Raw genomic sequence first — 144,179 nt, 5'->3', positions numbered from 1 at the left:
TGGGCAAGTCACTTAGCTTTTTCTTACCTGTTTCCTCTCCTGTAAAATGAAGGGGCTGTTTTCATTTAATTTATTTTCAGTTCTGAATACTTTCCTTCCCATTTCTCCCTCCCCCACCCACTGAGAAAGCAAGAACAAAACTCATTACAAATATGTGTGGCCAAGCAAAGCAAATTCCCACATTATCTCTCTGTCTATCTGTTTATCTATGGCCATAGATACATACATGTCTGTATATGTGTGTATACATATACACACATCTATCTATCTATCAATCTTCAGTGTGTGCTCTGAATCCATCACCTCTCTTCATGCAGGTAGATAGCACGTTTCATCATAAGGGTACTCTGAATTTTGATCACTCATTATGCTGATAAGAATTGCTAAGTATTTCAGAGTTGTTTGTCTTTATAATATTGTTTTTATTGTGTAGATTGTCCTCCTGGTTTTGCTCATTTCATTCTGCATTATTTCACACAAGTTTTCCCAGGTATCTCTGAAACCATCCCCTATATGACTTCTTATAGTAGAAGAGTATTTCATCATCTTAATAGGTTAACATGTTTAGTCATTCACCAACTGATGGGTACCTTCTTAGTTTCCAATTCTTTACCCCCATGAAAAGAGCTATTATAAACACGTGTGTGTGTGTGTGTGTGTGTGTGTGCGCGTGCGCGCGCGTGTATTACATAGAGGTCTTTTTTCTCTTTCTTTTATCACTTTGGGGTATAAACCTAATAGTGGAATCAATAGGTCAAAGGTTATGCACAGTTTAGTAGTTTTTAGGACATAATTCCTAATTGCTTTAGAGAATGGCTGGAGCAATTCACAGTTCTGCCAACATTGCATTAAAGTACTTGTTTTTCCATAGAACCTTCAGCATTTATCATTTCCCTTTTTTTGTAAACTCTGCCAATCTGATGTATATGAAGTAGAAACTCAGTTGTTTTCATTTATATTTTTCTATCTGTTAGTGATTTAAAGCATTTTTTTTTAATATGGCTATTGATAGCATTGATTTCTTCCTCTGAAAACTGCCTTTTCATATCCCTTGACCATTTACCAATTGGAAAATGGCTTATTCTTATGAATTGGATTCCCTACATATCATATCATAGAAATGAGACCTATCAGAGAAACTTGTTACAAGGATTTCCCTCCAATTGTCCTGCTTCTGTTCCAATTTTGGCTACATCGGTTTTGTTTGTGCAAAAATATATATATATATATATGTGTTGTGTGTGTGTGTGTGTGTGTGTGTGTGTGTGTGTGTGTGTATAATCAGAATTGTCCACTTTACCTCCTGTGAACTTCTGTATCTTTGATTTGGTCATGAACTTTTCCCTTATTCATAGATCTTACAGGTAATTTTTCCACACTCCTCTAATTTGTTTAGAATGTCATCTTTATGTCCAAATCATGTACCCATTTGGAACTTGTCTTGGTATATGTTGTGTCGGTCTACGTTCAGTTTCTTTCAGACTGCTTTTCAGTTTTCCCAACCGTTTTTGTTGATTTGTGTTCTTGTCCTGACAAGGGAGATCTTTGAGTTTCTCGGACACTAGGCTACTGTGCTCTCTTGCTTCTAAATATGTGTACTTTATCTGTTTCACTGATCAACGCCTCTATTTCTTACCCAGTACCAAACTGTGTTGACTATTACTGCTTTGTAGTATCGTTTGAGATCTGGTACTGCTAGTCCCCCCTTCCTTCTAAATTTTTTCAATTATTCCTTTGGTAGTCTTGAGAAGGGGCTAAACTTAATGATCACTGATATTTCTTCTAACCCTAAATCTATGATTCCCCAATAACTAACATTTATGTAGTACCCACTATGTGCTAGGCATTGTGCTAAGCACTTTATAATTACTACCTCATTTGACCCTCACCACAACTCTTAGAGGTAGGTGCTCTTATACCCATTTTACAAATGAGGAAACTGAGGCAAACAGAGTCTGGCCCAGAGTCACATAGTTAGTATGTCGGAGGCAGGATTTTAACTCAGGTCTTCCTCACTCCAGGCACAGCATTCCAGCCACCTAGCTGGTGCTTCACCTCACCAGAAAGCAGAAATTTGTGAATAGAAAAGGTTGTGGCGTTTGGGTTTTGTTTTTTTTTAAGAAGCAAATCCACCTCAGAAAAGATTAAGCAAATTAACTCAGAGACACCTCTCCTACCCATTCAGCAGTGTGGAGTTACCCAGAGGGCTGTTTGGGTCTAGACAGAATGCTGAAGCATCTGTAGATATTTATATCTGTACTTCTTGTCTTCCCTGCTAGAATAGAAACTCATTGAAAGTGTGGATTGCATCATTCTTTGTTTTTGCATTCCCAGCACCTAGCACAGGCATGGCACATAATAGGGACTTAGTAAATGCTTTCAGATTGATAGACTGACTCCTAGGACTTCATCCAAAATGGAGCTGCCATCAATTAATGGCAATACTTTCTTCCAGCCAAGCAAACTTAAAACTTCCACTGTGTTTGATTCCTCCTTAGCCCTCATACACAGGGCAGTGGAGCATAGTGTAAAGGGTGTGGATTTGGGGGTCAGAGATTTTGACGATGACTTTGGACAAGGCACTTACCCCCTTTGGGTTCAGTTTCCTTATCTGCAGAATGAGGGTATTGGACTAGATGATTTCTAAGGTCTTTTTTAATTTTAAATCCTATGAGTCCCCCACATCCAATCAGTAAACAATGTTAATTCTTTCCCCATAATTTTTCTCTCATCCATTCTTTCCTTTCTTATTGCTGTCTCATAGTAAAGAGCCTTATTCCTGAGATTATTGCAATCATCTCCTAATCAGTCCCTTGCCTTCAAAATGCCTGATTTAATTTTCCTAAAGTTCCACTTTGGTTGTGCTACTCTCCTAGTGAAAAGCCTTTGATAGCTCTCCATGGCCTCCCAAATAAAGCTCTAACTCCCTGGGCTAGCATTCGAGGTTCTCTACACTCTGGCCCAAACTTCCCTTCCTGGTTATACTTCTCACTCTGACCCAGCACTAACCCCATGCTCCAGCCAATCCCAAAATAATCCTGCACCTTCCTGAGGTCCACATCTTTGCTCATGCTCTCTACCTGGAATGCTCTACCAGTTCAAACGCCACCTCCTCCTTGAGGTGCTCCATGATCATCCTTCTCTCTGACTTCTAGCCATTGGTCTCTAACACTCGTTCACTCAGCAAATACCGAGTAAGGTGCCTTTGTAGGAAGCTAGGCAGCACAATGGGCGGAGTATTGGACCTGGAGTCAAAAAGACCTGAAATCAAAATAGGCATCAAACACTTACTAGCTGTGTGACCTTGGGCAAGTCACTTCATATCTACCTGATTCAGTTTCCTCAACTGTAGAATAGAGATTGTTGGGGTTGTGAGGATCACAGGAGATAACATTTGTAAAGAGCTTAGCACAGTGCCTGGCTCATAGAAGGTGCTTGATGATTGCAGGTTCCTTCCCCATCTTTTCCCCTTTGCCTGAAAAGCATTGTATTACAACTATATCTTTTAATCTCTTTATATCCCCCCCCCTGCATATAGTAAATACTCAATAAGTATCTGTTGAATTAAATTCAACAATTAAAAGAACTGTTAAACAAGGCCCTTGTGATAAGCTCTAGAGAACAAAGACAGAAAGAGTTTACAGTTTAGAAGCTTACATTCAATGGGGGAATACAACTTGAATATAGATAAGTAGGTACAAGGAAATATGAGAAAGGAGAGTTCCCTAACAATTTTAGTGGAACAGAGGTCATGGAAGGCTCCCAAGAGGAGCATCTGAGTTGAGCCTCAAAGGAAGATAAGGAGTCTGGGCTGTGAAGATGAGGAAGGAGTGTGTTACAGGCACAAATGACTTTTGCAAATGTTTGGAGACAGGATGAGAGAGATGGTATTGGACGAGTTTGGCTAGAATATAGAATAAGGAGTAGTATAAAATAAAGTTAGAATGATAGATTGGAGCCAAATTAGGGAGATCCTTAAATACTAGGCTGGAAAATTTGAGTCCTATCTCAAAGGCAATAGAGAGCCACTGAGTATTAGGGGGTGTGGAAGTGACTCAGTTACTCAGTCACTGTGCATCAGGAATACAAATTTGGAAACTGAGGAATATTTGTTCCACTATGCCCAGCTAATCTACTCTACGCCAGGTGACCTGAGCTCAAATACAGCCTCAGACACTTATTAGCTCTGTGGCCCAGAGCAAGTCACTTAATCTCTACTCTCCTTATGGGAAAGGAAATAGCAAACCACTCCAGTGTCTTTGCCAAGAAAACCCCATGCACAGTACGGTCCACAGGGACATGAAGAATTGGACACAACTGAACGACCGACTCCAGACTTAGAACCCAGCAAGATTGCCCCCCCACACCATTCTTAGAATTCTAGACTGCCAGACCTAGAAGGGACTTTAGTGCTCATCTACTTCAACCCTCTCATTTTACAGATCGGAAAACAGAGAGGTTTACCTTAACAAAGGTTAAGTGACTTGCTTAAGGCCACACAGCTAGTGAGTGACCACCATCCAGAGCAGAGTGGGTAAGAGAGAGAATAAGGCCTGGTCCTGGTCCTAGTGAAATTTACACCCAAAGATTTGGGGGAGGCGAAGGGGAGCCTCTTCTCTTGGCTTACAAATGAAGCACTTGCTTTTTTTTGGTCATTTAATCAATCAACACTGCCATGGCCCAACTATTTTGGTGGCATCACATTCAGGTCAGTCATTAGTATGCAACAAAACTCCTTTCCAAAGACTTCTCTCGATGCAAAATGCAAATGGCAAAAGGGAGGTTTAGAGTATCTTGCCATTGTCTGGCTTTATCCAGCTTAGCAGATCAAGTGCTCTTTAGAATTTCCTCATCCCTGAATCACACTTTCTGCTCTAGGTTCTGGTACTCAGAGAAGTCTGTTTTCTTTTCTTTTTTTTTTCTTTTTTCCCCCATTTCCACTCTTCTTCAACCTAAAACCAAAGCTAGAACTCTCTAATGTCTAAGCAAAGTCCTTCCTGCTTTAGACTCCTAGTCTCACCCTTGAGTTTGGGCCCAAGAGTACCATAGTTTTCCCATCCCCCAGTTTCTATAAGCCTCCTCTCCTGGAAGACCCCATTAGAATTCTCCTCTTGCCAGTCTTTAGTTCACTGACAATTGTTTCTCACTCTTCCTGTCTCCATGCCCAATTTCTCTTCTTCCTCCCCTTCCTTCCAGAAACCTACAATGCAAGCTTATTGTTTAACTTCAGCCAGGCAGTCTCCAGACCTACAGTTCAGTAGCTAAAGTTAACCTTCAAAAGCACATTAATTCACATAAAATGCCCTGAAGACACCTCCTGCCTCCAGCAAAGTGGAGAGATAAAATGAAGCTAAAATAAGGACATGTTTTTCAAACACACCCAAATACTACATTCAGGCAGCCTTGCCACCAATCTGCTAAACTGGCCTTTCACCTAATTCTTTAGTTTCATATCTCCATTAGAAAATCCTATTCTTCCTATCTTCTAGCTTCCCCTCTCCCACAAAATGGGGGAGCCAATTCTCAGGATACAGAGATCCCAAGCAAAGTGCTTTGACAAATACCTTCTCTGCCCCCCTAAAACAGCCCCAACCTGGTTTATCTGAGGAAGGAATATCACCTGGTGTAGTGGAAAATCAAGTCAATAAACATGTATTAAGTGCTTACTATATCCCAATCACTGTGCTAAGTGCTATGGACACATAGAAAGGCAAAAAGATGGACTCTGCTCTCAAGGAACTTGAAATCTAATGGGAGAAACTACATGTGAACAAGTAGGTACAAAAAAGCTGTATAGAGGAAAAAATAGGAAATAAACATCGGAGGGAAGATCTAGAAAGAGGGATCTAGAAAGGCTTCTTATAGAAGGTGGGATTTAAGTTGGCACTTAAAGGAAGCCGGGAAATCCAAGAAGTAGAGATGAGGAGGGAGAGAATTCCAGGCCTGGAAGACAGCCAGGGAAAATGCCCAGACTTGGGAGATGGAGTATCTTATTTGAGGAAGGTCAAGGAGGTCAGTGTCACTAGATTACACAGGATGGTGGGACAGGTAAGACATAAGAGGACTGGAAAGGTATGGAGTAGTGAGGGGCACAGATTAGGAAGAGGTTTAAAAGCCAAACAGAGGATTTTATACTTGACCCTGGAAGTTACAGGCAGCCACTGAAGTTTGTTGAATTGGGGGTGAGGGGGCAGTGGGGGTGATGAGGATGGGATCTAGATCCCAAAAAGGAAAAACCCTGGACTTTCCCACATGGCCAAATCTCTGGCATTCCCCAGGGGAAGATGACATGGGCAGACCTGCCCTTTAGGAAGATTAATCTGGAAGCTTAGAAGAAGATGGACTAAAGTGGGGAAAGACTTGAGCTGTTTAGTAGACTGCGCATAAGGTGATGAGACCCTGCTCTGGGGTGGCAGCAGGGTGAGAGGAGACAAGAGGGCACACGCAAGAGATGCTTCAAAGGGAGAGCTGACAAGACTTGGCATGAGATTGGATATGGAGGGTGACAAGAGGGTGGAGTTAAGGATGGCACCTCGGTTGTGAGCTTGGGTGCCTAGAAGGATGACGGTGCCCTCAACAGTGAAAGGGAAGCTAGGAAAAGGGAAGGGTTTGGGAGAGAAGATGGTGAGTTCAATTTTGAACTTGTTTAGTTTAAGAAGACAGCTAGGTGGCACAGTAGTTAAAGCACCTATACTGGAGTCCGGAAGACCTGAGTTCAAATCCAGTCTCAGACCCCCTAGCTGTATGATCCTGGGCAAGTCATATAACCTCTGTTTGTCTCAATTTCTCCATATGCAAAATGGAGATAATAATAGCTCCTATATCCCAATGTTGTTGTGAGGATCAAGTGAAATAATAATTGTAAAGTGCTTAGCCCAATGCCTGGCACAGAGTAAGCAGTATATAAATGTCCAACTATTATTATTATTATTGTTGTTGTTGTTGTTGTTGTTGTTGTGAGACATCCTAGTTCAGGATATTCAATAGGCAGCTGAATATGTTAGTCTGAAGCTTAGTAGAATAATTAGGGCTGGCTAAGTAGGTCTAGAATCATCTCAGATAATCATCTGATTAATTGAATACATGGGAGCTAATGAGACCACCAGGAAAAATAATATAGAGGAAGAAGAGTCCTAGAGGCTTCTTACCATTATTGGGTATGAAATAGATGAAGGTCCAGCAAAAGAGTTTTAGAAGGAGCAGTCAGACAAGGCAGGAAGAAAACCAAAATGGAGTACATGTCACAGACATCTAACAAAAAGAGAGTGTCAAAGGCTGTAGAGGGATTGAGAAGAATGAGGATTGAGAAAAGGCTATTGGTTTTGGCAATTAAGAGGTCATTGGTACCTTTTGGAGAGGGCAGTTTTAGTTGAATGATGAAGTTGGAAGCCCGATTGCAGAGGGCTAAGAAGAGAGTCATACAAAAGGAAATTGAGGCATTCATTATAGAAGGCATTCCTTCTCAAGGAGTTTAATCATAAAAGAAGAAAGAGACATGAGATAATAGCTAGCTGTGATGTATGGATCAAGTCAGGGAGACACAGGCATGTTTGTAAGCAGTAGGGAAGGAGCCAGGACACAGAGAGAGATGGAAGGTAAATTAAAGAGTGGGGATGATCAAGTGAACAATATGCTGAAGAAGTTGGGATGGAACAGAATCCCTTGTTCAGGTAAAAGGGTTTGCCTTGGCAAAGACAAGGGCCACTTCTTCATGTGACACAGGGATGAAGGCAGAGGTAATGGCAGAAGGGGTCTGAGTGATGAGGAAGAAGGCAGAAGAAGGAGCTCTGGGTGATATTGGGGGTTTTTTTTCGTTGAAATATGAGGAGAGATTTGTAACTGAAAGGACAGGAAAGAGGGGGAGTCATGGGAGGTTTGAGGAGGGACGACGAGATTTGGAAAAGCTCCCATAGCGAGTGGGATACTGAGTCAATCAGGGAAGTATAGATTGCCTTGTTGTAGGCCTCGTTGAGATTGTGTAACATAAATTGATAATGGAGCCAGTTAGCACAGTTTCAGGATTTTCTCCAGCTTCATTAAGCAGCACGTGAGTGGGACGGAAGGCAATGGGTAATGGGAGTCATCCAAGGCTGAGGCTTGGCAGGATAATAGGATAGTGGGGCAAGTAACTCAAGAGAAAGACGACAGTATAGTATAGAACTGGTTAACCAAGAGATCAAGAAGTGAGAAAGAAGAGGAGTGTAGCTAGTGCAAGGGTGATGGCTTGGGAAAGTTGACATGACCTCTCAGATTTACTATCTGTGTGACCTTGGACAAGTCCCTTTACCTCTCCAGTCCTTGGATTCTTCGTTGTAAAATGAAAGGGTTGGACTAGATCAAAACTTTTGGTCTCAGGATCAAAATTACTGAGGACCCAAAGAGGTTTTGTTTATGTTTTGTTTATTTTTATTTACTATAGCATAGATTTTTATTGTATTATATTTATGGTACTATGAATGAAAATGGATACATTTTAAAATTTTATTAATTTATTTAAAATGTCAATAATCAACTCATTACATGTCAACATAAATAATATTTTATGAAAAATAATTATTTCTAAAAATGAAAAAATAGTGAGAAGAATGGCATTATTTTACATATTTTCACAAATCTCTAATATTTGGCTTATTGAAGACAGCTGGATTCTCATATCTGTTTCTGTGTTCAAACTGTTGTAGCATGTTGTTTTGATTGACATATATAAAGAAAATCCAGCCTTATGCAAATATGTAGTTGGAAAAGGTAGGAATATTTTAGTAAGTAAATAAAGTCTTAATAATTTCATGAAGATAGTTTTAATCTTGAAGACCCCCCTGAAAGGGTCTTGAGGATCCTTAGGGTTGAGGACTATACTTTGAGAAATGCTGGACTACATGGTCTCTAAGATAACTTCCATGTCTAGGTCTGTAATGTATATGTAGTTTTCCCAGGTGATGGAGGAGAGGAAGAGTAGTTATCAATGATAGCCAGAGTTCAAAATGACAAGATAATTAGTCATAGAATTTATGATTGGAAAGGACTTTAAGAGATGACCTCATCTGACCTTCTTATTTTATTGATAAGAAAATGATTGATACTGATAAGAAAAAGACAGAAGTGCTTTGCCCAAGGTCATGATCTATATGGTATGTGTGCACATATATATGCACATATACATGCATGCATGTGTATACATATATATGTCATTTGTTAATTATGTATATTATATAATATAAAGTATACATGGATGTAGGATATTGTGTTTTTAATGTAGTATTTACAGTTGTATGTTAAATTTGTGATATAAATTATACACATATGTATAATATACACAGCATATTCTATACAATATATTTATATACATTTATAGGCATTTTATATATTTATTTTGTAGTATACCTATTTATACACACATACACATTTTATATGTAAATCCATAAGATATATGTATTACATATTATCTATTTTAATGTGTTTATATATTACATTTAGTTGACCAGATATATATGATACATAATGTGCATATATTTTATGTATTTGTGCGTATAAAATGTTAATATATCCTATATGTATATAAAAATATTCAGATTGTGATCTTGGGCAAGCCACCGATCCTCTCTTAGCTGTAGTTTCCCTTATCAGCCAAATAAGAGTGTCAGATGAGGTAATCTGGTGTGTGTGGGTGTGGGTATGTGCTCACACGCTGTGCTGGGTTTATCATTGTTAGTTTTAAATGATGATAAATAGATGGATGGATGAATGGTTAGATGGATGGATGACCTGAGCTGGAGAGGTTGAGTTAAGGCCAAGTTATGCAAGTTCACAGCTGGACTCTCTTCTCCCTTCTGCTACAATTTAATGGTCTACTGGGGTAAGGAACACAAGGCTGGGAGGCCACATGTGGCCCCTAGGCTGCAGGTCCCCCACCCCTAGTCTAAGCAAAACAAAGTAATATAAGATGTGGTTAGATGATAGACAGACAGGTGGATAGAGGGAAAGAGAGAAAGAAAAAAGAGAGGGAAAGAGAGAGACAGAGAGAAGAGAGAGACACAGAGAGAGACAGAGGCAGAGACAGAGACAGAGACAGAGAGATTATAGATCTAGAGATTTAAAAGGCATTGGAGGATCTCTAATCCAACTACTTCATTTTACAAGGAGGTAACTGAAGCCCAGTCAGTTAAGGGAGTTGCTTGAGCCCACACAGGTAAGCATCAAAGGTGAGCCAATGCCAGCCCAGTGCTCTTCCTGCTTCCCTAGCTGGGGGTAGATCCAGGACTAAGACCCCGGTTTCTTGATTTCTTGACCATTGGTCCATCCATTTTGTCAATAGACTTTTACCAAGTGAATAAGTAAATCAAGTATGCATTGGCATGAAGCCAAGAAGAGATAGATAATGATTAGGAGCTGGTACAGACAGGCAGGGCTGAAGCATCCTGGAAGCTACGACAGGAATAGATGAGAGGGGCACAAAAGAAACTTGATACTTGTTAAAGAGGCAGCTGCCTCTTCTATCCGACCAATAAGCAAATAAACATTTATTAAGAGCTTACCATGTGCCAGGCACTGTGCTAAGTGCTGGGGATACAAAGAAGGGCAAAAAACAGTTCCTGCCCTCAAGGAGTTAACATTCTAACATTCTGATGCTAATAACAATTCTAATAGAACACACAAAAGGAAACAAAGTAGCGGGGTGGTACCCAGAGAAGGCATGATGGAGAAGCCCAGAGCGGTGAAACTGAGTGGCAAATGAAGAGGTGATTGGGTGCCCTCCTTAAATGGAAGTCCTGTGTGAGCTCTCCACCCTCCAGGCAGGGGGAAGGGCCTCAGGGGCAGAGGGTACTGACTGAGGAGGTGTGAGTTCCCAGGCTAAAGTGATCTTCCAGGATGAGGATTTTCCTGGGGTACGATGGTCAGAGGAGTAAATAAAGAGGAAGACTCTTCACTGTGGGGAGGTAGCCAACAGTGGGAGGCTGCTCTCTTACACGGTGACTTTAAGACAATGCTTTAGCTCTCCAGCAAATTGATAATCAAGCTATGTCACTGCCTCGGCAGGACATTGAACAAGTCTGCCCCCAGCTGAAATGGCTGCTACAAAGGAGAGAGTAAGGATGCAAGAGAGAAGGGCCACTAAGTTATACACTGCAGTGAAACATCAGAGTAAGACTTTATTGCAACAGCCTAGTGACCTGCTTATCTGTTGTCTGAGGAACAGCCTGGATAAATTCAGAGAGACTCATCAAATTGGCCACCAAGTTGTGGATTCCACTTCTACAGTATTTCTCAAAGACCCGTGAGAGAGTGAGTGAGAGAGTAAGAATTGACTATGGGAGGAGACTCAGGTACTCAGGTCAGGTAGAACAATGGTATTTCTGAAGACAGCCCTGGGAGAGAGGCCTGAAGACTACAACAGGTTGGGAGGTGAGGGTGTGGGTCAGTCTGGGCTGAGCCCATTGGAGGGCAAATGTCAGGGGTAGCAGATGGCACCCGGCTCCATGTCACCTCCTGGGGCATAATCACAGGCACCCCTAGTTTCACACCAGTTTTAGCTTTGCCTCTATCTATAATCTTAAGACTTAGGCTTTTCCTTATTGTCTATTCTATTTTGTTGTTCACTCATTTCAGTGTCTAACTGTTCATGACCCTATTTGAGGTTTTCTTGGCAAAGATACTGGAGTGCTTTGTCATTTCCTTCTCACTTTACAGGTGAGGAAACTGAGGCCAACAGGATTAAGTGACTTGCCCAGGGTCACACAGCTAACAAGTGTCTCAGGCCAAATTTGAACTCGGGTCTTCTGACTCCAGGCCTGGAGCTCTATCCACTGTACCACCTAGCTACCCGTTTTTGCATTCTCATTTTTTAATAGAACAAGTATCTGTAAGTTCCTATTACATGGCCAGGACTACTTGCTCAGATTCATTAACACACCCAGGGTGTTGAAATGGCAGGGGAAATATCTGGTTTGGGATCGAGGTTCTGCCACTTTTTACTAATTAGGTAGCCTTGGGCAGATCCTTAACCTCTGTTTCATCATCTGTGACATTAGGGGACTAAGCCAAGTCCCTTCTAGCTTTAAATCCAATGATCTTAGTATGTCTGGAGGCATTTTCTAGTCTGGACCATTATTGAATTACACCATCAGCTTCCTATCATAGGGCAGCATTCTTAAATTAATGATGTCTTTCTCCAGTGAAATGCAGCCTTCCTTTCTTCCTATGTTCCAGAGCCAGCTCCTAAAAGATGGAACACTGGGAAACAACAGTATGGGAGTGCATCCTGGGATAAATTTAGCATGTGGCTTGTGTGTATACATATGCGCCTCTCTCCCTTTTGGTATTTTTAATTTGAACATCAAGTAAAAATAGAATTTCCTGTTGAGCTGATAAGAAATTCCTGTTTTTCCCCCAAAGCCCAGTGTCTATTGGGGTATACGAGCAGTGGGGTGGGGGAAAGTTACTGATGTGTTCCAGGAAGGGTGGCAATAGAAAGGAGGAGCTGGGGTGGAACTTAGCCCATATTTACTTATTTTTTAAAAAATGAGATAGTTCATGCTCAGAAGAATCCCCATAATGTGATTAATAATTTCCTGCATACATTTATGTCCTTGACAAGTTCTGGAAAATCTCTTTGCTACTTGTTTCACTGGGGCTGGGCTATATTTAGCTGCCTGATACATTTTTTTTCAGTCTTTTGAATTTAACTTGATGGGACTTGAACAGTCTGTAGTTATGTAAAGTATAGGCTCCACATTGGATAAACCCATAGACAAGTTAGCTTTGTTTGGTTCTGGTTCTGGCTCTGCCTGAATCTATGTTTCTGTTAGCACAGTGCCTGGCACATAGTAGGTGCTTAATAAGAGTTTGTTAACTGACCAAGTGACTTACTAGGAGGTTCTTAGAGAGCTATTCTTTCCCAGTGATTCCCTTTTATATTCTTCTCTGGTGCACATACCTGTCCCAAACCCAGCCACTCCATGTTATTGATCAAAAGAAAGTGAGAATACAGAATATGTACTGTTCAGAGTAATCTATCTCCACTAAAGGAAAAACAATTCTAAATTCACCTTCTACTGACTGTAGGACAGTGGTGTTATTATTCTTCATAGGTCTTGGAGGCAGTAATACAATTAAGTTGGTATTAATCTGAGGTTACTTTTTGAAGATCAAAGCTACTTCTCCCAAATTTGGGATAATTTTTATTATTCATCAACATCAGAAAGAGAGACCCTGAGCCTCCTACTATCTCTCAGAAAACTTCTTTGTACTGAATTAATGAATGATGATGTCAAAGTAGATGCCAAGAGGAACAGAAGCCTGTGTCAAAAGGTTGCTTTTTTTTTTTCCTACTTCTCCTTTCCTTTTAACTCCCATTGCCATCACTGCATCTAGGGGGTATGGTGGATAGAGTGGTAAATTTAGAGTCAAGAAGACCAGAGTTGAAATTCTGTCTTAGGTACTTACTAGCTGTGTGACCCTGGGCAAAACATTTAACCTCTGTTTGCCTAATGGGGAAGAAAATGGCAAATACCTCCAGCATCTTTGCCAAGAAAACCCCATATGGGGTCACAAAGAATCAGACATGATCGAGCAACTGAACAATAACATCGCTCCTCACTTTCATTTCATCTAAAAGCTTGATAATAATACAATCTGTACCTTCATCCAAGTCACTGATGAAAATGTGGAATAGAACATGGCCAAGGACAGCACCCTACAGGAGACTCATAGAGACCGCTCTCTGGCTTGACATTAATCCATTAATTAAGAGCCACTCTCTGTAGTTCTGTGTGTGTGGTCATTTATCCAGTTCCAAATCTACCTAACAGTCTTATCATCCATACCACATCTCTTCACCTTCTCCACAAGGATACCATGAAAGACCTTGTCAACTATCTCACTGAAGTCCAGGGGATACTATGTCCACAGCATTCTCTGACCTACCAGTCTAGTTACTCTTTGAAAACAGGAAATGAGTTTACACTGAAGCGACTTGTGCTTGATGAAGCCATGCTGACTGGTACTTCTCATCACTTCTCTTTCTATGTGCTTGCAAATCACGCCCTCAAAATGCATTTTGGAATTTTGCCAATTATCAAAGCCAATTAAGACCAGCTCTCTATTCATCATGCCATACTGCTTCTTGTCCCTCTTATTAAAGCCAATAACCAATCCAATTATTGAATTCTGTTAATATTAGGACAGGCAGCATAGTTCAGTGCATAGAATAATGAATGTGGAGTCAGAAGGCCTCAGGTTCAAATACTGCTTCAGATATTTATTAGTAGTGAGACCCTGAGAAAGTCACTTCACCTCTGTCAGCTTTTGTTTACTCATTTGTAAAATGGCTGGAGTCAGGATGTAGAGGAAAACTTTAATGCCAGACTGAAAAGTCTGTATTGAACTTATCCTATCCCTAGGCTCTTTAAAACTCAGACCCTAGAATCCAGCAGGGGTGGGGAATCTGTGGCCTTGAAGCCACATATGGCCCTCTAGGTCCTCAAGTGTGACTTTTTGACTGAATCCAAACTTCACAGAACAAATCCTTTTACTAAGGATATTTGTTCTGTGAAGTTTGGCTTCAGTCGAAGGGCCGTACTTGAGGACCTAGAGGGTCACATGTGGCCTTGAGGCCACAGATTTCCCACCCCTGATAGGAGGTACATCAGTCTATGCTTCACTTTCTTCTTTTTTCTTCCTTATTAGTCAGAACAAGGTATAGTAAAGGTCTTCTCATGGGAACCTTTTAAAGAATGAAATATATATCTAAGCATTTAAAGGAACAATTGTTCCACTTTTAGCTAAGAGAGAGTTTCAACAAATATTTGTACATGCGAAGAATGTCATCACTACCACATGGTATCTCTGGGCCAAGTTTTTTGTCTGTTCCTAGAATAAATTTAAAAAAAAATTATTAAGCATTTAGTCAAGTCAGAAAGCTTTTTTATTAAGCACTTACTATATGCCAAGCACTGTGCTAAGCACTGGGAATATAAATACAAGCAAAAAGAAATTCCTGTCCTCAAGGAACTTACATTCTAATGGGGGGAAATGACATATAAAAGAAGAGAGACAAGGTAAAGGTACTGAATTCAGGAGCATGGTAGAATAAGACTGGAAAAATAAGAGTGCCACCTAGAGAAGGATAAAGACGTGGTTGGCCTGGGCATCTTTCTTAAAATGGAAGTTCTGGGAGGAGCCTGACAATCAGAGGGAGAGGCTACAGGAATAATGGATACTTCCAATATGAAAAATTCAGGGATGAAGAACTTCCAGGGTGAAGAGGTTTCTATGGCATGGGAGAGAAAGCAGAACAATCAAATGTAAGGCATTAAGCCTGAGTACACAAATACAAAAACAAAAATAGTCCCTGCCTTTAAGAAACTTACTTTCTAATAGGGAAAGAAAACTCATGGTGGCCAGAGAGGGACATTTTGTCTGGAAGGTCACTAGGACCATGTGGGAGTTGATTGATACACTCCATCCAGGAATATTAGCAGAGTTGATTTGATCCTGGCTCCAGAATTGCTGTTGGGAAAGGAAAAAAGGAGGAAAAGGCATGTATGTGATGTCAAGGATGTTGGCAAGGCTGTGGAGGAAATGACAAGAGAGGGCAGGGAGTGAAGTAAATCATAACTGGGACTTTCCTGAAATAATGGGCCAGGAAAGGCTGTCACTAATCAGGACATCAGAGTTCTAGGGTAGAAATTCTGGAAATGAAAGGGTTAAAACTTCCCTCCAGAGCCGGGTCTCTAGGTGTGGTCAGAGGTGGCTGATGAATGTGTAGAGGAGAAGCCTGGAAATTAAAGAGTTTCCATTTCCCCCTCCTGTCCTTGTCTATAGTCTACTACCATCACCATCACTTCTACTGATCTAAATCTAAATGCTCATCACTATTCTTCAGCCCCTATTTTGTGAATTTCCTTATATGAATATATATTCTTGATATAAAATATTACTACTCTTTCCCTTTGATATCTGGCAGGATACCTAGCATAGTGTAGAGTACTTAGCATGTCAACAAGTCATAGAAACTTACAATAAGAAGAGGTATTAGTGGTTATCTATGTCCCATTCCATATGAGAATCCCTCAGGATACTAGTATTAATAAAATGAATGAATGAATGAATATATAGTCAGGAGAAGAGTCATTTTGTTATTGTCAGGAGTGCAGAAAAAAACAGCACCACCACGACCCACAAGTCTTACTAAGTGAATCTCCCAAAATCATTCACATGGGAAGAAGTAGTGGCCAGTGGTATGAGAGAAACTGAAATTAATTTTTCTCAGCTTAACTCAAAGAGTAGAATAAATTCAAAGAGTGATGGCTGAGTCAGAAAAGAGAAAGTCAAAAGACTTAATTCTTCAGTTCTCTGGTTGGCTGACTTTAGCCCAAGGTCAACATCACCAAATTTTTAAAAAAAAGCCCCTGAGGCTCCAACTTAGAATTACCAAGACCCTTCCCCTGTGGACAAAGGCCATATGGCAGCCAGAATTCATCAAAGAAACAGTAGATGGAAGCAGCAGAGATCCAGCAGAGAGAACAAACCAGCAGAGAACCCCAGTGGGGCGACAGCACAATGAAGAAAGCAGCTCCTAGCCTAATGACATCACCAGACCAAGAGGTGACTTCAGTGGCTCATGGGGAATTAAGCAGGAGCATCGGAAGTAGAAAAGTGTTTCATTGGAGATGCCTCCTTAAGAACATAAGTTATCTTGGTTACATGTGTTCCCTAGTCATCTATGTTCCCCACATATGTGCTCTCCCACGCATATCTCCCTGATCATATGGCTATATATATATATATAATATATATATATATATGTATGTATGTATGTATGTATATGTATGTAAAACACATGTGTGCCTTCTCACACATGTTCCCTACTCATTCCATTTCTTTACAAATGTCCTTCACACATGACTCCATCATACATGTTCTCTGGTTATTTGTGTTTCTTATGCATGTTCTCTCACTGATGGTATAGCGACGTGTGGGAGAAGGTGCCTCTGTGGGTATGGATTGTGTGTATTTACCTTGTCATTTATTTAGCTATGCTCTTTAGTAACATTTTATTATATATTTAACAATAGTTAAAGCAACAAAGATAAGCTTGTTCATTGATGCTCTAACCAATAATACTAGACAAGGTATAAAACAAGGAGACTTGCTCATCAAATATGCTTGCCACTGCAACACAGGAGATTCAGTACTTAGTCCAAGTTGAAGAAGTGGTAAAATGGATAAAGGATACCTATTTGTCCAGATTATGACACGTAGTTGGATGGGCAAATGAGAGAGCTCATCTATCTGTATCTATATATTTATATCTTTACTCAAATTTATACTCCTATCTCTACCAATCTTCTGTATCTATAATTGTACCTGTGCTCACCCCATGCCTGCACTTACCTCTCTATCTATAGCTATAACTATATTCAGACCTTCACAGATATCATATATGGACAATAAATTGGACCCAGAATTGAACAGGGCTGGGTCACCTTTAGGAAACTTCCTAGTTGTTTTCCTAATCCCAATCTTCCAAAAGAAACAAAAACCCATGCTTTAAATATCAGTATTCTACCAGTGTCCTATGGCTATGAGATAAGAAATACTATGGTTTTCAAAGAACTAAAAATGAGTATCATCCAGAGGGCAAAAGAGATTTGCATGATGGGTATCAATAAGAAGTGATGTCATCAAAGAACTATTTGAGACAAAAAGGGATGGACTCATGGTGAAAGCAAAGAATAACTGATTGACAGCCTATGTGTTCCATTAGTATACTTATGATGTCAAAAGAAAGTGAGGGAGATGCCTAGAATGTTGGAGCCCCTCTGAAGAAACCTCAGAGGACATGGGCAAGAAACTCATAGGATGGGCAGGCTTAGATGAATTAATGGTCTAAATTGATGGAGAGAATACCTCAATTAATCAAAACACTGCAACATTTTAATGTTCTGAGAGTTTAGAATTTTGAGAGACATATGATTAATTATGACTTTTCTTTAAATAATTTGTCCTTTGGTTAGCTGGGTTTAAAAAAAAATTTCAGTGGGGGCTCATAAGCTATGTTTTGTTTTGTTTTGAGTAAATGTTGATCCATACTGTCTTGAAGCTGGAGAAATAGACACTTCCAACATTTTTTTTTAGATTAACTTGACTAACTTCTTATTTCTGGCATAAGTAGCATTTAGCAGAGTTTTCTTGGGAGAAAGAGAACTAGGTATACTTCTTTCTGTTTCTCTGAGTTGAAGCCAATCTAAACAAAGACCAAGATAGGCAGCAGGTATAAGCAATGGTCAATATCAGGTTAGAGGAATGACTAAGTAGAGAGGCTATGTAATCAGGCAGCACATATGTCAGAAGAGCAGCTGCTACTAAGTAGTTAGAAGGACTAAGTCCATAGCAAGAAGGGGACTGGAATAGATATGGGGCTGTGGTTTACTATCTCAAAGAGAGTTTCAGGAAGAGGAGATCCTGCACCCTGGACAGCTAGCTCCCTGGCTAAGAAATTTGTTCCAAAGTCAAATTTGCTCCAAAGCTCTACAGAATGTAGAGCTGAAAGGACCTTAGAAATCAAATTATCTCATTCTTTCTTTGTACATAAGTGGGAAACCTAAGGCTAAGAGGTAAAAGATTTTCTCAAGGATATATAGGTAGTAAGGAACAAATGCAGGTTTTCTGCACTTTTTACTATCCTACATCTAAATTCCTCATTGAGGTCTTTTATTCTCAGACCTCCAGGCCAACTGGTTGTCTCTAGTTTCTTGGTAGAACTCTGGTTGATGAGTGGATGGAGCAGAGAATAGGGAGCATGGGAACAAGGATCTTTGATTTCATTGGTAGAGGGAACTCATAATTTTGGAGATAATATGTCAAACTCACAACCTGGGAGATCAAAATGAATTTGGAAAATATTTAACAAAATAAATAAAAATGAAATACAATGTGGACAATGTTAATTTGTGACTTTCTAAGTCAATGTTCAACCCACAGGGATCTATTTGTATTTGAGTTTTACACTACTGGCCTAAAGCACTAAGGGGTTGGCTGACAAGTGGAGTCACACAGACTAATGTCTAATGTGTCAGGGGCAGGACAAGAATTCAGGTCTTCCTGGCCTTCTCTCCACTATGACACCATGTTGTCTCTCACAAGCGATGGTAACAAATGCTATTTATGTAACACTTTAAGGTTTGAAAGTATTTACTTACTTTATGTAATTTGATCCTTACAAAATAACCTTATGAGGTAGGTTTAACAATCATTATTTAGCCTCATTTTATAGAGAAGTAAACTGAGGAAGAGAGATGACATAATTTGCCCATGTTCACTCAAATAGCAAGTTCCAGAGATAGGATTTGAACTCAGTGCTTTCCTTACCCCAAGTCCCAACGTTCTTTCTTATAAACCATCTAGCCTCTCATTTATCCATTCAGTTTGGGCTGAGTCACAAGGGCCTGAAGAATCAATCTCACTCCCATAAGCTTCTACTCATACCCTAGATGGGTATGGGGGAGAGGCTTGGGCTAGTACCCCAAGAGGGTGGGTTAGGGGTGGGGGTGGGGGGACAGGTTGGGTAGTACCCATTATTGAATCTAGCAGTGATGTGAAATTTTACTTTCTATTTTTCTTACCTCCTCTTTCTATTCTATGCAATCATAGTTCTAGAGCTGGAAGGGACCTTAAAGGCCATTGAGTCTGACCCCCTTATTTTGCAGTTGAGGAGAAAGGTCTAGAGAGATTAGGCAACTTTCCCAAGGTCACCCAGCTAGAAAGTGTCGGGGATGGGGATGATGTCCTATGGACTGATGTGGACATCTACAGAGCTATCTACATCCCCACAGAATCCAATGGTTAAAACTCAGTGGAAATCCAATCAACATCTTAATGGGGAGATGGGGTGAAAGGCAAGGATTTTATCAAAGAAAACAACATGGACAGAGATAAATAAATGCTAAATTTATCCAAAATGAGTACATGGTAAATTGATGAGGGGAGGTATAGGAAGCTGGGGGTGATCAGGCAAGACCTCTATAGAGTGGGCACTTGATCTGAGCTTTGAAAGGAACCTAGGGATTATAAGAAGTGAGGGTGAGGAGAGAGGCTATTCAGAAATGGCAGAAAGCCTATGAGGAGTACCAAGGTAGGAGCAGGAATGCTGTGTATGGTGGAAAACAAATCGGCCAGGTGAAGACCATATATTAAGCCTAGAAAGGTACTCAGAGGCCAGATTTTGAAGGGCTTTAAATGCCAAATAGAGGGATTAGTATTTTTTCCTAGAGGAAATAGGGAGCCACTGAAGCTTCTTGAAAAAGGGATTAACATGGTAAGATATATTCCCAGTTCTTCCAACCCATCTACATGTGGCATGAACTTAAGGGTCTTCACCATCTTGGTTGTTATATTCTACAATCAATATCCCAAAACAATAGGGACATTCTCCTTAAAATGCAATGTCCAGAACTGAACATAATACTCCAGATATTGTTAGACCAAGGCAAAAATCAACAGGATGGTCAATTTCCTTGTCCTGGGCACCATGCCTCTCAGTATCAAGTAATAATAATAATAATAATAATAGTAATATTAATAGTAACTAAGCAGTGCTGTATTAATTCATTAGTTTAATACATATTGATCAAATGCTTAGCACATGCCAAGAACTATGCTAGGCACTGGAGAATCAAACACAAGGAACTTAAATTTTATTGGAAAGGAAGCAATATGAATGCAGGTTAGAATGCTAAGGGAGATATAAAGTTGAATAAGACACATCCCTGCCTTCAAGAGGCTTACATTCTGTGGGGATTGGTGGGCAGAACATTAGAGAAGGAGATCAGATGTGCATAGGTATTTGATTACAAGGCAGAAGACTATGAATATGTAATTAAAGAGGCAATGATGGTGTAGAGACTCACAGAATCATAGCTGGGAGGGGCCTGAGAGACCATCTAGTCCAACACCCTTGCTTTATAGGTGAGGAAACTGAGGTCCATAATCATGCAGCTAAGTGTCAGAGTTAGAATTTGAACCTGGGCCCTCTGCCTCCAAATTCAGCATGCTTTCCAGTTGTCACCATTCTGCCTCTGTGGGCCTAGCACTTGTCAGATACCTCTCTCTCAGCCTCACTTTCCTCATCTGTAGAAGGGGATGACAATAAAATATATCTCGTAAGGCTGTTGTGAGGATCAAATAAGACAATGTATATAAAGTATTTTGGAAAACTTCACTACCACAAGCATTACCATTACTGTGACTGTAAGGGACATAACATGAGTATAAAACAGTCTTTTTCCTTAAGGACCTCATTGTCATGTTGAAGAGACCCAACGTGTACACTGGAATGAATCAGAGAAAAATTCAAGACGGAAGGCAGTCTCATGCCAAAATGTATGGGAAGAACATTCAGTGGGAGGTCACACTATTGGCTGCGTTTAAGGAAGATCAAGGAAGACTTCATGAAGAAGGTAAGATTTGGGATAGGCCTTGAAGAAGCAGGACTAGAAGCAATAAGAACATTGCTATTCTTAGTCATTCTCTTCCCTAATATTGATCCCAGAAAATAGAAAATCACAGCTCAGAAAACTCTAGGCTTCCCCATGCTGGTCAGTGTATGGATAAAGGATGATGCGCCTCCCTTATGAGAGGGTATGTCATAAGCCTGAGGAGTATTTTTCCCATTTCTGTTCACTTTCTCTCTTTAGAAAAGAATTTCTAATGTTAGCATTGTCTGAGATCATAGCAGTTATTTGTCCAACTTGCCCATTTTACAAATGAGGACATTAGGGCCCAGAAAGATGACATAATTTGTCCAAGGTCATAGAGCTGGTTAGTGGTATAGCCAGATGGCTCAGTGGGTAGAGTGCTGAACCTCAAGTCAGAAAGGCCAGAGTTCAAATCTGGGATCAGATGTTTACTAGCCATGTTGACCCTGGGCAAGTCCCTTATCTTCTATAAGCCCATTTCTATAAAATGAGGATAATAAAGCACTTATCTCCCAGGTTGTTGTGAGGAAAAATGAGGTAATATTTATAAAGCAGTTTGCTACCTTTAAAGCTTTATATAAATGCTAGCTTTGAAAAAAAGTGAGGACTAAAATGGGAAACTTCAATTAGCCAGACATTTGCTGCGGCTCTTACCCTACCAAAAGAAGGATAACTTCTTGCCTTGCCTTTAGGTCATTTCATCCTTCATAAGGCAGAAGTAGCAGTCAAATTCTACTCTGAGTCTGATATTCAACAACAAGTAAGGACTTATTGTTGAGAGGGAATGGAAGTATATGGGTGTATGTGTGTGGTGGGGGGAACATGAGGGAATCACCAGGAAGAAGCATTCTTTTCTCATAGAGTTTGTGATAGAAGGAAGTTATAGTTTGATATATACCCTCTGTGTGGGGAGAGTAGATTCCAGAATGTTGTTGTTGCTCTTTGTCCTTCTTTCTGTAAGAGGACCATGACATCAGGAAGGTGATGCCATGACTTGAAAGTGAATTGGATTTAAGTGAGGGAGGGCTGGGCAAAGTAACCAGCCTCACTTTCTCCTCTAGAGCCATCTGAGTCCAGTGACAAGATATAGATCAGGAGGACTGGAGATAGCCCTAGTTGCTGTGGGAGACCTTGGCCTTTTTAAGATAAGGTCTTTACCAGGTATCCGTTTGACTGAGGTAATGAGAATGATCTCATTTACCTAGTAAGAAAAAAAAAGATATCAATTTGGGAAGGGAAGACCCTCAGGGTTTCTGGCCAAAACAGAAGACGTTGCTATTTACATTCACTCTGAGCCATCTGGGCCCAAACAAAGACCAAGTGAGGGTTGGGCTGGAGCCAATTACTGGCTAATCAATGATAGCCAGAGTGATTTGGGTTTAAAGCATGGTCCTTAAGAAAGAAATCTAGCAAAAAATAAGTAAATAAATAAAAATAAAAATAAATAAATCTAGACTGTAAATTCTATGATATCTTGCCAGGTTTCAGTGATCAAAATTTACATTCCTTTGGAAAAAAACATCCACAGTTAAGGGTATGATACTCTCTGTGGACAGAGGGAAAGGAAGGAGGGAGAAAGGAAAGAAAGAGAAGGAAAGGGAAGTAATAAAAGAGAAGGGAAGAAGGAAGGGAGGTAGGGAGGGAGGAAAGAAGGAAGGAAGAAAGGAAGGAAGGAAGGAAGGAAGGAAGGAAGGAAGGAAGGAAGGGAGGAAGGAAGGAAGGAAGGAAGGAAGGGAGGGAGGGAGGGGAGGAAGGAAGGAAGGAGAAAGAAAGAAAGAAAAAAGAAAGAAAGAAAGAAAGAAAAGAGAGAGAGAAAGAAAGAAAGAAAGAAAGAAAGAAAGAAAGAAAGAAAGAAAAGAAAGAGAGAAGAAAAAAGAAAGAAAGAGAGAGAGAAAGAAGAAAGAAAGAAAGAAAGAAAGAAAGAAAGGAGAGAGAGAAAGAAAGAAAGAAAGAAAGAAAGAAAGAAAGAAAGAAAAAGAGAAAGAAAGAAAGAAAGAGAAAGAAAGAAAGAAAGAGAAAGAAAGAAAGAAGTGAGTTGTTACATTGTCCAACTGGAACTGACCAGTTGGGTTCCCAATGGGGCACATGTAGTACTCACAATGTTGTTTGTCCATTGTTCTCAAAGAGGACTATGCTATCAGGAAGGTGATGCCATGGCTTGCAAGTGAATTGGATTTAAGTGAAGTAGGCCTGTGCAAAGTCACCAGCCTCACTTTCTCTTCCAGAGCTATCTGGATCCAGTGGCAAGATATAGGTCAGGATGAGTGGAGATTCCAGAATATTCAGAGGAATACTAGATAGGATCTTGTGATCAAATAATTAGACAATATTTGTAAAAATGCTTAGCATAGTGTCTGGCACAAATTAGGTGCTGTATAAACGCTTATTCCCTTCCCTTCCCATTCCTGTGGACTAAAATTCTAGAGAGGAAATCATCCCAGAAGGGATGGAAAATGGACAAGAACAAAAACATTTTTGAATTAAATTTATTTACTTATTTTCAACATAAAAAAATTGAGTTCCAAATTCTCTTTTCCTCCCACCCCTCCCCCATTCATTGAGAAGGCAAGAAATGTGATAGTAATTATACATGTGAAATCTCGCAAAACATATTTCCATATTATCCACATTGCAAAAAAAAAAAGGCAAGAAAAAAAATTAAAAAGATATGCTTCAATCTGCATTCAGACTCCAGTTCTTTCTTCAATCTGCATTCAGACTCCAGTTCTTTCTCTGGAGATGGATAGCATTTTTATCATAAATCCTTTGGAATTGCCTTGGGTCATTGTATTGATCAGAAGAATTAAATCATTCAGAGTTGATATTCATACAATGTTGCTGATGCTGTGTACAATGTTCTCCTGATTCTGCTCGTATCACTTTCCATCAGTTTATACAAGTCTTTTCAGGATTTTCTGAAATCATCCTGCTCGTCGTTTCTTACAGCACAATAACATTTCCATCACAATTCTATGCCACAATATGTGCAGTCATTCTCCAGTTGGTGGCATTCCCTCAATTTCTAATTCTTTGCTACCACCACAAAAAAAGAGCTGCTATAAATATTTTTGTACAAATAGGTTTGTCTCCCTTTTCTTTGATCTCTTTGGGATACAGACCTAGTAGTGGTATTTCTGGATCAAAGGGGTATGTACAACTTTATTGCCCTTTAGGAATAGTTCCAAATTGTTCTCCAAATTGGTTGGACCAGTTCACAACTCCACCAACAGTGCATTAGTGTCCCAATTTTTCCACATCCCCTCCAACTTTTGTCATTTTCCTTTTCTGTCATGTTAGCCAATCTGATAGGTGTGAGGTAGTGCCTCAGAATTGTTTTAGTTTGTGTTTCTCTAATCAGAATTGATTTAGAGCATGTTTTTATATAACTATAGATAGCTTTGATTTCTTCTGAAAACTGCCTTCTTATATCCTTTGACCACTTATCAACTGGTGAATGACTCAATTTTTATAAATTTGGTTCAGTTTTTTATATATTTGGGAAATAAGAAGAACTTACTTTATCAGAGAAACTTACTATACATTTCCCTCCCTAGTTTCCTATGTTCCTTCTAATCTTGGGTACATTACTTTTGTTTGTGCAAAACTTTTTTAATTTAATGAAATAAAAATTATTCATTTTAATTCTCATGATTCACTCTAACTCTTGTTTAGTCACAAATTCTTCCTTATCCATAAATCTGAAATGTAAAATTTTCTATGCTCCCCTAATTTATTTATAATACCATGCTTTATGTCTAAATCATTACTCATTTTGACCTTATGTTCATATACAGTATAAGATGTTGGTCTATACCTAGTTCCTACCAAACTGCCTTCCAGTTTTTCTTTCAATTTTTGTCAAATAGTGAGTTCTTATCCCAAAAGCTTGGATCTTTGGGTTTATTAAACACTAGAGTACTATGGTAATTTACTACTGTGTATTGTGTTCCAATCTATTCCACTGATCCACCATTCTATTTCTTAGCCAATACTGGATTGTTTTCTTGATCCCCACTTTGTAACATAGTTTGAAATCTGGTACTGCTAGACTGCCCTCCTTCACATTTTTTTTCCATTGGTTTCCTTGATTTTCTTGACCTTTTGTTCTTTGAAGTGAATTTTGTTATTATTTTTTCAAGTTCTATAAAATAATTTTTGGGTAGCTTGATTGGTATGACACTGAACAAGTAAATTTATTTTCCTTTTAAAAAAATTAATATGGCATTTTATTTTTCCCCAGTTACGTGCAAAAACAATTTTTTAAATTTGTTTTTAAAACTTTGAGTTCCAAATTCTCTCCCTTCCTCCCTCTCCACCCCTCTCGTTGAGAAGTCAAGCAATTCAGTGTAGGTTGTACATGTGTAGTGATACAAAATATTTCCATATTAGTCACATTGTGAAAAAAAATAGACCAAAAAAAACCTCAAGAAAAATAAAGAAAGTTTAAAAAAAGGATACTTCAATCTGTGTTCTAACACCATCAGTTCTTTCTCTGGGAATAGATAGCATTTTTCATCATAAGTCCTCAGAATTATCTTGGATCATTGTATTGCTGAGAATAGCTAAGTCATTCACAGCTAATCATCTTACAATATTGCTATTATTTTGTACACAGTACATTTCACTTTGCATCAGCTCGTGTAAGTCTTTCCAGGTTTTTCTGAGACCATCCTGCTCATCATTTCTTATAGCACAACAGTATTCCATCATAATTACATACCACATACCGCTCCTCAATTAATGGGTATTCCCTCAATTTCCAATTCTTTGAGACGAAAAAAAAAGGTACTATAAATATTGGTGTACACATAAGTGCTTTTCCTTTTCTATCTCTTTTGAGATACAGACCTAGTAGTGGTATTGCTAGGTCACAGGGTATGTATGGCTTTACAGCTCTTGGGGCATAATTCCAAATTGCTCTACAGAATGGTTGAATCAGTTCACAACTCCACCAACAGTGCATTAATGCCTCATTTCCCCCCACATCCCCTCTAGCATTTGTCATTTTCTTTTTCTATCCTATTAGCCAATCTAATAAGTATGACATAGTACCTCAGAATTGTTTTAATTTGCATTTTTCTAATCAATAGTGAGAGCATTTTTTTTCATATGGCTATAGACAGGTTTGATTACTTTTTCTCAAAACTGTTCATATCTTTTGATCATTTATCAATTGGGGAATGGCTCTTATTTTTTTATAAATTTGACAGTTCTCTATGTGTTTGAGAAATAAGACTGTTATCAGAGAAACTTGCTTCAAAGTTTTTTCACAGTTACTATTGCTAACTGTATTTCCCTCCATCCTATTTGCCCCCTCATTTATTTTCTTCTCTCTCTCCTTTCACCCTGTCCCTCCTCAAAAGTGTTTACTTTTTTTTTTGTCTAGGCAATGGGGTTAGGTGACTTGCCCAGGGTCACACAGCTAGTAAGTGTTAAGTGTCTGAGGCCGGATTTGAACTCAGGTCCTCCTGACCCCAGGGCCAGTGCTCTATCTACTGTATCACTTAGCTGCCCTTAAAAGTGTTTACTTCTGACTATCCCCTCCCCGAATCTGCCCTCCCTTCTATCAATCACCCCTCCCCACTTCTCTTATCCTCTTTCTTCAGTGAATTTTTCTACTTCTTTTTCTATTTGGCCAATTCTGCTTTTTTATGGTTCTCCTCATTGGCTTTTGGGACCTCCTTTACTATTTAGCCTAGTCTGTTTTTAAGTGTTATTTTCTTCAGTATTTTTTTGTGTCTCCTTGTTTTTCACGATTTTCTTGCATCACTTTCATTTCTCTTCCCAATCTTTCCTCTACTTTTCTTACTTGATTTTCAAAATCCTTTTTGATCTCTTCCATGGCCTGAGACCAATTCATATTTGTCTTGGAGGCTTTGATGTAGGAGCTTTGACTTTGTTATCTTCTTCTGACTGTATGTTTTGATCTTTCTTGTCACCCCAGTAACTTTCTATGGTCAGAATTTTTTATTCTGTTGTTTGCCAATTTTCCCAGCCTATTTCTTGACTTTTACTTCTTTGTTTAAGTAGGGGTCTGCTTCCAGGGTGGAGGGTGCACTGTCCCAAGCTTCAGGGGTTTTGTGCAGCTGTTTTCAGAGATATTCCTAGGGACCTGTAAGTTTTCAGTTCTTCCAAGGTTATATGATTGAAGGAGAGGTGTGTTTACCTATCCTTTTTTTTTTTAACCACTCTTCTGTACTGTGCACTGGTTTGTGAGCGACTACAAGCACTCTTTTTTTGCCCTGGAACTATGCCCCACTCCACTGCGGCTGCAAGCTCTGGTGTGGCAGTGCTCCTTATCACCCTGGGACTGCCACCGAGGACTGTGACCCAGACCAGTTGTTTGGCCCCTTTTCCCTCTGTGGGCTGAGATCTCTGGAAGCAACTGCTGCCACTGCTGATTCAGTGGCTCCCAAGGCCTGCTCCTGGTTTTCCGGAGCTGAGCTGGTACAGCTTGCACTGGACTGTGCTCCACTCTCACTCAAATGTGACAGACCTTTCCTGCTGACCTTATAAGTTGTCTTTGGCTAGAAAATTATCTCACCCCATCCTTTTGTGGGTTCTGCTGCTTCAGGAATTGTTTTATGGCATTATTTAAAGGTGTTCAAAGGGGTTTTGGGGAGAGTCCAGGTGTTGTCTTTTGTCTGCCATCTTGGCTCCACCTGATGCCAACGTTTTTAGGAAAAGAAGGTCTGTGGCACTCTCAAATGCCAAAGACCTGAACGAGTATGTTGATGTAGGTAGAATTGTCATTTTTATTTCTGGCGGCTATGTGGGGCAGTGGATAGAACACCAGGCCTAGAGTCAGGAAGACCTAAGTTCAAATTCAGGCTCAGATACTGATTAGCTGTGAGGCCCTGGGCAAGTCACTGTTTGCCTCAGTTCCTCATCTGTAAAATGCACTGGAGAAGGAAATGGCAAACTATTCCAGTATCTTTGCCAAGAAAACCTCAAATGGGGTCAGAAAACGTTGGACATAACTGAACAATAATTTGAGTTTTTTGAGTAATTTTTATTATATTGGCTTGGCCTACCCATGGGCAATTAACATTTCTTCAATTGTTTAGATCTGTCTTTATTTGTGTGAAAAGTGTTTTGTAATTGTGTTCACATAGTTTCTGGGTTTGTCTTAGCAGATAGACTCCCAAATATTTTATATCATTTGCAGTTATTTTAAACAAAATTTCTCTATCTCTTCTTGCTGGACTTTGTTGGTAACATAGGAAAAGGATGATGATTTAAGTAAGTTTATTTTATATCTTGCAACTTTGCTAAAATTGTTAATTGTTTCAACTAGTTTTTATAGTTGATTCTCTAGTATTTTCTAAGTATAACATCATATCATCTGCAAGGAGTGACAGTTTTGTTTCCTCATTGCCTATTCTAATTCCTTTAACTTCTTTTTTTTTTTGTCTTATTACTATAGCTAGAATTTCTAGTGCAATATTGAATAATAGTGGTGACAATGGCCATCCTTGCTTCACTCCTGATCTCATTGGGAAGGCTTCTAGCCTATCCCCATTATAGATAATGCTTGCTGCTGGCTTTTAGATAGAAAAACACTTAACTTTTAAGGAAAGTGTCATTTATTCCTATGCTTTCTAGTGTTTTTAATAGGAATGAGTATTGTATATTGTCAAGAGCTTTTTCTGCCTCTATTGAGATAATCATATGATTTCTGTTGGTTTTATTGATGATATAGTTAATTATGCTGATAGTTCTCCTGATATTAAACCAGCCTTGCATTCCTGATATAAATTCCACATGGTCATAGTGTATAATCTTTGTGGTATATTGCTGTAATGTCCTTGTTAACATTTTATTTAAATTTTTTTGCATCCATATTCATTAGGGAAATTGGTCTGTAGTTTTCTTTATTTTTGTTCTTCCTGGTTTAGTATCAGCACCATATTTGTGTCATAAAAGAAATTTAATAGAACTTCTTTTTTGCCAGCTTTACCAAATAGTTGATGTAGTATTAGAATGAATTGTTCTTTAAATGTTTGGTAGAATTCATTTGTGAATCCATCTGGTCCTGGCGATTTTTTCCTTAAGGAACTCACTTATGTCTTGTTCAATTTCTTCTTATAAGATAGGATTAAGTATTTTATTTCCTCTTCTGTTAATATGGGCAATTTATGTTTTTGCAAGTATTTTTTTTTGTTTGCTTTTTTAGGCAATTGGGGTTAAGTGACTTGCCCAGGGTCACACAGCTAGTAAGTGTGTCACGTGTTTGGTCTGAGGCCAGATTTGAACTCAGGTACTCCTGACTTCAGGGCCGGTGCGCTATCCACTGTGCCACCTATCTGTCCCATGTTTTTGCAAGTATTCATCCTTATGTTGTCAGATATGCTGGCATATAATTGGGTAAAATAGCTCCTAATAATTGCTTTAATTTTATCTTAATTGGTGGTATATTCATCTTTTTCATTTTTGATACTGGTAATTTGGTTTAATTCTTTATTTTTTTAAATTAAATGAACCAGTAATTTATCTATTTTATTGTTTTTTTTCATCAAACTACTTCCTACTTTTATTTTTTGAATGGTTTTTGAATGGTTCGATGTTTTGTTTTGTTTTACTTTCAGTTTATTAATTTCTCCTTTGATTTTCAGGATTTCCATTTTGGTGTTTAATTGATGATTTTTAATTTGTTCATTTTTAGGTTTTTTTTTTTTAATTTGCATGCCCAATTCACTGAACTGCTCTTTCTCTATTTTTTTTTATGATGTAAGCATTTAGAGAAATGAATTTTCTTCTAGGCACTACTTTGGCTGTGTCCTACAAATTTTGCTATGTTGTCACTTTGTTGCCATTCTCTTTAATGAAATTATTGATTTTCCCTTTGATTTGTTTTTTTGACATACTCAAAGCATGAAAATCTGAAGATACACAGAGAAACAGTCCATGAGAAGGAAAATGGGAGTTGTCTAAAAAGACTGGCATAGATACACAAGGAATTCACCAACCAATTTAGATTTTTAAAAATATGTGTACAAGATGGAAACAAGGACAGGTAACAGAGGATGAATACAAAGGTATTGTACAGCAATATAAAAGCAGTGTCCAGAAGGTTGAGGCTCATAATAAGCTTAGGCTAGCCAAAGGAGTGAAGAAAACAAAAAGGGGGTTTTGTTTGTTTGTGTCTGTTTTTGTTTTTTAGGTTTATTAGGGGAAAGAGGAAGATCAAAGAAGGGCCTAGGACTGCTTCTCTGGAGGGTTAGGATGATAATAATTAACAATAAAGGAAAAGCAGAGTATTTTGATTCAATTCTGTTATCTCTGGCAAAGAAAATAACTTTGTCTTGGAAAGAACAGGACAAATATGGTTAATAGAGACCTGATACCCAAAATAAGTAAGGAGCTAGTAAAAAGTATACCTACTGGCATTATTTTTCTTTGATTCAAATCACTCGGCCCAGGTGACCCACATTCTCAGGCACTGAAAGAACTGGAAGATATGACTGATGAGACCATGTCAGCAACTTCTGAAGATACTGGAGAGCTAGAAAGAGCCATGGGATTGGAAGAGGACAAACATTCTGATTTTCTAGGGGTGGGGAAGAGACTACAGCCTTCAAACTATAGGCTATGAACTTGACTTTGATTCCCAGGAAAATAATATCATAGATTATTAAAGAGATGATTAATACACATGTAAGAAACGAAGCAGGAACTCCAAGAGTCAATATGGCTTCATTAAAAACAAGTTATATCATGCTAGATACACATACACATCTACCTATACCTAAAGATACCTATACCTATGTTATATACACATACATATATATATGCATATATGTGTAGATAGCTATACATATATATATATATCACACATATATATCTATACATATATACCCACATGTATGCATATACTTGTATACCTACACATATATCTAGACCTATCCATATACATGATTATACCTATACATATACCTAAACACCCACAAATATATTTACAAATATGCATACCTACACATATATACACCTATACATATACTGTTGTTGCTCAGCCTTTTAGTTGTGTCCAGCTCTTCATGACCCCATGGATTCATGCACACCAGTACTGTCTATATGGTTTTCTTGGCAAAGATAACTGGAGTGGTTTGCTATTTTCTCCTCCAGTGAATTGAAGCAAATAGAGGTTAAATGCCTTATCCAGGGTCACACAGCTAGTAAATGCCTGAGGCCAGATTTGAACTCAGGTCCTTCTGACTCCAGGCCCAGCACTCTATCCACTGACCACCTAGGTGCCTCACTATACGTACATAAATACATACATACACACATATAAATAAATAAATAAATAAATGAATATATATATATATATATATATATATATATATATATTCACACCTATGCATGCAACTATATTTAGACCTAAATATATACCTAAATATGTGTGTGTGTATGTATATATACATATACATATACACATATACATACATTTGACCAGTAGATCAGAGGAATGCTTAGATATAGTTTCTCCAGGTTTTAGATTTTGGCAGCTAATTGATGCAATGCATAGATCTCTGGACGTGGAGTCAAGAAGTCAAGAATTCAAATCTAGCCTCAGACACTTACTAGTGTGACCCTGGGCAAGTCATTTAACTTCTATCTCCCTTAGTTTCCTTATCCGTAAAATGTGGATAATAACCTATCACCCTGGGTTATTGTGAGGATAAAATGAAATATTGGTGAAGTGCTTGGCAAACCTTGAAGTACTGTATCAATCCTAGCTATTTATAAAAACCATTTAATAAAGTATCTCGTGTTATTCATGGGGGAATGTGGAACAATGTGGGTTGGACAATAACTCAATTAGATATATCCAGAACTGACTGAATGGCTTTCTCAAAGGATAGCCATTAACAGGGCACCGTAGCAGGAAGTCTGTAGTAGAGTACCCCAGTGATTATGCTATTTAACATTCTTATCAATGACTTAGATAAAGGCCTACTGGCATCCTTATCAAATTTACAGTGGACACAAAGCAGAAGAGGATAGCTAGCACACTGTATAATAGAGTCAGCATCCAAAAAGGTCTTGATAGCCTAGAACATGGTGCCAAATCTAACAACATGAACTTTAAAGAGGAAAAATATAAAATCTTGAACTGTGATTCAAATAATCAGCTCTACAAAGTATAAGATCAGGAAGGCATGTTTAGAAAACAGTTGGTCTGAAAAAGGATTAGGCATTTTCATGGTTTGAAAGCTGAATGTGAGTCAACAGTATTATGTCGCAGTCAAAAAAGCTAATGTACCATTGGGCCGCATTGAAAAGTATGACCTCCAGGACTAAAATGATGCCAGTCCTACTGTAGTCTGCCCTAGTCAGACCTTATCTGGAGCATTGTGTCCAGTTCTAAGCACCATCATTTAGGAAGGACCAGAGACTTTCTAGGGGAAGGAAGCCAAGATGGTAAAGGACCTTGAATTCATTCCCTAAGAAGATCAGATCTAGGGACTGGATGTGCTTAATATGATGGTGGGGGTGGGAGGGGGATGGGAGATGCTAGCTGTCTGCAACTGTTTGAAGGGCTGTTATTCAGAAGGGGAACTAGATTTTTTTTTTCTGTTTGTTCCCAGAGAACAGAACTATATGTAATGGGAGGAAGGTGCAAAGGACGAATTTAGAGAGAAGATGCAGATATTGTGCTCAAGGTTTCAAGATCCTTGATCCAGTCATGCAGAGCTAGGTAAGGAGAATCGGAAGAACCGTATCCAAGACATTTGAACACTGGGTCTAGGCTGGGTGAGTCTGCTTCATGATATCAGTATCCACCCATAGCTATTTCCTGGTTCTTCAGGAAATGTCATTCCAGCATATTCTGGGATCTCCGATCCCAAATCTCCCTCCTGCATTTCTCTTCCTAACCAGGCTGTGCTCAAGGCAGGAAGTTCCATTGGCCAACCCCTAGTTACACCTCTACTCTAACCATGAACTGGGAGAGGATGGATATCTATCTTTTCTTTCTCTCTTTACCTACTTCCTTTGAGCTCCCAGCTTGTGCTCTACTCACAACATTCTTCTCAGAATTACATGTCAAAGCAGTTTATTATTTGTGTCACCCTATCAGGAAGGTCACTGAGGGCCAGGGAGCCCACATATAACTTGTAAATTGGGAATATTTCTCTTGAAAACAATTGAGAGGCTAGGTTAAGAGGTCACCCTTAGTAGAAGTTTCTTTGCTTGCCCAGTAAGAAAACAAAAGAGTTTATGTTGTTTTTCAGGTATTTCAGAAGGTAATGCTTTTCTTATGGAGGAAGGAGAATGGATAAGTTCTCTGAACTCTTGACCTCCCAGTATTTAGCAATGACCCACATCTATTGGGTAAGGTGTAGCGTGACCAGTCTGGTCCTCATCAGAAGTCAGGAGCCAGGAAACGTAGCCATCATTCAAGCACACCATCCTGGTACTCCTGGGTAAGTGTCAAGCTCTCTACCCTGCTCTTAGAGCATCTGACTGCCTTTTACCTCCTTATCTTCACTCCTTTGTGGCTGGATTCCTCCTTGAGGTCGGGCCTGTGTCATTTAGTCAAATCTCATGCCCCAGGTTCCCACGCTACTTAGGAAACCTCTCCTTTTCACCCTATAACTGCTGTGTTTCATTCAATGTCATTGCTAAGACATATTGTATACTATTTTTGTGATGTAATTTTCATAATTTTTTTGCTTCAAATGAGGATCATGTACAAAAGATATAGAATAGGGGTAGGAAGGGAGATGCTGAGCTTCAACTCAGAGGAAGCACAAGTATACTGTGACAGTTTCTAGTCCAATTACTAGGTGGTTTAAAAAAAGGCCTTTTTGGGAGTAAATACTAAAAAAAAATGTTCTTTTCTTTACTGCACAGTAATCAGGCTGGGAGCAGCCACAAAATATCTGTGACTATGCTGAAATGCCAAGTGTGGCCTTGCATCACTCTACATCATCACAGATTTTCAGAAGCAGGCTCACTGAGCTTCAAAGTGGATACCTGCACATATTCCTAGAACCTGGCCTTCTTAGTTTTTGTATTTTTTATCCACAAGGATGATGACAAGACGCCTTGTACAAAGTAGGTGCTTAATAAATGCTGTGAATTTGTTGAATCAAGTTAAGATAATGTCCTAAGGTATACAAAGCATTTTCCTCACAACAAGTATGGCAAGGTATACAATAAAAATTTTATTATCTATATTTTGCAGATAAGGAAGGGGTTAAGGGCCTTTTCCATGGTCACACAGCTAGTGATTGTCAGAATGAATTCTTTTATTTCCATTCAGTGTTCTTTCACTCATGCCACACTGCCTCTGATTAGTCACTGTTAGCACCCCAACATGATCTCTGAAGAAGATCATATTTCCATAGTGATCTAATGATGGAAAGCTGGAGCGTGGGGAAGGGGGAGGGGAGTGGGACCAGTTGTTGTTGTTCAATGGTTTCAGTCATGTCAAACTCTTCATGACCCCAGTTGAGGTTTTCTTGGCAAAGATATGGAGCGGTTTGCCATTTCCTCCTCCGGCTCATTTTACAGATGAGGAAACTGAGGTAAACAGGGTTAAGTGACTTATCCAGGGTCACATGGCTAGTAAGTTGCTGAGGCTGGATTTGAACTCAGGAAAATGAGTTATCCTGACTGTAAGTCTGATACTCTCGGTTCAAAATCATGCCCATCGTTTACTACTTGAATGACCATGGGCAAGTCACTCCATCTCTCCAGGTCTCAGTTTCATCATCTATAAAATGACAAGTTTGGACTAGATCATCTCCCAGGGTCACTTCCAGTTCTAAATTCAAGATCTCCTGAATTGATCAAAGAATGATAAAGCTGAGATAGATCTCAAGAGAATATCTCCTCTAGCCTCCTGCCTTTAAGCAGGTAATGTCTAGGGCCCAATAACATCAAAGTGTGATTTAAACCTCTAGCACTCTTGGGTCATAAGTCATGTCATATTTCTAGTGGCCTCTAACCCCTACAAATATAAACCATCCCATGGGAGAAGAGCTGATCCAAATTGAGAAGATGAAGGATAGGAGTTCTTGATAATTTTTTTGTATCGTGGACCCCACTGGCCATTTCACCAAATTTTCAAAAAGCCTATGAACCCCTTCTCAGAAGAATTTTTATTCATAGGATTACAACAGAAGCCAATTATGTTGAAATACAGTTTTCAAAATATAAGAAATAAAACAAATTCACAGACTCTAGGTTAAGAACCTCTCACCTAGGGGGTGGAGAGGAGAAGGCCAGTGACTTGGCCTATTGCCTAGAGGCATGAACCTGTTGCAGCAAGCAGGCAAGCAATCTCATGTGAAGTGAATTTCCACAGTGGGGACAGCCACTCAAGAAAAGGAAGGAAGTTTGCAGTTCATTTGAGAAGGCAAGTGCGGCGGAGGTTGTAAGCAGTGTCTTGGCACTCAGCTACTTCCTCTGAGCCTCCACCAGGGTTGTGATTGCCATATTATTATGCTTCTCATCCTGTGAGGAAGGTGATATTGGGTTGGACCAAGGCAGCAGGATGTCTGTAGTAAAGAATGAGGCAAGGTGCTCTTTTCCTCGTTCCCTTGGGAGGAGATAGAGCAACAAATATATGGTGCCTCTGAAAAGTTTTTGAATCCTCTCTGGTGTACTAACAGTTTCCTGTGTTCTGAGTCCGGTTCCTGCCAAGGAGTTATGTCAGTCAAGTCATTCTGGCTGGGAGTGTTGTGGAGATGCCATAATTCATTGCACCTGTGAAGGGAGAGAAGGCTACGTGGGCTCTGTGGTTTTCACTTGCTCTGGTTTTCTGTCATCAAAGCCAGGTTGGGGGTCATATGGATTGCTCAGTCTAACTTAATCCAGGATGGTCCAATGCAATCTAAACCAAAAAGCATTTATTGAATAAATTTAAAAGAATTTATTATGTGCTTATTATGTATGTAGTCCAGTCTCAGCCCCCCACCCACTGGGGGAGGGTGACTCGAGAGACTTGGGTCTCAAATACCTGCCCTCTTGGTGGGGTTGAATTTTAGCCAGCACTCACCAAGCCTGGGGAGCTCTGCCCTGAACTCGGGGTGGAAAAGGGTTGATGGGAAGAAGAAAGAATAAACTAGCATAAGCAAAATTATGGAGGAAGTCAACAAAAGGGGAGGACACAGGGAAGCCAATGAAGGTGGCACAAGAGATGCCATGCTGGATTAGAGAAGAGATCTTATAATCACTCTCCCTGCTCCTGATCCCCTACTCCGTGAAGTTTCAATTAGTGCTATGGCCACCACTCCATTATGGTATATTACCTATTGATTGGCAACCAGTCCATCGAGAATGTGAGATAGGGACCTCAGTTTGGCCAATGTCTTAGGACACATAGTGAGCAAATGCAGATGCATTATTGTCTGTTAGTTGATGTTATGTCCATTTTTAATTAAGTGGTTTTGAAATAATAGCACATTATATTCTACCTCATTTCCTGCATGTATAAGGTACTGAAAGGGCTGCATTTGTAACATTTCCTTCAGTTATAATGGATCAAACTGTTCCATATTATTAGTCTTGCATGTTCTGTAGTAATTCTCAACAACTAGCCATCAATACTTGCTCCAGCATCTGCATGCCTTGGGAATCAGTATGGGGGTATACAAATGTAAGCTGCTTGAGAGATGGTTCCTCTATGAGGGGCAAGGCATCCCATGAGACAATGCCCTAGATACTTCACTGTAGTTTTGATCTTATGGATTCCTGGAACCAATAAATGGCTGGCCAGAACTGTAGTGTGCTGCTGGCCACCTCGCCTAATTGGGCAACTATGTGGGTTTTGGGGGAAGAAAAATAACAATAACCATTTATTGTTTTGATTGATTGTTTTGATTGATTCTAGTTTATTACAATTAGTAATAGAACATATTTATCTGATCCATTAAGGATTAAAAAGTGCTTTTCTCATAACACCCATGAAGTAGACAGTACAAGTATCTGTATCTCCATTTCTTTTTCAGTCCAGGCCCAACTCAGACTAGTCCAGTGGTTCCAGTTCAGAATTGCAATGTAATAAGACATTTGTAAACTACCTAGCAGCTAACAAAAGGAAATTTACTTAGCAATGGCATAGAAAGGATATTCAGCAAGGACATAGCGTTGATTCAGATGGGTGTAGCTTCCCTCTGTCCTCACTGGCAATGCTGGCATGAGCTTGTGTCAGACCTGAGAGTGTGGAAACACTGGACTCCTTTTATAATGGCTTTTGTACTCAGGTGACCATGTGTCAATGGTTTAAGTATTAGTCCCCTGGATCTTAAGTCTTGAGAATGGTTTCAAAGCCTTTTGAAGAAAAACTAGTCTAGCTCTCTGAGGTAGATATTGTTCCTATGATTTGGGAAAGTGGAGACTAAGAGGTCAGTGAAAAGATAGGCTATTGAATATAAGTTCCTTGCAACTAGGGATTTTTCCTTGCTTTAAAAAAAAAAACAACAAGAACAAGAAATGTGTATCCCTAGCAACTAATACAGTGCCTAGCACTGGTAGACTCTTAGTAAATGCTTGTTCATTGTTTCATTGATTAATAAGATCTAAAACTGGAAGGAATCTTAGAGATCATCTGCTTTGACTCTCTTGTTTTGTGAATAAAGAAACTGAGACCTAGAGAGTCATTTCAAGACTTTTAAAAGATCACATAGGCATTAAATAACAAGGCTAGGATTTGAACCCAGGTCCTTTCTGACTCCTAATTAGGGTTTTTACTATATGATTTCTCCCATGTTACACAGCTTCTGAGTGTGAGAACCAGAACATGAACCTAAGTTTGTTGATTCATACACAGAGAGATAATACTTCTGGAAGAAAGATAAAACAAGGATTGCTAAGGATTTCAAAGTCCTACACAAGAAATTAAGGATCTCAAGGACACAGGAACTGTTTTCATTATGGCTGCCAGTACCAGATAGGGACTTCAGAGAAGAGGGCAGATTTAGGAAATGAATAGCTGGTAAGAAAAAAGTGTTTGATCAGTCTATATCAGTCATAATCAAGATTTTGGCCTTTAGGACCGTTTTACACTTTTTAAAATTATTAAGGACCTCCCTGAAAGAGCTTTTGTTTATGTGGGGTATGTCTATCAATACTTTATTACATTAAAAATTAAAACATCTGAGTATTACAATGAAAATAGTTTTGAACTTGTAGAACCATTAAAAAAAATCTTTAGGTCCCTGGACTATACTTTAAAGAACCACTGGTCTATGTTATAGAGCAGTAATGATCAAAGCCATTTAGCAGCTAGCTGGCATAGTGGATAGAATGCTGGGCCTGCCGTCAGGAAAACCTGGGTTAAAATCCAACCTCAGACACTTCCTATCTGTGTGACCCTGGACCAAGTTACTTAAACCTGTTTGCCTCAGTTTCCTCATCTGTAAAATGACCTGGAAAGAAAATGATAAACCACTCTAGTATCTTTGCCAAGAAAATCCTGAATTGGATCACAAAGAGTCAGACATGACTGAAACAACTAAACAAAAAGCAGAAAAGTAGATCTATGGAACAAACTGAACAATAAAGAATTAGAAATAATTGAATTCAATAACCCAGTGTTTGAGAGATTCCCAAACATAAATTACCTAGAAAAGAACTCTCATTTGATAAAAACTGCTTGCAAAATAGAAAGCAGTCTGGAAAATATTAGGTTTAGATCAACATCTTATATCATATTCCACAATAAATTCAAAACAGATATATGACTTGATTATTAAATATCATACCATAAAAAAATTAGAAAAGAAGCATATTACATACATTCAGTAGTCCTAGGAAGGAGAGGAATTCTTAACCAAGTAAGGGATAGAATTAATTATAAAAGATACAGATAATTTTGATTACAGGAAATTGAAAAGCTTTTGTACAAACAAAATTACTGTATCCTAAGATAAGAAGAGAAATGGTCAAGGGTGGGGCAGATCTTTGAATCAAATATCCCTAATAAGGAGTTTGATATACAAGATATATAAACAATTAACAGAACTATATAAAAAAGCCATTCCCCATTAAAGAAGTAGCCAAACAAAATGAACAGTTATCAAAAGAATTATTGTACACTATTAACAACCCTATAAAAAATTCAAATTCACTAATGATAAGAGAAATACAAATTAAAACAACCCTTTAATTTCACCTTATACCCAGAAATCAGCAATGATTACAAAAGACAGTAATAGTTCATGTTGGGAGAGGTTGTGGAAAGGCATAATGCATTATTGGTGGAGTATTACATGGATATAAACATTCTGGAAAGCAATTTAGAATTATGCAAATAAAGTTGACCCAGAGAGTCTGCTATAGGCATATACTCTAAGGAGGCCATTGATAAAAATTAAGACTCTACACCAAAATATTTATAACAGAAGTTTTTGTGATAACAAGACTTGGAAACAAGATGCCTATCAATTGTGGAATGGCTAGACAAATTGTAGTACATGAGAATAACAGAATATAATTGTCCTTTAGGAAATGACCAAAATGATGAATACAGAAGATCATGGAAAGAATTACATGAACTGATACAAAGTGAAGTAGAGCTAGAAAAAGAATATACATAATGATTACCATGTAAATGGAAAGAATGAGTGGATGAATATTAGGCAATTACAATTTTAGCAATGTGCTAAACAATAGAGATAGAAAAGGAAAGAAAAAAAGACAGCTTCTGTTCTCAAGGAGCACATACTATAAGTAAGTTAGACAACACAGAAAAGAAAGGTTAGCTGCAGTGCAGATGGAAAGCCCCAGAAGTCCTAAGAATGCTGCAGTAGGGCAGATGGCAAGGTCCAAAAGCCAGGTAGCAGTACCAGGGGACTGCAGAGAAGAGAAGCAGGGCAGATGGTAAGCCCTGGAGACTTTGGGAGCTAGTGGCAGGGCACATGGCAAATTCTGATGGTCCTCTATCTTATGTAAAGGAATGGAATGTTTGACTCCCATTTTATGTGAACTCTGTGCAGTCAAGCAACCTAGCAGTTGTGGATGGGGATTTCAGAGGAAGAGAGTAAAGCGGGAAGGAATCAACAGTAAAACAATTGAAACAATTGTGAAATGATAATGAACGAGTCTGCTTACAAAGAAGAGATATGAAAAGTTTCTCTCCCCGAGCCCTTACCCATTTTCTTTTGCAGAGGTCAAGGTCCATGATGGGAGTGGGATATTGCATATAACATCAGATTTTTTCAATGTGTCGATTAAGGTTGCTAATTTTTTCTCTTCTTCTTTTTCTTTTTTTTAAAAAATCCTTTATTATGAAAGATGGCTGTCTGGAGGGGTGCTTGAAAACAATAGAGGGGGATATTTAGACAATAAAAGCAAAATAGATCAATAAGAATCTATTTGAAGAAAGAAGGTGGTGTTTAGAAGTAGAATTTAAATTTCAGGACCAAGAATTAAGGTACAGGAACAGTGGACTCTTGGATAGGGATGGAATACATATCAATAGGGGTAGTAAATATACATGTATGAGCTGTATACACACATCTACCAAGTTAAATCATGAAGTCAGAGGACAAGAGGATCAGTAGAAACACATAGGAGGTAATATTCAAGAAATAGTTACTTCCAGTTCCAACATTCTAGGACTGGTTTTACAGAGAGCTCTTAGGCAGGTAGTGAGCCATTTTATGTGAGCAAATGAATATGTTAGGACAGGCACTGCATGAGTTTATGATGATCATTATTATAAATTACTGTGTGCTAAGTACAGGCATATACTTAGCTCTGTATGAAACCTGCAGGAATGCAGACTCTGGCCCAAGACTTGGTGTTAGTGTAGGATAGAGGGATAGACTGCTCGATTCAGGCAAGAAGACGTACCAATTGGGGGGAAAAAGAGGGAAATGTAAGGGGGTTGGGGGATAATTCTTTGGAACAAATAGTTTCTCATCAAAATAAAACTAAAATAAAAATGTTTGCAAAATTGATCTGAATATCTGAAATTTAAGTTAGTTGGACTGACCTTGAATGTGGAAGGAATAATTGGGGGGAAATGCCCCAGCTAAGAGAAACCAGTGACTTTCTTCTCTCTGATTGCCTAGACAGGATGAGGCAGCTTATGTCTAGGAATGAGCTGAAACCTCCTACTACTAAAGAGACAGAGACAAAATCAAATCCATACACCTGAGAGTCAGGTGGGAAAGGAGAACTAGAGATCAGGAAATGGAAAGACTGAGCCTTGGGTACAAGGCCAATGTCAAATGCTGACTTTGGGAAAGACCAGTAGAAATCTTTTAGATATCTCTGGGAATTGCTATGTTGCAGAGAATTCTGTAAGTGAAAAAGCTCTTTTTTAACCATTGGTCACATCCAACTGCACATGATAGAGTCTGAACCTTTGAGAGCTGGAGGGGTTTGTCCTGCATTCCTTTTGAAGAGGAAGAGGCTGATACAGAAACTGAAGTTGCATGCTAGGTCCAGTGATAATACCCTACTTGAATTAATGTCATCAGTATGATTAAAATGTAATGGTAGACTGACCAATGAAGGCCCAGGCCTAGGAACATGCACAGGAATATTTGACAAGTCCAGCTCCAAAAATCCATGATGACATAGAATGGAGGAGCCTGTACTCTACTTCTAGAGCATGCATAAGTATTCTGTGACTATTTCTTTGCAGTAAAGAAAAGGCCTTTTATTTTAAATCACAGTTCTGGCTTACCAGCAAACCAAAGGCAGCTAGTTGGTATGAGCTGGGGTCAGGAAGATCTGAGTTCAAATGTGGCCTCAGACACTTATGAGCTGTGTGACTCTGGGCAAATCACTTAATTTTCATTTGCCTCAGTTTCCTCAACTATAAAATGGGGATAATAACAGTACTGACTCTGCAGGATTGTTATGAGAATCAAATATATGTAAAGTGCTTTGTAAACTTTAAAGAGCTAATTAATGATAGCTACTAATATTTACTACTCTTTTTTCATTAAACACTTAACTACACAGACATTGAATGTCTTAAATAAATATTAAATGATTATGAATTTTGAGACTTATGAATGCATAAAAATTTGCCCTATTTAAATGAATTGTGATTTCATTTTTGACTCAGGAGAATTTACCCTATGAGGATGAATTTTTCAACAATGAATTTACTCTGGTAAGGTGAGAGAGCACTGTACTGAGCTAAAATCTGCCTCTATTTGCCCTGGTAATTTCCTTGGGAACCACTTGAAATAAATATAATCCTTTTCAGATGATAGGTCCTCAGATATTTGACCAGGACCTTTCCTGAAGCCTTTTCTTCTCTAAGCCAGAACCTTCTGGTTTTCTTCAACTCATCTTCCTATGGCATGGGAGTGGTCATCCTCCTCTATACATATCCTGGGGTGTCTATGTGCTTTCTAAACTGGTGCCTACAAAAGAATGCAGTACTCCAGGTATGGTCTGATGAGTGACAAGTGCAGCAGGCTAATGTCCTCCCTTGTTCTAAAGCCTCAGTTCTAATAGTGTGGCCTCGTACTAAATTAGCTTTTGGGAGGGCAGCCACAGTGCCCCATGTATTGCTTTTAATACTGCTTTCAGGTACTGAGTCTTTTCTGGAATTTCCCAGTCAGGTGATCATAGAGCTAAGAAGAAAAGGTTGACAAGAGGAAGGAGAAGACAGAGCAGAACAAAACCATATACTGAGCTCCAGTAGACTGTAATCGCCTTCAGGGAAGGGCCATTTTGTGTTTGTCTTTTGTATACCCAGCACCCAAACAGAGTGTCTGCCATGTAGTATATGTTTAATACATGCTTGTTGAATAATGAGTGAATGAATAAAGTAAGCTGCTCTGTAATTGAATTGCCATTAAAAAGATGGCTTGAGTCTTCCATATAGTGAATACATTAGTCAAAGAATGAGTAGTGAAATGGGGCAGCTAAAAAAGGATACTATTTTTGGCTGTGCCATTTATTAGGTAGATGGCCGGACCAATCACCTACCATCTCTGCATCTACAAAGGGAGGGTAACAAGACTTCTCTTGCCAACCTGCTAGAGTTACTATGAGGATCACATGAAATCACAAATGTAAGTTATTTGGAAACTGTAAAATACTATCCAAATGTTATGAAATCACAAGAAAACAGACAGGGACAAGTGATATCCCAGCTTTCAAGAAAACTGAAAGCAGGGCCATTCTGAGGAAATGTCTTTGGACTAAACTGACTGCAAGAGACTACGTTAGACTTTGGCTGCATGTGATCCAGGATTTAAGGTAATATTTCAATGGATGGATTTTGGGGGCCTAAGGACCTGAATTAGAGGAATAATTAGGGTGTGTTATCAACTTAGGGGCATAGGGTATAGTCCTGGGGTAGCTAGGTGGCACGGTGGATAGAATCTGAAGTCAGGAAGACCTCAGTTCAAATTTGGCCTCAGATACTTACTAGCTCTGTGACTCTGGGCAAGTCACTTCACCCTGTTTGCCTTAGTTTCCTCATCTGTCAAATGACCTGGAGAAAGAAATGGCTAATCTTTTCAATGTCTCTGCCAAGAAAACCTCCAATGGGGTCACAAAGAGTCAGACATGACTGAAATAACTGAACAACAATAAGGGTAGAGTCCCATGGGGAAAGAAAACTTCACACCCCATTCTAGAAATTTCAGGGCTGGAGTGGAATAGTAGTTATCTTACCATGCTCTAGCCTAATGTGCTGGAGCGAGTGCTGAGCTTGTCAGAAGGACCTAGGTTCAAACCCTAACTATAATATTTACGTGATTGTTAGTTATGGGATTGTATATGCCATGACTTCTCTGAATCTCAGTTTCTTCATCTATAAAATCAAGATAGCACTATCATACCTGCCCTGCAGAGATGTCAAAAGTGACAAATGATACACTGCATAAAAATGTTTTGCAAACATTAACGCACTATATAAATGTCAGAATATACGATTGTTGTTTGAATTAAAGATTCAGAGCAGTGATCGAGGGAGTTTTAGAGGAAGGGCATCTTTGTTTCTGGAATTGTATGGGACTATTCCTTTGTATTTCTCATGACGCCCCTCAACAACCTTTACATTCCACACAAATTGGCCTCTCCCCATCTTCATGCCTTTGCCTTTGGCCATGGATGTACTCCATACCCACTTCTGTCTGTTAGAATAGTCTGGCTCCCTTCAGAGCTGTTTGGTCAGCTCCTCTACGAAACACAATAGCCTGTGGGCCTACTGTAATTTACCGGTTGGCATAATGCCTCAACTTAGAATAAAACAAAATAGAAGTAGCACTGCATAGAACATTAGAAGTCACCTCGTCCCATCCCTTTATTTTATAGAGAAAGAAACTAAACCAAGAGGTTAAGTAACTTGCCCAAGGTCATACAGCTAGTTAGTTATGGGCAGGCCCAGGTCTCCTCACTCCCAACACAGTGTTCTTTCCATTTGTTAACTTTTTGAAAAAATGAAATTTCTTTCTACTGTACTGTAGCCAATACTCTTTTAGGCAGAGAAGTTCTTGTCAATTTGTTAGGCTATTTTACTTCCGTTTGGGAATAAAAACCAAGGAGGTAAATACTCCTGTATACACCAGTTTCCAATGGAGTTCTACATCTCAGGCTTTCTCTCACTGGTGGAGTCGATGATCAGACTTCAGCTTGGGAAGCCTGAGCAGGTGGATTGAGGGAGTGGGGATACTCCCAGTATCCTTCAAGTTATGAGCTGGCACTCTCCTTCCCAGTATCAGTTCATTTTGTTCCAGGAGATGGTGGTGTCACAGAATCCTGTCTCTCACCAGGCAGCCATTACTCCCCCAGTTGGAAAAGGATTGAACAAAAGGGCAGGTCACAGGACCCATGAACCTCAAGGTCATCTCCTGATTCAGAAGGAAGTTGATTGTTCTGAATAGGCTCATAGTGGGATCTAACCAAACAGTGATCAGGCTATTTCGGGCTCCCCCTCAGATGGGATAAAAATATCAAGAGATAAGGGGAAGGGGTGTTGCTTGCCATCCATTATGTGAGATTATTTTGGTTCTCTTCCTTAACTCTGGCTCCCTCCCATAGCCTTCTTTCTTCCTCTTCCTTTCCCTCCCACACCCAGCTTCTGAAGCCACTCCATCTCTCTGGCTAGAGGTGAAACAATAGGCTGGACATTTTGTGACTCCTCTGGTCCTTAGCAGGGTTATTGGCAAAGAATCCACAGCCTAAAAGAAGAATCTGGGGCAGAACCTGGGACATGTCCAGAAACTATAATGGAATGCCCCCAAATTGTCTCCAAACAGCCCCTGTAATGTCATAAACTCCATAGTGACCCCTTCAGCCTTTCAGTTTGGCTGAAAATGGAGCACTGGCCCTGGATTCAGGAGGACCTGCGTTGAAATACAGGCTCAGACACATAACGTTTACTAGCTGTGTGACTCTGGGCAAGTCACTTAACCCCATTGCCTAACCAAATAAATAAATTTTTAAAAAAATAGAATGTAAGCTCCTTGAGGGCTGAGACTCCAGCACTTAGCCGGGTACTTAGCACTTAGTAAATATTTCATAAATGTTTACTAAATTGAATTAATATCAACAAGTATTTCTTAAGCACTGGGCTACATGCTAGGGATACAAAGACAAAGGAAAAAAATCCCTGCCCTCAAAAAGCTTATATTGTACTGGGGTGGGAGGAACATGACAGGTATACAGATAAATAATTTATATTCACATGCACATATAAAGTGAACTCATATAGTATCCCTGCCTGGATGAGGCTGTATAGGTCACATAGGTGCCAAAAACTCAACATGGTCAAAACAGAACTTGTTACCCTTCCCAACACACCCTCCCATCTTCCTGACTTCGCTATTTCTGTTGAGGATATCACCATCCTTATCATCCAGGTTCATAACGTAAGAGTCTTTCTTGTCTCTTGCCTCTCTCTCACCCCTTCTACCTCAACAGTTGCCAAGTCTAGTGGATTCCACCTCCACACTATATCTTGCCTCTATCCCCTTCTCTGCATTCACATTGCAACCACCTAAGTTTAAGCCCTCATTACCTCTTTCCTGGATAATTTTAATAGCCTTCTAATTGATCTCTCTGCCTCAGCCTCTCCCTCGATCCATGTAATACAGGATATAAAATAAACCCATGTAAATCATCAACATTTCTATTTATTACCAACAAAACCCAGAAGGAAGAGGAAGATATAAAAAGAAATTCCATTTAAAATAAATGCACACAGTATAAAATACTTGGAATCTACCTGCCAAGACATGGGACGCAGGAACTATATGAAGACAATTACAAAACATTTTTCATACAAATAAAGATAGATCTAAATAACTGCAGATATACAACTTGCTCATGAGTACGCTGAGTCAAGATAATAAAAATGACAATGCTACCTAAATTAATTTACTTATCTGGTGCCGTACCAATAAAACCACCAAAGAATTACTTTATAGAGCTAGAAAAAATAATAACAAAATTCATCTGGAGAGACAAAAGGTCAAGAATAACCAATGAGAAGGAAAACGTGAAGGAAGGGGGCCTAGTAGTACCAGATCTCAAACTACACTGTTGTTGTTGTTCGCTTGTTTCAGTCCTGTCTGACTCTTTGTGACCCCATTGGGGTTTTCTTAGCAAAATTACTGTAATAGTTTGCCATTTCCTTCTCCAACTCATTTTACAGATGAAGATCTGAGGTAAACAGGGTTAAATGACTTGCCCAGGGTCACACAGCTAGTAAGTGTCTGAAGCAGGATTTAAACTCCCACCTTCCTGATTCCAGGCCTGCTGCTCTATCCATTGTACCACCTAGCTGCCCCCAAACTATATAACAAAGTGGTCCCCACGCCATCCTTCATATAGCCACCATAGTGATATTCCTAAAGCATAGGTTAGAGCTCAGTATTCTTCCATTCAAGAAGATCCAGTAGCTCCTTCTTACCTACCAGAGAAGACCTAGTCTGTTGGCTTTTAGAGTGTTTTACAATTCAGACTACTTTTCCAGACTCACTACATATTACTCTCTTCCCCTCAACTCTACATTCCAGTCAAACTAGCCTGCATAGTAGCTCTCTTTTGTATACAAAACTCTCTTCTATACACACACATATCCCCTCTGTGCTTTTTCAAAGGCTGTTTCCTATGTCTAGAATGCCTCACCTCCACTTAGTAGAATGCCTGCTTTCCTTCAAAGCTCAGCTCCATTGCCACTCCTTTCAGGAAACCTATCCTGACATTCCCCCCTCCCCAACCCAGTTGCTAGAACTTTCCTCTTGGAAATTTTTTTTGGGGGGAAGTGTATCTATTTTGTATTTAATTTTGCATTTTTTTTCTAATCTATGTACGTTTCCTTCCAATAAAGGATCCTTGATTCATTTTTCACTTTTGTATCTCTAGCACCTAATACAATGTATAGCACATCCTAGGTTCTTTAAAAAAATGGTTCTATTGATTTAAAAAAATTAACACACATTTCTTTCTCCCATTGCCAATTAAGAAAGAAAATAAGAAAAACAAAAATATTATAACAAATATGCATAATCAAGCCAAATTCCTACCTTATCCAGGTCCAGAAAATATATGTCTCATTCTGCATCACTGCCTCTCTGTCAAGCAGTGAGTGTTTCTCATCATTAATCCTTCAGAATCATGATTGGTCATTGTGTTAATAAGAGTTCTTAAAGTTTCAAAGTTGTCTATTTTTACAATGTCATTATAGTATTTTCTTGGTTCTACTCAATTCATTCTGCATCAGTTCATAGAAGTTTTCCCTAAAGAAGTGATAGGAGAGAATCAGAAAAGACCTTGTCCAAGGAGGCAGTACTTGAGTTGAATGAAGGTTACTAAGACATTCTAAAAGCAGAAGGAAAGAAGGAATGGCCTCCAGGCATGGGGGACAGTCTGTGTATAAAAGCACGAAAGCTAGAAATCAAATGACATAGAGAGGGAATGGCTAGAATACATGTCCATTTGGCTCCAGCATAGACTGCAAGAGGGATCGTCCTCCATGCCGTAAATGGTCTCCCTCCTCCCCTTCACATCTTTGAGTCCCTGATTTCTCTCAAGATTCATCTCAAGCACCTCCTCAGCATGAAACCTCTGCTGGTCCCTTCAGCTGCTAAGGCTTCCCTTCCAAGGTTATCTTGTACCCGCTTTTCATTTGGTCTGTCTATACCTATGTAGCTATATATTTTCTTCATCCATTAGAATGTCAGTTCCTTAAGCACAAGGACTCACTAGTTTTTGTCTTTTATCTATCCCCAGTCCCTAGAACGGTGCCTGGGGGTCTTTCCCAACTCCCCATAATGTTACTGCTTTCTTCTGATTTAACCTGTATATAGTTTATCTCTACAGAGTTGTTTGCATGTTGTCACCTCCATTAGATTGAGCTTCTTGAAAGTAGAGGCTTTTTTTTACCTTTTCTTTTTTATCCCCAGCACTTAGCACGTGTCTGACACATAGTAGGTGTTTAATAAATGCTTACTATTGACTAACTGGCACACAGTAGATACTTAACAAATATTTGCTTGTTTGTTTAAATTGAGTAATGTATAATCAACTTGGAAAGATAAGCAGGAAATATATAGAGAGAAAGGTTACGGAAACTCCCAGTATGGGTAGTCTTGCCACTGATGTAGATATTGGGAACTCCCAACATGGAGATTCCCTCCTCTATTGCAGATGAACACTCATCTCCAATTTACAGTCTTAGCCTGGGGCATTCAAAGGCAAAGTGAGTTGCCCAACATCTCAGTTAGTATGTGTCAGAAGCAGGACATGAATCCGAGTCTTCTGGGCTCCAATGCCAGCCCTCTCTATCCACCATGCCATGTTGTCCCTCATGAAATACTTTTGTTGTTCAGTTGTTTTACAGTTGTGCCTGACTCTTCATGACCCCATTTGTTGTTGTTGTTTTTTTGTGCAGAGATACTAGAGTGCTTTGTCATTTCCTTCAGCTCATTTTACAGATACAGAAGGTGAGGCAAACAAGGTTAAATGACTTGCACAGGGTCGCACAACTTTTTTTTGTGTGTGTTTGAGGGTGACGACTTTGAGCTCAAGAAGATTAATCTTCCTGACTCCACGTATGGGGCTCTATCCATTGCGCCACCTAGCCACCCTATATTTTAATATGTCATTTTAAAAAAAATACTAAGGTAAACTGTACCTGCTCCTTCTTCACTCAGAGCTCATAGACTTATTGGCTATTAAATGGCTTCAGGGGAAGTGGGTTAGTCCAGCCCGTTTTATTTTGCAGATGAGGAAGATGAGGTTTGGACAAGTTAAATGCTTTACTCAAAGTCACACACACAGCAAGTAGTGGGGCCTGGACTTAATTCTCAGGCCAGGGTCCTCTTCAGATCTGTTGATCAATGACTTTCCAGGACACTTTTCCATTATTGTCGTCATTCCTGGTTTGTCAATTTCAACCGAGACCTAATGGACAAACCACTCTTGGGAGTTTCATCTTAGGTGCTCAGATGTTTTAAATCCAATCTTCTGGTGCCATCTAATGTCTCAGAGGCAGAACTGCAGGCAATATCAAGTTCATCAGAATCCAGCCTTATCAAAGAGTAGCCCTGATTTATTGTTTACCTAAAATTTGTGTCATTTGCATCTGAAGCAACTTCTTGTTTATCCAAGGAGGGTGTGATGATAAATGTTTAACAACCAGCTCTGGAGGAGGATGCAGGGGAATGAACTCACAACACACTTTTAAGTTTGATTTGCATTATTTTCTCCATCACTTTAAGTCTAGAGAATCAACAGAATCAAGCCTTGATCTATAGCATTTGCTGATTTCTGAGGTGTAAATGCTCACACTTAAAATTTAACAATTGGCTCCAAAGCCAGTTGGAGCTGGCTCCATCAATCCCTGTGTGGGTCACCCTTCCTAATGTGTCCTTGGCCCTTTCCTTTCTATCCTTTCTCCTCAATTAACCTCATCCATTCCCATGGCTTTAATCATCACTCTCAAATTCATATCCCCTAAAACTGACTTCTTTCATATATTCATAGATTTTCAGAGATATAATGAACTTTATAGATTTGTAGGAGAAACTTTATAGATTATTTAGTCCAATCTCTTTAATTTATAGATCAGAAAATTGAAGCTCAGGGTGACTTGTGGAGGTCATATGGTTAGTTAGTGGGAGAGGAGGAACTGGAATCTGGATCTCTTGATCCCCAGCATAGTGTCCTAATAATGATGGTGGTGAGTCACACTTATATTGAACTTTTAGGTCTATAAAACACTTTAAATTTATTATCTTATTTGATCCTCACAACAACCCTTTGAGTTAAGTATTCTTATTATTATCCCCATTTTACAGATGAGGAAACTGAAGTAGTTAAGTGACTTGCCCAGAGTCATACAGCTAGTAAGTGTCTAAGGCCAGATCTATCTATTTATCTATCTATCTGTCTGTCTGTCTGTCTGTCTGTCTTCCATGACAATAATATCTCGCATTTATATCACACTAAGTTTTGCAAAGCACTTTATAAATCACTTGATTCTCACAACAACCCTGGGAGGTAGGTGCTAATATTATCCTCTTTTTACAAGTGAAGAAACTGAGGCCCCCAGAGGTTAAGTGACTTGCCCAGGGTCACACAGCTAAGAAGTACCTGAGAAAGAATTTGACTCCAGTTCCAGTATTCTGTTCACTTCACCAGAGCTCTCTCTATAATGCTTTGGTGAGCTCTACTGACAGAATACCAACCTTCTATTGGACAGCCTCCCCTGTGTATCTCACTGTCATCTTAAGCTTAATGTGTTCCAAACTGAACTCCTAATTTCCCCCATAAATCAGCTACTCATCCTTCTATTTTATTATTTATTATTATTTTCCCCTTCCTGAGACTTTAGACCTCAGTTAGAGTCACCTGTGACTTCTCCTACCCATTTGGATTCCAGAGCTAATCTCTTGCCTATAAGCACACATTTATCTATCACTTTGAGGTACTGAGGTATTCGATGGACTTAACTCACACTAGCCTTATGAGGTAAGTAGTATAAGTGTTATTATCTTCATCTTACTCCAATATACAGATGTATCTGTGATCTTATAAATTATGTAGTTCCCTCCATTGTTGTAGATTACAATGCATTCATGTCTTTGGCCATGCTGTGTAACTCTTACCCATGTCTTCCCATAACTTCACTATAAAGGGTCCACTTAACATGGTGGAAACCTTCCTCGATTTCTCCTGAAATCAAGTGAAGAACACTCTGGAAGTCCACCTGTCATCCCTCAACCTTATTACATGACCTACCCATATTCTCTTCCTAATATAAATATCCTCAATGACCTCTTTTACTCCTGAACTTCAAAGTTCTTCATTGGTTATACTTTTCAGCCTGCTCCCTCCCACTCACAGTGTACCTATCAACCTCTATGTGATACTCAAGTCCGTTTTTTTATGTCTATTGTATTACACCGTTTTGTGGCCATATAGTGATTCTAGTAGAATGTTGGTGTTTTTTTTTAAATGAATCTTACAGGTTCTTTTCTAGTAACTGTTTCATGTTTCTTATCTCCTAAGCAGAAGAAGCATGTAGATACACTATATTTGAAGTTGAAAAGACCTAGGTTTGAATCCCACCTCAAACGCTTACTAGCTATGAGACCCTGGTCAAGTCATTTAACCTCTTCAGACCTCAGTTTCCTCAGATGTAGCATGAGGTGGTTGGACTCAATGAACTCTTAGATTCTTCCTGGCTCTAAAATGATGATCCTATAAAATGTTTCCCATCCATACATCAAAGTCATTCAAGAAAAAAAAACAGTAGAAACAACCTTCTTTAAAATCCCCAAGTTCATAAACATTCAACAAACCACAAAACAGTGAGATGTATACTTATGAATGGTATTACACACTGATAGAGGAGGTATACCAAAAAGTCCAAGGTGAAGAGGGTTTCTCTGTAGATGGTGAGGTCGTCCTTATGTTCCATTCGCATTATGCTATTGTACTCCCCATATAAAGCCCCTGAATATTGCAGAGCCTACAGAAGAGATTTAAATTCAAAAGAGTGTGAAAGTCTGACCATCTACACAAGAAAGACCAAGTGAATGAAGAATTCTTTTGATCAGATTATAGCACACATTTGAATAAACATTCTTTAGAGTGTATTCATAAGTATATGCATATAGGACAGATAGTACAGATGGACAATAATTTAGGTCTGAAATTGAACAGAAAGGAGTGAGCTGTATTGCTTTTAGCAAACTGCAAAGCTTCCTTAATTACTTCAAGTTTCCCATGGAAACAAAGTTCCATATCCATTTTACAAATGAGGAAACAAGTCTCAAAAAGATAAAAGCTCAAAAGATAAAAGCATTTATTCTAACACATCTAAAATGGAAGTCATTATCTCCCTCACCCCATCCCTGCCCCCAAACCACTCTTCCAAACTTCTTGATTTCTGGGGGCACTACCATCCTTCAAATCACCCTAGTTCACATTTTTAAATCACCACCATTGGCAATTCTTATTATTCCTATCTTTACCATCTCTATCAAATATTTTCCTTTCTTTCCACATACTATCCTAGCTCAGGCCCTCATCACCCATCAACTGGACCATTACAACAGCCTCCATACTAGTTTCCTTATTTCTAACTTACCTTTCCCCTAATCTATCTTCCATACAACTATCAAATTAATATTCTTAACACACTGGTCAAATTGTCTTAATCCATTGCTCAAAAATATTCAGTGGTGAGGTACCAAATCACACCTATCAGATTGGTTAACATGACAAAACAAGGAAATGATAAATGTTGGAGAAGATGTGAAAAATTGAAACACTAATGCATTGTTGGTGGACTTGTGAGCAGATCCAACCATTCTGGAGAGCAACTTGAAACTGTGCCCAAAGGGCTATAAAACTGTGCATACCCTTTGACCCAGCAATATCACTTCTAAGTCTGTATCCCAAAGAGATCATAAAAATGGGAAAAGGACCCACATGTACAAAAACATTTATAGCAGCTCTTTTTTTTCTTGCGAAGGAGTTAGGGTTAAGTGACTTGCCCAGAATCACACAGCTAGTAAATGTTATATGTCTGAGGCTGGATTTGGACTCAGGTTCTTCTGACTCCAGGGTCAGTGCTCAATCCACTGCACCACTTAGCTGCCCCTATAGCAGCTCTTTTTGTGGTGGCCAAGAATTGGAAATTGAGGGGATGCCCATCAGTTGGGGAATGACTGAATAAGTTGTGGTATAGGAATGTAATGGAATTCTATTATTCCAAAAAAAATGATGAACAGGTGGATTTCAGAAAAACCTGGAAAGATTTACATGAACCTATGCTGAGTTAAGTGAGCAGAACCAGGAGAACATTGTACAGAATAATAGGAACATTGTACAATGACCAACTTTGATATACTTAACTCTTGTCAGCGGTACAGGGATCTAAGATGATTCCAAAAGACTCATGATGAAAGGTACTATCCACATTCAGAGAAAGAACTATGGAGCTTGAATGCAGATTGAAGCATACTATTTTTCCTTTTTTGTTGTTGTTTTTTTCTTTCTCGTGGTTTTTTCCTTTGGTTCTAATTCATCTTTACAACATGACTAATGTGGAAATATGTTTAATATGATTGTACATGTATAGCCTATATCAGACTGCACGCTTGTCTTGGAGAGGAAGGAATAGAGGGATGAAGAGAAAATTTAGAACTCAAAATTTTATAAAAGTGAATGCTGAAAACTAAAAACAAACAAATAAATAAAATTTAAAAAATATTCAGTGGCTTTTTATTGCCTTTAGGATAAAATTTAGGATGCAAATACAAACTTCTCACCCTACTCTTTAAAGTCACCCATATTAGGACATTCAACTTGAATAAAGAAAGAATATTAGCTCCCATATACCACGTTTCATGGTTTTATCATGCTTTATTAATATTATCTAGTTTGAGCACCTCCTCAGACCTGTGATTTAAATGGTAGAGTAGGATCCCTATTTTTTCAGACAAAGAAATTGAGGCTCAGAGATTGAATTACCTATGGTTACACAACTAGTAAATGGTGGAGACAAGACATGAACCTAGATCTTTTCGATTCCAAGTCCACAATCTTTTTATTCTCTACACTGACTCCCAAGAGACTTAGGAATGGAACATCTTCATGATAACCAAAACATATACAGGGTCACAGATTTCGAAGTGGATAGGGTCTTGGAGGTCATCTAGTCCAATTCCCTCATTCCTGAGAGGAGAAAACTTAGTCCCAGAGAAATAAAAGGCTGACTGAAAGTCCCACAGATAGTAAGCAGTGGAGCTAAGATTTGGCCACACTGCAGAAGCCAGGCAAGTCTTCCCAAATGCTAAGTATGATCTAGACAGATGAAGAAGAGGGGAAAAGGAATCCCAGACAGGAAGAGCAGCATAGACTCCAAACTCCAAGGCAGCAGCAAGAACGGTGGGCTCAGGTGAAAGAGGGAAGATAGTCCTGGTTTTAGCAAACAACCCATCAGTCAAAAGCGTTTCTTAAATACCAGCTGTCTGCTAGTCCTCACTCTAGGCAACAAGCGTGTCATGAAAGAAATAGAATTATAGCTGCCTCCAAGGAGCTTATATTCCAATAACGGAAGGGAAGAGAAACCCATGTTGAAGATGCATGAATCTTACCGTTCATCCAGGAGGGTGAAAGATTTTCTTGTTTCTATAAATAAATTAGGCCAGGCACTTATGGGGACAGCACTCAGAGCTAAATCCCATATCATCCTTCCAAAGGTTTTCCTCTTTCATATATATGTGGGTTACCTTTCCTTCTGCCTATTGTCTGCCATATGAGTTGTCTTTTTTTTTTTTAATTTATGTTAAATCTTGGGCCCTCAAAATACCCGACGGTGATGAAGCTGCTTTTCTGACTGTCAGGAAACCCTACAGAAAATGACCTTGTAAAAGGAGACTGCCTAGAATATCTATGCAACCACAGTCACACCCTTCCCTAAATTTGGAAAGGCCACCCATTCTGCCTGTTTTTCTCTTTGCTGAAAAGTCAATCCTCCCCACACTCAGTGAAGTAGAAGTCAGTCTTGTAATCCATCAGCATTAGTAACTGTCCTTTCTCAGTCTACATGAGGCAATGAAATTCCATGGTGAAAATTCCAGTGAAACACCATCAGTGCTCACATATTCCCATGGTGAACCTCAACATTAGGCTAACGGGTGCCTCAGAAGTGTTTCTTCCACCACTCTTTCTCCCATTCTGTGTCCTCCCCAACACACCTTTTCAAGTTTCTCTTGTCCTCCACCCAAAATCAGCATAAGGCTCCATCGTTAGCCCTTCACAAAAGGGAAATCAGACAAAAATTACACTGGACACATTCATAGGACTCACGTTTTATTTAAGTTCTAGCCAACAGGTTTAGTTGTTGAATAATCAACCCAATTCTTTCTTTAATAGAGCTAATACAACTGTGATGTCTGATTCTGCCTACTGCATGTGGGAGACTCCCCCCATCATCAACACATTTTGAACAGAGGGGCATTAGGTTACACAATCCCTCCTACTCCCTTATTAAAACAGGGAGGGGAAGGTCAGGTGAGAGGAGAAATAGGTGGCAGAACTGTTTGCTTCAGTAAGAAATGATTTTTTTAAACTAACAACACAAGATTAATAAATAAGCATTTTAATTTTTATTAATGTGCTCAAAGATCTAGATTTTTTTCTTGGTAGTAACAATATGAAATGATTAGAAACCTTTATATTAAATCACCTTTCCTACCAAAAGGAAAAAAACACATAAATTTTATCTGAATTAATCAAATCAACCAACAAGTTGGGCACATATTATCTCTCCTTGTCAGTATGAATGAAAATCATGTTCAGCTCTGATTAGGCTGAGAAATGAAAGGCGTGAAACAAGTCGGAGCACAAATGTGGGGAAGTCAAACTGAGGTTTATTTCTGAAATATTTCTGCCTCAAAACCTTGTGATCCTAAGATCATAGATCAAGGATAGGCAATTACCTCAGAGGCTAAGATGTTGTACCTCACCCTGGACTTATTTACCCAGCCTATTTGAAATGATAGTGAAAGGCATGATTAAATTTAATTTAAGCAAACAAAATAAAACAAAACAAAAACCCTTTGTGAAGGCATGCCCCCTTCATTTCCTATTGCAAGATCACATTGTCCCAGCCCTGGGGTAAGCAAACTCCCTAACCTTTTAAATGCCCTTTAAACTCCAATTGAAAAATACCCTTCTTTCTGTCTTTGTACCACCCTTACAATGAAGGATCTGTTCAGTCATCATCCTAAACCATAACTCAAAGAAGGGGAAGTCTAAGCCCCTGCTTGTTTGGGGGTCAAGAATTTTAACTTGCAATCTTCTAAAAAAATTGCTCCCAAAGCTGCAATTTTTCCATGTGGATCTCCAGGTAAAATTGAATACAAATTTTGTTGATCTCCAGCCTTAAACACACTGTAAATAAGCCAGAATTTATCCAATACCCCAGAAGAAGAAAATTTTATGAAGTCCTGGGATTTTATCATCAAAAATATCATTAAAGAGGATGTATTACCATCTGTTTTGCTGCTGCACCTTAAGGACAATGGGACCTTTCCATCTGACTGCAGCTAAAACCTTCTATATGTCTCCACAATCAGAATGTGAGCTCTTTGAAAGCCACGGTCTCTGTTAGTTTTCTGTTTGTATACTAGTGCTGTGCAAACAGTAAGCACTTAATAAATGTGTTTTTTTTCCATGTTGCAGAAAAAAAAGCAGATTATAGCCCTATCAGCACCTTCACTATCAGTAAGAGTGAGTATGATGATTTATTAGCACTTATCATGTGCCAATAGTAGGTCTGACCCTTCTGACACTCCTTCTCTGGAACAGCTGACAGCTTCCTTTATTTCTCACATTAAACATTCTAATCAACTTAGCTGCCTCTCCGGAACTTTTCTCCCACAAACAGGCTGTGTGTGAACATGCTTAATAATGATTGGCTAGTCAGAGGGGAAAAACCTTTTATCGAAACTAGGAGCTGGAGGAAATGGCATTATTCTCTATCTCGTAGCTGCCAGAGTTGAGAATGTGTTCTCCTCCCTTGCTGTCTTTATAAGCCCCATGGATGAGGGGAATATTAGGAAGCAGAGAGATGTCTTCACACCCTATTAGCCCAGAATAATAAATGATCCATTTCTGTGAGTGTAGCAAATCTCTGATATTGTTGCCTTTGGAGGTAATAGAATGACAGAATTTTTATAACCAGAAAAGAATTTTAGAGTTCGTCCAACCAGCTCACTTTACAGGTGAGGAAACTGAGATCCAGAGGGAGGCGATAAAATGGATTGCCTGAGGTTAGGCAAGTAGCTAGTCAAAGAGCCAAAATAAGAACCAGGGTCCTATGCATTTTGGAAAGACTGTAACATGGAAGAGGTACTAGATTCATTCCACTTGATCCCCACAGAGCAGAGCTAGGAGCAATGAATGAAAGTTTCAGAGGGACAGGTTTAAGCTCAATGTAAAGAACTTCCTACAATGACTGCTGTCTAAGAGTGAAATAGGCTGCCCTTGGAGGTGGCAGGTTCTTTTCACTGAAGATACTTGAGTGGAAACACTTGGATGATTACTTGGGAATGTTGTAGAGAGTATTCCTATTCAAGTATGAGTTGGACCGTATGGTCTCTGATATTCCTTCCAGCTATGGGATTCTGCAGCTTTCTTCTGTCTCTTCTTGCTCCCTATGAATCCACAAACATTGATTAAGAGCCCACTATGTGCCAGGGACCGTGCTAAATGCTAGGGATACAAAATAAAAATGAAACTGTCCCTGCTCCCAAAGAAGTCAGTTTGGGGTGACCTAATGTGGATTCATTGCAAAAAGCTGTATTAAATTATTTCCATAACAATGATAATGTCTTACATTTATATAGCAAGTGACATTTTTTAAAGCATTTACACAAAGGCCAAAACTTACACCCATGGCCTTACTCCCACTATGAATATGGAGACAGAGTCTTATTAGTCAATATTGTCACTGACCACTCCTCCACAAGGAGTCCTGCTACTTCTCCCTTTCTGCCCCAGCAAACCAAGGCAGTGAAGTTCCACATTCAAAATCTGGAGCAGGACTTTGCCCTCCGCCATCACTCCTGGGAAAATCTTGGGCAAGATGCCCTTCCTATATCCTCACTCTGGACCATTAAATTGAGAGCTATAAGCTTTAGTTTTGGTCCTTGGTCATCACAATGCCCAATTTGTGCTTTTCTCAACACTAATAAATATAACCCAGAGGTTTCCAAATCCACCGAACGTTTCCTATTTTGAAAGAGGCCAGACTGAAAACTAGCAGTTAATTACTAAGGTTACTGATACTAAGCTTACTTCGAGGACATAACAAGATCTGTGTAGTTAGTGACTCACTTCACCCGCACAGGTCACACAGCCTCTACGACTTAGTGGCAAATCTTTGGGAGGTGCTGTGGCTGAGAAATGCATCACCGTTTGGCCAGCCTCAGGAGGAACCTCTTGGAACACAGCCAGGCTATTCCTCAGGTAACATACAGTCCCTCCCTGTATGGGTCCTACTCCATTGCTTTTTCATTTTGGTGGGACCTAAGAAGGATTCGATAAAGATTTGCTGGTTGGTTTGTCGGGTGGTATGAGTCATCTTTGCTTTCTGCAAAGCATCTGTGATTTTCGCAGTTAGGTTTAAGAGCTTTCTCTACTAACCCATCTACAACTTAGTAAACAAGGCCTGAGGAGTTCCCTGAAGTACTCAGACATGAAATGATCTGGCCAGGGGCCCACAGCTAGTAAGAGTTAGAGAGGCAGGATTTAAAATTGTTTTCCTACCTCCAAGTCCAGCACTTTATCAACTATACCATGCTTCTTTTCTTGATCCATGTAAGCTATACAAAATAAATCAACATGAAGTTTTTTCTTTTTTTTATCAGCAAACAAAAAGCTAAGAGTGTCCTTTTTTTTTCCTCTTGAAGAATTTAGACCAACTATTCTTAATTACCCTTAAACAAAGGGGATAGCTCAGAATTTTAAGTTCTGGTGTTGTAATGAGTATCCTTTAAAGGAAAGTAAATGGATTACAAAGAACTTTGGTCTAAGCTTCTGAAGGCTAAGTCTTGGCTGGAAGAATCCCAAGGAGGCAGACTCCAGCCTGTGAAGTTGTCTAGAATATTTTGATTTTGGCTCAATGATATTCTAAGCAATGGCGCTAGATTTGCAGCTAATTTTTTGTAGGGTTTTTTTGTTTGGTTGGTTGGTTTTGGTAAAGGAAGCTATGGATTACTATGGAGTAACTATTCTGTTACTAACTATTGAGACCTTGAAGTTCTGAATTTTCTCATCACATCTGTTGTAAATCACATAGTAGACCAAAATATTTCTAAATGTTCAATTTCCTTAATCCAAAGAAGGTGTGATGATGCAGACATTTTTTTATGGTGTGCATTTAGAATCTTGGGTCCCATGATAGATGTTTTCCTTTTCTCTCAGAGGTACTTTCTGCTCAACAGGGAACTTCTTCTATGGACTTTCTTCTCAGACTCTCCTAGACCATGGCTTGCAATTTGCTGGCACTTCTGTAACACACTGCAGAGGAAAGAAAACAGTTCTTGATTAGCAGAATCCTTATTGTGCCTCCTTCCACTTATCCTCATCCCCTCCACAATTAAACACCTCTCCTCAGTCTTGTCCTTTGGAACACAGTGTTTAAACAAGCCTCAGGCCTTTCCATCTAGAACAGAGTACCCTTAACAGAATTTCTAGCTAATACCACTAGCTATTCATTTGAAGCAGAATGGAAAAATCTATATATTGTTTTGTATGGCTACCTCCCTTGACATATTAAAATAATTAGATGAAAAATGGATACTTTACAGAGAACTTGTGGAAGGCCACAGATGAAAGTCATATAATATGAGAGAGTAGGGAGGTCTTACAATTTTTATCAGCAGAGGGATTATTGTTGTCATCATCTCTGTCATCATCATCATCATTTCCTTATCTTTTTGATGGATTTTAGAGAGAAATGGCTCTGGTACGTGTCAATATATTCATATTATTCTTTTATGTGTAATTTTGTTTTGTTTTGTTTTTGGGGAGGCAATCGGGGTTAAGTGACTAGGGTCACACAGCTAGTTATGTATAATGTTTAAGGACTATTGTCCAGGTGGACAGAGTGATTGTGTTTTGTAATTGAATAAAAGTATCAAGATATAAGCCCATTTTCTAATTACCATTATTACTGATGAAATGTACATATGATTTATCTATGGTAATCAGAGGGCTCTGTATCTGGGCAACTCCAGACAAAACCTGAGGAGAGACACTAGTTCTGAAACTTAGACCAAGGAAGAAGCCCTCCTCAACCATTTTTTGCAGATTTTCTTTCAAATGAACCAGCACACAAATAGAATCAAATCGGCATTACCCAAAGGAATGCCAATAAAAAGAATCCTCTATGTACCATTTGCCTGTCCTCACAGAGCTATGGCATGTTAGGGTCTCTATAAATGTTAGTGACCAACTTTGTATTTTTTTTTTTTGCAAGACAATGGGATGAAGTGACTTGCCCAGCGTCACACAGCTAGTGTCAAGTGTCTCCGGCTAGATTTAAACTCAGGTCTTCCTGAATCCTGTGCAGGTGTTCTATCTACTGTGCCATCTAGCTGCCCCAGTGACCACTTTGAAGACATGATTTTTCTGTGGCTCTATTATATAGCTCCTTTATTCATATCTGTGAAAAGCATAGGTAACACCCATGCATTGGGACTTCTTTTTTTTAGCTCCAAAGAGGTTACCTAACAGGTGACCTTGCCACAAAACCACTGTTTTGAGAGTTTTCTCATCATTTTTTTGTTCTTTCAGAGAGTCTGAGCCATCAGAGGTATAACTAGATTGGGGCATGTGGGGCTTTGCTTCAGGGTAGAAAACTGAGAGAGTGCCAATAGACCCTGTGGGACAGTACTTCTTCCTCTGAAAGGCTCTACTTCCAATACTAGTATGTCAGGCTTTTCCCCCATAGGAGCTATAGTTATAAAGCTGGAAGGGGTCTCAGAGATAATCTGTTTTAACCTCCTTATTTTAGAGAGAAGGAAAATAAGGCCTAAGAAAATCAAGTGACTTGCCCAAAGTCACATAAGTTTCCAATATCAGAGGCAGGATTTGAATTCTAAAGTCAGCATGCTCTTTACAAATCACAAGAATTCCCAAGGCTCCCTCCCTCAAGACTATAACCCTGGTAAGCTTTCTTGCTACTCCTAACTTTGGCCCAGGTGAAAATATTGCTAGTTATGGCTCTTCTTGGTACTCTCTATATAAATTCAGAATTTTAGAGTTGTAAAGGATCTTAGCTCAATGGAGGAATCCCTTCTATTACCTCCCCCAGTGTCACCTAATCTCTTGAATGTTTCCAGGGATAGAGAACCTCCCACCCAATGGTCCAGTCCATTTTACTACTATAGGACAACTCTCATTAGCATCAAGGTCTTCCTTATGTCAAGCGATTTCTGACTTTCTGTGGCTTCCCCAATGATTGGAATTCATTATATTGCTAATGGTTAATCACTGAATCTATGTTATCTACCAAAGAAGGAGCCTCATGAGGCCCTCTCCTTGGTTCCTCAACCTTGGTTTTCACAATAATTCATGGATCAGACTTCTCTCCAACCCCCTTCCATTCTAGAAGGATTATCGTTAAGGCTGTAGGAATCATACCAGAGTGGTGAACTTATCCACACAGGCATTTCGGATCTTCTCTGGGGTGGCAGGGCTGTCCAGCTGGAAAAGCTCCTTCATCTTATAACCTGCATGCTGAACACGGGCTGCAGAGATAGCATCCTTGATGGCAAAGAAGATGGAGGAGGCCAGGAAGAGGGGAGGCTCTCCAACAGCCTGTGCAAACAGAAAGCAGAGGAGAGGAGTCAAACTGAGCCCCATGCCCTGTTTATCATGCAGAAGCCTGGATCCCATGAGCATACAGGAATAGAGTGTAGGCTGCAGATGGGGACCTTCCTCAATGAGTGAAAAATGAGAGCCAGACCTGGAATTTGGATGTCATCACTAGACCATCATAAGAATGGGCAAAGAACAAAGTACAATCTTTATTTGCACTGGAGGCAAATAAAGGAGGTGGAGAAACCTAGGTGAATGTCAAACCGTATCAAGGATAATCCAATTTGGGGAATGGCTAAACTAATTGTGGTACAAGAATGTAATGGAATATTTCCGTGCTGAAAGAAACAATGGATGTGATGAGAAGAGTGAAGCATAGAAAGATATGAACTGACGTAGAATGAAGTTGGCAGAGCCAAGAAAACAATATACGCGATGACTACAACAACAGAAATAGAAAAAAAAACACAAAGAAATAGAAAATGACTGTTGCAAAATTACAAAGAACAAAGCTTGACACCAAAGATAAGATGAGAAGACAACTTTCCCCATTTCTTTGCATGGGGGGGGGTGTCCACAAGTGTGACACATTAAATATGTTGTCAGATTTTTTTTTAATGCACTGATTGGTTTTGCTGAATTTCTTTTCTTCCTATTTTTCTTTTTTAAAAAAATCTTTACCATAAGAGATAGCTCTCTAAAAGGGAAGTGAAGAAAAGATATAGGGCAAATCCAGGTTATATGATAACAAAAGATATCTATTTAAAATAATAATAGTTCATACTTATGCATCACTTTACATACATTATCTCATTCTTTCCTCACAACAGTCCTGTGAGAGATGTGCTATTAATTTTACAGATTTTCTTTCTTTCTTTTTTTTTTTTTTTTTACAGATTTTACAGATGTGGAAAGCAAAGCTCAAAGAGATAAAGGGATTTGGTCATAGTATGCATTTGAGGCTGCATTGGAGCCCATACCTTCCTGATTCCAAGATCAGCACTCTATCCATTACACTGTGCTATGCTGGCTCTTCTCTCATATCTTAGCCAATCCTTACAACATCACGAGGAGAGAGCTACTGTGGATTATTAGCCACATCATTAACAAATGAGTAGACTCAGGCTTGCCTAAGACCAAAGATAATCCCTGGCAAAGTTGAGTCTACCTTTGTTTGGCACTTATGGAGCCAGACCAACTTAACTAGACTAATCTGGAAACCTTCTTAAACTGATTCTAGATGAATTGGGTTCATATTCCTTCAAGACACTCCTTCAGACTCAAACTCAATTAGAAGCATTGGGCAGGACCAGTACCCAGCACCACTTGTTTCCAAGAGAACAGGACGATTTTAGACCTAGGCAATGGATAACTGAAAAGACCACTGCCTTTTACCCTGACTCTGAAAAATACATTTATTAAACTCAAATATGCAGATGCCATAGTAATACCTTAGAGTTATAGATGGCTTTTTTGTTAGGACAATCCCGGAGAAGAGACACCCTAAACTCAATAGGAATGTTGCCAAAGGCAGGGATCTTGTAGGTGCTGGGTCCCCGAGTATGCAGGCTTCCCTCAGTAGAGTAATGCAGCTCCTCCAGGGTAAAGAGACCGAGGCCTTGGACAAATGCCCCTTCTACCTGCAAGACAAATAAAGATCCTCTTGTTACCCTGTAACTCAACACCATGTATTGGACCTCTTTTCAAAGGTGTTCTTCTTCCCATAAACAGAGAATCCGAATCTAATAAGACCCAAGAAGGGATGGGGAGGTCATCGTATCATTTCTCTAGCGTATCTAAAGTATTCAGAGCCTAATTAAACAATGGCAGATCTATGTCATCCCATTATGCCTCATTTATCTCCCATTTCCAGTCCTTATGGTGACTACCAGTTATTGGCACTTCCACCAAGAGTTTGACCTAGAGAAGGCATATGAACATCACCAGTTATTACAGTCATGTGATATTCATAACAGCTTTAATAAGGGAGAAGTTCCATACATCAATCAATACTTTTTATGGGAATCAAACTTTTGCTTTCACTGGTACAGGAAATGCTTTATGAGCAAACTCTCTCTACTACTACAGATCTGTAACATTTCTGTCCATCTTTCAGTCTTAAAGAGTTGTGTGGGGAGCTCAGAGTTGAAACGATTTGTCCAGAGTTCATGCAGCCAGTGGGTAAGCTCACATCATCAGAGGTGAGGCTTGAACCTAGGTCTTACTGACTGAGGCCAGCTCTCTATCAGCTACACCAGGCATATCACATATGTAGCTCTCAGGTTACATGGGCCCAAATGCTACTGATTGCTGCAGAACCAGATTAAAATATAATTGGGAACTATTTAACAAAATAAACAAAAATACAAATAGACACAGATAATTAAAACGTGGTTTTCTAAATAGATGTGTGGCCTGAAGAGAGCCTTTTGTATGGTTTTGCATGGTTTAGTGGCTATTTGAGTTTGACCCCACTGAACTACACCATGATGCATCTATGTTAGTCTTCACAAAAAACGCTGATAGGGAGAAAAGGGACCTCACTGTTATCTCTGAGGAAGCAGAGATGTAAAGGAGGGAAATAGCCCCCTTAGTTTGCCACATAGGGAAAAAAGCAAGTTCTCTCCCATTTGCGGAGTTCTGTTTCCCAGTTGCGACATCCCAGACAGAGGATTAATCTAGACGTTCTCCCAGGCCCCTCTAGAACTAGTGTCCTGTTAATACACAAAGGGTCCCTACAGATTCAATAAACCCATGACATCCTAAGGAGAAATGATCCGCTTCTTAGAGTGTTGGATTTCTGTATGTTGAGTTATCATTGCTCCAGTTCTAAGAAATATGACTTTGCTTCTAGGCCTGCCTGCTCAATCTTTCCATCTGGTCACTTCCTTTGTCTTTCCCTAAATCTCAAGTTTATCCTTTCTATGTACGTTGGGCACATCATTCATTGTTTTTCACTTTAATTCTGAATAGGCATCTCCTAAATTTTGTCATTAATCTGGACATTTCCCTTCGAGAACCCCCTCCCACTCATCTCTGGTACAATTTCGAATTCTTCAAATCTAATCTTTACCATAAAATCTTTTAGCTCTTATTTAGGGAGGAAAGAAGCTATGATAATTTCTAACTTCCGACTCTCTTTGGGAATAGATCTGATGACTTCCCCCTACTGTCAACATTGTCTATCCAAGAAGGCTTTAGTCTTGAATGTCTGGGTGTATACGATATGTTTTATCGATGGTAGGGGGATAGATGTTGGTCCAGACCTGTGACTCCATTGATGTAAGAAACTTCTTGGAAGAAAACTCCCTCTATCAATGCAGATCAACAATTCTTCTCCAACTTAATCTTAAAAAATTTCCTAGGATACTTTAAGTAGCTTGCCCAGAATCACACAAAAAGCCAACATATATGCCATAAGGAATATTTAAACCTATGTCTTCCTGACTCTGAAGCCAGCTTTCTATTCACTAGGCCATACTGCCTCTCACCTAATACTTTTACTGTCCTGATTTTATTTGGTTGTTTGTACCGCCTTTTAAAGATAGTTCATGTTAGTGTTGTTTATCTTAAATTATAAATGCCCACTCAGCAGGGACCATGTTGACCTAAAACTACTATACAATGCTTCAAACTACACTATGGGTTAATGTGCTTAATAAGTAGGTTTTTTAAAATTTAGTTTAATTTTTTCCATTGCAAAAATATTTTTCTCTCCCTCCCACCTCTCCAAAGAAAAAAGAAAAGCAAAACTTTTATAACAAATACATATAGTCAAATAAAACAAATCCCTATCCTAAAAATATCTCTCTCATTCTACACTCTGAATCCACCTATTATCTGTCTAGTTGGGGAGTTTTTAAAGTAGTGACAGGCTATGGCAATTGAACTAGAAAATCAAAATGGAGAAACCAGTACCCAAATCTGTTCCAACCCTAGCTTTCCATGAGATCCTTACCTGTCCAATATCTATAGCTGGATTCAGGCTAGAGCCAACATCCATGACAATGTCTGTGCGGATGTTCTACAAAGAAAGGAAAAGTTTGAATAATTTGAAGACAAATAAATGCCAAAAATAACAGTCAGGATCTTGGCTATGTTAGGCTCTGGAAACACTGCCTTGCTATATAGTTCCACTATCATACACATGTATCCCAGGCCCACTGGATCTACAATGCTGACTGATCTCTGAATTTTTCTATCCTGGCTCAATTCTTACTGTTACAACAATCAATCAGATCATAGGACTCAGAGACAACTGCCTGTGTTTTTTAAGTTGCATTTTTTGAGGTCATCTGAAAGGAGTCTTAAAGATCAACCAGTCCAACCTCGTTGTTTTACAAATGACAAAAATGAAATCCATGGAAGTAATTTGTTCAAGACTAATGGATAGGAAGTAGCAGAGCCCAGTTTCAAACCCAGATCTTTTGACTCCAAATCAAGTGCTCTTTCCACTATCCTATGTACTTAAGGTTTACCAAGTACATTCATTCATCTATCAGTATTAATTGAAAATTCCTAGTGTCCCATTGTACAGCTCAGCACTTTCTGAGTGTACTAAAATCATGTAAAACTATCAGATTTTGAGTCAGGAGATCTGGATTTGAGTGTGTTACTTCCCTGCGACCTCTTAGGGTCTCAGTTTCTTCATCTATAAAATGAGAGTGGTGGAATGGTTGAACTAGATTCTAAGTTCCTTTCTACTTCTAGGTATGTGATTCTATGATTTGTCATGTCTATGGCCCTTTAAAGCTTTCAATCCTAGGATCCTATAATTTTCTTAAACCAAGGATTTTCCTTCTAATAGTGTATAGTGTTACTGGTTAGCTTGACTCTGGAATAAGAGAGTCCCAAGCTTCTTACCTTATGATCACCTGTTAAGCAGTCTATCTCAACCTCAGAGCAAGCTACACCATAGGAGAAGTAGTGGAAGGGATTTCCAGAATTGGTTTCAAAGCTATAGCCCAGGTTGGGTGTTCTGAGAAGAAAAGACACCATATATTTCAAGGTGAACAGAAGGAAAAAGTAGACTTTCCCTACAAAAGGAATCAATGTCTATAGTATATTAAGGTTTACAAAGCACTTGTTTCTCAATAACCTCATGAGAGAGTACAAGTATTATTATTGTTCCCATTTTGCAGGTGAGGAAACTGAGTTTAGGGGAGATCATAGGACCATAGAGAGAGAACCAAAAGGAATCTTAGAATCAGCCATCCAGGCCAACCTCATTTTACAGGGATGGAAACTTACAGAACTTACAGAGCTGATACTCAGCCCCAGGGAGGTAAAGAGTCTTTCCAAAGTCACTCAGGTAGTAATTGGTAAAGCTGCTATGGAAACCTAAGTTCTCTGATATCAAATCCAGTGGCCTCGCAGTGGTACCACACTGCCTTTCAAAGAAACCTCCCCTTTCCCTTTGAGATCACAAAGGTTTTCATTTTCTTTTTCCCACTATTCACCAGCAAAGTCAAGATAGAACATTTCAGCTTGGCAAGGAAACCTAGGTATTTCTTGATATATGATCTCTGCTCCTTGCTATTATAGTCACGTATTTTTTAAAGAACATATTACTATTAATCAATGAATCAAGTTGTTTTGTAAATCAGAGTTCCACTCCTACTTCCTAGATAGGCAATGGGAGCCTCAGAAGGGTCACAGACATGTATAGGCTCACGTCATTAAACAAAATTGTGGTCACATTTAAATCCATAGTCTCCTCCATGAGAAGGGTCTGCCTTTAAGGAATCTTTGGGCCATGTTGCTGCTTATTCTACTTTACTATTAAAATAGTAGTAGAATGTAAGCTATTTGAGAGCAGAGACTGTCTTACTTTTACATTTTTATCCCCAGGGCAAAGCACAAAGTAGGAGCTTTGTGCCTAGCACATAGTAGGAGCTTAGTAAATGTTTGCTGAATGTTTGATTATCTGAAAATTTTAGCTAGAGCCTCATACAAGTCTTCACTAATCTCTGTGTGAAAGATGGTCAATCAGTCAGTTATTCAGACAGTCTAGACAGCCTCAGACTGTTGTTTAAACTACTTTGTTTTTCTATCTCTTCTCCTGACATTCTGTCAACCTTAGCAAAAATATTTTTGAATAAGTCTGTACATATACATATACACCCACAGGTTTCATACCCTAAAAAGACCACTAAAAGCAAATATAACCCTATTACCTGAATTTAGATTTCTCTGAATGAGAAACTGAAGCTTTGCTAGTTAAAACTTCACAGTTTCAAAATGAACCCAATCATAATTGTGTGTTCATCAATTTCTGAGTTTCTAAATCTAATGTGAAGGCCTTCTGTCCATAGGGGTCTTAGGTTGCTAATATGTTTCAAAGAGGCAACATGATACAATGAATAGTGTTCTGGACACACGAGTCAAGAAAGTCTGGGTTCAAATACAGCTTCTGACACTTCTAGCTGTATGGACAAGTCATTTAACTTCTATAAGCCCTCAGTTTCCTTATCTGTAAAATGGGAATAATAAGGCTTATGGTACCTACTTCACCACATGGTTATGGAGCAGATTATAAAGCACTTTGCAAAGTTAAAGCCTATAAAAATGTAAGAGTATGAGACTGAGAAAATGGCTTAACCTATTGATGGCCTCAAGCAACTCTCTAAGGTTATAAATGGCAAAGCACAATTAACCTCTGTTTGCCTCAGTTTCTTCAACTGTGAGAAGTGGATAATATCACCTACCTAGCAGGGTTGTTATGAGGATCAAATGAGATAATATTTGTAAAGCACTTAGCGCAGTAGTTGGCACATAGGAGGCACTATATAAATGCTAATTGTTATTATCATCATCGTAATCATAATTATCATTCTCTGAAGTAGAAAAGAGAAATTCATCACAAGGAGCTCTCTATACCAGTGGAATCACAGGTCTGGTCTAAAAAAAGTCAGCTGTTAATATCATCATCATCATCATCATCATCATCACCATCAAAGCTAGAGAAGGAATTTGTTCTTGTAAATCTCCAATGAGTTTATCGCTTTGTAACAAGGGCCAGTGTTTCATGAGAAATATGTTGGTTCTGTCTAAGGGGATGACACCAAATGGAAAATCCCAGGAATACTTGGTGAGAACTCTACTTCCACCACTGTACAACATTTCTGTTTATGATGTTAATGGAAAGCCCACATGGAGGAAAGGTTGGCATTCTCTGCCTGTGCTTGGCCACATAATCAGAACTCATAATGGTAAAGTTTTTCCAACAGTGCCTTAGTAACCAAATATGATGAAATAGAAAAGAATGAACAGTTACCTATAAAATCCTGTAGCAGACAAACTCACTGGTGCCAGGTAGGCAGCATTGACCTGAGGGAAAGAAAATTATTATGAGAGATATGGGGAGGATACCTATCCAACCTCCAGTCCTGGAGAGAGTCATTAAGAGATAGCTAGATCTGTTATTCTAGGCTGCAATGAGGCCATTTTCCCAGTCAACCAAGCTTCAAACCTCAATTATCAATCACTTCTCTCTCCGTCACCAAGTCCTGCAGAGTTTTCCTTTCTAATGTTTCTACAATTATTCTTTCCAGCCTTGCTGCCACTCTGTTTCAGGACATCATTACCTCAAACCTAAATCTGCCTCCTTATAAATGCCATCCATTGCTCCCAATTCTGTCCTCTAGGCTCAAGAAGAGCCAGACAAATTTTTCTTCCACGTGACAGTCTTTCAAATACTTGAAAAAATTCATCATGTCTCCCCTCCCCTAATCCCATCTCCAAGACTTTTCTTTTCAAAACTAAAACCCCCAGTTTCCTCAATGTGGCACAATCCTCAATCCCTTCACATAATTCTGGTCACCAATTTTTGTTGTTGTTGTTATTGTCATTGTTGTTGGGGGTGAGTTTGGGGTGGAGCCCCCTGAGGTAGTAAATTCCTGGTGAGGAAACTCTTTCTATCAATGCAGATCAGAAACTGCTCTGATATGTTAAGTCTTAGAAAGTTGCCTAGGACACTGAAGGTGAAGTGCTTTGCCCAGGGTTACATAGCCAGTGTGGGTCAGAGGTGGGATTTGAACCCAGGTCTTCCTAACTCTGAGGACCAACCGTTCTCTATACAACATGCCATAATGCTTCATTCACTCTATTACAAAACATCCCTGATCCAGGTCAGAATGGAAATAATATCAGCCAACAATAATAATTACAACAGCTGACATTTATACAGCCCTTTCTGGATTTACAAATCACTTTATTTACACCTTCCAGTATCTTCTCTTAAAATTCAGATGCTCCTTAATTAATTAATTAAGGTAGTTAATAAGTTAACACCTCATGAGAATTAGTTGACAGCCATCAGAGACAAAGATAGGGACCTGGAGGGGAAGAGGTTACTGGAAGGGGGAAAAGAGGGATTAAGGAATGAAGTGTGGGAGGCAAAAAAGAGAACGGTTTGTTTCATTAATTTCCTAGGCAGAAAGCCCAAAAACCTTGGGGGTGGTAACAATATTGTCATAAGTCTTAATAAAAAATGATAAGGAGAACAAAACCAAAAATACATTCCCTGCTCATGATTTGGTAGATGTCTTCTTAGGGCCACTCTTCAATGGAAGACATCAAGAACAAGGGAAATAAATCTTTGTGTTCCCTATTTATTTTTTATCTTTCTCTATTAGTTTCCCATTCATTGACAAAATTCAGTTCTATTCCAATAACATATTTATCATTATATCAGACCTCCACAACTGGAAGAGAACTTAGAAACCATCTAGTCCAAACCCTTCATTTGACAAATGAGGAAAATGAAGCCCAGGGATTAAGTGATTTGCCCAAGGTCATACAGGTCATATACTGATATGTTGTTATTCAGTAGTTTCAGTCATGTCTAACTCTTCATGACCCCATTTAAGGTTTTCTTGGCAAAGATACTGGAGTGGTTTGCCATTTCCTTCTCCAGCTATTTTACAGATGAAGAAACTGAGGCAAACAGGGTTAAGTGACTTGGCCAGGGTTACACAGCTAGTGGCTGAGGCCAGATTTGAACTCAGGAAGATGAGTATTCCTGACTCTAAGCCTGGTACTCTATCTACTGTGTCACCTAGCTGCCCTCTAGTAAGTGCCTATTACTCTGCAAGGTCTTCCTACTAAAGATACCCTCCAGTGGCTCTTCATGGTATGCAGATGATCCAGGTTCTCAAGAAAGCCAGGCCAATAGGGCATAAGCTCTGGCAGGTCCTACCAAGCTGGCAAGGCACTGAGTATAGCCCCAGTGATGAACTGTGTATATTTGCACTGATATACAGCTAGTCTTGGTCAGAGCATCAAAGCTCTTCACTAGAGAATTGGTCCAGGGGATGGATTTTGAGGGCCAAATGAAACTCACAAAATCTGTCTACAAAGGCATAGAGGAAACTATAAACTGTGCCAGTGGATGGAGCTCCCAAACGCAGGAAATCACAGATCCTGAGCACTTTATACTACAAATATGGGCAGGTCCTAAGTTTCACCATGTTTATCTTTAATAAATACACACTTACCCAATCTTCCCAGGAACCATTGGGGTTTTTATTTTTGAAGGGTTCCAACCTTTGTAAGATGGTTTTACATGCTTCCTAAAGGAAAAAAAAGCACATACAAAAATCATGCCCCCCAAACATATTGGTCATTGGTTATAGTATCATAGATTTAGAGCTAGGAAGGATCCTGAAGATCACCAACTTCAAATCATTCTTTTTACAGTAAGGACACGGAGACAAACAGAGGAAAAAATGATTTGCCCAGGGTCACACAGCTAGTGAGTGTCTGAGGCCAGATTTGAACCCAGGTCTTCCTGACTCCAAGTCCAGCTCCTCCTCACCTACCCCCAAAGTTCCTATAATGGTATATAAATTTTAATTTTATGCCCCTCCTTGCTCAACATTTCCCAGAAGCTATAGAAATGCCCCAGAATCCTGGGATTCAGGCTGGGGTTGCCTGAAGAATAGAGGCAATCACTGACTTTTTCTGTGGGAGGATGCCTACAGTCCAAGGATCCTAGTTGAAGTGGGAACTGCACAGAAGACAGGCAAAGAAAGTAGGTGTTACTCAGAAAGGTACCATTTTGATTCCTTATTCAATGCCAGAGCAAACCTTTTGCATGATTTTAAAAATACTGATTTCATTGCTGCATATTTAAGGGGACTGTTAAGATTGTGTCTCGGATCATTAGCTCCTCATTTCAATCAGCTCTCTTATGATAAGGATCCCAGAACAGACATCACATCTCTTGGCTAGACAGCTTCATTTTCTCTCCACTTTCCTGCCCTGTCCTCTTGCCTATCTTCAACCTTGCCAGCTAAATGCAAAGATGTTAATGGAAGCAGCTATGAGCCTTGTGGCTTTTCCCATGCCCTTACGTCTGGAGGATGAGGGTCCTCCTTAATCATAGCACCAGAGAAACAAGAACAGCTCATGACCAAATAGCCTTAGTAGAACGCTGCCACAGACATCCCAAGGAGACTGCTTTGGACCTGAACAATAGGCCACACCAGAGACCTATAAGGCCCCACAAGAACCTTACGTAGACAGCCTGTCCATTGATGTCAGTGCTGACAGAGGCAGCTGTAGGAGAGGTGTTGGGAACTGTAGCGGTGCTTGTTTCACTGATGAAAATCTTGGAAGTGGGGATCTTCAAAGCTTTGCTGGCCACCTGCAAAATGAGGAGTCCATGGCTATCGGGTATATTTATTTTTAGAAAGCATTGCTAGCAATCCTTAAAATCATTCAATCTTATTATCAGGGAAAAATATAGAATCCATCTAATCCAATCTTCCATCCCATGCAGGAACCTTTGATAACACCTCTGAGGTTCAATTCACCTATGGAACTTATCCCTTCCTGTAAGTCTGTCCTATAGCCAACATCTTATGGAAAGGTCATTAGATGTTAGAGCTGGAAAGGACCTTTTTTAGACTGGATCCATGATTTCATTGGTATAAAGAATATCAGAAGAGGAAGCACCTTCTACAAATACAATGAGGCACCTGCCTGCTCTACATCTCAGAGTTTTAGAGAATTGCTTAGGGGTACTGATAGTTTAAGTGACTTGGCCAGGGTCACACAGCCAATAGGTGTGATGGCCATGGCTGTGAGAGTCTAGACTTGAACCCAGGTCTTCCTGACACTGAGACTGGCTCTCTAGCCATTTAAATTTTGATGAATCTCAAAAGTCCTTAGAAATTATTTAATCCAACCCCTTCATTTATTCAGATGATGAAATTGAGGCCCAGAAAAGCAAGATGTTTTGTTCAAGGTCACTGGAGGTCCATTTACTCATCTGTAAAATTAAGGAGGTGGATTAAATGATACATAAGGTCCTTTCCAGTTCTTAACCCTATGATAATCTATGATGAAGTATATCCCTTGTACCTCTATTGAACAGCCTCCTTCTCACCCAGGGAATACTAGTAATTATAATAACTGATATTTATATAGAACAATAAGGTGTTACATAGTGCTTTTCCTCCCATTTGAATCTGATTAACAATACTGTGTAAGGTAGGTACTGCATATTTTTGTGTGTAGAGGAGCAAGGATAGAGGGGCAAGTCTGGACTTGTGATTTCATCAATGTAGGAAACTACTAGGGAAGATACACTCTCTATGAAAATCTGAAAGTTCTCTGCAACATATAGTGTTAAAGAATTACTTGGGTACAGTGAGAGATCACTAAGGCTAACACAGTAATTATAGCCTGTGTCAGAGGATGGGGCTTGAATCTAGGTTTTCTGACTCTCTAGTAGGCCACTCTGCCATGCTATCTCTCAATACTGATATTATTCCCCATTTTACGTATGAGAAAACTGAGATGCCAAGATTGAAATTACATTTCCAAGGTCATAGAGCTAGTTAACATCAAAGGAGGGTTTTGAACCCAGTCTTTTGGGTTCAGGCAATCTATCCATCATACCATTGTTGCCTTTCTAGAGAAAACTCCTTGTGCTGAGAGTATTTCCCCCACAAAGTATTCTCCTGTTACTGTTGTGTTCATTTAGGCTACTTACTTGGATCATCTTGGTGTGAAGGCCTTGGCCCATCTCAGTACCACCATGCGTAAGAAGAACTGAACCATCTGTGTATACGTGTATCAGAGCTCCAGCCTGTGGGAGGAAGATGAGGCCACGTCAGGATTACCACATGGGACCTGTTCAGCTTCAAGTTTTCTTTAGTCTTAGACTGAAGGGAGTAGTGCCCAACAAAATACTTTCTGGAGAGCACCATAAATACTAGAAGGTGAAATACTATGTCCTTAGCCTTCTTTTCTTCTCTGTTTACATTCTCTCTCTTAGTAATCTCATCCTTCCTCATGGCTTCAGTTATCACTGCAGATGACCACATATCCAGGCCCAGTCTCTTCCCAGAGCTCCACTTCAGCATCACCAACATCCTACTGAACATCTCTACCTTGAAATCGTGCTGGAACATCAAACTCAGAATGTTCCAGACTGAATTCATCTATTCTCCCCCTCCCCACAAGCTTCCCTATCTTCAAACTTCCCAGTAATTGTCAATATCATTCTCTAAGTCCCTTGGGTTCAAAATCTTAGGTTCATCTTTGATTCTTCTCTCTCCCTCAGCCTCTATATCCAATAAGTTTCCAAGTCTTGACAATTTTCCTCCACAACATCTCACATTTGTCTTTCCTTTCAACTTACGCTGCCATCATCCTAGCTGGGGCTCTCATCACCTTTCTCTTGGACTATGTGGTAAGCTGGTCTTCCTGCCTCCAATTTTTTTGCTCTCAAATCCTTCACACAGCTACCAAAATCAATCTTTCTAATGCACAGGACTGATCAAGTCACTCTCCATCTCAAAAGTCTTTACTGGCTCCCCTTCATGTATGGGATAAACTCCTCACCCTAGCATTTAGGCCCCTTGAAAACCTGGCTTCCAACCTACCCTTCCTATCTTATTTCAGTCTTTTCCTTTCATATCATCTAACTTTCAGCCAGAGTAGACCATGAAGCATTTCCCAGTTTTGTCCTGCCCCCTCTGGCCTCTATATATTTGCATGGTCCATTTCATCATGCCATCCTACTACTCCCTTTACATTTCTACCTGTTGAAAACTTCCATGCCTTCAAGGATGAGTTCAAGGACTCCATTATCTGGGAAGCCATCTCTTTTCCCTTAAGATAAAACAGAACTCTGCTTCTTCATATTTCTTAGAGTCCTCAGTCTGGATCCTTCATCTACCCTTGTTACATTTTGCCTTGTACCTTATTTACAATTTTCATCATGGTATCCTCAGTACCTCACTCAATGCCACAGGCATGACAGACACTTGATGAATGACGGTCACATTCCCCAGCTGAGAAAGAGGTGCTAAAACCCAGATAATCAATCAAATATAATAAAAAGTCTAAGCAATCCTGGGCTGTTCTCTCCAGTGAACTCTACCACCAATAAAAATAGATATCCCTCCTGAAGCAGCTTCTAGAACAATAAAAATGCAGGAGTCCCAGTCAAGTGGATATGAGAGAAGAGACAAGATACTTAATTACCTGATTCAGAAAGGGAATTGTGAAGCTGATTCCAAACTTGGTAGGAATTATACACAAACCTCTCTTCTTCCAACGATTCTCCCTGGAAAAAAAGAGACATTTTCCCAAAGATCCTATCCACCTGTGTGGGTCTTTATCCTTTTTGTATATATGTCTTATCTCCCCTACTAGACTGTAAGCTCCTTGAGGACAGGGACTGTATATTTTCTGGGCTACCACATAGCTTCATTTAGTCATTGTATCTCCCCCAAGGTTTGGTATACTGGTATGTACCTAGAACATGTTTAATAAAAGTTTAAAAATTCAGACTATTACAGAAAATTTCAAAGATGACCATGACAGAAATGGAAGGGTATCAGTCGCTTCCCTTTCCCCCACCCCAGCTTCTCTATGTAGCAAGTTCTTGGTTTCCTGTCCTTTTCTTCCCAGGTCTTACTTGTTAAACTTCTCAATCTCCTTCTTCCTGGTATGGTACTGTGAGCTTTCCAGGCATTCATCCCAGCACCTGGGCAAAGTGAACCCCTCCAGCCTCTGGTTAAAGTGAGTCAGGTCTCCTTCCTTGTACATGTTCAGCCTTCGAACCTTCCCAACAAAGACAGAGAGTTTGTGGGTGGTGAGGTACTCGGAGGCTCCAACCCAACCGTAACACTGCTCCTGGAGACAGGTTAATGTATCCTGAGCAGGACAACCCAATATTTTAGCCAGCAACACTAATCTTGGTTCTTACTTCCTCGGCTGGAAGTCTACAGGTTAGGGCAACTTCACTCATCCAGTACTCAGCAATGAACATCCCCTGGGGCCCCCCAAAACCCCTGAAGGCTGTGTTGGAAGGCAGGTTGGTCTTGCATAGTCGGCCAGTACCCCGGATGTTGGGGATCTTATAGCAGTTGTCCATATGAAATAAAGCTCTCTCCATGATCTAAGGAAAAGGAGTACAAAAAGGAATAAATAATCCATCATTTTTAATGGCTGTCTCCAAAGATTTATCCTGTCCAACTTAAACAATGTACCAGGCTTTAAGTATGAGGCATACGAACATCTTTGAAAACACTGAGTTTACTGGTTATGGAATTATAGGATCACAGATTTAGAGCTCAAAGCAATCTTAAAGGCCATCAAATCCAACCCCCTCATTTTACAGATGAGGAAACTGAGGTGGACAAAACTTAAGTGAATTGCCCCAGGTTACACAGCTATTAAGTGTCTGGGGCAGGATTTGAACTTTGTATTTCCTGACTGCAGGTCCAGCACTCTACCTACTTCACCACCTAACTTAATAGATGATACATGAGAGCTGGTGTGGCTAAAAATAAAAAATTACCCTGTGGGCAACCTGGTGACATGAACTTAACTAGGCTGCTCTTCAGACAACAGACATGCAGTCTGTCATTAGGTTCATGTTTAAAGCCTTTCCTGCTCATCAAGACTTGTCAGAGCTTGTGTCCTCTTGGATTAGCTTTAAAGAACCTAAAGATCATTTGAATTTTAGGATGAGGCATTGTAGTAGAACTTGAGCAGAGAGTTATGTCATCCTATGTATGCCCATACTACCTCTAACAAACTTGCTCAATATTTTTGGTCTCAATCAAACACTTAACAATAATACTCATTTTGCTATTCTTCCCCCCACTCTGCTTCCTCCATTATCCACCCACTCATTGACCTAAGGGCTTTTGACTAATTATTGAACTCTCCTGCCAGAGCTGTGGTTTCTAGGCTTATTCATGGTCTATTCATGATGTAATTCAGGTTCTGGTCATCAAATGAGCCCCCAAATTAAGTCAAATCAATAAAAATAGACAACATCCCTCAGGGTATCTTTCCTCTGAAATACTCAGTTCACTTAACAGTTGTTAACTAGCCGCCATCTTATCAATGTTGATTTGTTGAGGTTCTTAGGGTACCTCAAAAACTAAATCATAGCCTAGGTCACTTGAATCAGGCCAAGCATAGTTCAACAACCCAAGCCCACTCCTATACTGAGTATAAACTCGGTGATATTCTGCTAAGCAACGTTCACCATTAAACTTGAAGTTGGCTGGGGGAGGGGGGTGAGGGAAGGGGAGTTGGAGAGGATGATGGCCCAAAGGCCGGGTCTTACTTACACTCCCAGAGAGGTCTAAAGTATTTCCTGCATTGCTGTAGTGTTCGACTTCGAGGGCCACAATCTTTCCAGTCTTCATGAAGCCAACCTAACCACAACGCAGACCACTTCAGCCAGGGTACTTTCCCATACTCCATCTCTCTATCCATCCCTTTCCCTTCCCTCTCTTTAGCCTCACAGGAGAAAAACAGAGGGAACACTGTGCCAAGGATATAACAGAAGGAACCTAATAGCAGGTGCTTCCTTCAAGAAGAAAAAATTAACTTTTTTAAAAGGGCAACCAGGGTTCAGGAGGAGACTAATCTCAACTTCACAACCCATTCACTGCTCCAAGACTGTTTTAGGTTTTGGTTTGTTTTTAATCTTCAGCACCCTAATGCAGTGATTTCTATACAGTAGGCTCTTCGTAAAATGCTTATTGAATGGAAGTGAATTGCTTTCTGGCTTTCATGATAGAAAAGGAGAAGTAGGGGAGCAGAAAGATGGTGAAACAAAGAAAGAGGATGAGGAAAGAGGAGAGAAGAAAAAGAGGAGGGAGAAGGAAAGAAGGGCAAGGTATGACTTAGTGCTTCACAACAGATTTCAGAAGTGAAAGTGTCAAATTCAATCCACTAAAAAGAGGAGAACACACTCTGCTAACCCGATTCTATCAGTCTGAGGCATCCAGGAAAAGGTCTCAGTCTAAGGGCAAATACTCTCCTAAGCAGACAAACGTGGATGAAAGAGGGATGGCAAGGGCAGGGTACATTGTTTAATTTTTTTTTTTTTTAGGCAGTTGGGGTTAAGTGACTTGCCCAGGGTCACACAGCTAGTAAGTGTCAAGTGTTTGGTCTGAGGCCGGATTTGAACTCAGGTCCTCCTGACTTCAGGACCAGTGCTCTACCCACTGTGCCACCTAGCTGCCCAACGGCAGGGTACATTGGAACTGATGTAATACTGTGATCTTTCTTCATGGTATTCAGCCACCAAGCAATCACAACTAAGTCTCTCATTCACACAGCATTCTATCCTTTTCTTTCTTTCTTTTTTCGTCTTTTGTTTGTTTGTTTGTTTGTTTTTGCTAGGCAATTGGGGTAAGTGACTTGCCCAGGATTACACAGCTAGTAAGTGTCAAGTATCAGGGGTCAGATTTGAACTCAGATCCTCCTGACTCCAGGGTCAGTGCTGTATCCACTGCACTACTCAGCTGCCTCATCATTCTATCCTTTTGAAAGTACATACATACCCATCTCAGTACTTCATCCTCACAATAGCACTCTGAGGTAGCTATTATCCTCTCCATTTTACAGATGAGGAAACTAAGGTATGGTATGTGCCTATGGTCACACTGCAAGCATGTAAGCACCTTGATAGCAGAGACTGATTCATTTTTGCCTTTGTATCCTCAGAACCTAGCACAGTGTTTGGTACACAATAGGGTACTAATAAATGTTTACTGGATTAAATCAAAGTGGAAGTGAAAGAGGTAAGACTGAAAATCAGATCACCTGATTCCTAATCCAGTGCTATATCTATCAGAATTGCAACTAGGGTAGAGTGATCTAGGTTTATCCCTAGGGCACTAAAATTTAGAGGGAGCATAGCATAGCATCATAGCAGCATAAAAACTACTCAACCTATCAGTTAATCAGAAAGAATAATAAATTAGAATAGGAAGCTACCAAGTGGTATGTCATCCTCTCTGTGTCCTTACTAATTCCTCATCACCACTATTATATCAAGGGGGCTATACCTCTGTCATCTACAACTACACAACCCTATCCAGGGGTCTCTTCCAACCAACTGAAGTTTTCTTAAAAAGTTAAAGTGAGGGCATATTTCTTGTGGCTCACCATGGATATGTTTTGTGACGTTTGCTCTAGACTCCAAAATTGCTAGCTATGGTTCCTCAAGCTTCCTCACACAGAGGGGAAAACTTAAGCAAAGGAATCCTTCCCCATTCACACAATGAGACCACATCCCTGAACTTCTGTCTTCCAATTATATCACTAGACAGTGTGGCTGAACCTGACTTTGTTCCTTTAAATTGAATACCTTATATCTGGCCATAAATGGGTGTCTCCCACCAGTTATCAACATGTCTTCATCTCGATCCAGCATGCAACGTACAGGGTGGCCGGTCCTGGGAGAGAAACCATTACCCTTACAGACATACCAGCCTTTTCCAGGAAACCAGCTTCCCAGACAGCAGAAGGAAGCCTCCTGCTTCCCTGTGCCCCCACATTCAACCTCTTGGCTTTAGAACTTACTTGAATGCAGCCAAAGCAACTGCTGTAGACAATACAATGCTCCGGGTCTCCTTCCCTCCAAAACCTCCTCCCATTCTCTTCACTCGAACCACAATGCGATTTGCTGGGACCCCCAAGACTTTGGCCACAAAACTCTGGAATGAAAATGAGGGAATGCTGATTCAGAGTTAACGTCCCTTCTAGCACTAGTGGGCACTAGTAGACACAATAGATTCAGACCCCACATGTAGCTAGTTCTGGTGACAGCAGCTTGTTCATTTGCAAGGAGAAAGGCTAGAAATATCTATAGCTGAGGTCTCTCTCAGCTAGACCACACCTTGTACTGGAAACCAGCTGTAGTGCAGTAGACCAAGCTCAGGCTATTTTGTGCCTAATGAGCTATCAGTAGATCCCAGCAAGGCACAGGGAAGTACTCACTCTAGATTAATATGACATACGAACCCCACGGGAGCAAATAGGAATTCTGCAGAAGAGTTTATTTATGTAAAAACAAGTCAAACAAAAGGTGTATCATGGTTGGTTCTATAAAACTTGCACTCAGTCAAAAGGCTGCACCCAAGGACCTAGAAGGCCACATGCGGCCCTTGCGGCCACAGGTTCCCCATCCCTGTACCTAGCAGCTGTTAGATTTTCGGTGTGAACATTAAACCTCAGAAATTCCCAAAAGCTATAAATCAGGGCTTGATGTATTATTTTGTTGATTGTCAAGACTTAAGAAAGTGATGGAGAAAATAGTAATAATGCAGATTAAACCTAAAAGTGGTTTATTATTTTATTTCTTGCATAGACTTAAGAAAGTGATGGAGAAAATGTTAATAATGCAGATTAAATTTAGAAGTATGTTGGTGCATACTTTTTTTTCCTGAAGATATGGTTGTAAATATTTGTCAGCACACTGTTCAAGGCACTGAAGGTGATTGAATAGGTAGGTAAAAGTGGGTTGTGTTTTTCCTGGAGGGACAGTTGTTAACATTTACCAGCACACCCCTGGCATTCACTACTGCATCTAGCCCTAACATGACTACTATTAACCAAAAAGAGGTGGATCACAAAATATCAGTCTAGAAGGACCTTAGAGGCCATTTGGTTCGACTAATACTTGAACAATAATCCCTTCTCTAAATTCCTTGCCTCACTGTCACACAGAGAGTAAGAGGCAGAGCCAGGACAAGAATCCAGGTATAGTGAATAGGCACCATGGACTTGCAATCAGGAAGCCTGGATTCAAATCCCATGGCAGACACTTCCTAGCTGTGTGACCCAAGGCAAGTCATTTCACTACTAGTCTCTGCTTTATTTTCCTCTTCTGTAAAATGAAGGGGAGGGGACTTGACAGCCTCTACGGTCCTTTCAGCTCTAAATTGATGGGCCTCTGATTTTTAGTTCACTGTTGCCTCTCTATAGTTTCTCTGCAAACAGGAATCTCAGCACTTTGCATATTTCTATCAAATTCCCTTTTCTAGTCCATTAATTATTAGTCAGTTACCTGAGTCTTCATTGTGTTCTGGGTGGACACGAAGAGCTCCATCTCTCCTGCTTCACCCTTCGGGACAGCAATGGTGCAATGAGTCTCTAAGTAGAAGTGTTCCTGCCCACCAATATACAGCTCTCCTGGAAAAGCCACAGAAAATCTAATGTTAGTAGTACAAGGGAGAACAGAATCCCATATAAGGAGGAAAAAACCCCGTAATTTACTGATTCCTATTGAAGGATGACTATGTATAAACCAGGAAATAAGAAAAAGATCTTAGATTCATAGCAGACCATGAATTGAAAATGAAGCAGTGATAATAGCAAGTCAAGGCAAGTCAAGCAGTATTATTAAGCATCTACTAAGTGCCAGGCACTGTGTTAAGAGATACAAAGAGAAGACAAAAAAGTAGCCCCTTCTTTCAAGGAGCTCACAGTCTAATTGAGGAAGCAATTGAATTTTCACTGTGAGCATTTACACCTCAGAAATCAGCAAATGCTACAAATCAGGGCTCGGTTTATTATTTTGTTTCTTGTATATACTTAAGAAAGTGATGGAGAAAATATTAATAATGCAGATTAAATTTAAAAGTGTTTTGGTGCATATGTTTTTTTCCCTAAAGATATGGTTGTAAATATTTGTCAGCACACCGTTCAAGGCATTGAAGGTGATTGAATAGGTAGGTTACACTGTCAGCCTTGCTCTTTAGGAAAATCAATTTGATAATTGGGTGGAAGATGGACTCATTTAAATGACATTTTAAAAAATTAAGAGCAATATGTATACTGCTACTACAGTCAGCAATGATGACTAGGTCATTTGCTAAAGATTATTATACGATTCTGGAAAAAGACAAAAGGAAATCAACAAAAATTATTAAAGGCTATTTGCCAAATGACCTGAATTCCACTCCTTTTCAGACAGTAGCTATATAACCTTGGCCCAAACGCTTCCCCTTCCTGGGTCTTTTTTTATTTTCATTATCTCTATCAAAAGAAGGGAAATTCTCTTTAGCTGTAACATTCAGCAATTCTATCACATATGGAGAAAGTGGCTTTTCTTTTTTTTTTAATAAGGAGATTACAGACCTTGAAAAAAGAGAAAGCTTCTGCATACTTAGTAATGTATATTGGTGTAACAGATCTAGAAAACAGTAGGAACATAAATCTAGTGTAGGAAGGGCCCTCAGAGTCCATCTAATCCAATCCCTTCATTTTACAGATGAGAAACTGAGGCCCAGGGAGCTAAAATGATTTGAACAAAGTCATTGAAGGAGTAATTATCATAAGTAGAATTTGTATCCAGGACCTTGTGCCCTAGAGCCTGTGTTCTTCCCATTGTACCATGATGCTACGAGAATATGAAAAACAAGCAGTTCTATCCAAGAGTAAAGAGTCTTCTATTCTATCCCCAGGTCCACTACAAACCCAGTGTGTCCCCTTCAGCAAATCTGTGGAATAAGGATACTAATCTCCCACTTATGCTATATGTCTGTAGGGAGGATCCGGCAAGATTGTGTGAACTGCTCTTCAAAGAAGTTAAAATTGCTATAAAAATTTATTGGCTATTAGTTGGAAGAAATGGGGCTTCAGTTGCATTAGGAGAGATTTAGGTTAAACACAATGAAAATCTTCCTCATTAAAAGAACAATAACTCACTGTAATATACGCACAAGGTAGGATAAAGAATATCAAATTAACCCACAGCGTGTATGAGGCTTTAAGCCACCTGAAAGAGGGAGAGAAATTCTAGGACATGTCACTAAACACATGGTTAGTGAATGCATAAGAAAGCAGGCCACGATCACAAAGTGCCAGCGTGCCGTCAGCATTAACAGTAGCTCACATTTCTATAGTGCTTTAAGATTGCCAGAGCACTTTACTAATACTATCTCATTTGAGCCTCACAAAACCCTTATGGAATGGGCAGGTAGATGGCACGTTGGATAGAGTACCAGCCCTGGAGATGGGAGGACCTGAGTTCAAATCCGGCCTCAGACCAAACACTTGACACTTACTAGCTGCGTGACCCTGGGCAAGTCACTTAACCCCAACTGCCTAAAAAAACAATTTTTTTAAAACCCTTGTGGAATAGATGCCATTAATATCCCCATTTTATGGTATAGGAACTCTAGCTGAGAGATCTTAAATGTCTTGCCCAGGACCACACAATTAGTAAGTATATGGGATAGGATTGAACCCAGGTCTTCCTGTCCCCTAATCCATACCTCAGTAACAGGTGAGGTCAGAGAAATATTTACTTTTAAGAAGGCTTACTAAACTGGCAATTACAATAGCTCACATTGATGTGTCTCCTTGAGGTTTGTCAAGCAATTTCCATAATGCCCCGTGAGAGAGATGTTAGTCTTTTAATATTCAAGTAATTATTAAAATTATAGATGAAGAACCTGAAGTCCAAAGAGAAATTGTTCATACTTAATTAGAAAGTATTTGAGGCAGGGTTTAAGTCAGCATCTTTCTTTCCCAAGCCAAGCGCCATATCCACTACATTATAGAATAGAATAGGGGAAGTACTACATATAGAATTTGCCTAGATTTTAACAAGGCATTTGACATTCTCTCCTGCTATTCTTGTGAAGGATGGAGAGATGGGAGCAGAACTGGTTGAATATCCAGACCCAGAGAGGAGGCATCAATGGTCTTGTTTTAACTCGGAAGAAGATACCAAGGGATCTGTGTGGGACCCTGTGTTTTTAGTGCTTTATAGCAATAGCTAGGATAAAGGCATAGGAGGCCAGCTTATTAAGTTTGCCAATGACACAGTCATTAGTAACTAAGGTAATGAATGAAAGAATCAGGATTCAAAGAGTTCTCAACAGGGTAGAACAGACTGGATCACATCTGAAAAAATTTAATAGGAATAAGGGGAATACAGGAAAAGCATTTATTAATGACCTGGTTACTATGTGCCTTGTTAAGTGCTAAGCACTTAACAAATATTATTCCATTTCATCCTTTCAACAAGTCTAGGAGGTAGGTGCTGTTATCATCTCCATTTTATTGTTGAGGAAACTGAGGCAAACAGGTTAAATTACTTGCCCAGGGTCACACATTGTAGTAAGTGTCTAAGACTGGCTTTGAGCTCAAGTCTTCCTGACTCCAAATCTAATACTCTTTTATGCCATCTGGTTGCCTTGGCTTGGCATATTCTTGGCTTCAAAAATACACTTTAAAAGAACATAATGGGTGAAACATGGCTAGATAAAAGTTGTCTAAAAATGATCTGGGGGTCTTAGTGGATTCCAAACTAAATGTGAATCAATGGTGAAATAGGACAGCAAAGAAAGGTAATGCAATCCCAGGGTATGTTAAGAGAAGATAGTTGATTGAAAAGGTGGAGAAAGGGTATTAGGCAATATGGCATTTCAATATATACATATTGTATACTTTCATATACATGAGAGGACTATATACATGAAACCTCAGATCTCTATTACATATAATTTGATCGCCTTTTAAAGAATATAATAAACTCAAACTGAAACTTTCATAAGCAGAAAAAATCTAATCCCTCTTCCATATGATGGCCCTTCTAATATTGGAACACAGTTAGCATGTCTTCCCAGAATATTCCTTTCTCCAGGTTAAACACTCCCCAGTACCTTCAATCCATCCTCATATGGTATGGACATGAGAATCTTTACCATCTTGGTTACTTTACAAACTCTCAAATTTATTAATGGCTGTCCTAAAAGTTGACATCCAGAAGTGAACAAAGTACCCGAAATGTGGTTGATCAGAAGGATTATCATTGCCTTATTTTGGAGACACCATGCATTTCTTAGTGGAGCTCAAGATAATGTTGGCTTTCTTGAAGATTACTTGGGGTCAGTGTAGCCTGGGTTCTGCCAAAGACAGTTAAGTGGCATAGTGGATAGATCACTAGCTATGGAGTTAGGAAGACTTGAGTTCAAATACAGCCTCAAACACAAGTCAGTTAACTTCTGTCTATCTGTTTCCTCACCTATAAAGTGAGGATAATAATAGCACCTACTTCCCAGAGTTGTCATGAAAATAAAAGTTAATACTTTTGAAATACTTCGTAAATTCTAGCTATTATTATTAAGTCTTGAGTTTTAAAAAAAAAAGCATCCTTTTCGGTTATGGGTCAAGACTAAAGGATTCTAATGTTACCATGAAATCAGAATACCCCAAGATTCGGACATTACAGATCATCCTGTTTGACTTAAACAGAAATCTAATACTTAATAAATCTAGAGGCAACTAGGTAGGAGAGTGAATAGAGTGCTGGACCTGAAGTCAGGAAAACCTGAGTCCAAATCTAGCTTCAGGCACTTAATATCTATGTAACCCTGAGCAAATCACCTAACCTCTGTCTGCCTCAGTTCCCTCAACTGTAAAATGGGGATAATAGTAGAAGCTACCTCACAGAGTTGTTTTGCAGACATGATATAAAGTACTTAGCAAAGTGTCTAGTACATAGGAGGCACTTAATAAAAGCTTATTCCCTTCCCTCCCCAATCTCTTCAGTTTTTCATCTTTATGAATGGGCTCTATTTAGGGGATAAGCTCCATAGTTGATAAGCTCCATTCCAGCAACAAACTTCTATGATATTTAGAAATAACAGAAAGGACTAGCGTCCTTTATGCAAAACTGTTGTTTGGTTTCTTCCCAAATGAGGTCTGTCACCTGACCCTCCCCAAGCACTATGAAGGGAAAAAATTAGACAACTGTACCTGAAATAACATTATCAGCTTCAGCAAAGCCTTTTTTGAGGTCTCCTTTCTCAATCTTGAGCTCTGAACCATAGAAGGAATTGTTTTTTATTGCATCCTGAATGATAAAAAATAAGGCATGGGTACCCAAATCTTCAGGGAGTTAACAGAAGAAGAAGAGAGAAGATGGCATTTCTGACTTGAGGAGGGCAAACTCTTGGAGTCAATTGCTGTTTTTCTTTCCCAGGTTCATTTGGAAACACTCAGGAGATGGGTGGAGATGGGGAGATATATGGCCATAAAAATCAGAAGAGGGCTCAGGGATTGTATTTCTTCAAAGCGAGTTACACAGCACAGCAGAGTGTTTAAACACTGCATTTCAAGCACAACAAATAACTCTACAAGAATGCAGTTAGAGCTGAGGAAGGCATTGATGAATGTAAGCAGGGGGAGGGAGAATGTTAGGGTAAAGGTGAGAAGATCAAGGTCGAGCATCAGTCACCTCAATTGTGATAATGGCTGGAAGTTCCTCATAGGTAATTTTCACTGCTTGAGCTGCCCTCTGTGCATGTTCTGGGGTATCTGTGACCACAGCTCCAATGATGTGTCCCACACAAGTGACCTAGGAGCAAGGAACACTGCTGCTGAACCAAGATGGTCTCAGTGAATCAACAACCCTACTCAATAATTCCTTGAGCTTTCTATACTCTGGCTGCCTTCCCTAAGTCAGCTATCCTAATCAAAGATGGAGGGGCTGAGAAGTATAGAGAAGAAAGCCTGACTTGGAGCAAGGAAGACCTGAATCCAAGTCCTGAGGTCATGTGGCCCTCAGCAAATTATCTAGGCTCTCGGCCACTCTGGACAGCTCTCTGAGACTATAAGTAGCATGCATTCTTAGGAGTTTCCTCACCTGGGAGCTCCCTATGCCAATGACATCACAAGTCTCTAGTCCCTATGTCTCAGAGGGAAAGAGAAGAGAAGAGAATGAGCATATATAGTGCCTACTTTAGGCACTCTTTACACACTGTTGTTGCTCATCCTTTGTCCTCAAAGGTGACCAATGACATCTAATGGGTGATGTCTTGACTTGCACATGAATTGGATTTGAGGGAGGCAGAGCTGCACAAAGTTGTCAACCTCATTCTCTCATCCAGTCATCAAAGTCAATTGGCAAGGCAAAAGTCAAGACAACTGGAGATGGCCTGAGATGCAGCAGAAGACCTTGGTCTTTCTAAATAGGATCTTATTAGATCAAAGACATATTTGCAATGAGGTTGTCTTTCTAATCTCAATATTATTATTATACTCAGAACTAATATTACTATGAGGTTCCATGACAGTACAATAATGTTTCATTTAATGAGTGTCACTGGGGGAAAAGTCTACAGAATTGAAATTTCCAGATAATTAAACTTTGTTGACCTTTAAAGCACTGTATAAATGCCAGAGGTTATTCTTAGAGTCATCTTTGCATCCCTGAGGCCAAGAGGCAGTTAGGTGGTTCAGTTAATAGAGCATTATTGGGCCTGCAGTCAGGAAGACCTAAGTTCAAATCTGATCTCAGACACTTACTGTTTGACCCCAAGTGAGTCATTTAATTGCTGTCTGCCTGCTTCCTCATCTGTAAAATGGGGATAATAATAGCAACTACCTCCTAAGATTGTTGTGAGAATAAGATAACATGAGATAATATTTGTAGTATTTTGCAAATCTTTTTTTTTTAAGCAATTGGGGTTGAGTGACTTGCCCAGGGTCACACAGCTAGTTAGTTAAGTGTCAAGTGTTTGGTCTGAGGCCGGATTTGAACTCAGGTCCTCCTGACTTCAGGGCCAGTGCTCTATCCAGTGTGCCACCTAGCTGCTCCTGTACTTTGCAAATCTTAAAGCACTATATAAATGCTAGCTCTTATTAGCTTTATCATCATCATTATTATCACTTAAATGATAGATCCTGTTCTAAATAGAGAAACTCAGAACAGCAAAGGGAGCAGTTTTTAAATTACCATTATTATGTCTAGGAACTAAAGTGTAACTATAAGTACAATCAGTTTGCCAGATTCAATAGACCTCATTTTGATGTAGAATTTTCACTTAATGAGGACATCAATCACTCATGCACTTTAAACCAAAAGAAGGATGAGAGTAGAAGTGTAATTAAGGTAGCCCTCCAAATAATTTTTTTTTGCCAGATATAGAATTTATTAATTAAATACTTGATTTGGTACAAAACACCTCAAAATTCCACAGAATGCCCAGGTTTCATTAGTCTAATATCATAGCAATGTGCCCTTCCTCATTTCAATTAAGAGGAAATCTCATTTTATAAACAAGGCATGTTCCTGAAAAGCTATAGGAAGAGAGTGGAATGGGCTAAATTTGAAAAAAAAAATGATTTTTTTTTAACAACCAAAGAACCTTCTTTTAAACATCAATATTCTTTCAATGATACAAGGTGGCTTTGAATCATGGAATACCAACTCCTACAACAAATTTCATTTTTTGGTCATCTAAAAAGAAATAAAAGGCCATAATGAAGGGTAAGATCATATTTCTAGTGACTGACTACAAATTAGAATTCGTATTAAAGACATCATCAGAATGATGTATTCTCTGGGAAGGAGATGGATCAATCATGTGGCTAGAGTAAGGGAAAACAGATGGACAACTTGTACATTCAATTAGTACCCGTATAATTTCAAGAGATCTGAAGGAAGGCCATAAGTAGGTTGGGTTTTCTTCCTGTGGAAGATTTATAAGATGACAATGACAAGAGGCACATCAGGTAAGTAGGCATGGGTGGGTAGGATCTGCATCACTGATAAGGCTATATATACACTGAAAAGATCATAGATGTGTCAAAGTACAGAATTTATGTTTTTGATTGTTTTTTAAAGGAGATAATTCTTTTGTAAAGCAATGAACTCTTAATAAGGATTATGTCAAAGAAGACATATCATTTGTGATTTGTTTTAATAATGTCTACTTGCAGTGTTATGTGTGCCATCCAGCGGGCTCTTCCTTTCTCTCTAGCTTCTTTTCTTTCTTTTTTTTTTTTAAAAATGTTTTATTAATTTATTTTGATTTATCAATAATCACTTCCACATGCTTTTAAGTTTAAAATTTTTCTCCCCCTTCCTCCCCACCACCCTCCCCAAGACGCACACAATCTGATACAGGCTATACATTTACATTCCTATTAAACGTATTTTCACATTAGTGACATTCCTACATATAACTTTTTCCTGCTTTCTGGTGGCATATCAGTCCAATGGATGTTGGCTGCACATGCAGGTATGGAAAATATGGAAACTGGACATTTGAGAAGACATGACCAAGATTAAAAATATAAAAAGTCTCCACTTACTTCATAGGGAACAAGTCATACCTTATGCTTAGCAAAGACAGTTTCATCATTAAACAGTCCAGTTTCATTACTCCCGGGAATATCATCGGCTGAGAGGAAACAAAGAAAGCCAGGCACTTTCTGAGCTTCTGAAGCATCTACGGACCTAAAAAAATGAGCATCATGAATGAGAGGGCAAGGAAGCTGCAGACTGGGTCTCCACAGGCAAAATGAAAAGAAGAAATACTTATCCAGTGAATTTGATCCCCGTTTTCTTCCATTTCAAGACTTGTTTTTGTCTACAGCCCTCCACTCTGCATTTTGGATTGTGATTACTGACCCAGTTCTGCCCCTCCCCTCTACTCTGATATCAGCGGAATAGAAAATCACAGAGACATAGCACAGGGTAGAAAAAAGTCCCCAGACTTGGAATTTGAAGATACGGCTCCGTCACTTACTAGCTATATAACCCGTCCCATCACTTCTTTGAGGTTCACTCAGATCATCCACAAAACTGAAATAACAATTCTTACGCTGCCTTTCTTGCAGCATTATCGTTAACTGCTAATCTTTATAAAAAGCTTCACAAGGTGCTACATAAAAGTGAGTAATATTATTGTTCCACATAATATGCAGAAGACTGTGCTAGGCACTGTATTTTCTGATACAACCCTGATGCAAAAGCTAGGGAGAAAATCTTCTCACCCATTTTCCACAGCATTTGTGCTCCTATCCAATATCACTACACCAGATGGAAAGTTACAGTGTTTGGACCTCAAATGATCCAGGGTTCTACGGGAGGGGAGCCTGATGTAACCAAGCTGCAGACATTCTCTGCTCCTTCTGACCATCTCCTTCATGGAAACATGAGAACACATATAAGGTGGCTCCGTTCTTTCAACATGCTCACCTCCCTCCAGATGTTATTTGATAAAAAGGAAGAATGCCCTGAGATGGCACTGACAAAGTACCCCCACAATCTCCTATGTCGTTTAAGTAACTTCAGTCAATTAGTTTAGGTTTCTAGGAGCCAACAAAATAATGCATCATACAATTTCATATCACTGTCCTGAAAGTGTTTGCCAGGTTTTTTTTTTTAAGTTTTCCCTCTGTTTAGCTAGAGAACTGAATGGTTAGAAATGGAGAGCAGTCAATCAATTAACAAACATCTGATGCCCTTTAGATTGTGAGGAAGAATAGGGTGCTCTGATGTGAATACACAAATGGGAACTGAGACCTCAATTGGTCATTCAAAATTCTCTGGGAATCTTACATCTAAAAATGGGTACATATAATAAGACCTTTGGTGGTCAGTCCTAGGTAGATCCCACCTAATTCCTAATTTCTAGGTCCAAAGGTCACTTTATTCTATCATATCCATAGCTACAACTCACCTGATTTTGGCATGAGCCTTGGTGCTGGTGACTAGTCGAAGGCAGAGTTCGTTGGAATACAGCGGGATGTCATCACAGTACACAGCCTCCCCTGAGGCCTGCATGGCAGCAGAAAGGTGGGGGATGGGCCGGCCCACCACATCATCTTCAGCCTGTCCCTTGGGAACCTCCTAGAACAACAGGAGTGGGCAGTCAGCCTAAGCCTCTGAAGGGGGTGTCTCTCCAACTACTCGGGGAAAGAGGAGAAAAGGTGGAGCTAGGGAGGTAAAGGAGACTGGAGAAATAAGACAGGGAGATACAAGGAGGCAAAAAAAAGACAAGAAGACATAGGATCATAGAAGTAAAGGGAGCCTCAAAGGTCATTAATCCAACCCCCTCATTGTACATGAGAAAACTGAGGCCTAAGGAGGTTAAATAACTTACCCACAGTCACACAGGGAGTTGGCGTAAGAGGAAGGCTTTGAACCAGGTTTTTTTTCCACTTTATAATACTGCCTGCTAGTAAAACTGGAGAAGACAGTGGGGCTTCAAGACTGAGTGCAGTACAGAAGGAGGTAGAAGAAGCAGTTTTTGATGAGAAGGGAAAGCAAAGGTGAGCATGATTAATCCCAGTTCTGATCACCAGCCCTGGAGAGGGACAGAAGAGACAAGAGAGTGGGGAGGGGTTGATCATTATTTAAGGAATAGATAAAAAGTAGAAATTGGAGCTCCAGGGACAAGATTAGGAAGAACAAAAAGGGGGGGGGAATGCAATATTGATCTGAATATGATTCTGGGTTTCTTTACCTGGAGAAAAATTCTGGAATTATTCTCTGACTTTTTATTCGAAAGTGTCTAAGGATCACTGTCTTAAATGCATTCAGGGGCTTCCTATTTGTAGTCCACATCAGTTCAGAAAGATTAAATTAGGAGAGGTCTCCTAGTTAATGCCAAGTGTGTTTCCACTTACTTGGAAGAGCTGGACATTGGCAGGGGGCTCTTTTTGAAAGAGTGTAGTGGCACTGATATAGGTTGGATCCAGTTTATCAAATTTCTGTGAAAGAGAAAAGACAGAAATGAGCCTCACTGTACATGTTCACCATATTCCAGTCAGTCAGATAACATGCTAAGTAAGCATTGTGGATGTTAAAAGACGCAAAAGATAGTGCTTGCCCTCAAGGAGCTTACAATCAAAAGGGGGTGTATATACAGGGCAAATAAGAGGGATTGAGAAAGGCTTCCTATAGGATAGGATTTTAGTTGGGACTTATTGGGAATGTCCAATATCCATCATTGATCTTAACTTGTCTCCAGGTGGAGATTTTTCAACTAGGGGTCATCTCATTTTATATTCCCTTGTACACTATACAGAAATAGCCATTCCACCCTTGAAAAATGATGACCAGTGGAAAACAGTATTTAACAGCATCTTTTTCATAGGACAATGTACAGGAAGAGAGAGAGTGATGAGGGATCTTGGGGGAATCCACACAAGAACATTTTCAATACATGTATTAATTATATCTTCAAACTAAGAAGCACAACGGAAAGACGTCTGTCCTGGGTGCCAGGAGGACCTAGATTCAAATCTTGCCTACGACACACATTAGGGCAGCTAGGTGGCACAGTGGATAGAATGCCAGCCCTGAAGACAGGAACTCATCTTCCTGACTTCAAATCTGACCTCAGACACTTCCAAGCTGTGTGACCCCAGGCAAGTCACTCAACCCTGTTTGCCTCACTTTTCTCATCTGTAAAATGAGCTAGAAAGGGAAGTGGCAAACCACTCCAGTATCTTTGCCAAGAAAACCCCAAATGGGTTTTTGAGAAGTTGGACATGACTGAAACGACTGAGCAACAGATGACAAATATTGGCTGTGTGACTCTGGGCAAGTCATTTAACTTCTCAAGTGATCCCCAGGCAATTCCCTAAGACTCTAAGTTGGAGAAGATGTCAATTTACCTTGGTAGGGGAAACTACTCACCCAGCACTTTCTACCCTCCTAAAATCACAAATCCTGTCGCTCCCCACCCTACCCCCCCAAATTAATGATTTATATTCTATGCCTAGTCATCACCTAATCTGAAGGACCAGTGTTTCCTATGGTCTATACTAGCTCTACATCCCACAGCTTTTCTCCTCCAATATATTTGTGCAGCACCAGAAGGGGTTGCCAAGCTCTTGACATATTAACTCATTTGATCCTCCCAGCAGCCCTATGAGGTAGTTGTTATTATGATCCACATTTTACAGAAGAGAAAACCAAGAAATAAAGCCTAGCACTAGCCTAACATGATAAACGATTGTGGATCAAATAATGAGCCTGAGAGAGATGATGTGATTTTGCCCAAGGCCGCACAGTTAGGCAGAATTTGGGTTCGTATCTTTCTGACTTGAAACTTAACACTCTAGCAACTATACCATGCTGCTTCCAGTGGCCCATTTGGAAGGACGAGATAGTCTAAAACTACCCAGGTCTGTCTATACGTGTCTCTGTCTTGTTCTTGTTGTTCAGTTATGTCTGACTCTTCCTGACCCCATTTAGGGTTTTCATGGCAAAGACACTGGAGTGGTTTGCCATTCCCTTCTCCAGTTTGTTTTACAGATGGGGAAAGTAAGGCAAACAGGGTTAGGTGACTTGTCCAGGGTCACACAGCTAGGAAGTGTCTGAGGTCAGATTTAAATTCAGGCCTTGCTGACTCCAGGCAGAGCCCTCTATTCATTGCACCACATGTCTGTGTAGTTTTAGATTGTGGCATGTAACCTAAAACTACACAGGTCTGTACGGTTCATCCCCCCCTCCCCACCCCACCCCCCCCATCTTGTGATTAACTCCATCTGCTAGTGCAGATTAGCAGTTGTTCTGCATCTTAGGATCTTAGACAGTTGGCTGAGGCACTGAGAGGTATTGCCCAGGGTCACACATATATCAGAGACCACATTTGAACCAGGTCTCCCTGACTCTGAGTCCAGCTCCTATCTATTAGCCAATGCTGCCCCTCACACGGTTTCGTAATGCTGTGCTAATATTCTCTTCCCCACCGGTCTTTGCATTTCCAAAAGGGAGGTATATTTGCCCCCTTGAGAGCACACAGGACAGAGGACTGAAGACACACCATCTGTCTCCCAGGCCAGAGGTGTCAAACACAAAGCCTCCACAATACTCCCAGGCACAGAACCAGATTAAAATGCAATTGGGAAATATTTAACAATAAATAAAAATATAACAGAATATAAATGATGTTAATATATGGGTTTCTAAGTCAATATGCAGCCAGCAGGGATCTTTATGTACTGTTTAGTATCCCTGCCTCTATTTGTTTGATGCAATCGCTCCAGACCACTATGCCTTGGGCACGTCAACCAAGGCAGGTCATGAAGCCTCCCTGTGCCAGACCCTCCCAAGCCAGCCCGCCGGCACTCACAAGTATACTGTCTTTGTGCAGTTTCTGAAGCACCGTCAGGTAGAACTTAAAGAAGAAGCTGAGGGTGAGCGTACGTCGGAACTCTACCATCCCCCCGGGGACATCCGGCTCCAAGCTCAGCTCCTGGGCTAGGCTGGCACAGACCTCCTGGAGCAGCTCCTCATTCCAGGCTCTGGCCAGAGAAGAAGCACAAAGCTGAGACCCCAGGAAGAAAGCGCCCCCTGCCCCTTCCCACCCTTGCCCCACCTCTCACCCCATCCACCCCTGGCCCACCCACTGAAGCCATTCTGTCCGTATTCTCTCACCTCCCCTGCTGCTTCCTGGTGGTCTTCAGGGCTGGGATAGTTCTGTCGGCCATGCCTCCAAAACTGACATCCAGCTCCTGGATTTGGTGGCTTTCTGGTTTAAATAAGACCCTCATCCCACAGGTCACTTTAGCGATGTCATCCTCCCTTCTGGAGGCTTGTTTGAAGGCTGAGAAATATTCCCCCTGAAAGAAGCACAGGGTGGTCTTTTATTTATCACCATACTTTGCAAGGACCCCAGTATTGGAGGTAGCTAGATTGGGATTATTTTTCCTACTTTATAGAGGGAGCAGCTGAGTCACAGGTAGGGCCCAAAGGGAACCTACCGGGGAATCAGGAAAAGAGGTGACATTACAACACAGTGGGCTAGTATAGAATTCCTATTCCCTTTCATGAGGTCTGAATGACATCTTCAGCTAGTCTTCTTGCTGTAACACCTACAAGACATCATAACTTCTGACCATAGGGTTATGCGTGGATTATCCCTTATGCCTGGAATAGTCTCCCTTATTTCTACCTTTTAGAAATTTCTTGTTGTTGTTCAGTCGTGACCCCATTGGGGGTTTTTCTTGGCAAAGACATTGGAGTGCTTGCCATTTCCTTCTCCAGGAACTGAGGCAAACAGGGCTAAATGACTTGCCCAGGGTCACACAGCTAGTAAGTTTCTGAGGCTGGATTTGAACTCAAGTCTTCCTGACTCTAGGCCTAACATTCTATCCCCAACACCATTTAGCTGCCCATAATATTCATAATAGCTATTATTTATATAGTGCTTTAAGGTATGCAAAACTCTTTACATATGTTGACTTGTCAAGTCCACCATGACTTATTAAATGCCAGGTTCTGAGCCAAAGCCATCAAAGCTCAGCTCAAGTATCACCTCCTTAAACACAAAGTCTATTCTGACTCCCTTCCCAGATGCTAGTAACTCTCCACTAAAATTATATTGTATTTTTAAAAATATATAACATATGGGCAGCTAGGTGGTATAGTGGATAGAATGCCAAGCCTGAGGTAAAAAAGACTCACTTCCTAAATTCAAATCTGGCCTCAGACATTTACTAGCTGGATAAACCTGGGCAAGTCAATTAACCCTGTTTGCCTCAGTTTCCTCATCTGTAAAATGAGCTAGAGAAAGAAATGGCAAACCACTCTAGTATCTTTGCCAAAAAAACTCCAAATGGGGTCACAGAATCAGACACAGAATCAGAAACTGAACAGTAACAACATATAAGATATTTAATATTATTTTAATATATATGTATATGTATATATTCTTGTACGTGTATTTGTTTCCCTCCCACCTCTACCCCACCAGAATATAGCTTTCTAAGGACAACAGATGTTTCATTTCTATTCTTGTATTCCCAATGTCTAGCCCTGTACTTTTGCACCATTTTAAGCACTGGATAAATGCTTGTTGAATTGAATTAAATGAAACTAGAATGAGAGCTACATTAATTGGTCTTGACAAATAAGGGAGTGAGGATAGGGGCATCAATGATCCAGCATAGAACCCCTCTCTACCTAGCATGTAACTTCCTTGAAGGCAGGTGTCGGTACATTTTTGCCTTTGCAGCGTTTGGTATACAGTAGGTGTTTAATAAATGCTTGTTAATTGACTGGTTGAGAGCTAGAAAGAGTTATCTATTAATTTATAAACAGGAAAACTGGAGCATAGAACCAGAATAAGCTTACGGGATCCCCATAGAACAAATAAACGATTATAGGAAAAATCATTTCTTTGAATAGAAGTTTATAAGGTCATAACCTTCCCTACTGTAATCTTAGTCAATGGTTAAAATTTACCATTCTCAGTGGGTATGCAAATTGAAATATCTCCCTGCCATAGAGACTGACATGCCAAACCAGAGAATGGAAGGACAAAAATGGGGATGGAGGGAATACAAAAAATGCGTAAATATGATTAGAGAAGGGAGAGAAATCTAACAACTAGAGCCATCAGGAAAGACTTCCTGTAGGTGGTGCCACTTGAATTGGACCTTGAAACAAGCTAAGTGGTGGGAGATGCAGAAGGAGAAAGGGAGTATATTACAGGTATTCAGTACTGAGTCATGAGATGGGGGTTCCTTCCATGTAAAGAAAATGCATCAAAAGGCATCATCCTCCTTTCCTTCTTTTCAGAGGTGAGGGACTCTGGACATGGAATCTTGCATATACTATCAAATTCAGTTGATGTGTCAGATACTTTTGTTGATCTGCTTTTCCCTCCTTTTTCCTTTTAAATCTTTGTTGCAAGGGATGACTCCCTAGGAAGGAGAGGCAGGGAGGGATCTAGTCAGAAATAAAGGTAATGTAAAAATTAATCAATTAATTTAAAACTTATAAATTAAAATTAATTTAAAAATTAATTCCTTGGAGAAGGAAATGGCAAACTACTCCAGTATCTTTGCCAAGATAACCCCAAATGGGGTCATGAAGAGTCGGAAACAATTAAAACAATTAAACAAACAACAAAAATAATCAATAACACATTTTTTAAAACAAAACTAAGAAGGAAAAGCTGCCCATCCTTTCAAAGACACCCATCCTGTTCTTTGCTCTACTTGGAAACAGAACACATTGCTCCAGGCATGATGGAGAGGTGAGTTCCCAAGTCAAAGTGAAAATGCATCTGCTAGATCCACTTTAGTGCCAACTTTCATAAAGGAAGTTGATCCCTTTTTGAAACAGTAGCTGCTTTTATGAATTGAAAATGATATTTTTTTAGGCAGCCAAGCCCAGAGGCCATCATGCAAGAACACAATGTAGGGTGCTTTCCAGGTACAGGCCTCCTTACTTCAACCTCCTGCTATGCTACAGGAGTGTTGTGGGCTTGGACCGGTGCTGGCCCTTAATGAAGTACAGATTCCAAGTAAAAATAACAAAACCCCAGGAGGATGAAGGAATCCAGAACTAACAGACATTGAAATGCAGCACAATGAGGTCTTCTGTTGATGATTTTCCTTCCAACTCAGAGATGACTTCAGTCTCTTCTTGGAAAGATTGCTAAATTTCTGCCACTGAGATACACGTTTCGATCACCATGTGTGATCTATACATGGAAACAATAGGTCTAATCTACTTTAATTGTTTTATAGGGTCTAAAGGTGCCAGTTAGAAAAAATATGTATTATATACACACACATAAATATATATACATATATCTATATATACAAATATATATACATATATACATATATCTATATATATAAATATATATATATATATATAGTTTGAATACCTTATGGACATAAACTCTCTTAACTATATTGTTGGTCAGTCATTTCAGTCATGTCTGACTCTTTGTGACTCCATTTGGGGTTTTCTTGGCAAAGATACTGGAGTGGTTTACCTTTTCCTCCCCCTAGCTCATTTTATAGATGAGGAAACTGAGGCAAACAAGGTTAAGTGACTTGCCCAGGGTCACACAACTAGTAAGTGTCTAAGGGCTGGATTTGAACTCAAGTGTTCCTGACTTCGGGCCTGGTGCTCTATCCACTGAGCCACCCAGCTGCCTCTCCTAACCATAGCACTCAATAATTAGGTCAAAAGTAAAGGGAGAGGAAGAAACGATGGCTCCTCCAAACATTGTTTAAGTACTAACATTAAGTTAGTTAAAGGCAGTAATTCTTCTTTATAACTTCACAGGATCATAAATTTAGAGCTGGAAGGGAACTTACAAGTCACCAAGTCTCATTTTAAAGAGGAAGAAACTTAGGCTTAGAAGAGTTAAGTGACTTGTCAAGGGTCATGTAGCTAATCAACCTCTGTGACAGAATTCAAACCCAGGTCTTCTTGACTCCAAATCCAGCATTCTATCCCCTCAGCCATATTGTCTCCCTTCCCTCACAGCCTTAGGTTCCACCCAGGAAATCTGTCTTCAAATGTCCCGTAAGACATAGAAGTTCAGTACTATCTCTTGAATAGGTAACAAATGGAAAGAAAGGGTGTCATACTACCTGAAGCACTGCTAAGCTCAATGACTGTCATAAAGACAAGAAGAAACCACACAAAGCTTTTTGGACTCATTCCAGGAAATGCACCAACTGTGGGAGAAAGGAATTCGAATACAGAGTGGAGAATTGTTAAGTTAAGGCACAGAGATGAGTGAACACTTGTATGGAAATGGACTAAATGGCATTTTCCCATTGAAGACAGGAATAAGTATTGGACTTAGGATTTCTTTGCTATAGGGAATTCCCAGATAAGGAAACTCCCTCTAGTAATACAAGCTGGCATCTTTATAGTCTTAGAAAGTTGTCTAGTGGTATCCAACTCAAATAGAAATTGATCCCTGACAGCTGCATATTTATGGAGAAAACCACAAATTAACATTATCTACATTGCATTATAGTTTTATTTATTCTGTTAAACATTTCCTAATTACATTTTCTGGGTCACTGCAAGTTTTGCCAGTCTTGCAGCCACAAGTTTGACACCTCTGGTCTAGAGCACTGAGAGGGTAAGTGCTTGCCCGGGGTGCTGCCATAGCCGATATGTTCAGAGGTGGGATTTCAACCCTAGGTCTTTCTGACTCTAACGCCAGCTCTCTATCTACTATGCTATGCTCCTTGGAACCAAAACTCTACAACGTAATCATAGGACCACAGTAGCATAGGAGTAGATGTGGGAGAAACTTTAGTGGTTCATTTCATCCATTTCTCCTTAATTTTACAGATAAAACTTAGGACCAAAAGGTATAGCTCATACAATAGATGACAGAGTCAGAATCTAAAAGAAACTTAACTGGCTGGAGGCCTTGGCTGAATCTAAGGTGAAGTCCAATGGGAATTTATAAATATAAAGTCTTTTCCATGAATTCCAAAGATAAACTGTTCCAAGCACAACTTGAGAGAGGCATGGTTAGACATCAGTTATTTTGGGGGAGAAAAAGGTCTAGAGGTATTAGTGGATGGCAAACTCATTATCAGACAATATTGTGTGATGTGGCAGCCAAAATAGATAATGAAATCTTGGGCATTAAGAGAAGCATAGCTTCCAGGAAGAGAGAGGTGATAATCCCATAGTACTATGCATTCATCAGACTATATCTGGAGGACTGTGTTCATTTCTGGGTACCATGATTGCAGAAGCACATTGACAAGCTAAAGAATGTCCAGAGGTGCACATCCAGAATGGTGAAGGACTGTTTAGTGTGGAAAAGGTAAGATCCTGCAAGGATATAATAGCTGTCTTCAAGTATGTGAAGAGCACTCTTGCAAAAGAGGGACAAGTCTTGTTTGGTCTGGCTCCAGAGGTTAGAAGCAGAACCAGTGTAGATGGAAGTTATAAAGAAGCCAATTTAGGTTAAATGTCAAGAAAAAAAAACTTTCTAACAGTTAGAGCTGCACAAATGTGGAATGGGATGTCTTGTGGGAGGAGATGAGGCTCTATATTGGAGGTCTTCAAGCAGAGGTTGGATGACTACTTGTTGGGTATATTATAGTAAGGGTTCCTTTCTTGTTTATGTCTGATGGCTACTGATGTCCCTTCCACCTCTGATTCTGTGGCTCTGTGATGACTCAGAAATGTAGTTTCTGGCAGAGCTGGGACAAGTGTGATTTGATCATTTGGAACAAGAACACTGAATGTGCTTTTCACAATGTGTTCTTGGAATTAGTTTGCAGAAGTGATTTGGGGTCAGTTTGGTAGAAAGAAAGAAAGAGAGAGAGAGAGAGAGAGAGAGAGAGAGAGAGAGAGAAGAGAGAGAGAGAGAGAAGAGAGAAGAGAGAGAAAGAAAGAAAGAAAGAAAGAAAGAAAGAAAGAAAGAAAGAAAGAAAAAGAAGGGAGGAAGGAAAGAAAGAAGGAAAGAAGGAAAGAAAGAAGAAAAGAGAATTCCAGATGTCATGGATTATGTAGTAGGCTGTGCATCCTGCTTCTCTGGAAATCATAGGATCTTAGATTTAAGGCTTGTTGAAGGAACTGATGTCACAGAGTTAGTGTTTGAACTCAGGTCGTCTGATTCCAGAGTCAGAGCTCTTTTCCTGAAGCGTGTATCTCTAAGATGGGAGATAGACCTAGACCAAACTCCAAGGTCAGCTCCAGACAATATCTCACCTTCCTGCTGTAGGGAATCTCAATGGAAAGCAATATCTCCTCAGGACTTAGGAGTGTCTTTCTGTAGCCAGGAAAAAACATGTAGTCCATCCGAACAGTCCTCCTGGTCCCTGTATGGAGAGAAGACGGAAGACACTCAGGAGGAGTAAGCTCAAAGTGTCATGTCAGTGCCCATCACCAGCCCAGCACAGAAACACCTGAGCACTGGATCCCTTCTTCATCAGTTCAGAATTACCTTGAGACCTTGAATCCAAAGGAAAGAGTTGGCATGGAGAAAGGAGTAAAGCTCAGAAAGAATTTGGTTCTGTATCCTCTATCTCAAAATATCTTATTAATTTGGTAAAAATCATAGATAGGATTGTGGACTTAGGGGCAGAAGACGCCTTAGAGACCATGCAGTCCAACTCATTTTACAGATGAGGACTACAGTATAATTCATCGCAAATCATACAGCTGAAAAGTGGTAGAACTGGAATTTGAACCCAAGGTCCTATGATTTTAGATCTAGCATTCTTTCTACTGTACAATGCCACCTTTAAAAAAAATTCATTCATTCATTCATTCAATTTATTTTCTATTTTATTTATTTATTATGCCTTTTTCAGAATGAGAAAAGTGCAGCATCCCTGACCACCATTCCAATATTTTCCCTTACCACAGTAATCCCTTTGAACTCAAACATTGGCCAGGCCAGATATCAGGGTTTCTGAGCTTCTCCCTCCCCCCATTTCCAATCGATGCCCTGTTCTGTTTTCCTAGAAAATATGCTTTCTGGGCATCCTTCAATTTCTAATTCTTTGACCCCAGAAAAGAGCTGTTATAAATATTGTTGTACATATTGATCCTTTTCCTTTTTCCTTTTTTATCTCTTTTGGGATATAGACCTAGTAGTGATATTGCTAGATCAAAGGGTATGCATGATTTTATAGCCCTTTGGTCATAGTTCTAAATTGCTCTACAGAATGGTTGAATCAGTTCGCAACTCCACTAATAATGCATTAATGTCTCATTTTTCCCATAGTCCCTCCACCATTTGTCATTTTCATTTTCTGTCCTATTAGCCAATCTAATAGGTATGAGGTAGTAGCTCAGAATTGTTTTAATTTGCATCTCTCCAATCAATAGTGAGTTAGAGCATTCTTTCATATGGTTATAGATAGCTTTGACTGTTTCATCTGAAAACTGTTCATATCTTTTGATGATTATCAATTGGGGAATGACTGAACAAATTGTGGTATGTGATTATGATGGAATACTATTGTGCTATAAGAAATGATGAGCAGGATTCTCTCAGAAAAACCTGGAAGACTTACATGAACTAATGCAAATTGAAATGTACTATATATAAAGTAACAGCAATATTATTAAAATGATCAGCTGTGAGTGACTTGGCTATTCTCAGCAATACAATGATCCAAGACAACTCTGAAGGGCTTATGATGAAAAATGTTATCCATTCCGAGAGAAAGAACTGATGGTGTCTGAATATGAACTGCAGCATTTTTTTTAAACTTTCTTTATTTTTCTTGAGATTTTTTTTCTTTTTTGGTCTGTATTTTCTTTTACAACATGACTGTTATGAAAATGTTTTGCATGACTACACATATATAACCTATATCAAATTGCTTGCTTTCTCAGTGGGGGGAGAGTGAGGAGGAAGGATGGGAGAGAATTTGAACTCAAAGTTTTAGAAATGGATGTTAAAAGTTGTTTTTACATGTAACTGGGGAAAAATAAAATATTAAATAAATTTTTTTTAGAAAAGAAAAAATAGACTTTCTGATAAAATCTCTTTTAAGTACCTTCTTTCTCATAATAATAGTAATGGCAGCTTATATCTGAATTGTGCTTTGTTTAGTTATTGACATACCTTTGAGCCACAGAACAATCCTGTGAGATAGTACTTATTGTTCAGTCATTTTAATTGTGACTGACTCTTTGTGACCCCATTTGGAGTTTTCTTGGCAAAGTTACTGGAGTGGTTTGCCATTTCCTTCTCCAGTTCATTTTACAAATGAGGAAACTGAGGCAAATAGGGTTAAGTGACTTGCCCAGGGTCACACAACTAGTAAGTTTCTGAGGCCAGATTTGAATTCATGAAGATGTCTTCCTCACTCCAGACCTGGCACTCTATCCATTGCACCACCTGGCTGTGGAGATAGGTACTACAGATGTAAATAATCTAATCAATAAAGAAACTGAGGTCAGAGAAGTGACATGCCTGCCCATGTCAGACAGCTAATGATTATCAGAGGCAGGATTTGAACCCGAGTCTTTCTGACTCAGGTCCATCCCTCTATCCACTTAGTGGATACAACTATACAACTCACCTTTGGATACTAGAGTTAGTTTGGCTCTACTGGCCATGAACACAGGATTGAGGTCAGAAATTGGGCTGGCATTGATGATGTTTCCCCCAATGGACTGAAAACAGAGACATGGAACACGTGGTTAGACTTATCGCACTCCCAAAAAACTTTATTCACCAATTCTTGATCTTTGAAAACAAAGCTGGTACAGATGGGGAGTTCTCATAACTCACCCCACCTCTGTCTGTAATGGATGTACCTTCCCCATTTCTTGGGCTGTCTTCTATGAGTATCACCCTAACTTTGAAAATGGGCAAGCTAGATAGGACAATCAGCTTTACTTGAATCACCAACAGCTGGCTACTCTGAATGACCAAATTTGAGAGCTAGACCAACAGTCATCTGGTCCAACTCATAACCCCAAAAGAATCCCTACTACAACATATGTAACAAATGTTCTGCCTGAAAAACTCCAGTGGAGGATAGGAAGGGGACCCTGAAATAGGCCTTTTCACTTATGGATAGTTCTAATTTTTCAGGAAGCTTTTCTTTATATGAAGCCTAAAATTACCTCTTTGTGACCTCTATCCATGGCTCCTAATTCTGTCCTCTACAGCTAAATAAAATAAGCCTTATCTCTTTTACATACAATAACTCTGAACACAACTATCTTATCCTCCATGAATCTTCTCTTCAATCTATATACCCCCAGTTCTTTCAACCATCTTCATACAGCATGGACTCAAGGCCTTTTACTATGTTAGTGGCCCTCGTCTGGACACTCTCCAGCCTATCAATGCTTTTCTAAAAACATGGCACCCAGAACTGGACTCAAAGCTCCAGATGTGGTCTGACCAGGGCAGAGTTTAGGGGAAATGCCACTTCCTTATTCCTGGAAGCGATGCCTTTCTTGATACAATCTAAGATGTTAGCTTTTTTTTTTTTAATCTTCAAAATTCCACTGTTGCTTCCTAGCTCTTTTTCAAACTGCTATCTAATCATGCCTTCCAATCCCATAATTGTAAAGTTGGTTTTTTAAATCTAAGTATAAGATTTCACATTTATCTCTGTTATATTTAATCTTACTAGACTCATCCCAGTGTTCCATCCCATCAAGATTCTTTATAGGTCTGCTTGTGGGATCCTTAGCTTTCTTGTTTATCCTTTCTATATCCATGTCAAGGAAGGAGTGGGAAAGAATTATTTGTTCTTATTCAAGACCATAGGATCATAGATTTGGAGCTAGAAAGGACTTTGCGGGTTAACTAATTCAACTCCCTCATTTTACAGATGAGGAAACTGAGTCCCAGAGAGGATAAGTAACTGCCAAAATTACATAGGTAGCAAGAGGCAGAGCTGGAATTTGAACTTGTATCCTCTGACTCCAAGATCCAGTATTTTTTTTCAGCCTCAAGAAAACTGAGGCACAGAGAGAGGAAGATGCACTTGGCTGGAGGGTACAGAGCGAATCAGCTACAGAGGTTAAAACATAGTTATTCTAGCATCTCATAGAGTAACCTCTCCAACCTGACCAGCCCTTTCTGCTTTACCTGATTGAATCTCTGACACAGGGACTCACCGCCACAGATTTGACCTGCTTTCCAGCAAACCAGCGCAGCTGCTCCAAGACCCCTTTAAACACTTCAGTCTGGTAGGCCGGGAGCTCAGCCACAGCAGCCACTAAGGCTTTCTCCACATCATTGAGGGGGCAGGCTGCCCCAAAGGAGATGCCTAGGAAGGAAGCTACTGTCAGCCTTCCTATCAGCTTTAACAACCTCACCGCATTCCTCTCCAACACTCACACACATACACATTCATTTGCCATAGACAATGATCAAGCCCTGTGAATTCTCCCCTCTGCACTGTCCCCCATTCTATTCAGTCATTCACTCAGAATGTTAGGTACCGACCATGTATAATGTCCCTCCTTTCTATTCCCACTGCTATAAATCTGGTTCTGCTCTCAGTCATCAGTCTCCTAAATGGTCTGTCCACCTCTAGCCTCTCCTCTTTGCGAACTATTGACAGAAAGCACAGCATTGATCCTGTCATATCCCTGCTCAAAACTCAAAAAATTCAATAGACAGTTCCCAACCAGCTTATGCTAGCATTCAAGGTCCAGCATGATTTTTCATGAACCTACTCTTCCAACTTTTATCTTCTTCTACTTTGCTGTAGCCAAAATAGGCTATTTTTTAAAGGCATAAATCCTACCCTTTCCAACCTCTATACCTCTGCTTTTGCTTTCTTCCCCTACAGTACCCTTCCCCTTCTTTGTCAAAATCTTGCCTATCCTTCAAGGTCCAGCTAAAATGCTATTTCTTCACAAAATATTTTCTGTTTCTTTCAATCCGATGTGCTTTCTACCTTCTATATTTAAAAATTAATCTAATATATATCTTAATAGCACCTATATTCTGTCCAGTTTTTAGTTATTTTAAATAATGGAATCAGAGATTCTCTGGTCAGATCCATGGACAGGAAACCCCCAATAACATGCATACCCAACAAGGGCCACCCATCTTTGCTTGAAGATCTGGAAGAGGGGACTCATTACCTCTCAAATCAGTTCCTTTCATTTTGGATGGTATTAGGAGTTCGGAAATTGATTCTTCTATCTCTATTTCTCTCCTCACACAGCCACCACCCTAGTGCAGACTCTCATAACTTCTTACTTAGACTATTGTGATAGCCTCCTAATTAATCTGCTTGCCTCAAATCTCTCCCCACTCCAATCTATCCTCTGCTCAGCTGCCAAAGTGATTGGCTTAAAACACAGTTCTCACCATGTCAGCTATCTTTGTTCCCCCACTCAATAAACTCCAGTAGTTCTCTATCACCTTCAGAATCAAACACAAAATCCTTTGTTGAGCATTTAAAGACTTTTATAAGGTGATCCCTTCTTATCTATCCAGCCCTACACTTTATTTTGCTGCAGACGTTCTACAGTCCAACAATGGCAGTCTATTCACTTTTCCTCATATATACAACACTCTTACCTTTTGACTCTCTATTTTTACTGGCAATTTACCATGCCTCCCTCCTCTCCTCTGACCACCTCCTTGATGCCCTGGCTTCCTCCAAGACTCAGATAAACTCATCCCTTTTGCATGAGACTTTTCTTATTCTCCTCTATTGCTGCTTCCTTCCCTCTGATATTAGCTTCCATGAGCTACTTAAGGTAAGGAGCCCCATTTTGCTTTGTATCTCCAGTGCTTAGCATAGTGTTTGGCTCATAATAAGTACTTAATAAATGTGTGATGTCTTGACTTTTCCATACTCCGTAAGGATCTCCCACTTACCCTCTGGGCCACGTTCTACAAAATTTAGCTCAGGGATCCAAGCTGGACAGACTATTAGAGGGAATAGCTTGTTCTTAAATTTCATCTCAATACCTTAAAAAAAAGTTAGAGTTAGAAATCCAGTTATCATTGCCCTCATAATTATCATTATCCCTACTAGAAAAGTCAGGAAAAACAACCACAACCACCCTACCATTTTACTGACAACTTCTGTGGCAAATTATACTAAAACACCCTTTCCTGGCTACCATTCTTTGATGTGTTTTGGATCCTTCTTTTAGAGTGTACTCTTTGAGAATAGGTACTGTTTCACTTTTGTCTTTGTTTTCCCAGTGCCTAGAAAAGTGCTTGGCACTTAAGTAGGTACTCAGTAAATGTTTCACTTAGTACTGACATGATCTGACAGCCAGAACCCAGACTGACTTTACAATAGACACTTGCTAAGCATCTATCATAATGCTAAGGATAGGTCCTGGACCTGTGCTTCCACTGATCTAGGGAACTCCCAGGTGAGGAAACTCCCTCTATTAATGCAGCTGCCATTTAAAATATTAGAACATTGACTAGAGCACTAAGAGGTTGAGACTTGCCAGCATTTTTCAGAGGTAAGACTTGATGCCAGGCTCTGATACTGAGGCCAACTCTCTGCTCACCACAAAATGCTGCCTCTCAATAGTAATTCACTATGATTCTATAGCACCTACTATGTGCCAAGCCCTGAACAAAGGGCTAGAGACATAATTAAAATGATGCTGTTCCTGTCCTTAGGGAGTTTATGTTCCATTCGGGAAGGCAGGACATCATTCCTCTTAGCAAGCTTGAATTCACTAAATTTAAAGCAATTTCCATTGGAAGTCTGGGTGGCGTCAAAAGAGGTGGTCACAAAGTAGGATCCTCTCCAGCATCCATATGTCAGGAAAAGGTATCGATTACCACTGACCAGTCAGGACTAGCTCTCCCAGACCTGAAATGCAGTTTTTGCCAGGGCAGCAGATCTCTCTCGTTGCTCTCCAATGTGCCATTTCATCCATAGGTGAAATTTTTTTTGGTGAAAAGGAACATCAGGTATAATTTCCCTCCCTAGACTGTCACTACCTGAAGCCAGTTGTCACTTATTTCTCCAAACCAGATTGTAGATTTTTAAAAACTGGAAAAGTCTGTGACAGTACTGGCCATGCATAATCTCTCTTCATGCCTTGTGTGAGCATTTGAACAGACACTGTCAAGGCCATGTGAAGAACCTGAGATCCCCAGGACCTGAGGGATCGTGGGATATGAGTGAGAAGGGTCCTTAGAGTTCATCTAGTCAAAGTCTTTCATTTTACAGATGAGGTCACTGGTGCTTCACAAGCACTGTCTCACTCACATAGGCTCTAAGTATGGGAGGAGGTGTTGAACCCAGTTCCTCTGACCCCACATCTAAGCACTGCTTCCCATGTCCTTGTGTAGCCTGTTGCTAGGGTTGCAAAGTTCTGGGCAGCAGCACCCAGGGAGGCAAACCAGAGTCTCACTTGGGCACCCCCTTTCTTTCCTTTCCAAGCACCTCCCCGGGTGTGGGCCACTAAGATACCACCTGCCCCCTCAACCAATGGTTCTCTTGACACAGTCAGGAAATAGCCTGGTAGATTGCAGGTTGCCAGAGGTTCCTCTGAGGCATCCAACAGGTAGAGCCTTGTGGAAGGACCAAAGGGAAAAAACAACAGCTTTGGACTTTGCCAAAAGCAGTACAGCGTGCCCCCAACTCTGTGGCTGCCCTTCCATGACATCCCCTTTTACCAATCTCAGTGTTCCCCACCACCAGCTTAGCATCTGGGTGCTGGGCCTTCAGCTCCAACAGTTCCTTCAGGGTTGCAGCCTGGATCCATTTCACACGTTCCCCTTGGAAACACAGCTGCTTCTGGGGCTCGTCTTTCAGCCTCTAAGAACATAGGTTTCAATTGTTTCTCCCTGGATTGAGGAAACTATACTGCCCCATCACCTCTTCCCTATTCCTGTTTTCGTGACAAAAGTTATTCTTTAAAATGTACTGGGAGAGCTAGGTGATTGTTCTATGCTCTTTTAGGAGTAGGAACTAGACCTGTAATTTCCCTGGTGTAGGGAACTCCTGTGTGAGGAAGCCTTCTCTACCAACACAGGTGCCAATGCACCTTGTGTGCAGCTGTTTTAGAGAGTAGTCTACCCAGAGTACCAAGAGTTAGATAACTTACCCAGGGTCATGCAGCCACTATGTTTCAGCTCTTTCTGATTTGAGGCAAGCTCTCTACCCACAATACCATGCAACTTCCCTTCCATTTATGAAACTATCATTCAGTGTTCTAAGGCCCCTTCCAGCTTCCAGGTCATTCCACAGGTCTGGGTTCTAAGCTGTGACATTGTGTTTCTATATTCTCAAGTACCTTCTAGCTCTGACATTCTGTGGTTCTACATTTGTTAGCTGCCTTCCAAGTCTGAAATCTATGGTTCTACTTTCCTATGCCCCTCTTAGATATCACTTTCCATGAGTGATTCTATGTTCTAAGGTCCCTTATAGCTATGATGGTACCTCTGAGGTCCCTTTCAGCTCTGACAATGATTTTAAGGTCCTTCCCAACTTTCATATTATTTTGTTCTATGTTTTACAGTTCTATGTTCTAAGTTCTCTTCTAGTTCTGGTATTTTATGTTCTGTGTTCTAAGCTCCCTTCCAACTCTGGCATTCTGTGATTCTATGAATTCAAGAGAGATAAACAATCCAAGGATAGATGATTTTGATTTGATTTTGGGTAGTAAAATAGACTTCAGAGATGTTATGGATAGAGGGAAGTACACTATGTTTTACGTAAGGAGATGAGAAATTAAAGACTAAAAGATGACCCTCAAATCACATGCAGGCAAACTTTTCTTTATACTAAAATTATATTCCTGAAAAGTTGGGAGCAAATCAAATTTTGAAAGTCAAAGTACTTTTGTTGGACTAGGTGAATTTAGTTTTAAAAGAAACCAACTTCCAAAAAGAAGGAAGCAACGAATCCAGAATTCAGACCCAGAGTTTCCTGACTTCAGATGTGCTACATCCTGCAGTTTCTTAACTACTCAGAGCTGATATTTATGAAGTGTTTTGCATGTATTACCCCAGAACATCCCTGAGTTCAGTGCAACAGGCATGGTTATTGCATACTTAACAAATATCAGGAATAGCATTCAAACCCAGGACTACTGGGTCTCTGCCAATTACCTCATAGCTGGTTCTGGTAGAGACAGTAGAAAAATCTGTATTTGGCTCCTTTTTCTGACCTAGTTCTGACCTTAATCAGTACCTGCCATTACAACTGTCAAAGTGAAACTGCTTTGGTGATAAAACTGAGAGAACAGATTTATGAGATATCATAAAACTAGGCTGAACAGTGAGGTAACTTTTTTCTTTTAATAAGAGAGCTTCTCTTCCAAGGTGACTCTGTGCAGTTGGAAGAAACAATGATATGGGTTATATGGTCATAGAGTCACCTCACCCAAGCATCCAGGGTGTATGAAGGGTGTATGAATATGTATGTAATATGTTCAAGTTACAAAGGTTCATTCCCCCTTTGGGACATCACCTACCATTAACTCTGGTGGGAAGATTGGCTCCTGGGTGGGATCTAATGGCAGGAATTCCTCTGGATTGAACAAAGATGGTGAGAGAGTTAACTGTGAAAAAAAAAAGTAGAGGAGGATAAGATGAGAAGAGGAGGAGGAGGAGCAGGAGGAGAGGAGGAGGAGGAAGAAGAAGAAGAAGAAGAAGAAGAAGAAGAAGAAGAAGAAAGAAGAAGAAGAAAGAAGAAAGACAAGGGGAAGAAGAAAGAAGAAAGACAAGGGGAAGAAGAAAGAAGATGAGAAAGTAGAGGAGGGAGGAGAAGGATGGGGAAAGAGGAGAAAAATGTGGAAAAGGAAGGAGAAGGAAGAGGAGGAAGGAAGAAAAAGGAGGAAGAGAGGAATATTTGGAAGGAAGAGAAGGAAGAAAGAAGAGTAAGAGGAGAAGAAATGGGACTTGAATTCTCTGCCTCCTTTTAAAATATCTAATAATAAGAAGGCTCTTGCAGGATTCCCTTCCCTCACCTACTGAAGGAGGAGCAGAGAAGCAGAGATGAGAAATGACTTTGCAGTCTGCTTTGAAGTAAACCCAGGGATACACAGGGAAGCAGACCATGAGAAGCACTGAGCGGGATATCTACAAACTTTGCCATGCCCTCTCTCTCCCTTCCCAGCTGGCAGCCACTTGGCAGTTTTCAGTTGCACAGGCTCTGACCAGGATGGGGGTAGGGCTGAGGGGGAGCGTCAAAGGCAGGGCTTACCGTGCTACTTTCGTTTTGATTCATGCAGCAGTTTGGTTTATCTCCCTTTCCTCCACAGCATCCTCCATCCTAAGAGAACAAGGAACATTTGCATTTACTCAGAAACTTCAGGGCTAAAGAAAAGAGATTCCCTTTCAGAAAACTGCAGGCCCTGTTTCCTCTTCCTGGAGTAAATGAGTTTAAAGGAGACCTCCCATCTCACCTGCCTCCCCGAACAAGAGCTGGTGTCTATATTAGATTTTCTATTGCTTGATCTGCTCTAATCACAAGACATTAGTAAATCAACAAGCCGTTTGTAATAGGCACATTACATTGTTATGTAGAGGGGATACAAAGTTCACCTCTTGCCTTGAAAACTGAAAAAGCATCTGGAATGATCGCCTTGACTTGAGTCTCTCCCCACTTCAACCTCTTCTCCACATGGCTGCCATAGTGATTTTCCTAAAGCAAAGATTGGACCGTGCTACTCCCTTACTCAAGGAACTCCCCATGATTCTCTATTACCTCTAACCTCAAATAAAACCTCTTCTTTTTGGAATTTAAAACCCTTCACAACCTGGTTCCAGCCTACCTTTCCAGACTCATTATGCACCTTTCCCCTTCATTTGTACAGCCAGCCTGCCTTTTCTGTTCCTCAGACATAACATCTCATCTCCTATCTCATGCCTATAATGCATTTTCTTCTCACCAACACATCTTAGAATCCTTCATTCCCTTCAAAGTTCAGTTCAAATGCATCTTTTACATGGAGCCTCTACTGATCCCCTTAGCTGCTAGTACAGCCCCTCCCCCAACAAATAACATACATATTTTGTATATACTTATGTATGTATTTATGTATATATATGTTACGTTATGTACATACTTATGTATATACTTATATTGTCTCCCCCAAAAGAATGTAACCTCCTTGAGGGCAGGCATTGTTTCATTTCTGTCTTTCCCAGTGCCTAGCCTATAGCAGGTGTTTATCAGTTAAATTGATTGATATTTGAGTTTAACAACAATAATAATAATAGCTATCATATATGTAGCACCCACTAGTGCCAGGCACAGTGCTAAGTGTTTTACAATTATTACCTCATTTGATCTTTACAACAATCTTAGGAGGTAGGTGCTATTATCATCCACATTTTACAGTGGTGGAAACTGAAGCAGACAGAGACTTAAGTGACTTGCCCAGGGTCACAAAGCTAGTAAGTGTCTGAGGCCAGATTTGAATTCAAGCCTTGATGACTATAGTACTAGGCCTCCAGTCACTGCACCACCTATCTGCCTCTTGGTTTAATCTAGTTTAAAGGAATCAAGACATTCGCAAACATTTAGTGAGTACTTATCATGGACCAGGCATATGGAGAGGGGATACAAAAATGGATGTCACCCATGTGCTGTCAAGAAACATCCATTTGATGGAGGAAAATACAAAAAGGTATCGATTACCTTTTGATACAAAAGAAAGGGAAATAAGAATGAAGGGAAGAGAGAAGTGTTATGAGAAATTTAAGGAGAAAGGGAGAGATCATTGTTGGCTGAGGGAGTGGGGCAAGAAAGGCTTCAAGGAGGAGGTGGCACCTCAGTTGGGCCTTGTAGGAAGGAGGGACTCTAACAGTCAGAGACTGAGGAGGAGGAGAGGAGATACTGGTCCATTCCAAGCACTGGGGGCTGTTATGAGCAAAGTCATAAAGATGAGAAATAGCAGGATGAGGAGAATGGAAAGATAGACAGGAGTCCAATTTGACTCACTAGAGTCTAGCATGGATGAAGGGGACAAAGTAACATGAGATAAATTTGGGTAGGTAGGCTGGAGCAAGATTCCGTACGGCCTTGAAGTCAAGAATCAGGAGTGTATATTCTATTTGTCAGGCAATGGGAGTCACTGAAGGATTTTGAGCACAGGAGTGACATGATCAGCACCATACTGGACTGTGAGGTTTAAAGGAAATTTCATCTATTATTTCATGAGCTGCTCCCCCCTCTCTTTGAAGAGTCAGGGAGGATCTTGTGTCTGAATAGCTTTTCTGTGAAGAAGCAAGCTCCTCTTATCTTATCGTAGTCTTACATGTGACAATTCTGCCAGCATTAAAGCAGCTGAGCACGTCCCCAATTAGAAGACCAACATTGTGCAGACTTTGCACAGGGCCCCGTTACTAAACTTTCATAGGTTTCTTGCTGAGAACATTGGGATGCCACTCACCCAGAGTCCTGCCCTATCTTCTCTAGATAAAATGCTGACAACTGACAACTGACTACTTACCACCATTGAACAACTTCCTCTAGAAAACTCCAAACGAGATGACCCACTCACAACATTGTGAGGGCTCACAGTTCTAAGAAAAAGTTTTTAAAAAGGTTTGTAAGGAGCTTTCCTTGCAACAGCCTCATAAGGCAGATTGTACGCATTTTGCAGATGAGGAGACAGATTTAGAAAGGTGAAGTGAATTGCCCATTATTACATGGCTAGCAAGGAGCAGAACTAAGGTTCCTTGGTATGGTAGAAAAAGTCCTGTCTCTGGAATCATAGCATGTGGGTTCAAATCCCACCTCTCACACCTACTACTTGGATGGTTTTGGGGAAGTTAGCCAAGCCTCAGTTTCCACATTTATAAAATGAGGGCGGTAGAATAGATAGCCTCTGAGATCTCTTGTAGCTGTGGATCTGTAATTCTAGGTGGGATAGGATTTCCCTTTTACCATCCTACTTCTGGGTAGTGGTAGGCACTGTGTATGTTGTATTTTTATTTGCATTTTATAGGAAAGTGGCACATGTTATCTTCCCATTAGAATGTAAGCTCCTTGAGGGCAGAAACTCTTTTTTTCATTTAATTTTTATCTCCAGCTCTTAGTACAATGTCTAGCACATATTAAGTGCCTACTGCCTGTCATTAATAAATCCTGTCTGTCAAGATCACTCACTGTGACTAACTCTAGGAATGGAACCCAGAAACTTTGATTACCAGGTCAGATGGCTTATAATAATATAACATTGATATAATGCTTTAAAGGTTTACAAACACTTCACAAGTATCATCTCATTCCATTCTCACAAAAACCATGGGAAATGGGTGCTATTATTATCCCCATTTTACAGTTGAGGAAACTGAAGTTAAATGACTTTCAAAGGGTCATACAGCTAGCATATGTCTGAGGCAAGATTTGAATGCAGGTTTTCTTTACTCTGGGTGCAGCACTCTATCCACTGCACCAACCTGATTGTAAATAAAGCATTTATATAATGGTTTATTTGCAAAGCTCTTTATATACATTATCTCATTTGAGTGGCACAACAGTCACTCCATAGGTATGGGGGAAGGGTATTCTCATCCCTACTTTACAGAGTGGATTGGGTGTGGAGTGTCTTAATAAGTCCTCTTATAAATCCCACACGGAGCCAATCACACACAGATAATGAGTTCAGTTGAATTGGTAATCAGTGTCATTTGCAGCACCTGTAAGCCTGGCTGGTCTGCTGAGTTCTAAGGAAAGCTAGGTCCTGCATTTCTTTAAAGAATCAGCTTCTTAAACATTCTGCCTCTTCCAGGAACCAGCTCAGGACATGCTGTAATTGGACCATAGGAGTGGAAAAATCCCACTGTTCTCCAACAGGAACACTTCCCTGAATTGGGCTGATAACAGAGCAGTCTTGTGAACAGAGAGCAGGCTGTAAACAGCCCTGGGCTTTTGGAGTCCCAAGAGCCTAGTTTGAATCTCACCTCTGTTACTTATCACCTTTGTGACTTGGAGAAGTTATGCCAACACTGAAAGTCTTAATTTCCTCATCTGCAAGCAAAGAGGGTGGATTAGTGATCTCTAAGGCTCCTCCCAGCTTAATTCTAAGATCCTGGACTCACTAAAAACTCAGGTAGAATTGGTAAATGCTTCACGAGTGAGCCAAACTGGGAGAACAATTTATATGTGACACTGTAGAGAAAAACAATTCAGAAAGATAGATCAATGTAATGATAAACCAATATTACAGAAGACCAAGTATGAAACACTCTACTCATCTCCTACCAGAAAGGTGATGGACTTAAAAAGGAGAGGCCTGGCCACATGTGAATTTGTTTTACTAGACTATGCATATTTATGACGGTTTTATTTTTCATTTTTTTTGTTGATTATGTTGTTCAAGGAAGGGAGTGGAGCAGTAGGAGGCACAGATTATAAATGCATGTAAAAGCAATAAATAAGTTATTTATTTATAAAAATAAGAAAACACTTCAAGGGAGTTACAAAATTGGTTTCCCCTCATAGTATCTAGATAAAGTAGGAACTAACTTGAGTAAGTTTGGAGGCAATTGCTTATCCTGACCCAAGAGTATGTATTCCATGCTCCCCATGGCCACACTCCCTAATTCCTTGCATAGGCTGTTTTGTCAGGGGTCAATCAGTCCTTATATGGTATCTGACCTGTGCACTTATGGCCCTAGAGGATTTCTAAGTTCAGTGAATGAGAGATGTGGATGGGAGGAGAAGGAAGGATCAGCCACAAAGGCAAAGATCACCCCACATAGTAAACAGCCGTAACTCTCCCTGGACCCTGTCCTTCTCTGTCTGCCATTGTGGTACGATGGCAAAAGCTCCTCATTTGGGTGCCAATAGTTCAGTACCTGCCTTTGTGACTCACCACTTGTGAACAAGTTACTTAACCTCTCTGTGTCTCAGTTTCCTTATCTGTAAAATGAGGTTGAACTACATGACCTCTGAGGTCCCTTTTTAACTCTAGATCTACAACACTTTTTCAATGTCCCTTGGTAAACTTCCTCTATAGTTAACAAACTCCCTCCCAACCTAGATCACCTCTTTCTTGCACATTCCTTCCATCCTTCCAAAGACTAGCTTCTTCCTGAAAAAATCATATTTCTTAGCACCCTCACCAAGTCTTGGTGCTCTTTCTCTTGTACCCCCTAAAATACTGATCCAGAAGGAGGAAGAAGAGGAGCTGGCATACTACTTACTCCTCACAGCCCTTTCAGACTCTCTGCCACCATTATTCAGCAACCACTTCTTCCTTAAAGTTCATGTCCAAGAACTGATACTGTCTGAACATAGATTGACGCATACTCTTTCTTTTTCTTTTTCTTTCTTTCTTTCTTTCTTTCTTTCTTTCTTTCTTTCTTTCTTTCTTTCCTTCTTTCTTTCTTTCTTTCTTTTTCTTTCTTTCTTTCTTTCTTTTTCTTTCTTTCTCTTTCTTTCTCTTTCTTTCTTTTTTCCTTCCTTCCTTCCTCAAAACTTTTTTAAAATATTAAAAATTGTTTTAACATGTAATTGGGGGAAAAATAAAGTATTATTTAAATAGTAAAAGCAATGGCCATCAAGGCCCATGCAAAAATAGATAGATAGATAGATAGATAGATAGATAGATAGATAGATAGATAGATAGATAGATAGAGAGAGAGAGTTCATGCCAACCTGTCCATCTCCTTGTTCTTTTCCTTTGTGGACTGCTAGATCATTCACTCACTCCCCCCTTCTCTCCAATAAATTCCCTACCTGGCTCATAGTCTTTTCTATCACCTCCTGACCTTCCTGTTTCTCAACCTTCTTAACTCCCCTGATGACTGCTGATAAATGTTTAACAAGCAGTTATCTGAAAAGTAGGTTCACTTTTAAGTTTGATCTGCATTATTAATATTTTCACCATTACTTAAGTCTAGACAATCAATAAAATAATCAATCAAGACCTGATGTGGAGTGTTTGCAGATTTCTGAGGTATAAATGCTCACACTGAAAATTTAACAATATGCTTTTATGAGTCAGTACAATTTGGCTCCAGCATGTCTCTTTCTTCACCTCTAGTCTATCTGAGCCATCAAATCCTCCTCTCCCACCCACTCCATCTCACTCAACTAGACCAGCCCCAGACACCAGAATTCTTAGTTATGGCACTGGATTCAGCAGATGTAGGTGTTTATCATAATCAGCAATACCTCTTTTCTATTGGGATGTAAGTTTTACTAAGCACTTTTGTCGCAACTCTAAGACATAAAGAGCATAGATATTATTAATCTTGGTTTTACAGATGAGAAAACTGAGACTTACAGAAGTTAAACAACTTTCCCATAGTCAACAATACAATTTGATTCAATTCCACAAGCATTTTCAAGCACCTACCAAGTACCAGATACTAAGGTAAGCACTAGGGATAGAAAAACACAAACAAGTCCCTGCCTTCACAGAGCTTCCTACCTACTTGAGAGGGTAAAGGGGGAAGGGACAATATGAAAATAGGTAAGTAAATAAAATGTGTGTATATATAAAAAATAAGTAAAAAGGAATTTGAGAGGAGGAAGAAGACCCACAACAGAGAAAATCAGGATTCTTATCAAAGGTGGCCCTCAAGCTGAATCTAGAAAGAAACTAAGGGTTTCCAAGAAGCAGAAGTGAAATTAAGACCATTCCAGGTAGGCCTGAGGGACAGCCATTTACTTGAACAAGCCAATCCTGTTGCTACTTTAAATGTATGTCAGCCCTCCTCTCCCCATGCCAAGAACTAGGGTAGCAGTTAATCATTGGCACTTACCCTGGCAAACGTCCTAAAGCCCTGAAGGATGGGTCTATAGCCTGTACAACGACACAGGTTCCCTGTGGGGTCAAAACAGAAAAGCAGAGATGCCTGTCAGTAGTGATGCCCAGCGAGCAAGGAATTATAAGGAGAGTGGATTGGAGGGTTAGGTTGGTATATCTGGAGTGTCGTGGGATCACAGATTTAGAGCTAAAAGAGACCTTAGAAGGCATTAAGTCCAACCTCTCATTTTACAGGTGACGAAACTGAGGCTAAAAGGAGTTAAGCCAATAAGTAATCTGAGCCAGGATGCATCTATCTGCTGTAGTGCCTAGCAGCCTAGGAGCCACCATTTGGTAAGTTCACAGGGACAGATAGTCCCTGCCCTCCACCCCAACAGGATGGCCACTGTATTGGGGCAGCTAGGTGTCCCACTGGATAGAGCGCCAGGCCTAAAGATGGAAAAACCATAATTCAAATCCAGCCTCAGACACTTAGTAGCTAAGTGACCCTGAGCAAGTCATTAAACGCTTATTTGCCTCTGTTTCTTTATCTGTAAAATTGGGATAATAATAGCACCAACTACCAGGTTGTTATGAGAATCAAATTAGATAATAACTGTAAAGTACTCAGCACAGTGCCTGGCACATAGTAAGCACTACATAAATGTCAGCTGCTATTATTACGATTCAGGTATTTGTCCCCATTTATGAAGACAAACTGAAATGCCTGTTGCTTCTGTTTGCTAAGAAACAAAAATCTCCTTCTTCACAACTTAATATTGATTTCTGCCTTTATTACTGTCCTGAAGTAGCAAACCCCCCCACCTCCCACTTACACAATATACATACTTGTAATGGAGGAAAATAGTAGACATTGGAATATTCATAGAATGGCGGCTCTAGAGCTTCTCAAACCAGCTCTTCATCGGCCCTTAACCTCCCACTGCTCCCTCCATCTCCTGTCCTGGGAGAGGACCCACTGCAGCCCTTCACCAACTATGACGGAGCCAGTAACAGACCAGGGCCAATCCAAAGAGGAGCCCCAATGGCTACAGCCTGCCCTGGGACATGACTTTCCCTTGACACTCTATGTACCTTGCATATAGCTCTTTTCCCTGCTATCTATCCCTATCAGAATGTAAGCTCTTGAGGTCAGGTACCACGTTTTTGCCTTTTTCTGTATCCCCAGGACTTAGCACAATGTCTGGCACATGGTAAGCATTTAATAAGCGCTTGTTGTCTGACTGGGGTGAATATAAGGATAAGATGTAATAATAACAACAATAGCTAACATTTATGTAACACTTTAAGATTTGCAAAACACTTTTCAAATATAATCTCATTTTATCCTCACAACAACTCTGGGAGATAGGTGCCATTATTATTCCTATTGTATAGACTAGGAAACTGAGGCAAGCAGAGGTTAAGTGACTTGCCCCAGAGTCACAAAGCTAATAAGGGTCTGAGGTAGGATTTTTAGCTTGGGCAGCCTGTCCAGCACTCTATCCCCCCAAGCTTCCTAACTACCTATCCTCAACAGTACAAAAAATCTTCCCAACAGGAAAGGGTTTACATTCAGCCAAATCTTAATCCTGATCCTATGGATTTAAGAAATTCTCTCTGTTACTGGAATCACAGAATCTCAGAAATGGAGAGGAACTCAGAGGCAAACTAGTCCAACCCATACCTAAACAAGAATGCCTTCTAGGACAACTCTGACAAATGCTCCTAGGATCATGGGATTCAGAGTCAAAAGAGACCACAGAGGTCATTAAGTCCAACTATGAACCCTCCAGCCTCTGTCTGAGGATCTCCAAGTCAGGGGGAACCTACCACTTCCTGAGGCTATCCGTTCCACTTTGGGGTAACTAATTCTTACTAAGTTCCCCCTAACTCTACTACATCAAGCTCAAATTTTCTTCTTTTGCAGCTTCCACTCACTGTTCCTAGTTCTGTTCTCTGAGGCCAAGAGTAAGGCTAAGCCCCCTCAATCATGGTAGACTTTCAAATTCTTGAAGACAGCTCTGCGTCCTGCCTAAATCTTCTCCCTCTTCCAAACGGTGGCATCTCCTGTTTTACTTCTCCCAGCACTCCTCATTTTAAGAGACCAACCTAAGTCTTAACTTCAGCCCTGGACTTTTTTTCCCCCTGCAGGATCCCCAGTTCCAAGTAATCCTCTATGGCACTTCCCTGGACTGCTGTGGAGGACAGAGTGGGGATGGACAACAAACCTTGGAAAGCATTCTCAATCTCCTCCACTGTGGGCTCAGGGTTGTTCCGGAGGAGAGTATACATGCTCATGACAATGCCAGGGGTGCAGAAGCCACACTGGGAGCCATGACTTTTGAACATTCTCTCCTAAAACAAAAAGTACGAATTGTTGAACCAGATGACCCAACCCAAGGCTTTTACCAGGGCTCACACAAAGTCAGTTATTCAGCCATTAGAATTTATTATGTACATGCTACATGCAGAGAACTTGAAGAGGTACAACGTTTAGATAAGATGGAGTCCCCTGTTCTCATGGAGATTACCTGAAGTCCATTAGGGGAATAAGACAGAAATACGGACATCTATGAAACCAAATGCTACATCATAAATGCATGAGAGATTCAAAGCAAAATGCTTTGTAAATGCACAGTAAAGTCCAAAAGTTGGATGGACTGTCTCAGGACAGTTGGATTCCATCTCTGGAGGTCTTCACGAGGAGGCCAAATGGCCACCAGGTATAGAGTGTAAGAGAGATTTTTTTTCTTTAAGCATGGTTGGACTAGTGGGACACTTGGGTCCCCTTCTAATTTTGACTCTGTCCAAATGCAAACATCATTAATGATTGAGGCTTGAGAAAAAGGTGTCAGTGAACTTTAGGAGGCTCCCTCTACATAAAGTGACCACGTATCCTAGGCTAGCTGGGACAAGAAAAAACACTTTTAATAAAGCCTTGCAAAAGAAATTCCTGTTGTCAGAACACATCTCCACATTTATTTTTTTCCCCAAAAAATATAGTTACCATACCAATTGTTCTTATATTGTTCAGTTGTTTTGCAATTGTGTTGAACTCTTTGAGACCCCATTTGGAGTTTTCTTGGCAGAGATACTGGAGTGGTTTGCTATTTCCTCCTCCAGCTCATTTTATAGATGAGCATACTGAAGCTATCCTATACTATACCCAACCAGTAGGTATTAAGGAGCTACAGCATTGGATTGTTTAACCCAAATTCCAATGCCACTGTCCCCTTAAGTGCAGTGATCCCAAGAAGTTTAGAAGGAAGGTAAGAAATGGGAATTTTTGTTAATAGGAGTTGTGATGTAATGGGACTACTCTATCTTTTGAGCCGTTGGGAACTTTTCCTACATTGGAGGAGCTCTCCGATATTTATTTCCAATTCAAGGTAGGAAAACCACTAGACTTGTAGTCAGAGAACCTGGGATTAGGATCTGAGTTTAAATCCCCATTCTGCTACTTATGACCTGTGTGACCTTAGGTCATGCTTAACATCTCTTGCCTCAGTTTCCTTATTTTCAAAATGCAGGCACTGAACTCAATTCATTTCCCTTCTAATTCTAAAACTATGATTCTATGATCTTGTAGTAGGAATACCTAAAGAACAGATGGTTTTACTGGTCCGTTAAAGCTCCTAGATGGAAGAAATTGGAGGGGAGGGAGGATGTAAAGGAAATTCACATTTAACCTGACAGAGCCTGAACCAGACAGTTGCAACTTTTTTGAAAACTCATGTTTAGGAAATCTCAGTTGATCCCCTATGACCAATAAAGGTAACATGCTTGGTAAGGGTGGTTAAAGGAGGAATTTTGCTAAACACCTCATTGGGGCTCATTTAATTAGCTGAGATTTCCAGTCTTCTAGGAATAAGGATCTGTTTCCCTATGTGAGAACAGATGCTAGGCAGATTATCAAGACAAAGCTTTTCATTCTACCTTTCGTCTATTATTTCAAAGCAAGTAGAAGTATTCATTAGTTTTTACATCATTCCTACAATTTTAAGCAAATAAATGATACGCTGTTTTTACTGCTAAAGAAACTAATATTTCTGGAAGTGAAACAACATCTTCATGGGCATTCAGTGAGTCAGAGGTAGGCCCAAGGAATAAAGCCTCCTGGAAGGATGTTGGCCACAGAACAAGGAGTTTGGGGACTTTTAATGGGAAGATGGAGGACTACAAGTAAAATGAGGCACATTAATGTCCCGTATCATCAAAGAGTTATGAAAATTAGGGGGTAAAGGGCAGGGGCCAAGGGAATAAGAACATCTAAATCTTAGATGTGGGCCTAACATCTTCCTGTGCTACTGAAAGAAAGCATTTAACTACTCCATTCCTCACTTTCCCCAACTGAGAAATAGTGAGAACAATGTTTGGCATCTCCTTACTTCAAAGAGGAGTTTATTTCTGTCACCCTACTTGCTGTTTTCCTTTGGTTAAAGAGAGGCCTTTACACATAAGAGACCCCATCCTACACTTTGAGCCCCCCTCCATTGGTCTTGTTCATTTCTACTTTTCCATTAGAGGGGAAGCCTTAATTAGCTGCCAATAGTCAGTCAACAAGCATTTATTAAATGGGTCAGGATCATGTAAGTATTAGGGATTCGAAAAAAGACAAAACAGGTCCCTGAAATCAAAGAGCTGGAGTTTTAACCAAGGCAATAACATGTAAATAACTAGATGTATGTTAGCTTGATTAGATAGATACATAGATAGATAAATAGATGAATGGATAGATGAATGGATAGATGAATGGATGGATGGATGGATTTATCTGACCTCAGATACTAGCTGTGTGATCTTGGACAAGTCACTTAACTTTTGTCTGCTTCTATTTTCTCTGTTTCTTCACTTCTCCCTTTTAGTTTCTCTGGATTCCCTCAAGATTTAGCTCAAATCCCATTTTCTGCAGCCCCCCCCCCAAATCTGCTATCACCTTCTTTTCCCATATTACGTTTCATCTAATAGAGACAGACGAACAGATAGATAGACAAATAGATGTAGGTATAGATAGATGGATAAATATCAGATATATATATATATGTAGATATGTGTGTTGTGTATATGTATGTGTATATATACACACATCTATATATACATTCACTGTATATATATTTTTTTAAAATTTTTTTTTTAGTGTACTTAATTATCCTCCATCAGCATGTATGTTCCTTGAGAGCAAGTACTATTCTGGCCTTTCTTTATATTTCTAGTGCTTAGCATACTGCCTGACACATAATAAATGCTCAATAAATGCTTCTTGATTGACTTAGGATCATAGACTTGAAGATGGAAATGACATTAGAATTCATCTAATTTGTCCAGATCTCTCATTTTTATACATATGGAAACTGAGATTAAGGGACTTGCCCAAGGTCACATTATTAGTAAGTAGCAGACCAGGAACTGAGGTCACATCCTCTGCCTCCAGATGCATCGAGCTTTCTACAATACCATACCACACTGTGTGACACATTTATTTGTGTTCGTCTAATAGCCCATGAGGACAAGGCCTGCAGCTTCTCTAAACTTTGTAGTTCACCCCATTTCCCAGTTCAGCATTTAAAATGTTTGTTGACTGAATGAACATAATTTTGCAAAAATACTATCCTTTGCCAGATCATGTGTTCCCATTTTTGATTCAGAAAATAAGGTCATTATAATGGGAGGCCTCACCTCCCATAACCATCATGAGTAGAAGAGAGAAAAGGCATCATTTCCAGTGCCTAGCATACAGTAGGCACTTAATAAATATTGATTGATTAATTGATTTCCTCTCTTTTCTTTACTTTCTAGCCTCTTCCTCCTACCAAAATGAGGGACACTCAAGACTTTGCAATAATCTGTTCCATAGGGAAAATGGACTCAAGCATAACTTCCTTCAGCCTCCCATTACCCACGGGAAGCAGATAGGGGGTACTTTCTCTGTTCTGTAAACTCGGCCCAGTGGTACAAACATCGGAAAGCAGAATTAAATAGAAAACCCAACATTTGTAAAGCACTTTGAAGCCTGGGGTCAGTGAGGAGCACTTCCCTCACAGAGGCATGGGGTAGGCTGAAAGACCTTGGAGGTGTTCTTTCAACTCTGAAAATCTGTCAAGTCACGAGTCTAGGGGTGACTTTGCTGACCCGCTGGTACCAAAGAGCCTGCCTCCCCCTCTGGCTCACCAGCCTCAGAACCAGGCCAACTTACCTGTACAGGGTGCAGCCTGGTCTTGGTGCTTCCTATCCCTTCCACAGTTGTCACAGCGACATGATGCAGGGAGCAGATGGGGGCCAGGCAGGCATTGGCGGAAAAGTGGCTGGAAGCCCAAGTAAAGGATGGTAGGTCTAGACCTGGGAAGGACCTCAAAGGCCACATACTGTAACTCCCTCATTGTGCAGATGAGGAAACTGAGACCAGGCACATTATATCACTTGCCCAAGATCACACAGATTAATAAAGAGTCTGAGGTAGGATCTGAACACCGAATGTAGGTCCTCTTCTTTTCATAGCATCACATCGCATAGTCTTTCTCTCTCTCTCTCTCTCTTTCTCTCTCTCTCTCTCTCTCTCTCTCTCTCTCTCTCTCTCTCTCTCCTTTTCTTCCCCTCCTCTCCCTTTCTCCATCTCTCTCTCCTTCTTCTCTCTCTTCCTCCTCTTTCTTTCTCTGTCTTTCTCTCCCTCTCTCTATCTCTCCTCGATTTCTCTCTCCATCTTTCTCTCACTTTCCCCTCCATCTTTTGCCTTCTTCCTTCCCCCTCCTCTTTCCTTTTCCTTCCTGTTTCTTTTTCCCTTCTTTCTTTCCTCCATCCCTTCTTTCCCTCCCTCCTTCCCAGAAATAGCCTATCACGGTCCCAGAATCTCAGCGCTGGAAAGCACCTCAGTAGCCATCTAGTAAGGGGGAATGCAGTGTCTCCAGAGACAACTCCTTTCACTTTGAGACAGCTCTAATTATTGGGAAACTTTTCCTTAAGTTCCTCAGTCACTTACTAGCTGTGTGACCCTGGGCAAGTCACTTAACCCTGTTGGCAGTTTCCTCCTCTATAAACTGAGTTAGAGAAGGAAATAACAAACCACTTCTGTATGTCTGCCAAGAAAACCCCAGATGGGGTCACGAAGAGTCAGACATGACTGAAACAACGAAACAACAACAAATCTGTTTACTTGTAACTTCCACCCATTGCTCCTAGCTCTATCCTCATGGCCAACCAGACTCATCCTAACCCCTCCTTTTCATGACTGTCCTTCAAGTTTTTGAAGATAGCTGTCATGTCTCCCCCCCCACTCCCAACACACACACACACACGCACACGCATATGCACACACTCACACATTCTCATTTCCAGGCTAAACATCCCACGTTCCTTCAATCAGTCCTCATGCAAGTGTACTAGCCCAATCTTGAGACTCTTCATCACCCTCGTTGACCTTTTCTGTCATGGACACACACATACATGAGACCATACTTGAGTCCTGACAGCCACACCGATAGGCAAAGGATACACAATTTTGTTCTGGAGACGATCAAACTTGGACAGCATCACCGTGCAGGCCCCACAGCCACCTTCTCCACAGCCAAGCTTGGTCCCACTTAACCCCACTGGCAGGACAAGAGTCAAGGAAAAGAGGTCCAATGCCCTGGACATGCCAGAATAGCCACCCGAGGAATCACCCACTCAGGTAACAGAGCTGGGACACTACATATATAAGTACCCTACCTTTCCTCATACAGGAAGGAAGAGAGCCAAAGTTCTTGAGTAATATTCCCACTGTTAATCAGGGATGACTCACTATTTCTGGAATACATCAGGGAAAGAGACATCCCCATTTCATAAAGAAGGAAACTAAGAGAAAATGTCACTGGCCAGTTCTGTGGGACACTGATGCAATCTCACCAGCCCCATTACTGGATGTGGGAAGTTCTACAGCTCCTCTCCCCATGAAGTTTGGATAATCCCGATGATAATCATCACCAGATCATAGATTTAGTGCTAGAATGGACTTTAGTAGTCATTGAAATCTTTGAGCTGTGCCCAAGGCAGTATGTCTATCAGGCATAGACTGATAAGAAGGCTGGATGACCTATAGCTGTCGGCCCTGAGCTGTAGCCTACAAAAGGCTTAGCCCAATCATCTCCCTACCCACTTGCCAATGTCCTTCCTCCAGAGGAGGCGCTGGTCTGGATGGATAAACGGAGCTCTTCATGTGGAGATCCCCACACTGATATAATCATAGCTCTGGTTTAAAAAAAGATCTATTTTGTATTTACATCATCATCATCATAAAATACATGGCCAACTTGTATACAGAGCTCACTACGTGCCAGGGGCATCTAGGTGGCACAGTGGATAGAGTGCTGGGCCTGGAGACAGGAAGACTCCTCTTCATGAGTTCAAATCTGGCTTCAGATGCTTACTGAGGTATGTGATCCTGGGCAAGTCACTGAACTGTGGTTTGCCTCAGTTTCCTCATTTGCAAAATGAACTGGAGAAGGAAATGGAAAACTACTCCAGTATCTTTGAGAAGAAAACTCCAAATAGGGTCATGAAGAGTCAGACATGACTAAAATTACTGAACAAAAATGTGTCGGGTACTACGCTAAGTGCTTTGCAATCATTATTTCATTGGATCTTTACAGCACCTCTCACTTTCCTCTGGGCACATCAATGGCAATTAGAGGAAGTCTATAAAATAGGCAAAGCAAGCCCCCAGGATGGCAGAGGACATGTTTACAAAGATTGAACTGCTACTATTCTGTCCTTCTCTGTTCCCATTTCTAATAGAAAAAAGGACACCCATTATTCCACATCCCCACTTGGGCTGTCCCCTGGGGGTAATCCACAGCTACAACGTGTCCTCCCAGGATCTGCCCATCTAGACAGAGAACAGGCTCATCATTGCCTCCCTCCCCCATTTCAGTCAGCAGTGTACTTCCATCATTCTGAGCTAGCACAGGCTGGGATACGTGCAGATTGCTAGACCAAAGTTTATAAAAAAGGGCCCTTCTCTTCCCTAGAGATGCATTCTTTGTGAAGTGAACAAAGGCTAAAGGGGCACCCTTTCTGATCTATCAGCCTGAAGGCCCAAAATTTAAACTTTTATACCCACAGAATCATGGACAATTAGAGCTAAAAAGGATTTTAGAGGTCACCCAGGCCAAACTAACTTCCCTCAGACCCCAGCCTCCTCCACCCCATACCACACCTGGCCATTTCCCATAAGACAGAAACAGAAGGGTTATGACTTGCTCAAGGTCGCATGGCTAGTCAATAAGCATAACTGGACTAGAGTTCAGGTGTCAACCCTGCCCCATCCTTCCTCCCCTCAGAAGTCTAAAGGCTGATCCTTTTCCTCCTCAAGCTTCAAGGGTACATTTTCTTCTCAGGTAAGACAATAGTGTTGTCTCTGGATCTGCATTCTTCTCCACCACCTATAAAAGAGAGGGAAAATATATCACACTGAGCATTCAGGCAGCTTGTAATTTTTTTTGAATTAGTCAGCAATTCAATATTTATTAATCTCTTACTGTGTGTAAGGAACTGTGCTAGTCACTAGGGATAGAATGGCCAAAATAAAATATCTCTTGCCTCCAAGAAGTCCATTTGCTATTGGCAGGATTGTGGTTTGTCCTTCACTCTTAAAAAGGACCATGACATCAGGAAGATGCTGCCATGACTTGCAAATGAATTGGATTTAAGTGAGGGAGGGCTGTGCAAAGTCACCAGCCTCACTTTGTCCTCTGGAGTCATCTGGGTTCAGTGGCCAGGTATAGTTCAAGACAACTGGAAATGGCCCACAATGCTGTGGGAGACCTCAGCCTTTTTAAGCTAAGGCCTTTCAGAGTTCTCACTTTGACTGAGGCAATGCCTATTCAGTGATTAGGGCTGTTTAAGAAGTGAGCCCAGGGATGGCCACTTTAATACAAAAAGAAAAAATCAAATTGGGAGGGGAAGACCCTCAGGGTTTTGGCTCAGAGTGAATGTAAATAGTTGTTTCTCTTTTGGCCAGACCTTAGCTTAAAAAGGCCAAGGTCTCCCACAGCATTGTGGGCCATCTCTAGTTGTTGGACTATATCTGGCCACTGGACCCAGATGACTCTGGAGGACAAAGTGAAGCTGGTGACTTTGCACAGCTCTCCCTCACTTAAATCCAATTCATTTGCAAGTCATGGCATCATCTTCCTGATGTCGTGGTCCTCTTCAAGAATAAAGGATAAACCACATCCTGTGAGTAGTCTGAGCTGCCCACTGGGGACTCAGCTGGCCAGTTTCAGTTGGGCAGTTCAGCAACTCTCCTGCCCTCTCTTCCCCTCTGCTTTCTTCTCTCCACATGGGGTATCATGACCTTACCTGAGGGTGATCTACCCAAAGGAAGGTAAATTTTGAAAGCTGAAACCTACCTAGATATCTTAGGGTTTGCTACCTAGGTTTCTTTCTTAGAGATCCTGTCTTAAACCCAATTGGCAGGATACAATATGCACATATAACTAAGAGGAGAATGAAAGTGAGTGAGTGTACCAGCAACACTAATAGGAGAGGGAGAAGACAGAGAATCAGGGAAGGCTTCAAGGAGGAGGCAGAAACAGAAGGAAACCTTAAAAGAAGACAAGGACTTTGAGGGGCAGCGTGAGGAGAGCATTCCAGGCAAGGGGCCCATCATGTTCTGGGGCATGAAGGCACAAGATAGGGTACTAATCTGGGGGAGCAGCTAGTAGTCTCGTTCAGTCATAAAGCCAAGTTTGTAAAAATGGATTAGTGTGAATTTAGGCTGGAAATGTAAGTGGGAGTCAGAATGTGGGGATCTTAAATGTGAAACTGAGACTGTATTTTAAGCCTATAGGATATGGGGATCCTGAGAGTTTTTAGTCGAGGGGTGACCTGGTTAAACCTATGCCTTTAGGAACATTATAAGGGTAGCAGTCAGGGGTATGCAGGAGCCAGCCAGACTAGCTCATGCTGATTACTAAATTTTCAGTGTGAGAATGTCAGCTACAATTCAGGGCTTGATTTATTGTTTTCTTGATTGCCTATACTTAAGAAAGGGATGAAAAAAGGAATGAATAATCCAGATTAAACAAGTGTATTGGAGAGCCTGTTGTTAAACATTCACCATCACACCCCTTGGGCAGTTATGTGGGAGAAGGGTAGATTGCAGACCATGCAGGGAGACCAATCCAATTGCAATAGTCTAGATGAGAGGTGATAAGGGCTCAACTATGGTGGTAGGCCTGTGAGGAGAGGGAGAGGGACTGGTGTCTTTGACAAGATTTGGCAGTTGCCTGGATGTGGGGCAGGTGGGGTAAGGGAAAGACTCAAGGTATTAAATAAGAATTTGAAAGGATCATTGGGGCACAAGAAGTTAAGCGAAAGCTAGGAGGATATCTCTAAAGGTTATAGAAGAATTAACATATTAAATAAGTATAAGGAAACATTCTCAGCCTTAAATTCTTAATGCCAAAGTGGCTCATAGTGCTGAACATTCCACAGCATTTAAAATTATGATATCCTGCCCCAGACCTGCTACTTGGCTTAAAGTCAAAGTCCCTCCCAGACCACACCTATAAATTGCAGGGATGTCAGATAGCAACATCGGGAAGGAAGCTAGCCTAGCACAATTATAAGATCATGGATTGAGAGCCGAGAGGGACCTCAGAGGTCACCTAGCATAACTCCTCCATCACTTGAGTTTAATAACCTGTCTCTGTAGGAGACGGCCAGGCTTCTGGCCTACAGAAGAAGTACAGCTTTATTGATGATTAGATGTTACAGTCAGGCACTAAAATTTGCTAGATTTTAGGGAAAGAATTTCAAGTCTAGGATTTTGTGGAAAGCATGTGGTAGAGATGCTTAATAATCTCATTCTGAGGGAACGATATGGTTTGTCCTAGGCTAAAACTCAGGAAGCCCAATGCTAGTCCCTTATCAGCTGGCTACTGGCCTACATTAACACCCTCCTGAATAGTGATCTGGTCTCTACCTATTCTTATCCAGCCTCCTCACCACTTTCAGCTTAATCTTCCTAAAGCACCATTTTGATGATCGTGCCCTGCTCAAAAACCTTTAACTGATGCCCCTTTTACTCTGTTAAAATCCAAATTCCTTAGCCTGACATTCAAAGCCTTCTACAATCCATCTGCAGTCTACCTCTTCCAACCTCATTTCCCATTACTTGCCTACATGAAAGCTATACTCCAAACCAACAGGTCCAGCATTCTCCAAGAACAACGACTACTTCCCCACCTCCATGAGTTTATTCATGTGGTTTCCCCGACATGAGACACCTTCTCCACCTAATGAATTCCTACTTGTTGTTCAAAGCCCAACTCAAACTATCACTCTTCTTTTATACCTTTCCTGAATAATTTATCCAGCGAGAAATAGTCTCTTCGTCCTCTGAAAGAAACTCCATTGTCTGTACCACTCTGTAGCATTCATCACATACTGCTTTTACTGCAGAGATCTGTGCATCTGTATTATAGTCAACTAGACCGGAAACTGTTTATATCTTTTATGCCTCTCTAGGTTCCACAATAATTAGCACAGTACTATACACAGAATGAAGACTCAGATAGTGAATTAATAAAAGATGAAGCTGCATTCAAATCCTCCCTCAGACACTAGCTACATGACCCTGGGCAAGTCATTGGATCTTCTCTGTTTGGGAGCCTCAGCCAACCTGAGCCAACTGTACTATAACTGGTAGGAAAGATTTCTAGCTCCATGAGTTCCCTTAGAGATCTAAAACTCCACTGAGGAGAAATACTGGCTATTTAGAAGCACGTTTATCCTGAAATTGCAGGATCTGTAATTTTGTCACTGTGGATACCCCCTCCATGGAGGCAGACCACAACCTCACCCTGACTTAGCACAGTCATTGAAAGTCACTGAGGCCGAAAAGTCTCATCCCCTTGCAGCAAACTCCATGATGCTACTTCTGTGAACTTAATTACGCAACATGATAAGTGACTGTCTGTCACCAAGTCTGTATTTGAAATATTTCCAGTTTTGTAGGGCCAGGCATACCATATGCCTCAGAGAACCTTGGCAAGGCTTCTTAACTTGTGTTCCAGGAATTTATTTTTTAATACGTTGATAATTATTATTTTGATATAATTGACTTTCTTTGTAATCCTATGCATTTTGTTTTATATCCTTAAAGTCATCCTTCTGAAAAGCTTCCACAGGCTTCACCAGACTGCCAAGAAGTCCCTTCATTTAAAAAAAGACCTTAAGAACCTAGGGCAGGTCCCTAGGGTAATCTCCATGCCACCATAAGGTGTCAGAGTAGGGCTTTAGCTGAGGAATACTGGCACAGAAAGCTCTTAAGACATGTCTGTTGACAGACAAGCAGGACAGCTTTGAAAGCAACTTGTTAAAATTATTATGCACTTTTTTTTAAAGGTAAACTGTGTGCAATAGAGTCACAGCTTCATATATACTCTTCTTCTGTTCTATTTGCCATATAGAAACATTCTCTTCTTTGGCATTCATTAAGTACAGAATTTTAAAAATTAAGCTCTTTTTTTTTAAAGATGTGGAGAAGAGAACTGAAGGAGAGCTAAAAGGAAACACAGACAAACAGGACAGCTTTGAAAGTTACACATTGACTTATTACATATTTACAAGGAAAACTAAACTGTATGTAATTCCATTTCACATATAGAAATGTTTGCTCATTTGGTGCTTGTTACATTCAGAATTTTGAAAAATTTTAAGTTAAAGAAATATTAAATTAATTGCCCTAGTCAGACCACACCTGCAATATTGTGTTCATCTCTGTGCGCCTTATTTTAACAATGACAATCTAAAAGGTGCTCAGAGGGAGAATAACCTGGGTGTTTAAGAGGAAAGGAGACTGTTCATGTAAGGATTAATTAAATCTTTGGATGTTTAGAGCCCAGAAAAGAGAAGACTTAAGGGAAGACATGACATCTGTCTTCAAGTATTTGAAAATCTTTCCTGGAAAAGACAGTATGGGAAGGGAAGGGAACAAGCATTTTATTCAGTTATTCTAGGGACTGTGTTAAGTGCTTTACAAATATCCCATTTGATCCTCACAACAATTCAGGGAAGTAGACATTATTATTATCTCCATTTAATAGTTGAGGAAACTGAGGCAGGCAAAGTTTAAATTAACTTGCCCAGTATCACACTGCTAATAAGTGCCTAAGACTGGATTTGAACTTACTAACACCAGGCTCAACAAACTATTTGCATACCTAGCTACCTGAGCAGCATCACAGTTTAATTGGGAGTCAGTCACAGGGCTTGGGTTCAAATCTCAGCTTTGTAATTTATGTTGGTTAAGTTACTTAACCTCCCTGGGCTTCAGTTTTCCCATATATAAAACAAGGGGGTTGATCAGAGAATCTCAGTGGTTTTTCCCTCTCTAAATCTGTTATCCTAAGAGTCACCATGAAGACAAATTAGACTTATTTGACTTGGATCTGAGAGCAGAGCCGGAGGACCTCATGGGTGGAAGTACATGAGACACAGATTTGGGGATCAACGCAAAGGAAAAAATTAAATAAAATATTAAGCACTGCCCCAAATCCGAATGGGCTACAGTAAATTCCTCATTATGGGAAGCCTTTTCAAACAAAGCTGGTAGGATCATTTGTCTAGGACGTTGTAGAGGTGGTTTCTGATCCAGAATGAGTCTGACTAGATGACCTGAAAGGTGCCTTCCTCCTCTGTGACGTCTACACTCACTTGCAACCTTTACTCATTCGGGGATGGATGGGGAAAACCAGCAAACTATGTGCCCTCAGAGAAGCATCCTCATTGCCATAGCAGGGCAGCTCCACACACCTCCACAACAGGAGGCAGGACTTGTTCACCTTTGCATGTGTGATTAGAACCAAGGCTGCTGTGGACGTTTTACTATTTAAAAATAATAATAAAATAAAAATATATGTGGATTGATATGTCGATAATTATGTATGTATTATGCAAGACAATGCATTCCTTTTCTTGATATACATTTATATATAGTATATTAGAATATATATATCATATAATATATTATTGCAAAATATTAGCATTTATATATGTATGTATACGTGTGTATACACAGGCGTATGTATATACACATGTGTATGTACGCATGTTTTAGCAAGACTGTTTCTTTTCTTGATATGTATATCTATAGCTAATACATTACAATGTTTTTATTACATAATACACATTATTACATTATATGTTAGCATTTGCATGTGTGTATATTTTACATACATATGCATGAATATATATACACGTGCATATACATATATGAAAACATGTGTGTATGTGTGTATATATATATATATATGCACGCATGCACACACATAGATACACGCATGCATGCATATTAACAAGACAGCGCGTTTCTTTTCTTGGAAACAGCAAAGGCAGCCAAGTAATTAGAAGTCTGTGCTTGGAATGCCCCCACTCCATTTCCTCCTCCTTCCTTGAAGCCTTCATTTCCTTCTCAATCCAGCACAAATCTTCTATCTCAAAAGTTTCTCCTCCCTCCTAAACCTTGGTATTTAACTTGTAATTATTCTTTTTATTCTTCATATGCATGTGGTAACTCTTCTAGTAGGGATGTAAGGCCCTTAAGTAAAAAGATTATCACATTCTTTTCTTTGTATTTCTGGTGCATAGTAAGTACTATAATAAATATTTGATTACTGTAAAAAAAAAAAACAACCCTAGGAGATAGGTGCTATTATTATCCCCATTTTACAGGTGAGGAAACTAAGGCAGACAGAGGTTAAGTGACTTGCCCAGGGTCATACCTATAGTGATATCCAATGCCTTCCAATTATTGAGTATTTTCAAATAAACACTAAGACGTAGGTTATTCCCAAAGGTTTTCTGTGTGTAACTCTCCAGTGTTTACATCTACATAAGGAGATAGATGTACATAGGGAGCTATTTCAGCGATATAGACATTTTCTGGCAGGTGTTCCCATCTGTTCAGTGAAACAAAGTAAGGAATATCTCCTCAATGAAAGGCAGTATTAAGTTATGGAAAGAATAGAGGATTTGGAGTCAGAGGAATTGGCTTCATTTCCCACCTCTGGCACTAATTAGTTGGGTGACCTTGGGCAAGTCACTTCTGTAAAATGAGGGTCTAGTGGGACTAGAGGATTTCTAAGATGCATTCTAGCTCTAAATCTTCTCATCTTTTTCTTTCCACCCTCACCCCTCAAAGAGAACAGATTTCAGGCAGATGGTTCATGGTCTTTCAACTGTATGACCTCCCAGTCTAGCCCCAATCCTTTTGAGTTTTCCTGGGTCACTGCCTGCTTCTGATCTTGAGTACATCCAACTTTTTCTGCCAGTCAAGAAGCTCATGGTCCCTAAAGCTGCCCAAGAATCAGTCTTTGAACCTGGTGGCAGCAGCCACTTGTGGGCAGGTAAGCCCTCCCTTTGGAGCAAGAGGGAGATGGGGAGGAGACCTAAAGAGAAAACTTGTCCTTTTTTCTCTCTCTCTCTCTCCTTAGAAAGAAAAGACCAAAGTGGAGAGGAGGTGGGTGTGTCCCATTCTCTGATTGGTTGTGTAAGTGGACACATAGCAAGAAACTTATAGATGATGGTGATTCTCCAAAAGGGAAAAGTGCCTAGCCCAATAGGCCTGCAATAAGCTAAGAAGCATTGTTTAATGGCTGGCTAGAACTCCACCCTAAATGGTACTCGCTTTTCTTTGATTTTTTGAAAGCAAGGACAATGTTCTCAAACCCAACCTAAGATCCTTCTCTGCTCCACATTCATTTTATACATCCATGAATATATACACATGTGTATAATTCACATGTAAACACACATAAGAATCTCTTCAGCCACCCACCATAGAAGTCCTGGACCTCTTGGGAACTTTTAGGATTTAGAATTAAAAGGACCCCTAGAGATCATCTTATTCAAATCCCTCATCTTACAGGTAAAGATAAAAAGGCCTCAGGGGGTGATGAGACACCAGCAGTAAGGGGTAGAATCAGGATGTGAACCAGGGCCCTCTGAGTCCCCATACAACAGCCTTTTCCACCACCTTGGTCTGTATGACAGATTTGATTAGTATGTTACCCTTCCTCCCGAACAAACTTCCTTTCTTTATCTTATTTTCTCCTCCCCATGTCTCCCTTGTCTCTGTAATTTAGCCCAGAAAAACTTGGACTTCTTATAAAAACTTAGCACCAGTTCTGTGAGCACCCAAGGAGAGAAAAACAAAAGTCCAGTCGAGTACACACACACACACACACACACACACACACACACACACACACACACACACACACACACACACACAGAGCCAAAGGTCAGACCCTTACTTACCTTTTTGCCATTGACAAAGAAAACCAACTCATCGGGTGCCATGGCCATGGGCTGAGGCCCCTGTGCTGCCCACACCTCACCCTCGGGTCACCCCTCACAGCTGCCTCTGCTGTGCACCACTAGAAACACCTCGTCTCCAGATGCAATTTAATTCAAAAACGAAACTAAATCAGCCCGTGACAAACAGGCGCAGAAAGTTCTTGGCAAGAGCCTCTACTGTTTGCATAAACTCCACCAATCCTACACAGCCATTTCCTGACCTACTCGCATGTCACAAGAGCTCCAGCCAGACCACATGTAGAGATTCCGGGGCAGCCTCGGGACACAGGGCTGATTTCTCATCCCCTGCCCACACCTACCAAGCTTTATCCTTCCCCACTGCTTGCTATTGGAGGGCAGGACTGAAGGTGGGGCCAGGGAGGCCTCCTGACCCATGAAGCTCATTCTAGTCTGTGACTGCCCACACACTTACCGGCTTCTTCTAGCCTGAAGAAACACAAACTCCACTCAAAGGTCAACCAGAGCTCTTCTTTGTCTTTTTATTCTCAGACACAGAGTAGGTACTTATTGTTAAATTAAAGAGATGCTGCAGGGGAATCTCAACATTTTTAAACTAGGTGTTCCCCTGAAACTTGAGAGCTATGGTAAGGGAAGTAGCAGACAGAGAGGCCTCAGAGTCTAAAGACCTGGGTTCAAAAGTAAGCTGTACCATTTACCAGCTGTGATCTTGAGCAAATCATTTAGTGTCTCTTGGATTGTTGCCTAATCTGCAAAATAGGGATGATAGTAAAAATACTTGAGTAAAAACTTCATAGGAATGTGAGAATCAATGACATGTATGAAAACCTGTGTATGTGAAATGTTTTAATGATTTTTTCGCAAGGTGCCACAATAGTTTAAAAACAACAGCAAACCCCCCCCCCAAAAAAAAAAACCTCAACAACTATGAATTTTGGAGCAGCTAGGTGGTGCAGTGGATAGAGTACCGGCCCTGAAGTCAGGAGGGCCTAAGTTCAAATCCAGCCTCAGACCAAACACTTGACACTTACTAGCTGTGTGACCCTGAGCAAGTCACTTAACCCCAATTGCTTAAAAAGCAAAAACAAACAAACAAACAAAAAAAATTTTGACGCGCAATCTTTTTTCCTCCCATCATCTGGACCCACAAATATGTGGAAGTTCCTTTTGCCAATACAGGTTGGCAACTGTCTATAACTTATCATGTGGCATGGACAACCAGAGCATCTTGATTAGAAAGTCAGAGGAAGAATTTGAACCTAGTTCTTCCAGACTTTAAGGCTAGCTCACTATCTACTATATCATGCTATACCTATATCACATATAAGGAGAAATTCATTCAGTTAGGCATCACATCTCCTTCCATATGCAGCACAGGGCTCCCCTTCCCCTGTCCTGCTTTAGCGAAGCCAGGTAACATATGCATACACACATGTATAGAAGGAATCCCCAATAGGAAATAGAGAACTAGCCTCAGAGTAGGTGCCAGTGTGCATTGGTAGGGTGAGTCTCCTAACTGATTTCTTCCCACACAGATAAAATCACATTATATAACTTGTTATTGTTATTATTAGGTCTGAACCTGTTATTTCATCTGTGTAGAGAGCTTCCAGTACAGACTGGCACCTACTCTATCCATTGCTGAGGACCATCAAATAAGAACAGAAAGTATGTGAAGGGGACTAATGTGGAATCAATCTGGACAAGGTAAGCTGGAGCCAGACTGTGAAAAACTGTAAATGTCAAGCTGAGGAAAGAGGAAAGAGTTATAACATACCCCTGGACAATAGACACTACACATGAAAACTGATACTAGTTGGTACTATTGTTGTTGTTATATTAATTGTTAACACTATATATAATACATAATTATTATTATATGCATATGTTCATAAATTATGGATATATACCATATATAGGAACCAAATAAGGAGGAGAATAGAGAAAAATCAGCCACCAAGCGCCCCTGTAAGGTCTCACTAAGTGGCTGCGACCAATAATTCACCAATAATTTATTGGTGGCCAATTTTCTGATAATGAACCTTTCTGAACTTAGCTAGGCCTAATCTTATTTGATAGATGGGCGATCATCCATCATTGGCCTATATTGGAAGCCTTTCCAATTTCTTACAACACGCTCAATTTGTATTCCACTGGCCTAGCTTTCAAGAATTTAAGATCATATCCATGCCAGGATGAAGCATGAGACTAGAACATGAGTAGAGATAGGGTTTTATCATCGTCATCATCATCTCCATCTTCAACACCATTATATAACAAAAAGGTCAGGGCCTTTCATTTGCACAGAACTTTGAGGTTTCTAAGCTCATCCACATACATGATTTTATGTGATCCTCTCAACAACCCTTTTTGAAGTGGGGAATGGAGTTGTTATTATTATCTCCCTTTAACAGATGGAGAAATTAAAGGCTAAGAGACTTTATCCAAAGTAGCTCTCTGGGGTGCTGTCACTCTCATTCAAACTTCCTAAGGTTTCTGCTGATACTTAACCTGTCCCTAATTAAAGGACCACAAAGCTGTAGCAATAAAGGAGAAAGACCATTTTTTATACCATGTACTCATAGAATCCTCTCTTATTAAGGATAATTGAATTCCAATTAAGGTTTACTCATATTGACTCACATATAAACAATAATTGGCTTGTTAATGCTTGGGAACTTGTAATAGTTCTGACAACAGCTATGTTGTTTTTAGTGAGAAAAACAGTGTAATAATGTGACCAGTAGAATGTAAACTCTTTGAGAACAGAAATAATTTTGTTCCGTTTGCATCATCAGTGCCTCATACGTAGAAGATTCTCATACAATAAATACTTATGGAATTGAATTGAATAAAGGTTGGTTGAAATTAAATTTATCCATCTGAATAGCTCAGAATATATTTACACACAGCCCTGGAGCCCAGTAGCTCCTGGGAGCTGCTTGGATGTTAGCGATACCAAGCAGAGAGCTAAGAAAAGTGAAAGAGGATGCTCTACAGTATGGACCAATTTTTGTCTCTGATCAGTTCACCCTTGGACACATTGCCGGCCCAAAGTGTTCTTACGCACATGTATCTGCTTTGCAATCAATAGTGGCATTTTGCACCACTGTGGGTCCGTATGTGCTTTCAAGTGAAGAAAGTCCATAGCGGGAAGTAGTTAGTGCATGTACAGAGTATGGGGGTATTTATCATCATTCTCTCTTTTTTCCTCAGTTAAAACCTTTCACAGTCTGGCCAACCTACCTTATCCAAACTGATTTCATAAATTTATATTCCAGCCGAAATAACCTGCTCGATTTGATGTTCCCCAAACTCAGCACCCCATCTTACACCTCCCCGAATCTATGTCGGCTATTCCCCTCCCCCTCTGCCTCTTAAAACTCTCGGCCAGTTTTTCATCTCAGAGCTTTCCTCTCTGACTTCCAGCACTGCCACTAGGACTGCTTGCAAATCTGTGTAAATATTGTCTTACTCTCCTCCCCTTCCCTAAGAGAATGTAAACTCCTGGAGGGCAGGAACTGGTTTTTTGTTTTGTCGATAGATTTTTAGTAATTAGTTGTTGAATTCTACATGAAGTTTTCCCTTACTACCCCATCTTCACTCCAAAAACTACCATGTTATTTTCTTGTATTTGTTCCAGATATATAGTATGTACACACACACACACACACACACACACACACACACACACACACACACACACACACACACACTCATCTCCCCACTCCAATCCATTCTCCATTTAGCCACTAAAGTGATTTTTCCTAAAATGCCGGTCTGATCACATCACCTGCCCTACTCAATAAACTGCAGTGGCTCCCTATTGTCTCCAGGTACAAATACAAAATGTTCTGCTTGGCTTTCAAAAATCTTTATAACCCAGGCCCCTTCCCTACCTTTCTAGTCTTCTTACACCTTATTCCTGGACTAGTACTCTTCAATCCAGTGACACTGGCCTCCTGGCTTTCCCATGAACAAACACTACATCTCTCCAAGTAATCTTTCTGGCTTTCCGCGGTGCCTGGAATGCTCTCCCTCCCTCCCTCTACTTACCTCCCTGACTTCCTTTAAGCCCCAACTAAAATTCCACCTTCTACAGGAGGCCTTCCCTAACCACTTAATTCTAATGTTTTTCCTCTTTTAATTATTTCCTATTTATCCTATATATAGCTTACTTTGTATATATTTGTTTGCATGTTGTCTCCTCCATTAGATTGTAAGCTCCTTGAGGACAGGGACTGTCTTTTGCATCTTTTTGTATCCCCAGTGCTCAGTGCTGTCCCTTGCCTATCACAGGCATTTAATAAATACTTAGCAAATAAATAAATGAATGAATTACACATACACATATATACACATGTTGTCTCACGTATTAGAATGTATGATCTTAGAGGGCGGGACTTGTTTCCTTTTCCTTTCTATATCTACTGCTGGGTACATAGTAGGTGCTTAATTAATGCTTATTGATTGGTTGGTGGATTGAATAGAAGGAATTTTAACCTTCCATTGTCTCCCAACATCCATCACAGTCCCTAGCATCTCACCCTCTCCTCACCTCTAACATCTTGTATATTTGTTTATAAAGTTACTGGTATAATGTTTCACAGGTATTTGGGCAAGGGACAGGGTTGGTCTGAGAAGCGTGATAGGTAGAGAGGATGAAATACAGGCTTAAAAAAATATTCTTCATCTAAAAGTCTTTAGATCCACTTTGTTGACCCTTCACCTCAGGAGAAGATAGGGAAATAAAGTATCTGGCAAATATTTGGTATTTTCTCTGTGGTCTATGTTCTCTGCCTTGCTAATCTCTCCTCAGGAACAACTTTGCTTAGTGATTCCAGTTCATAGAGAGCAAGGATTGAGAGACAAGGGTGTGTTTCCTTTCTATGTGTGTTTGTTTCACTGAACAGAGCACCCAAAACTGCAAGACAAGGATGGGATACTTCGAGTCCACTGGTGTCCAGACCTTGGTGGGCACTGAAAGCCAGAAGGAACAAAGAGAAGATAAACTTGGAGTCCATTGACTCCAAGGAATCTCAACCAATGACTTGGCTGGGCTCTGGTTTTCTAAACAGTCCATAAGAACATTCTGGTAAAGTATAGTGTTAGTTAATAGCAACAGCAGTTTAAAGACAAACAATTTTGAAAGATTTAAGATCTCTGGTCAATGCATTAGCCAACCATGATTCCAGAGGACAAAGAAGATGCAGCATGATATTCATATCCTGACAGAGAGGTGATGTACTCAGGATGTAGAGTGATATACATACATACATACATATATACACACACACACACACACACACACACACATACATATACACACACACACACACACACACACACACACACACACACACACACATATATATATTTAGATAAAGCCAATGACTGAATTTGTTTTGCTTGACTATACATATTTATTACAAGGGTTTTTTTTTCTTTTTTCCCCAATGTGGAATTGGAAAAGGTGAGAGAATAAGAAAATTAATTCTTATTTATTTTTTTAAAAAGTAAACTGATAATTAAAGTTACATAAAAATAAAATACATTGTCAGAGCTGTAACTAGCATGGGGTAACCAGGACTTTTCTCTAGGGTACTGAACCAAGAGAAAGTGCTGATAGTATCTGTATTCCTTTACCATCAGTAGAAACAACAGTGTTTAGCATCTAGTTAGTGAGAATAATTCACTAAACTAGAAAACTATCAGATGGTTATCTGTGGTATACTCTCCCATCACTCCACGCTGTTCCTTTACAGGCACTTCACCCTACCTCCATCACTTCCTCATTTCACACTGATATCCCAGCATCTCTGTTTCCTCCACATTCAACTGAAAGTGTGTTTCACACTACTAGTCCTAGGAATGGCTTGTGATACTTTCCCCAGGAACAAAAACTTCTGGTCATACCTCTGCCTGTCATACTGAGATCAACCTGCAGTGCAAGTGACCTTGGGAATGTGCATGGTTTCACCATGGAATCTTTCAACACTAATAGTTGAAAAAAATGCAAAAGAAGGTCATCTAGCCATACCAGATCTCAAACTCTATTATAAAGCAGTAATCATCAAAAAAAAAAACTGTTACTGATTAAGGAATAGAGTCATGGATCAATGGAATAGATTAGGTACAAATTACATTGTGGTAAATGACCATAGTAATCTAGTATATGATAAACCCAAAGATCCAAGCTTTTGGAACAAAAAACTCTTTATTTGACAAAAACTGCTGGGAAAACTGGAAAACAGTATGGCAGAAAGTAGGTATAGAGTATATAGACCAACATCTTACACCATATACCAAAATAAGGTCGAAATGGGTACATGATTACACATAAAGGGTGATACCATAAGTAAATTAAGAGAGCATGGAATAATTTGGCTGTCAGATTTATGGATAAAGAAAGAATTTAGGAGCAAAGAAGGTATAGAGAGCATTACAAAATGTAAAATAGATAATTTTGATTATATAAAATTAAAAAGGTTTTGCACAAACAAAACCAATGCAACCAAACCTATATAGAAAGCAGAAAACTGGGGAAATAATCTTTGCAGCAAGTATCTCTGATAAAGGCCTCATTTCTCAAATATATAGAGAACTGAGTCAAATTTATAAAAATACAAGTCATTACTCAATTGATAAATAATCAAAAGATATGAACAGGCAGTTTTTGAAGCTCTCTATGTCATATTTTTAAAAATGCTCTAAATCGCTATTGATTAAAGAAATGTAAATTAAAATAACTCTGAGGTACCACCTCACACCTATCAGATTGGCTAATATAACAAAAAAGGAAAATGATAAATGTTGGAGGGGATGTGGGAAAATTGGGACACTAATGCACGGTTGGTGGAGTTGTGAACTGATGTGACCATTCTGGAGAGCAATTTGGAACTATACCCAAAGGGCTATAAAACTGTGCATAACCTTTGGCCCAGCAATACTGCTGCTAGGTCTATATCCCAAAGACATCCAAAAAGGGGTAAAGGACCTATTTTTATAAAAATATTTATAGCAGCTCTTTTTGTGGTGGCTAAATTGAAAATCAAAGGGATATCCATCAATTGGGGGTTGGCTAAACAACCTGTGGTATATAATTGTTATGGGATATTATTGTGCTGTAAGAAATGACAAACAGAATGATTTCAGAAAAACCTGGAAAAACTTAATGAACTGATACATAGTGAAGTGAACAGAACCAGGAGAACGTTGTACACAGTAACAGCAATATTGCTTGATGAAGAACTGTGAATGACTTCTCAGCTATACAATGATCCAAGACAATCCCAAAGGACTAATAAAGAAGCATACTATCTACTCCCAGAGGAAAAAAATTATATTGGCTGAATACAGACTGAAGCTTGCTATTTTTCACTTTCCTCTTTCATTTTTTTCTTTTAAGTCTTCTTGTACAAAATGACTAATATGGAAATGTTTTACATAATTGCACATATATAACTGATACACGATTGCTTACCATCTTAGGGAGGGGGAAAGGAGGGAAGGAGGGATAGAATTTGGAACTCAAAACATTAAATAAAAATGTTTAAAAAACTTAAATAGTCATAGTTATGGTTACTGACATACATGCATACATATGTGTATATATATGCATATGTATGTGTGTGTGCGTGTGTGTGTGTGTGTGTGTGTGTGTATGTATGTCTTTAGCATTTACAAAGTGGTCTGCCTATAGTATCTCATTTGAGCCTCTTAACAACCTGGAACGGAGTGTACTACTGCTCTAATTATCCTATTTACAAGTAAGGAAACAGAGGTTCTTTCAAGACACTCCTGCTGTTCTCCCAGAGGAATTTTAATAAATAAATAAACCCTAATCATAGTCACCCTCATTTATACTAAATATAATAATACCTAACATTTATATATTGCTTAGTATATGCCCTGCACTGTGCTAAGTGCTTTACAATTATTATTTGATCTTTACAACCACCCCAGGGAGTAGGTGCTGTTAGTATATCAGTTTTGCAGATGAGGAAACTAAGGCAAACAGAGGCTAAGTGACTTGCCCAAAGTCACACAGCTAGTGAGTGTCTTGAGTACGTATTCGAACTCATCCATATAGATGTCAGTAAATAAAGAGTAATATGAGTCCAGTGATTCAATCACCAAGTATTTATTAAGTACTTTCTATATGCTAGGCAACATACTAAGTGCCAGGGACATAAAGATACGAGTGAAATAGTCCCTACCCTCAAAGAGCTTACATTTTAATAGATAAATTAAGAAAAATGAAAGACCATCCTTCAAATATAAAGAGGCCACTTGGAAAAACAAAGATGTTGAGCTGAATGAGATTTTTACTGGTCCTAGATATGACATTTACTGAAGAGTCATAGAAATTTATTGAGTTGTTATGGACCTTAGGGATCATTTAATCATATCCTCTTAATTTATTAATAAGGAACAGGCCCAGAAAAGTTAAATAACTTACCTAAGGTCACACTACTAATTAGTAACACACTCAGACCTGGAACCCAGATCTTCTGGCTCTTAATCCAAGTTCTTTTCCATCTCTCGCTTCTTGCCTGCTTGATATGTCCAAGACAAGGAAACCTGGGTGAGAAGACTTTAGGTGAGAAAACAATTTAAGATGGTTTGAGGAAAGTATGAAGACTGCAATAAGGAGATGCGTAAGTTAAGAAATGCCTTACAATGTTCAAGAAAAGAAGCAAGAGTTATAATCTCAAAATGACAGGATTTACCAAATAGGGCATAGGTCAATTGACCTCCAGAAAAAAAAAAGTTGGTTCCGGAAGTGCTGGAAGAAGTGGATAAAATAGTAGAAGTATAAGAACTCTAAGGAGAATCTGAAGTTCTATGGGGAAAGCTTCCAGATCTCCAGAATTATTGAGACTGCAAATGGAAGGTTTAAGAGATTACATAGAAAAGGAGAGAGGGGGAGAAGACCAGCTTAAGGGATGGTTTCAGGACCTGCTTTTCAGGCTTAGTGGTGACCAGACCAAAAAGATTCTCCCAGATATGAAAAGGATAAAGAGTCTTAGCTGATGAGTGGGAGAAACATGTTCAGACACAGAAGATATTTGGGGTCACACCAGCGCCCTTAGCACAGAGGTCTGGGAAGTTCTTCCAGAGGTCGTGGCAGCTCAAAGTAAATTTTAGAAACATCTTCTGAAGACTGAGAACAAGAAGGAAAGATTCTTTCCCTATTCCTCCATATTCTACCTCCCCTCCATAGCACAATATCCTGAATGGGGATTCCCAAGTGAAGAGGAGCCAGATTAATTTGAACAGGAAGACAACTGAAAGTCTTGCACAAGAGGGCAAATAGCCTGGGATTAAAAGTGGTTATGGCAATAACTTACTGAAGTTCCTGGATTTCGTGATACTAAATTTTGCTAGGAGCAAGAACATTGAAGGCACCGCACCCTCTAGGATTAGACACTTTCCCAGGTTGTTGGGACGTTTTCCTGGTTCAAGATCCAATGCGATGAGAAACCCAGTATTAACCCAGAAATTTTCTCTACATCTGAGTTTATATTCACAGAGGCTGCAGCACCGTCATTTCCTTGAAAAATAAAAACAAAAGCAAAAAACCAAGGACTCAAAAACAAAACAAACAGACCAAAAAAAGTAGGAGTTGGTACCAACATGAAATCGGA

General features: G+C 40.0%; 1 protein-coding gene across 1 annotated transcript; it reads right to left on the bottom strand.

Moving 5' to 3' along the window:
- Positions 1–55,726: 55,726 nt before the first annotated feature.
- XDH (xanthine dehydrogenase) lies at positions 55,727–134,863 on the bottom strand. The gene is made up of 36 exons (XM_020972351.2): positions 134,512–134,863; positions 126,569–126,626; positions 124,700–124,796; positions 123,407–123,515; positions 119,442–119,568; positions 117,227–117,288; positions 110,706–110,774; positions 109,975–110,061; positions 108,173–108,314; positions 106,397–106,489; positions 104,674–104,825; positions 103,116–103,209; positions 100,786–100,895; positions 94,726–94,910; positions 94,421–94,592; positions 91,965–92,048; positions 91,016–91,185; positions 89,664–89,787; positions 86,782–86,901; positions 86,301–86,397; positions 81,598–81,722; positions 80,112–80,245; positions 79,897–79,984; positions 77,864–77,950; positions 76,486–76,677; positions 76,195–76,340; positions 75,759–75,840; positions 74,260–74,355; positions 72,778–72,906; positions 71,756–71,830; positions 69,535–69,587; positions 67,122–67,236; positions 66,217–66,282; positions 63,710–63,898; positions 62,082–62,258; positions 55,727–59,954 (listed from the first exon to the last, which is right to left on the bottom strand). Exons 1-36 carry the CDS (start codon positions 134,557–134,559, stop codon positions 59,904–59,906), a joined length of 4,005 nt encoding a protein of 1,334 aa, XP_020828010.1. The 5' UTR covers positions 134,560–134,863; the 3' UTR covers positions 55,727–59,903.
- Between the last annotated feature and the right edge of the window lie 9,316 nt (positions 134,864–144,179).

Source organism: Phascolarctos cinereus, unplaced genomic scaffold (assembly GCF_003287225.1).
Source record: "Phascolarctos cinereus isolate Bilbo 61053 unplaced genomic scaffold, phaCin_HiC Scaffold_2;HRSCAF=192, whole genome shotgun sequence".
In the NCBI taxonomy this organism is placed as follows: domain Eukaryota; kingdom Metazoa; phylum Chordata; class Mammalia; order Diprotodontia; family Phascolarctidae; genus Phascolarctos; species Phascolarctos cinereus.
This window is presented reverse-complemented; position numbering and strand designations above follow the sequence as displayed.

Coding starts and splice junctions, on each gene's coding strand:
- XDH (XM_020972351.2), bottom strand. CDS start 134,559: ATGGCCATGGCACCCGATGAGTTGGTTTTCTTTGTCAATGGCAAAAAG. Junction 94,593..94,725: donor ACCAGGAAGCAGCAGGGGAG/GTGAGAGAATAC, acceptor TTCTCTGGCCAG/AGCCTGGAATGAGGAGCTGC. Junction 76,341..76,485: donor GTAGACTTCCAGCCGAGGAA/GTAAGAACCAAG, acceptor TTTGTTGGGAAG/GTTCGAAGGCTGAACATGTA.